The 144,179-nt window shown below is 41.8% G+C and overlaps 1 protein-coding gene across 3 annotated transcripts; it reads left to right on the forward strand.

Moving 5' to 3' along the window:
• The first annotated feature begins 765 nt into the window (after positions 1–765).
• Positions 766–73,412, forward strand: FANCF (FA complementation group F). Of its 3 annotated transcripts, none has more exons than XM_054028768.1 (2): positions 766–1,989; positions 73,329–73,412. In XM_054028768.1, exon 1 carries the CDS (start codon positions 766–768, stop codon positions 1,792–1,794), a length of 1,029 nt encoding a protein of 342 aa, XP_053884743.1. In that variant the 3' UTR covers positions 1,795–1,989; positions 73,329–73,412. The 3 variants fall into 3 exon arrangements, with proteins under 3 accessions (XP_053884743.1, XP_053884742.1, XP_053884741.1); XM_054028767.1 differs by lacking the exon at positions 73,329–73,412 and adding an exon at positions 27,963–28,356; XM_054028766.1 differs by lacking the exon at positions 73,329–73,412 and adding an exon at positions 3,508–5,848 and having other exon boundaries at positions 766–3,271.
• The last annotated feature ends 70,767 nt before the right edge of the window (positions 73,413–144,179 follow it).

The raw sequence follows: 144,179 nt of genomic DNA on the forward strand, positions 1-144,179 counted from the left end.
TCAACATTTTTCTCCACAACTGTAAGAGCTAGAAACTTTTAAAAATGAAAGCTGAGCCGCACTTAATCACAGGATTATAGCAAATAGGGACTTAAAAAAACCAAACCGAACAAATGCTGCAGGGCTAACCACTAGAGCTGGAACCACTGTGTAGTTGTGGATGTGAAGACTGTGGGTTCAAACGCTGGTGACTGTGGGGAATAAAATGTATATACTAAAAGTTAGTGTTAGAACCCTGCTGTAATTGTGGGGATTATTTTATATTGTACACCAGTGCACCCTTATACTTCAGCGGTGTCGTGTTCATATTTTAGTTTAGTGTTGCATTCACAGCAGTTGCACTCTGCTTAAAGGGAGCTGTGCCTCTAACTCCAGAACAGCTCACTCAATAGCAGGGGCTGTTGGAAGATGCCTGAGAAGGGCATGTGTATCTATACTGCACGCGGGAGTGTGACTGCGGGCTGGCTAGCGAGAGGCGTGCTCCTAGCAGCGCTGCACCCAGACTCGATAGGCCGAAACCGTCACCCCGCCCTGCACCACTCTTGCCGCTCTACCTAGCTTTGACCCAACCTAACTCCCGAGTCCTTCCCCCAGTGATCTACGGGAAGCGGAAGTCAATTGATAGGGGACTGACATCACCATCAGCCAATGGGATTGCAGAGCCCACCTCAAGCGGGTTCCGATTGGGCTACCTCGCGGGAGGAAGGCAGAGCTGCTGCTCAAACTTGCGGCGGGAAGCGCGGGGGGCCCAGGCGAGCCGTCGCCATGGAGACGCTGTTGTGGCAGGTGGAGCAGCTGCCCGGGCTCCTGGCCGTGTCCCGCTCGGGGCAGGTCCGGGACTGGGACCCGCCAACCCTGGATAGAGCCCTGCAGTGGGGCCGCTACTTCCAGCACCTGCACGGCCGCTTCCGCGCCCAGCCCCGGCTCCGGGCCGCCCTGGGGCAGCGACTCCGCCGAGGGCAGCCGGGGCCGCCGCTAGGCTTCGGACACCTGGGGCGCTGCCCGGAGCTGCTGGGCCTAGCGCTGCTGGGCAACCGGGCGCTGCCGCCCGCCGCCTGCCACCGCCTCCTGCGGAGCTTGCTGCTGCCGCCCAGCGGCCAGGCTACCCCGGGGCCCTGCAGCCTCGGCCTCCTGGCCCGGCGCAGGGCCGCCGTCCAGCTGCTGCCGTCGCCCAGCCCAGCCCCGGCGCGCCCTGAGGAGCTGGAGCCGTCGCTGCGAACCGAGGCCCAGCTACTGCTGTCCCGGCTGCAGGAAGACGAGGAGGAGCAGGGCCCGGCGAGTGTCCTGGAGCATCTGCCCGGGCCTAGGGTCTACAGGGTGCTGGCGGCGCTGCTGCTGGAGCAGGCCGGGGACAACGCTGGCAGAGAGGGGGCCAGCTGGGCAGAGCACAGGGAGGGGCCCAGGCCGGCTGCGGCGGTGCTCTCCTGGCTACTCGGGGACCCAGACCGGCTCTCCGCTTTCTGCCGCCTCCTCCCGGGCTCCCTCCTCGTTGCCCTTTCTGCCCGATACCCCCAGCTGGGCACCCCTTACTTGCATCTCCTTACCAGCTGGGGCAGCCGCTTGCGCTACGATCCCCTGCGCGGCCAGTGGGCCAGCAGCCGCTGCCCTAGTGAGGACGAGTTCTCCTGGGAAGAGCTGCGGGAGCGCTTCGGCTGCTTCATGAGGGGACCTGACCCGCTCCGAGAGGCTGCCCTGGCTTCTCTGAAAAACCTGAAGATCCAGGATGGAGACTTCGAAGTCTGCGGCCTGAGTGTCTGGACTGACCTGTTGCTGGAGATGGAGGCACCTCTCTAAAGATACTCCAGCGTTAGCCCGGAGGAGGAAAGGACTAGAACATTAAATAGGTTTCATATGAAATTAAATGGCCTGAAATCCAAGAAACTGGAGTAACTTTCTTTTCTCCATAACTAACATCAAAGCCAACTGGATTATATCTTGTTTGGAGTGAAAAGGCAACTTTGTGATCAGATTGCATGCCATAAAACTTAAGTAAGTTAGCAAAGAGCGCCTAAGGGATTGGGTTCTGCTCTTGCACATGCTGGTATAAACCTGGACTGACTCCCCCCACAGGAGTTACCCATGTAAACTCTGTTAAATGAGCTCAGAATCCTTACATCTAGTCAAGTAGTTCCCAGTTTAATTTCTCTTACACTGAGAACAAGTTGACTAGGAATCCTTCTTCTTTCCTCTTCCAATTTGTTTTCTTCCCACCACCTCTTATGTCTTTGCCAGCTCTGATATTCTCCAATACTTATGGTTGGGCTATTTGGTTTAAGGATACCCTTAATTCTGCTGATCACTAACAGGAAATGCTTCCATCCACTATTGGCACTATTGCTACAAAAGTAAAGTGTGCAAATACCTTAAAATATAGAGAAACTAGCTTAACTTTCTGTGTGTTGAAAAGTTAGAAGTTGAACTGTGTATTGCCATGGGTACAGTGTGTTGACATTTGTCTGTTTCTAGCAGTTGCATACTGGCAGAGTACAAAAAGGGGAAAGGGACTTTTTTGTCTCACCTTTTTAGGATGCTCATAATTCCAAGTTAAATGTATTCTTCGCTATCACCTTGTCTTCCAGTAGTGGTTTATTTTTGCCTTTTTTTTTTTTTTTCTTCATGCTTCGAAATATCCTAGGCACAATGTGGGTAGGAGTGCAGAGGTCAAAGGAGATTTCATGCCCAGTGGGAAAGAGTCTAGAAGGCGTACATAAAGCCTTGCTGATTTGATCTTTTATCAATTACCATGTGGCATGTTTGTTACTATATTGCAGTGGAAACTTCATTTTCCTATCCTATTTGTTTATAACTATGAATGGATACTCAGTAGCTTAGCTTTTTGGTGAAAGTTTCTTTCACCAAACTGGAACCAGAATGGGAAAGTAGAAATACCTTCTTTCAATGGGTTGGGCAACAGACTTCTTCTTTCACTCCTAGATGATTACTGAAGGACCTGCTTGTCTTAATTAAACTGTGACTTTGATCACAATCTCTATGTGGGAAAATAATTACTGGTCAGGATTTGCTAAATGAAGGCTAGATGTGGAAACTGACCATGAACTATAAAATGGGCATTATCCTAACACAAAAGCAACTGGCTCCTGCAGTTTACTGTGAAAAGTCTAGGTTAACTGCTCAGTTTTTTAAATAAAACACTTTGTTACACAAAGCAAGAAGTGGAATGTTACAGGTATGAACATGGAAGGTATTTGACCTACAGCCTCAATATACTTTTGAGCTATGATGCTATCTAACTGCACATAAAAATAAACAAGTTTCAGAGTAACAGCCGTGTTAGTCTGTATCCGCAAAAAGAAGAACAGGAGTACTTGTGGCACCTTAGAGACTAACAAATTTATTAGAGCATAAGCTTTCGTGGACTACAGCCCACTTCTTCTATATGCATCCGAAGAAGTGGGCTGTAGTCCACGAAAGCTTATGCTCTAATAAATTTGTTAGTCTCTAAGGTGCCACAAGTACTCCTGTTCTTCTTTTTATAAAAATAAACAGTAAATCTGTTTTGCAAAGCAATTGAAATGCTGTATGGCGATGATACAGGGCCAAATCATGACCTCTCTACATCTGTGAGTGAGCAGTTAATTGATGAGACTACCCAGGTAATGTTACTACTAGTGTGAGTGACTGCTCATCAGTGGACCATAAAGGGGGGAATCCTAATCTGGCTTATTGTGAGCCACTGTTAAGAGTGTATCAGTAAAATGACACCTTCATTAAGGTATCTGAAAAATGCTTTAGATTGTCTGTTTAAAAGCACTATGTAAATGGAATATGCTGATGTAGAACAATTTTAAGAATTCTGGCAAGTCTAGTCTAATCTGAGAGCAAATTTGTATGGGCAAATTATAAACCTATGAAAATAGGAAACTATACTATAAACCCCTTAATTAAAAGACCTTTCCTTATTGTAGTGATAGTAGATGAGAGAGAGAGAGCAGAAGCTCCTTCTCAGTGAAACTTGAGTTATCTGGTAGTACTGAATTCATCTTCAACCCAATGTGGCCCATTAAAGCAAGGAATTTCTGCTGCCAGAACATTCAGGCCCCTGCATATCACCCACTTAATGAGGTTCTTACAGGGGTGTGGTTTTTTTTTTGTTTTTTTGTTTTTAATCAAAGCTGAACATCTAAGCCTGTTCCTATTGTTACCTTACTGACATTTTGCAGAATACACACAAATTTCAAAGCACAAATAAATCCACAATAAATGAGTCAAATAAATTACCATTGAGACTTTTGGTAAATTACAGGAACCCTAGCATTCCTTTGCTGTGCCACAAAATGTTGCAAATATTCTGTTGCTGTGGAAATCTTATTTCTTAACCTCATATTTGATAATTTAACAATCCTACTTATCAGACAGTATGATAAAAACCAAAACTGTTTGCAAGGGGAATTATAATTAGCAAATACTTTCTATTCATGTTTTAACTTAAAATCTAGCAGAGCTAACATAATTTATATCTTATAGTTCCACTCCCCTTAAACTCATGGAATACTAGTGAAGTAGTATATATGTATAACAGGCTCCTACTTCTGCTTTCTCAACCTGTTGAATCAAGTTTTATCCTGTATTTTCATACCTTGTTGGCACCCGCTTCTTGCTGTTATACAGGGAAAGAATACCATGGCATCCAATTTTCACTTTGTACTTTATCTCTCTCTCTTGGTAAATATACTGAATCTACGACCTTTTCCAGAGTCTTACTGAATTATCCTGGAATTTCAAACCATACCCTGGATGGGAATAATTTGTTGCTACCAGTAGTGCAGCATGTGCAACATCTAGATCAGTGATACTCGGACTGAGGCTCATGAGTCGCAAGTGGCTCTTTAATGTGTCTCCTGCAGCTCTTTGCAGCATTGGGTCTGGTTCTGTTCAATATCTTCATAAATGATTTAGATACTAGCATAGAGAGTACACTTATAAAGTTTGCGGATGATACCAAGCTAGGAGGGGTTGCAAATGCTTTGGAGGATAGCATTAAAATTCAAAATGATCTGGACAAATTCGAGAAATGTTCTGAAGTAAATAGGATGAAATTCAATAAGGACAAATGCAAAGTACTCCACTTAAGAAGGAACAATCAATTGCACACCTTCAAAATGGGAAATGACTGTCTAGGAAGGAGTATTGTGAAAAGGGACCTGAGGGTCAGAGAGGATTACAAGCTAAATATGAGTTAACAGTTTAACGCTGTTGCAAAAAAAGCAAATATCATTCTCGGATGTATTAGCAGGAGTATTGTGAGCAAGACACAGGAAGTAATTCTTCCTCTCTACTCCACGCTGATTGGGCCTCAACTGGAGTATTGTGTACAGTTCTGGGTGCCACGTTTCAGAAAAGATGTGGACAAATTGGAGAAAGTCCATAGAAGAGCAACAAAAATGATTAAAGGGTCTAGAAAACATGACCTATGAGGGAAGATTGACAAAATTGGTTTGTTTCTTCTGGAGAAGAGAAGACTGTTATGTCCTCTGTTTTCCAAGTACATAAAAGCTTGTTAGGAGGAGGAGGGAAAAAAATTGTTCTTAACCTCTGAAGATAAGACAAGAAGCAATGGACTTAAATTGCAGCAAGGGTGGTTTAGGTTAGACATTAGGAAAAACTTCCTAACTGTCAGAGTGGTTAAGCACTGGAATAAATTGCCTAGGGAGGTGGTGGAATCTCCATCATTTGGAGATCTTTGTCCAACCTGTTCTTAAACACCTGTCAGGGATGTACTAGATAATACTTAATCCTGCCTTGAGTTCAGGGAACTGGACTAGATGACCTCTCGAGGTCCCTTCCAGTTCTGTGATTCTATCATATTAAAACTGTATGATTTAATAGTAAAGCATCCTGATTGGTTAACAATGTTATTAATTGTAGTTGATAAAATAATACTTGGTCAGTCACTTTGTTGTGAGAAATGTATAGTAAATTCAACCATGAATTCACACTACTGTGCTTCTTTTGGGTAATGTTGATTGCTTATTTGGCTTCTGAACCATTGAGGTCTGATTATCACTGATCTAGATGTTGCTGTACATGATGTAATGTTGTTCTGTTTTTAAACAATGGCAGTTGTATACTCCAAAAATTATTTTCCTATGTTATATGGCACTGAGTGCACTACCTGTGAGATTATATTTTTCCTTTGCCTTCCAACCCCAAGAGGAGTCATAACTTCCAATTACATATTAAAGAATCTGTCATCTTAAAACACGTTTAAAATGTTAGTTTTAACAATGGTAAACACAAACACCTAAGATTCATCTAGCTGAAAGAAATAAGAGGCCATTGGCACCTTACATAAGGGTCATCACCGGTGAAAATCCACCAATGACCGCAACAATGGGAATTTTAACTAAAATTGTGTATACAAGGTCAGTATCCGTTTGAAATTTACTTTTTAAGTAGCTAATATTGTCCTAACTCTTCTTTTTATCATGTTTGACTGAACTTTCCTTTTGATCTAGTTTATATTCAGCTGAACTGGGTCTGATCAGCCTTTTGTGTGGGGGTTTTTGTTTTGCCATTCACAAGGAGTAAGAAGTCGTATGAACTGCCCTGATGGAAAATGCACAGCAGTACAACAAAGAGATGGAAAATGTACACTGATGCTTTTAGCACTGTCAGTTTTATGTTGCATGAAGTGCCATTCTTTTGATAGACATATACAATGTGTTAACATTTGAACAAACTGCCTCTGTGTAGTCACAAAAACTTTAGAAAATTAACATGTAGCATATAAACTTGATGAAAGTAGCATTTTCTTGATGCTGAAGGTCATATAAACATCTTGAGAATCACGTGCATAGCAGTGTGGGAAAATGGGCCACGTTGTAATGGTTAATACAGTGTATATTACACTTTGTTGCTTTTAAAAAGCTGTTTATCATGTTAAATGCACAATATATTTGGATAATAAAGAATGTCCATGTTCTGGACACTTATTCTTATTTCTGCTACCTATCGACTGAAGTTATAATTTGACTAAAAATTATAGCTCCTATTGCCTTCCAAGTCTGTGACATAGGTGTGGTCAGAATAGGCAACTCCTGAGTTATAATTGCTGTTTGACCTTGGTTAGTTAATTCCTCACTTGGTTTTCTCCATCTGTAAAATGGGGATACTGCTGAACTAGCTGTTGGGAGCACTTTGGGGCTGGGGGGTTGGCTGGAGGGGAAAACAAACTCCATCTTTGAAAGTGGAGTAGTTTTGCCACTGACTAGGCTAAACTAATTTTGATTTCTGCACACCTTGGCCACTAGAGGGTGCTTATATTATTGTAGGAATTAAACAAATACTGAAAATTAAAAGGGGGGAAAAACAATACTGGGGTAACCTAAGTTAGTCACCCTGATGAATAGTGGAAACTTTGTTGTTTGGACTTCCAGATTCTGCCTGATTGTTTCCTTCTCAGAGGGATGAAAAGGAGGTGCTCCCACTCTCACAATTTTAGACAACTATTCTGTATCCTGAAATGTCTGTAGTCTGGCCTACCTGTGAACAGATCAAATTTATCCCTCTTTACTTGTACTTTTTGGATTGCTGACACTCCACTGTACCCTCATTGGGGGCTGATGACTATTCGGTGGGTCATAGAATAAAACATTTAGTCCTTTACTGAAGTCAATAGGGAGTTCTGTTGTTATTGACTGGGGATTGGATCAGGTCTTTAGCACTGACATCAGTAATCATTAATTTGCCCTTGGAATCCCTGCCCCCCCCCCCTTTTTTTTTGGGTCGGAGAGGCAAATAAAGATGTGAGAAATGGACAAAGATGCTGTCCTCCTGCAGCAGCTGTTTGTTTGGAACATCCACAAAGGAGTTTCTGTAGTGTCAAGTGTGGAATCAAGGTGCATTTGCCTTGTTCTTGATGTGTTGCTCTTTGTTCCATTTTACATGTTTCTAAATTAACTATCAACTCAGGAAAGGGAATAGATGGATCAGTGAAGATCTCTGCTTAATGTGCAGCTGTTGTCAAAAACGCAAGCAAGATGTTAAGATGCATAAGGAATGGGATAGAGAATACAGAAAATATACCACTACATAAATCAGGACTGCAGCCTCTTGTGAAATAGTGTGTGTGGTAGTGGTCACTCCATTTCAAACAGGATATTACAAAACTAGAGAGGATCTAGAGAAAGTCAGCACAAATGATGAGCATGAAAAATAACTTTCATACCAGGAAATGGGGATTGTTTACTGGTGGAAACAAAAATTAATATAAGGGAAGGCAAGCAGGGAGCTTTTGTTCTCCCAGTCTGACAAGACAATATGGGATGCTAAACAAATTAAAAGGTGTCAAATTCAAAACAGTTACATGGAAATAACTTCACACAGGGCATAATTTGTCTGAGGGACTCATTGCCACAGGATGTCATCGATGACAAGAATTAGCTAGATTTAAAAAGATTTTCACTTACATGGATGAAAAGAATATTCAGAATTGTAGCTAAAGTTAGCTGATGTTGAGAGGGATAGTAAACCTTTATTTTTCCTTGTTTAAAACAATCTCTAGTTAATAGGGATTAGGATTATCCCCCATTTGTCTATTGCAGGGTTCTTGCCCCTTCTGAAAAATGTGATGCTGTTCACTGTCAGAACAGAATACTGACCTAGATGGACCTCATGTTTGAGCCACTATGATAACTCCTGTGATGCAGAAAGAAGTAAGTAGTCCTTAAAGGCTAAAAAGTATAGAGAGCATGAGTTTAAACTGTATCCAGGCCTTGCTGTATTTTGCAGCTATGGAATTTACTATTAAGTCCATTCCTTGCCACAAAATTATGCTCCAGAATTGAAGCTTTCACTTAATTTTTTTTCTAGCCCTATGATAGTATAAAAAGATTCCAAGCATAAGCAAACTGTAAACTAATGCAGTGGTGTCTTTCTAAATCTATACTATCCTATCAATAACTCAGAAGTGTTAGAGCAAGTTTTCTTTTTAATCTAATCACTTCAGACACATCCTCTGTCCTGTTACACTTGTGTATTGTTTCTAGGATCTGGCTGGCATGTAGTTATGCAGGGAAGGCTACATAGTTTCCAGGCCTCCACCTGAGTAGGCCTCAATTCAGACCACTAGCAGTAACACTCCTATGCGTAACTGAAGTATATTGGAGCCAGGCTGGGGTCATCAACTATAACCAGATTCCTTTTTCTAGAACAAGACTAACTTGTGGCCACTGATGTCTTTAGTCAGACCTACCTTCCATTTAGCAATATGGGAGAGTACGGTTAGGATGGTCACAATGCACTGACATCTGTTCATGACTTCCAGCTTGAGAATAGATCCTGCCTCTACAGAGAAGCATTCTGAGTAAGCTAATGCTTGTTGGTGACCTATGAAGCAATAGCTAATCCTCATTGAGTTCAGAGAACACAAGGATTTCTCTGGTTCAAACAAGTGATTCAAAATATTACCATGTGCAAGTGGAAGAGAAACTGTCAATGTTGAGTGCCTTTTTCTTCATATAAAATAGTGAAGATGCATGCTTTGGTGGACTTACCTTTATTAAAATTCACAACTTTTACGGCCTCAATAAGTACCATTTTCAGGTCAACTGCAATCTTCTTTGCCACTAGAACTTCCTGGTGAATTAAACAATCTGTCCAAATGGTTTGGGATGCAGTTGACTCTTGATTCTTGTCATAAAGTCGCTGTTTTTCCCTTTCTCAGATTAGGCACCCTCAGCGCAAATACCAATACAGTAATGTCAATCCAACCGACCTACAAGATCTGATAGTTGGAATACTAAGATACTACAAAGAATTTTGTTCCCTTGTTGCACATGCTCTTAGTGAACTGCAAAACAGAATTCAAAACATATAGGAGTGGGAAGGATCCGTACTGATCAAATGGTAAAAGTTGTGCAGAAGATAATCTGTAGCTTCATTCAGCTGTACTAAAGAAATATTGGCTTTTCTGAACTTTTCTAAACCGCTCTTTCCAAATATTTGCACCCAGGTCATGAATTCTCCAACTACCTATCAATGGAGAAAGAGAGTTGCTTTGACTCTGGTAGCGGAAGATCCTATCATAGTGTGACGTTATTGACATGAACTGTGATCGTATAGATCATGGTTGCAAGCAGGATCCTGTGGTTGCACCAGGTTTTGTACAGAGGCGGTCAAGTGGGGTGTCTATGGAAAGGTTGTAATTTGCTGGTTATGATGATGCTGTCTGTATGTGTGTATCACTTTCGTATTTGAAGTTATGAAGATTGGCTATGGACTTGTGTCTCAAAGAAACTTATTGGAACATCTGTTTTCAGAGATTTCATCTGTAATCAGTTTCTTAATGTATTAGACTTAGTCTTGCATGTTTTTGTTTTATTTTGCTTGGTAATGTATAGGTTGGGTCAGAGACCCTCTTGGGACTGTCACCTGATAGGCTCAGCACGTTTTCCCTGCCAGCTTGCGACTTCAAAACCCTGCCTTGTTGAGCCAGAAGTGCTAGCCTGCTGCAAACACAGATCCTGCTCTGAGCCACGTCCCCCAAAGCTGCAGGCTTTAACTGAAAACCACTTAGCAGGTATTCCTGTCTCCAGCACCCAGATACCCAGTTCCCAATGGGATCCAAACCCCAAATAAATCTGTTTTACTCTGTATAAAGCTTATACAGGGTAAACTTATAAATTGTCCACCCTCTATAACACTGATAGAGAGATATGTACAGCTGTTTGCTCCCCTAGGTATTAGTCACTAACTGTGGGTTCAATAATAAGCAAACATGATTTTATTAAATATAAAAGGTAGGATTGAAGTGGTTCCAAGTAGTAATAGACAGAACAAAGTACGTTACCAAGCAAAATAAAACAAAAACACACAAGACTAAGCCTAATACAGTAAGAAACTCAATACATCTGAAATCTCATCACCAGAGATATTCCAAGAAGCTTCTTTCACAGACTGGACTCCTTCCTCGGTTGGGTCCAGCAGTCACTCACACCCCTGTAGTTACTGTCCTTTGTTCCAGTTTCTTTCAGGCATCTCTTTGGGGTGGAGAAGCCATCTCTTAAGCCAGCTGAAGACAAAATGGAGGGGTTTTCAGGGCCTTTTATATTCTTTCTCCTGTGGGCGGAAACCCCTTTGTTCTCCTGTGCAAAATCACAGCACCAAGATGGAGTTTGTAGCCACCTGGTCAAATCACATGTCCATGAATGATTCAGCTTTTTGCTGGCCAATGCCATTGTTTACATGTTAGTTTGAACATTCCCAGGAAAGCTCAGATGTGGATTGGTATCTCCCAAAGTCCATTGTCAATTAAGTGTTTCATGATAGACTAATCTCAGTAAATGCCCGTTCTCAAGAAGCTGACCTAATGCTTCACCGAGGCTACTCCGAATCAAGCACATTGAGATACAAGTACATATCCAATATTCATAACTTCAAATACAAAAATGATACACACATCATTATCATAACCAGCAAACTACACCCTTTCCATTAATACCCCACTTGACTTCTTCTGAACAAGACCTGTTGCAACCACAGGACCCTGGTTGCAACAATGATCTATATGGTCACAGTTCAGGTCAATAACATCACACGTAGGTCTAACAATATCTAAGGCACGTGGTGCAATCAATATTTCTCCAACCATGAGGCTTGGCAGCTTTTGCTATTCATGGAGCTACACAAATATACTAAATCTGATGTGTGGAGTGTTTTCATGTTTACAGTATTGCCAGATAATAAAACAATCTGAAGAATTCAAAGAATTTCTTTCATAAAGATGGTTACTTGCTTTCCAAATGGTTTAGTGCTCATTGCCTCTAATGGCTGTCTGCATGCCTATAATATTTTGCCAGATACTGCAACAACATCTTTGCAGTACTGCAGTAGCTGGCAAGCATTCTAGTGCATGCTTTAGTTTGAGACTGCCAGAGAGAAAACTAAGGATTCATTCAAGAAATAAAAATTGTAAGAAAAGAACAGTGGGTACTACCATCCTGTTGCTTTTCTCCATGCAACAGTGGAGGTAGCGTGCACTGTAATCTAATTGCTCCTTGTGAGGAAAACTGTAGAGCAAGAGGAGCTATAGACAAGTCCCAGGAGGGCAGGGAGATAGCATACACAATGTCAGACGCCTGGCTGCAGCAAAATGGCAAATTCTATTCAAAAAATGCTCCATGCCATAGCATACTGGAAAAATGTAAAATTTCATGGCTGCAAAATGGTAGCTTCCGCATGACCTTGATTGAAATGAATGGGGCAGTTCAAAGCAGGCATCATTGCATTGGTTCACCTGAAAAATGTATATCAGGTGTAATGTTTGCAGTCATAAGGGCTAGAAATATGATTTTTTTCAATGAAAGTGCAGACAAGGGAGAAAAAGGTGTGATGAAACCTGTTTGCATCCCTGCTCAGGGCCTCATGATAGAGAATCCTTGATCTAGGCAATTTCAGCTGATATAGGAAATACGATAGAGGTAACAGACTGTTAATCTTTCATCACTTTTTACAATGTTTCTTTTTAAATGCATTTTTACCCCCAGGAAATCAAGATTATGAGCTGTAAATGAACTACATAATTTATCTCATTTATATGCCTGTTTACCTGGGAAAACATATACCAATTAAGTTCTTTTGTTTTCTCTGCTTAACAATTTAGGAAATAATGTACTATCTTTGCTAATAAACTGTACCAATAAACCCACAAAAGTCTATAGCTATGATTTTAAAAAACTTGCTGATAAGGGGGAAAAAACTCTTTTTATTGCCTATTACCAATTAATTTTCCACCAATGAGAGAACAGGATGTGATTGGATGTTAAATTACAAATATTTTCATTATTTCTGAGGTGAAGTTGCTGTGGTTTCATAATGATCCTAACAATCAAAGTTTTATGAGAAAACACAGATAACAGAACAAGCACACAATTTAATTTACAATAACAATACATTTTACAAGTTCAGAGACTGAATTAACATTAGATGAAGCACAACATTTATCTATAGAAATGAATAAGCAGAGAGTTCCCAATTGTGAACGGATATGTGAACCTGGTTCTCTAAAGGATGCAAGTTAAGCCTTAGAACCTTTACATAAGTAAAGCTTTCAGGAAAGTTTAATGAATATTTTTAAATATTTTTTTGTGCGCAAATATTTAATTTATAAATTTCTTCAATGACAGTCAAACCTGTACTATATGAGTACACAATTATATCAATCAATACAAATCTTACAACCCCCCTTTCAGTGACAAGCTCTAGCACCCCATGCTTTGAAGCAACAATTTTAAATTTGGCCGGGGTGTTGCCCTGATGTCGGTGTGGCCTTTTGCTGTCTCTGGGAAAATTTAGCAGAATCTGGCCAATTAATATGCCTTTGAAAAAATCTGAGTTTGCATATGTTTGGTAGAGACTTGTTAGAGTTTGGCAATTACATTCTCCAAAGATTCCGTTTGCAATGGGCATGCTCCATCCTTTCATAGCTCTTATGTACCCACCATACTACTAATGTGCCAGTTCTACACAGTGATTGAGCATGCTTTATTCTAGGAATGCAGGGGCTGAGCAGAGCTTTCCTTGCAATTGCTCTTTCTGGCTTCTGGGGGCACTGGAAATTGGTATGCAGGATACATGGTAGATAGTTTATGTCTGGTTGCAGTGTATCTTTTCTTGTCTCTATTAATAACTGTAGCCCTTGTGCCCCCCTCACACCCATGCGTTAACTCTATCTTCTATGGGCAGCTTGCACTACCTACACATGGAATGGGGACCTAACCACTCTCACAGCTGTGTGTCACCCTTCTATGACCCTGTGGTGGGCACTCTGTGTCTGGATCCATGTGTGAGAATGGAGAGGGAGGAGGGCATGGAGCAGTGAGATGCACATTTTACCCCCTGTACTCAATGGAGCTGAGGAGCAGAAAAGATAGCATAGCTCCAGAGTGTACTATCTTTCTACTCCTATCATGTTGTGGTTGGGATCCTCCCCTCCCCGCATAAAGGAAGTTCCCTTGCTGGCCAGTTGAAATGCACTGTGGAAGGATGGGTGGATGGGAGAGACAGCCGCTGTGGAGGTCAAGAGTCTCTGTTCAGATAATCCTGCTCTCAAAGTATCAGCAAAGCCATCTCCAGAGCCTGGTACTTCAGAGAGAGGAGCAAACTACACTCCTCTGCTAGACCAATCAATGATAAATCTCCATGAGGAAACCTCACAGAGACTCTACCCCTTTTCATGCTGGTTTTATCAGACCCTGAATTTGGCAGAGGATTCTTCCAAGTAATAACAGAAATTGTTACCCAAACGGTCTCTATCTGCAGTCCTGTTTTATTAATATTAAGTATTCAGCTCTTAAATTACTCTTCTGTTGCATGATAAATTCCTGTAGTATTATGTAATCAATTTATTATAATCCCTAACCTAGAACATTTTAGCAGAAATGTTTCTGATATACATTACATAGAGAATATAACAGTCAGATTCTGAATTTAGTTCTCAGCTGTGCCCTCCTATTGCCTTTCCCACTTTAGTGAAACTCCAAAATGACTGCTTAGTAATGTAACATTCATATTCTGTAACTTGCAAAGAGGCTAATTTCAGCATTTGATAAAGCATTGTTTGTGGAAATCATGATGAGTTTTAAATCCCAATCCAAAGAGTTTCAGTTTGCATGCTTCCTTTCGGATTGTTTCCCAAAATCAAATAACACAAGCCTTCCTAACCTACACATTCACATCTTCATTCCTCTCACGTTATTATATTTTATAACAATCTGAAGAGGAGATCTTATTATGTCATCTAGCATTTCTGAACAAAAGTCATAACATTGCTCTTTAATTATAAAGGTAGCAATTAAAACAAATGGCATTATGACTTCTGCAGTGTTCAACAGGAACAGTAAGGGTATGTCTACACTACGGGATTAATCCGAATTTAGATAATTCGGATTTGAGAAACAGGTTGTATAAAGTCGAAATGAGTGCGGCCACACTAGCACAGTAATTCGGTGGTGTGCGTCCAAGTACCGGGGCTAGCGTCGATTTCTGCACTGTTGCACTGTGGGTAGCAATTCCATAGCTATCCCATAGTTCCCGCAGTCTCCCACGCCCATTGGGATTGTGGGTTAAGATCCCAGTGCCTGATGGGACCAAAAACATCGTCGCAGGTGGTTCTGGGTACAGCCTCACCTCCTTCCTCCCTCCCTCCCTCCCTGCATGAAAGCAACGGACGGCAGACAACCATTTTCGCGCCTTTTTTCCTGGGTGGGTGAACACTGCAGACTCCATACCACGGCAAGCATGGAGCCCGCTGAGGTCAAGACAGCACTCATGAATATTGCAAACACCTCGCGCGTTCTCGTGGAGTTTATGCTCAGCCAGGACCAGAAAAACGAGGCGAGGAGGCAGCGGCGGCGGCAGCGCAGCGACAAGCATGATGAGGACATGGACACGGACACGGACACAGAATTCAGTGAAACCACAGGCCCCGGTGCTTTGGAGATCATGTTGTTAATGGGGCAGATTCTATCCATGGAACGCCGATTCTGGGCAAGGGAAACAAGCACAGACTGGTGGGACCGCATAGTGTTGCAGGTCTGGGACGATTCCCAGTGGCTGCGGAACTTTCGCATGCGTAAGGGCACTTTCATGGAACTTTGTGACTTGCTGTCTCCTGCCCTGAAACGCCAGAATACCAAGATGAGAGCAGCCCTCACAGTTGAGAAGCGCGTGGCGATAGCCCTGTGGAAGCTTGCAACGCCAGACAGCTACCGGTCAGTCGGGAATCAATTTGGAGTGGGCAAATCTACGGTGGGGGCTGCTGTGATGCAAGTAGCCAAAGCAATCACTCAGGTGCTGCTACGAAAGTTAGTGACTCTGGGAAATGTGCAGGCTATAGTGGATGGTTTTGCTGCAATGGGATTCCCTAACTGTGGTGGGGCAATAGACGGAACCCATATCCCTATCTTGGCACCGGAGCACCAAGCCACCGAGTACATAAACCGCAAGGGGTACTTTTCAATGGTGCTGCAAGCACTTGTGGATCACAAGGGACGTTTCACCAACATCAACGCGGGCTGGGCGGGAAGGGTTCATGACGCTCGTGTCTTCAGGAACACTACTCTGTTTAAAGGGCTGCAGCAAGGGACTTACTTTCCAGACCAGAAAATAACCGTTGGGGATGTTGAAATGCCCATAGTTATTCTTGGGGACCCAGCCTACCCCTTAATGCCATGGCTTATGAAGCCATACACAGGCAGCCTGGACAGGAGTCAGGAGCTGTTTAACTACAGGCTAAGCAAGTGCAGAATGGTGGTAGAATGTGCATTTGGCCGTTTAAAAGGTCGCTGGCGTTCATTATTGACTCGCTCTGACCTCAGCCAAAGAAATCTCCCCATTGTTATTTCTGCTTGCTGTGTGCTCCACAATCTCTGTGAAAGTAAGGGGGAGACCTTTATGGCGGGGTGGGAGGCTGAGGCAAATCGCCTGGCTGCTGATTACGCGCAGCCAGACACCAGGGCGATTAGAAGATCACACCATGAAGCGCTGTGCATCAGAGAAGCTTTGAAAACCAGTTTCATGGCTGGCCAGGCTACCGTGTGAAATATCTGTTTGTTTCTCCTTCATGAAAACCCTCCCCCTTTACTGACTGATTTTCTGTAAGGAACCCACCCTGCCCCTTCCCCCAGCTTTCTTTCAAACCAAATAAAGTCACTATCATTTAAAAATCATTTATTCTTTATTAATAGATTAGAAAAAGAGGGAGGGAACCCGGGTGGTATTTGGGAGGAGGATTGCTGGGAAGGAAAAAGCCACAAAGAAAAGGTTAAAAAAATGACAGCCTTTTGCTTGGGCTGTCTACTGGGGTGGAATGGGAAGGTGTACGGAGCCTCCCCCCCCGCGTTCTTACACGTCTGGGTGAGGAGGATACGGAACATGGGGAGGGGGGAGGGTGGAACAGGGGCTGAAGCGGCAGTCTGTTTTCCAGCAGCCGTTCCTGAACCTCCACCAGACGCCGGAGCAGCCCCAGCGTTGCATCCTTCATCCTCTGGTCTTCCTGCCGCCATCTCTCGTCTCGATCGTCTCTCCTCTCCTCACGTTGGTCCCTCCTCTCCTCACGTTGGTCCCTCCTCTCCTCACGTTCACTGACTTCTTTCCTATACTTTGAAACTGTTTCCTTCCACTCATTCAGATGAGCTCTGTCACTCCTGCTGGATTGCATAATTTCAGAAAACATGTCCTCCCGCGTCTTCTTCTTACGACGCCTTATCTGTGATAACCTTCGGGATGGAGGAGGGAGGCTTGAGGAATTTGCAGCTGCTGTAGGGAGGGGAAAAAAGAGAGAATTGTTTTAAAAGCTACATTTTGCAGAACAATGCTTATACTCTTTCACGGTGACCAACACTGTTCACATTACATAGCACATGTGATTTCTGTGCAAGGTCGCATTTTGCCTCTTAATGCTGAGTGCTTGTGGCTTTGCTGCTAGAGATCACAGGTCTGGGCAACAGAATTCGGCTTGCATGCGGCCATGGTAAGCCATTGTTTTACAGCTTCTGCACCCTCCTTTCCCACATACCAAGCATAGCCTGTAGAGTGCTGCAGAAGCCTGGCCAATCTCAGCCAGTTGGGGGGGGGGGGCAGTGTGGGGGGGCTTGTCTGGGCCCCTTCAGGCAAGTAGAGTGCTGCGGTTTTTCTGTTAATATTCAGCAGCACCAGAAAACAAACTAACCCCCCCCCCCCCCGCCATGAATTCTCTGGGATGATCACGGTACCCCTCCCCCCACCGCATGGCTGGTATCAGGGAAGATCCCTGCAGGCACCAAACTACCCCCCCCCGCCGCCGACCCCCCCCCTCGCCATGAATTCTCTGGGATGATCACGGTACCCTCCCCCCACTGCGTGGCTGGTAACAGGGAAGATCCCTGCTAGCCAAACGCGGAAAACTTCAGGGCCAATTTCCCATCTGCGCTTGGCTAACTGCAGGGAAGGATTTATTTTCCGCCACAGGCAAACAGCCCAGTAGGAACGGCCACCTCTGTCCCCTTAATTAAGTTCCCGTATTTCAACCAGGTTACCAGGAGTGATATCACTCTCCTGAGGATTACACAACAAGATAAAGAACGGATGTTGCTTGAATGCCAGCAAACACCGGGACCATACGCTGCCAGGCTTTGTCAGGCAATGATACCAGATTACTTGCTGCAAGCATGGCGTGGTCAAGTGTCCTACCATGGAGGAGGGAATAAGGATGCACTGCCCAGAAACCTTCTGGCAAGGCTTTCGGAGTACCTCCAGGAGAGCTTCATGGAGATGTCCCTGGAGGATTTCCGCTCCATCCCCAGACACGTTAACAGACTTTTCCAGTAGCTACAGACTTTTCCAGTAGCTGAACTGACCGCGAATGCAAAGTCAGGCAAAGTAATCATTAAAAACCGTTTGCTTTTAAAACAAGTTTTATATTTTAAAAGGTAAACTCACCTGAGGTCCCTTCCATGGGGTCAGAGTCTTGGGTACTGGCTTGGGAGGCTTGGGAGGGTACTTCAGTCAGGGTGATAAAAAGATCCTGGCTGTTGGGGAGAATGGAGTGCTGTGTGCTCTCTGCAAGCTCATCCTCCTCCTCCTCCTCCTCCTCTACCCCATCGGCAGAATCCTCAGGCGTCGAGACTATCCCCGACCCAGAATCCACGAACAAAGGTGGGGTAGTGGTGGCAGCCCCCCCTAGAATTGCATGCAGCTCGGCGTAGTAGCGGCATGTCCGCGGCTCTGACCCGGAGCGACCGTTTGCCTCCTTTGTTTTTTGATAGGCTTGTCTGAGCTCCTTGACCTTCACGCGGCACTGCTCAGAGTCCCTATTGTGGCCTCTCTCCATCATGCCCTTGGAAATTTTTTCAAAAGTTTTTGCATTTCGTCTTTTAGAACGAAGTTCTGCAAGCACTGAATCCTCTCCCCATACAGCGATCAGATCCAGTACCTCCCTCACGGTCCATGCTGGTGCTCTTTTTCGATTATCAGCCTGCATGGTTACCTGTGCTGATGAGGTATCTGTGGTCACCTGTGCTCTCCACGCTGGGCAAACAGGAAATGAAGTTCAAATGTTCGCGGGGCTTTTCCTGTCTACCTGGCCAGTGCATCCGAGTTCGGATTGCTGTCCAGAGCGGTCACAATGATGCACTGTGGGATAGCTCCCGGAGGCCAATACCATCGAATTGCGGCCACACTAACCCTAATTCGAATTGCTAAAATCGATTTTGGCGCTACTCCGCTCGTTGGGGTGGAGTACAGAAATCGATTTAAAGGGCCCTTTACATCGAATTAAATGGCGTCGTTGTGTGGACGGTTACAGGGTTAATTCGAATTAAAGCTGATAAATCCGAATTAAAGTCGTAGTGTAGACCAGGCCTAAGACACTACAACTTCCACTAGGAATACATCAATAATCCAAGAAGAAATCTTAAAGAACTAATCGTTGTATGATATAACTATCAGGAAATGCAGAGAGCAATATTCTAGTTCTGGCTGCTAAATGCCAGAAATAATATAAAAGAGACAAGGTGGGTGAGGTAATATATTTTATTGGAGCAGTTTCTGTTGGGGAGAGAGACAAGCTTTCGAGCTTACAAAGAGCTCTTCAGAATACGAGGCAATTTTGTTTGTTCTGTTCTCCTAACTGGTGAACCTTCTTGAACTACTAGGACACAGTACTATTTATATATAGGCAGTGGATTCATTAACAGTTTCTTATCAGTGTAAATGATCTAGGTAGGAACAATTGATTTCTCCCAGGAATTAATTGGACACGATCAATCCCTGAATCACCAGCGTGACAAGATCATTCATCAGCTGCTTAATGTCACAATGGGCTAAGCTTGTCCTTTCAGTTGGGACAAGATGGAATACCCTTAGGGGGAGGAGGAGGTTTAAATCATTAGGCTGTTGACAATTAATGTTTGTACTGCTGTCTCCCACAGCCTCATTACTCTTAATACTGAAGTGAACGTCGTTGAGCTCAGAGGGGCTTTGTGATGTTTTATGATTTCTGTGTAATTTTATCCCCTTTTCAAACTCAGTTCTCCAAATACACATAATTATAGCAGAGATACAAGGAAAATGAAAAGCAAAATCACTATGCATTAAAATAACAGCTCTTATTGAAGCCAGTTTGTTGCTAGGACTGGCCTAGGTTTTGTAGGGCTTTAACCATCTCCCTCCCCACCTATGACATCCTCCCTGATGACAACCTCTATGTATTTGTCAGTGTGGTTGTATATGCTAAGAGGGGGAATCTGTACACTATAATTTTGATGTTAGCATTCTATTTTGTGGGAAAATCCTTGTATGCAGTGGAGAAGGATGATACTAAGAGAGAAGAATCTTCTGCAGGTTTTAGAAGAAGAGAGAAAGGCAGGGTATGGTACTATTTGCTCCTATGTCTGGCAGCCTTTTTAAACTGGTACATAAGCAAATACCTTCTATTGGATTGTCCCAATGAGATGATTTGGCTCATAGCAGATGGAATTTGTCACTAGACATTTCATATATTAGTTTCTGAGCATGAATTCACTTGCAATTTATAGTTTCAAATTTGCTGTCTCCAAAACCAAGGACACAGCTGCCCATCTATAGCACTTAAACAAGCATAGAAATAGGTTCAGTTTTAAGGTAGCATACATAAGAGAATGACAAAGAGGAAAGTGCTACATTTCAGAAATTAATTTCAACAGCATTTCTATTTGGTACTAGAATATACCTTCTTACTACTGGAATAGTGGGGAAAAGTAATTTCCTTAATTTTTATATGAAGTTTATATATAAAATTAGGCATATGTACCTCTTCCATAGCACCCAAAATTTGCTGAAAAGGATGCCAGAAAAATGTTCATGGTAGGTATGCCATGCTACACTCTTTAACATAGTACCAAGCACAGTGGGTATGTGTTTAAAACTGTGCCTATGTCATTCACAACTGAAAGCTACATTCATTCTGCTGAGCCAAATGTATATGCCTACTGCAAGGCATGGGGATACTGATCCTACACCATTTAGTCTGTTCATTTCAACAAGAGGCCTCTGCCATCACTAGCAGATCCAGAGTGGCCTTCTACATTCCACAGGCTACTGACGCTTATTCATATTGAAACAAAGAGGGACATAAATCGTGGCCTGGAAGATAATGATGACTACTGAAGCATTAACCTACCATCCGGTTTTTACATTGAGTTGCACTGTAGTGTGACAGTATTGTGTGATGTAAGTTATTTTCCTCCTGGCTCCTCTCATTGTTTTCCAAGCCGAGCTCTTTTTCATATTCAGCAAAAGTGGTATATCTTCATAGTGGAATGTCTGATCCAAATATTGGTAGGGCATCCTGCCAGTAGTTTCCTTTCCCCATTTCAGAACACTGCATCTAGTTGTTTATCTCACCTTGTGACAGTGATCTCCTGTAACTGGTGAGTGTAGCACAGATCGTATGGCTCATAATTGCTAAAAGCAAAGCTGTAATATTTGTGAACAGAACATTGTTTAAGACTATTGGAATATATCCATTAAGAGTGAGGAAATAAGTTTTGTCTGGATGGGCTCAATAGTGCTCCCATTGAAAACAATTAAATTTTTGCCACTGACTACAATGCGAGCAAAATAGGGTTCAAATGATTGTGTGAAATGGCAGAGGTGTTATTACCAGCAATGCAAGAAGAAATGATTGCTTAGGCCATTTGTGTGTGTATGACAGCACAAATATGTGCTTCATAATTTATATGTATGGAATTTACAATATGCAAAATCAATTGCTCATTTTAGGATAACTTAGAAATATTTTAATTGAACAAAAGTCTTTTATTTGATAAACTGACAGAATTGCATACTGTACTCTTCCACACCCATCCCATCCAAATCAGGTTTTCTGGATCTTTCTATAGATTACTTACGTACAGGGGAAAAAATGACACAAATCATTCTTTGTCTGCTTTTCCAATAATGTCAAAAGCATGTGTCACTGACTGTCAGTTTGAGATTGTTGTTGGAAACATGAAATAAATTGCAAGGGACTAACAAGAACAATTTTCAGAAGGTACGTGAGATATAAATATATATGCACCTCACTAGTCAGCAGACATATGTTGGCATCTGGAATTACTATAGTAACCAGAGCTAATAGCCAGCATACACAATTCACTAATTACAACAGGAAAAAGCTGGACCCTGTGCACTGCACTGGCAAATTGGTCCCAGTAGTATCTAAAGTATTTCACTGTTGTCATTATAGCCTCAAGCAAAGTCAGGATATTTGAACAGAGTATGGTTTCTGCAACCTATTAAAGATATTATATCCCTATTTATAATCTAGTTCCATGAACTGAACATTCCAGTAGAAGAATATTTACTGTAGAAATTTTGGAATATGGAGTTTTTAAAGGCAGTTGTGTTTAGTTTATGGGCCAGCTATTTTAAAAAACGTGGCTAAAGTCACCTTTCTCATTAACCTTTCAGTTTCTCATATACTGCTTGCTTTTTCAGCACAAGAAAGTAATTGCTTTTTGATTTGTAATGTTTCTGTGAACTGGACATACTATATATGAAAAGATCTCCTCACAGTTGCATATAAGTTTGCTCTGCAATGGTTTAACTTCCACCAAAGTCTAATCTTCTAAACTTGTCTGTAAATATGTGAGGTCTAAGTCCCTACTGCCATGTACCTCTTGTAGTCATTTACACCCGTGCAAAGTGAATGTGAAATGCCAAAATACCTGTAACATACCAGAAGAGTAGCATTGTACAGCTACTTTGCACAGGCATAGTTGACTACACAAGGTGTATAGCAGAGGAGGTTTTGGTTTTGTGTGTTATAATTGAGAAGAAATTATAGCACAAATATGAAATTCCTTAAATTTAGTCTTATGCTTCTTTTCTTTCCTGTACAGATACTCAGGATGGGATGCTTTAGGCCCCAGTTCAACCCTTTATATTCATCAACAGTGGTAAGCATCATGTTGGCTAGTGCTGATCGGTCTCTGGGACCACTACCTTGGCATAACATTGACCAGGTTGGAAAACCAAATGTTAAGTGAGAATTCTCTTGAACACTTTTTTTTCCTGCTTGTCAAAGTAGAGTTATGTGATATAATTAATTGAGTCATTGGATTTCTATAACATTGCAAAAGTACAATATTCTGCCAATAATATTGAATACAATACACACAGTCACAATCACTTCAAAGAGGGATATAACTGAGTGAATTTTATCTTCCCTTTTGCATATAGGATGCATATGTTATAGCACCAACTTTCCACATTACCACTGTAGCAGGAAAATGCACAATCCACAGTGCTATTTAAAAGATTCTTTATTCTGCTTCTTTTATATACAGAATTAAAAGCCAGAATCAGGTTGAACTTTCAGCAGGATATCTCAGAATCTAAACCACAGGATTAAGATTTATATACATCATTCCACAATTTGCATCTTTGCATATTACAGTCAGCTCTTTAAGTGGGTTGGTTTCCAAATGAAATAGTGATTTAAAAAATATTGTAAGAACTAGGAATGGGGCAAGCTTCCCAAAATAGTTTTGGGTTCACAAAAACTGGCTGGAATTTGAACTTTTTTGTCCATGAAATTTGCAATCTATCTTTTTTTTTAATTTCCCAAAGGTAATCAACTAATAATAATAATAATAATAATTAATTAATAAAGCTAAAGAAAGACAGTATTATTCTATTAGATATATCTGGATTACGTTTTTTTCTCTCCACTATGTCCCAAACCACGCCAGTAGTGCAAAGCTTTGGAAGTTCATCTATTACTTCCAAGGTCATGACTCTGATGTTGACTCAGTTAGTGTACTGGATTGCTGAGATGTGCTGGGTAAGAAAGCAGTGTAAGCTGGGAGTAGTATGCACAATATCTCTTTTCCTTTCTACCTCATCCTCCCCCACATTCAGAGTGTAAGTGGGTGGATGGGTTTTTTGTTTGTTTGTTTGTTAGGAAAATGCATGAATTCCTTTTTATTGCTTTTATAGCCTCTTAGTTGCAGTCTGAGTTGCAGTTTGGGCTTAAGGCCCAAATTTGTAAAGGTATTTAAAGGTTGCTGTACTCAGCATTCTCTTTCTAAAACACACAACCCCCTGCACATACCTTCCATATACTTTCCAGTTATTTCATGGAAGGATTGAATATCTTTTTGGTATAACTTTCATTGTGTCTATTGCCAAGTCATGTGTTAGAATTGAAAAATCTCTGGTTTAATACATAAAACAGGTTAGTTTAAACCCATTCAGTCAGAGACTCTGTCATGTTTTCTTTGTTAATGAAAACAAGTTCCAGAAAATGGTTCATATATCTTCTAAGTCCTAGAGATAGTAATTTGTTAAAGATAGTTATTTTTAGTATTATAGCAGCCAAAAACCCAAATACCAGGGTCCTGTAGTGCTAGCTGTAAACTTATACATATTAAAGGATGGTCCCAGATCCAAAGAATTTACAATCTAAACAGACAAGGTGGGATTGTTGTCTCTATTTTATAGATGGGGGACCCGAGGCATAGAGAGATTAAAGCCCAGATCCTAAAGGGTATTTAGGGTCCTAACTTCTAGTGAAATCAGTGGAAGTTGGGAGGCTAACCTACCTTTGAGGATCTGGGCTTAAGGCCCAAGTTTGTTGCTGTACTCAGCACTCCAAGACCTAACTGTTTAGGAACGTAAATCTCATTTTTAAAAGGGATTTACATATTTAGGAGCCTAAATCACATTGCCTGTCAATGGGATTTGGGTTCTTAAGTGCCTACATCTTCTGAAAATATTTGAGTTCCTAAATCAGTTAGGTTTTGCAACGCAGAGCACATTAAAGCCTAAATACCCTTAAAAATCTGGGCCTAAATGACTTGCTTGGGGTCACATATGGATTCTTTGGCTGAGCCAGAAACTTAACCCAGCTGTATGAAGTCCTAGTCCAGTGCCTTAATTGCAAGTCTATCTTTCCTCCATTGTGAGAGATCCAATCATTTTTTACATGCTTCATAAAGTGATGGCAACCCTTAATAATAAAACCTTTAAGAAAAAAGTATATAATAGGTATTTAATACACTACTTTTAATAAAATTGTTGGTCACCATGTGCTCTGATTGTAAACTTTGTCTAAGTCAAATCCTTATTCCTTTGGCAGAGCTAGAATGAAAAGTAATTAACTTCATATCAAGCAAGTAGAAAATAGTAGCTTTTCAACCACAATGAAATGCTTAAATCTGAAAAAGTGATGAAGCCTTGGGAATTAGAGGCACATTACTGTGGTGAACTGAAAGGGTGACCTGCCCTGGAGGAATAGAAAGTAGTAATAATGTTCATGTCTCATCTGTCAGAAAGGTGTAGGAGACATTTCTTGTTACCTAATGGCTGTCTCCTTTCTTGAAATATTGAGGGGATTAGAAACACCTTGCATAATTTATGTGCATTGTCATTATTCCAGGACTATACATTATAGTTCCCACAGACTGATTACATTGTAACAGTCTGGACCATATGTATGGTTTATACAGGTAACATAATACTTGCAAATTACATGTGCTATGTGCCAGTAAAATTAGTTTGGGGTACTTATGCATCAGTCCTATAACAGCTAAACAAACAAAGATTTATATATTAGATCTATCTCCTACATTTTTATAGGGGAAGTCAGATTGATTTTCCCTCTCTCATAGATTTGCTAATGAAACACAGCATTAGAAAGGTAACTCTATTACTACTAAAGATGCCAATATTCTCAGGAATATATGGAGTTCTGTTCTTGTGTGCCTTGTTCCCAGATTTGCATGGTTTTAGGGGCAAAAACCTCAGGTCCTGTAAATCAGGGTAGCTGCAGAGCTATGCAGTTGATTATCAGATCCCTAGAGAGATAAAAGAAGGCAACTCTGGATATAATTTCTGAGTTGGATTTTTAGTATTATGATTTGTGGTGTGGTGTGGTGTTATGTTATATTTTCCATTGTAAACGTAAAGTTCCAGATATCTTAATTGAGTCACTCTATAAATATTATCACTGGAATATTTCATGCCATCTTTTTGAGAGTATCCCACTGCTTAAAAACCACTGGCGCTATATGGCTCTTTGGGAGGAAGATTTCACTAGGATCTATGGCCTGGTCTACACTACGACTTTAATTCGGATTTATCAGCTTTAATTCGAATTTACCCTGTAACCGTCCACACAACGACGCTATTTATTTCGATGTAAAGGACCCTTTAAATCGATTTCTGTACTCCACCCCGACGAGCGGAGTAGCGCCAAAATCGAGTTTAACATTTCGAATTAGGGATAGTGTGGCCGCAATTCGATGGTATTGGCCTCCGGGAGCTATCCCACAGTGCATCATTGTGACCGCTCTGGACAGCAATCTAAACTCGGATGCACTGGCCAGGTAGACAGGAAAAGCCCCGCGAACATTTGAACTTCATTTCCTGTTTGCCCAGCGTGGAGAGCACAGGTGACCACAGATACCTCATCAGCACAGGTAACCATGCAGGCTGATAATCGAAAAAGAGCACCAGCATGGACCGTGAGGAAGGTACTGGATCTGATCGCTGTATGGGGAGAGGATTCAGTGCTTGCAGAACTTCGTTCTAAAAGACGAAATGCCAAAACTTTTGAAAAAATCTCCAAGGGCATGATGGAGAGAGGCCACAATAGGGACTCTGAGCAGTGCCACGTGAAAGTCAAGGAGCTCAGACAAGCCTATCAAAAAACAAAGGAGGCAAACGGTCGCTCCGGGTCAGAGCCGCGGACATGCCGCTTCTACGCCGAGCTGCATGGAATTCTAGGGGGGGCTGCCACCACTACCCCACCTGTGATCGTGGATTCTGGGTCGGGGATAGTCTCATCAGCGACGCCTGAGGATTCTGCCGATGGGGGAGAGGAGGAGGAGGAGGAGGAGGATGAGCTTGCAGAGAGCACACAGCACTCCATTCTCCCCAACAGCCAGGATCTTTTTATCACCCTGACTGAAGTACCCTCCCAAGCCTCCCAAGCCAGTACCCAAGACTCTGACCCCATGGAAGGGACCTCAGGTGAGTTTACCTTTTAAAATATAAAACTTGTTTTAAAAGCAAACGGTTTTTAATGATTACTTTGCCTGACTTTGCATTCGCGGTCAGTTCAGCTACTGGAAAAGTCTGTTAACGTGTCTGGGGATGGAGCGGAAATCCTCCAGGGACATCTCCATGAAGCTCTCCTGGAGGTACTCCGAAAGCCTTGCCAGAAGGTTTCTGGGTAGTGCATCCTTATTCCCTCCTCCATGGTAGGACACTTGACCACGCCATGCTTACAGCAAGTAATCTGGTATCATTGCCTGACAAAGCCTGGCAGCGTATGGTCCCGGTGTTTGCTGGCATTCAAGCAACATCCGTTCTTTATCTTGTTGTGTAATCCTCAGGAGAGTGATATCACTCCTGGTAACCTGGTTGAAATACGGGAACTTAATTAAGGGGACAGAGGTGGCCGTTCCTACTGGGCTGTTTGCCTGTGGCGGAAAATAAATCCTTCCCTGCAGTTAGCCAAGCGCAGATGGGAAATTGGGCCTGAGTTTTTCGCGTTTGGCTAGCAGGGATCTTCCCTGTTACCAGCCACGCGGTGGGGGGGAGGGGTACAGCGATCATCCCAGAGAATTCATGGCGAGAGGGGGGGGGGTGGTTAGTTTGTTTTCTGGTGCTGCTGAATGTTAACAGAAAAACCGCAGCACTCTACAAGCTATGCTTGGTATGTGGGAAATGAGGGCGCAGAAGCTGTAAGACAATGGCTTACCATGGCCGCATGCAAGCCGAATTCTGTTGCCCAGACCTGTGATCTCTAGCAGCAAAGCCACAGGCACTCAGCATTAAGAGGCAAAATGCGACCTTGCACAGAAATCACATGTGCTATGTAATGTGAATAGTGTTGGTCACCGTGAAAGAGTATAAGCATTGTTCTGCAAAATGTAGTTTTTTAAACAATTCTCTCTTTTTTCCCCTCCCTACAGCAGCTGCAAATTCCTCAAGCCTCCCTCCTCCATCCCGAAGGTTATCACAGATAAGGCGTCGTAAGAAGAGAATGCGAGACGAGATGTTTTCTGAAATTATGGAATCCAGCCGCAGTGACAGAGCTCATCTGAATGAGTGGAAGGAAACAGTTTCAAAGTATAGGAAAGAAGCCAGTGAACGTGAGGACAGGAGGGACCAATGTGAGGACATGAGGGACCAACGTGAGGAGAGGAGGGACCAACGTGAGGAGAGGAGAGACGCTCGAGATGAGAGGTGGCGGCAGGAAGACCAGAGGAGGCAGGATGCAACGCTGGGGCTGCTGCGTGAGCAAACAGACATGCTCCGGCGTCTGGTGGAGCTTCAGGAACGGCTGCTGGAAAACAGACTGCCGCTACAGCCCCTGTACCCTCCTCCCCCCTCCCCATGTTCCATATCCTCCTCACCCAGACGTGTAAGAACGCGGGGGGGGGAGGCTCCGTACACCTTCCCATTCCACCCCAGTAGACAGCCCAAGCAAAAGGCTGTCATTTTTTTAACCTTTTCTTTGTGGCTTTTTCCTTCCCAGCAATCCTCCTCCCAAATACCACCCGGGTTCCCTCCCTCTTTTTCTAATCTATTAATAAAGAATAAATGATTTTTAAATGATAGTGACTTTATTTGGTTTGAAAGAAAGCTGGGGGAAGGGGGAGGGTGGGTTCCTTACAGAAAATCATGCTTGTCGCTGCGCTGCCGCCGCCGCTGCCTCCTCGCCTCGTTTTTCTGGTCCTGGCTGAGCATAAACTCCACGAGAACGCGCGAGGTGTTTACAATATTCATGACTGCTGTCTTGAGCTCAGCGGGCTCCATGCTTGCCGTGGTATGGAGTCTGCAGTGTTCACCCACCCAGGAAAAAAGGCGCGAAAATGGTTGTCTGCCATCCGTTGCTTTCATGCAGGGAGGGAGGGAGGGAGGAAGGAGGTGAGGCTGTACCCAGAACCACCTGCGACGATGTTTTTGGTCCCATCAGGCACTGGGATCTTAACCCACAATCCCAATGGGCGCGGGAGACTGCGGGAACTATGGGATAGCTATGGGATAGCTACCCACAGTGCAACGGTGCAGAAATCGACGCTAGCCCAGGTACTTGGACGCACACCACCGAATTAATGTGCTTAGTGTGGCCGCATTCATTTCGACTTTATACAATCTGTTTTTCAAATCCGAATTATATAAATTCGGATTAATCCCGTAGTGTAGACATACCCTTAGTCTGATGGGAACTAACCACAAATGGATCTCAATGTGAAGGAGAGTAAAAGAGTCAACTTCCTCCACAGCAATGACTTCCTGTGCTCCAGACCCACAAAGAGTCAGAGCCACAGATGGGGCTAAGAAGATGTGCATTGTTTCTCACACAAACAGCAATGAATTTGCTATGGATCCAAAGTGGCTTTTGCATGCTCCCCACATGTGGGCAGCCCATTGATGCATTGCCCTAGGAACAGAACAGCTCACCTCATGTTCTAGATCTAGAGGACAGTACTCTGCCTCTATACCATTTCAACCCATGCTTAACTTTAAGCAATTGCTTAAGTCCTGTTGAAGTAAAGGTGACTTAAGCACAAGTTTGAAGCCAAGAACGTGCTGAACCAGGGCCTAAATAAATAAATAAATGTTTCTAAAAGTGCATTGTTAAACACGTGATAAAGTATAACCCATTCATTTTATTAGATTTTTTTTTTTACATACATGAAGTATGGAGAGGGGAAGTTATCTACCCTCCACTTAGAATTAAATATTACTTCCTCTCCCACATCATTTTGGGGCATAGATAGAGACAGATAAAAATATAGACTTAGGTTCCAGTCTTGCAAAGATTTATGTATGCATTCAATTTCACACACTGAAAGCAGTGCCATATACTTCAGTGGGACTAATCGCGACCCAGTGCATAGATTTATGCACCTGTTTAAGTCTTTGCAAGGTTGAGACCTTACTATATTGTTTCGCAAATCTAGGGTTTATTACTTTTTTAAATTTGACTTGTGTTTAATGAAACTACAGTGAACTGCCCTATACCTATAATCATAAGTGAAATCCTTAGTATGGATAACCAGGATACATTTTTCCAGCCTTTAGTTCTCTCTATATTCAGGGAACAAGGTCTGACAATATTGCTAAAACCTTTCAGTAGGTTTGAGCATACTAAAAAATTAATAGGTTTACAGCAAAAATGTCTGCTAGTTAATTAGGCTCTCTCTGTGTGTCACTCTCTCTACTGAAGTGGCTCTATCCTGAAATTTTTACCGTATGCTATAAAATCAATAGGTTGCTGAGGTTGTTGCTGTCAGGAGCCAGCATATTGCTGATATTGTTCTGCAACAGCTATCTGTCTGCAAAAAAAAAAAAGTCCAACCCAAAAATACATTGACAGATATGATCACTCAATCTCTCACACAAATTAAATAGGAAAAAATATATTTCTGTCCTCTTAATGGCATTGAGATCACACAGGGCAAACCAAATTACAATTGTTTATTTATACAAGCTATCCTAGTTGAATGTTTTTACCTATGTTGGGAGATGTACATATTTCTACATTGAAATAGAATTAACTAATTCACCAGAATTGGAAATAGGCAAACTTTTCTCAAGCCTGTCTTATACCTTGCTTTTCTCCTTATTGACTTGCAAGTCCTTGTCTAGTCTATGCTAGCATCTACCATATATATTTTCATTATTTTTAACACAATATGACTTTATTCATGACAGGCTGGGTTGAAATAGGAAATATAATGGTACTTTCCTAGCCGTACTCATTTGAGTTGTCAAAATGGTACCCCAAAATGAGACACCATGTATCAATTCTTCGTAATATATCATCCCTCTCCTTTCTTGTGTTCTGTGATCCCAGTGAAATAATTGATAGTTGACTCTTAACTGATCGTTTGGTTTCAGAATTAACAGCTCATTGAGACAAATAAGGGGAATTCATGTTTCTTATAGTTATTGTTTTCTGCTGTCTGAAGACTCAGGCAGACAGACCTTCATTGGTTTACACTTACTTCACAGCCTGAAGCTTATTTTTGAAACTATATATGTGCTAGAGACATTTATTTTAATGACAGCCTAGATTTTTCAGCTCAAAGTACTGGGGCCAAATGGTATTGACTTGCTAAGACATTAGACTTCTGGTGACAGATATGTAGCTAGAACTACTTCAGCTACTGCAAGAATTTTGCAAAAGCCCAAACCTACAGTCCTAAAATAGGCAAAATTGATGTCAGTGGGGCTTTTGCCAAAATGGTGCTCTGATTCAGGCAAGAATCTCTTTTCAGGACTGCACTTTAGCACATACTTTAAGTGCTGTCTTGAATAGGGATAGAATTAAGCATATGCTTATGTGCTTTCCTGATTTGGGGGCCAAGAATGTAGGAAAAGACCCTAAAACAGCAAATCCAGATTTATTTTTGATTTGATTACAAAAGAGCTCAAGAGGAACACTTTCCAACTGTTATAAACTTACCCTGATCTTTCAATGCTGCAGGCACAGGCAATATTTTAGAGTCTCCTGCAGATCATCTGCAATGTCAGCAGGTGTATTGCTTTATCCAGTTTCCTACCATATTGTGGATGTGAATTTACTTATAGGAAGTACATAATGTGATTTCCTCTGCACCTGTCAAACTGCCAAACACAACTGACAGCTTCTTCAAAGAAAAAAATGTATTAAACGTGGTGTTTGTTTTCAGTTGTAATTTGGTACAGGGTCATGCGAAGAGGGATTATTACTTACCACAACATCTCTTCTTTCTGCTGAAACAGTGGGGAACTGTTTTCATTAGATTACTGTATTTGTTATTACAAGCTGGGAGAAAATGATACATCGTCCTAGATTGCCCTTGAAATCCTGGCCTCATTAAAGTCCATTGACTTTAGTATATGTTCTTCTGATACAAAGGAAGATGATGAGAAACATCAACTTTCACTCTGCAAAGGATGAGGATTGTAATAGCTCAAATGTTTGTATAAATATTTTAATTATCCTGCCTTTTTGTTACTAGGCCGTGTATTTTGGATAACTACTATCCTCTCCCTGCCACACCAAAAAAGTAAGTTTTACCTCAGCTATTGGTTCAAATATTTCTATGCAATCAGATGTCTTGGAGCCAACCTGCAGGTCAGCCTCAAATGCTATTTTAAAGTTTCAGTTAAACTTGTTATGTTTCTTCTGACTCCAGAGTTACATGTACAAAAAGGTTCCAGGCTAGAGTCCATCCGATAAATATTTCTTTTGGTTCTGTTTAGGGTCTCTTGCATATTTTGGAAATTACTAATTCTGAAATCCCACTAACCAGAGTCAATTGGGAACACTCATGGCTGGATACATAGTTATATCAGAGTCCTTTGTTTCAATAGATTTCAAACACCATGAACTCTATTACCCATTATTTATATCTGGTACAGTATTTACAAGATGATATTTCTCAGATGGGCTCCTAGTTCCCGATTTAGTAAATAACTTAAGCAAATGAGAATTTTTAAATACATGAATAGTCCCAATGAAGTTAAGGAAATTACTCAGTAAGTTGCTTAAATACTTTGCTGAACTGCAATTTAAGGCCTCAATCCTGCATCAAGATTTGCTAGAGAGGATCCTTAGCCCTATGAAGAGTTCTCATTGATTTCAATAAGATTCTCCAAATGTGCAGAGGTCTGGGCTAGCAGATTGAAGTGTAAGATCAGGGCTTAAATTACTTTTATCTGATAGTAAAGTGAAGGCTTTTGGATTGTCATTAGGAAAAATTAGGGTTTCCATGACTACTGTGGTTCATTGACACACTCAAAAAAAAAAAAAAAAAGTTGACCATGATTTGACTGAGATTCATCATGATCCTTTTTTGTGATATGACATAATAGAAAGGTTGATGATAAAAAGGAGCCAACCAGGGTTTCCAGCTGGTAGGGGCAGAAGCAGCCAAAGCAGGAACTGTTGGTCCTTGGAGAGCTACCTGTAGTTTTGACTGGACTTTCTCTGTACTGTGCTGATAAGCCATTTGTTCTAACCCTCTCTTCCCTCTCCCTGCCTACACTTCAGTTTCACTCCATACCTGCCCCTCTTACCTTCTTCCTCTCTGCCCTGTTCCTCACCCTCTTACCTTCCCCTTTCTTTCCATTCAGATGACACCTAAACCCTCCCAATAAATAATTGTGGAATAAATGCTGCCATCCCATTATTCACTCTGCTTGTGTGTTTATATTTCTTCCCTTACCTCTTGTCTGTTTAGATTGTAAGCTCCTTGGTGTGGGACTGCCTTTTTGTTCTGTTTGTACAACATCTAGCATCATGGGATCCTGGTCCATTACTAGAGCTTCTAAGTGCTACAATAATACAAATAATAAATAATAATTCCCATTCAATTATATTAAGTACTGCCATCTGCACTGACACATTTCATTTATTTTTTCCAGATTTTTTCTTTTTAACCTGCAGAATTTCTTTCCCTCTCCTCTTCATTGCTCTTCCCTTGTCACTGTTGCAACAGCTCACACTGTTATTTTCTTATTAAAAAACACACACATACACAAACACAGACACTCACAACAGACATTTTTTGTTTTTTACTTTTAATTAAAAAAAATCTGGTTGGTTTTTGTGGTAATAAGGAAGAAAGTAGTTGGAAGCATGATGTTTTAAAGAAGGCCTTTCCTATTATCCAGACTGTGCCCTAAGGGTGAAATTCACCCTGTGCAAAGGCCAGCACAAGGCCTCTGCATCACTTTCATCCTATTTAAAACCTCAGTATAGGATTTAGATAGCACATAGGCCTTGAGCTGGCCTTCTGCACAATGATGAATGTCATTCCTACAGTACACTTAATTGATTAATAGGGTGTTGTGTAGGCTTTTTGCACTGAGATGAATGTCACTCCTAGTACAATATTTAAAAACAACATACATCCTTTTTTGTTGTGTATTTTTTTCATCTATTTGTGATGGCTTTTTAAGATTCCTTTAAAATACTGTTGTCTGTGCTAAGTCTATTTTCTTCTTTTGTTTCCTTTTGCTGTTCCAGTGAGCATTGCTGATTATGTTTAGATTAAGAGTGAACTGATATAGAAAACCAACTTTAAACTTCTTCACTTTCTTCCTAATCTGGTAGATGACTCAGAGTTTCACTAAGCAAAAAGGACATTGGCCAGAAGAAAAAATAATTAAAAATGGGGGGGGGAAATATGTTGTTCACTTTTTCAGAAAACCAATTTTTTATATATAAAAAAATAAAAATTGTGCAAGTGATGTTAGTGCAAGGGATTTTTTTCCACAGGTCTAAACAAAATAAAGAGCACTTGTGGGATTACATATTTTATCAAAGAGGGATTTGGATGGAGAAGCTGTTGAGCTACATTGGGCTGAACATGAGAGCAGACTTTTCATTCCTGTATAGAGCAAAACATTTACATGGCATAAATAATTAAGTGGCAAAATCATGTTGCTAAAGGTCACAGTGATATTACAGAGTAGCTCTTGCATATAGTTTACTATGGGTTACTGAAATGATCATCTTGTGTACTCTTCTAATAGCACTGTAGCAGTGATATATTCTTGCATTAATCACATGCTTGCAGCTCATTGTAAATATTAGATATAGTGGGCCAAATTTTCTGCTGGCATCACTCCATTGAAGTCAATAGAAGGACACCAAGAGAGAATTTTGTCTAGTTCCCCATCCCCATTTTTATCTTTTTATTATTATTTGTATTACAATAGCAGCTACAAGCCTCAAGCAAAATCAGGGCTCATTGTGCTAGGCACTGTGCTAACCAGTGGTACCAGCTGACAGAACAAGGAGCAATGGTCTCAAGTTGCAGTGGGGGTGGTTTAGGTTGGATATTAGGAAAAACTTTTTCACTAGGAGGGTGGTGAAGCACTGGAATGGGTTACCTAGGGAGGTGATGGAATCACCTTCCTTAAGAGGTTTTTAAGGTCAGGCTTGACAAAGCCCTGGCTGGGATGATTTAGTTGGGGATTGGTCCTCCTTTGAGCAGGGAGTTGGACTAGATGACCTCCTGAGATCCCTTCCAACCCTGATATTCTATGATTCCATGATAGTTGTTGTCCAAAAGAGCTTATACCTGAGCTAGGCAAGGCCAAGGGTGGGAGGGGAAACAGAGGCAGAGAGAGAAGAAGTGAAGATCATACACCAGTAGCAGAGCTTGTAACAACCCAGGTTTTCTGACCCCTGGGCCAGTGCTCTGTCCATTAGATCACACTGTACATTGACTGTAAAATAAAATAATACAAAAATTACAGGCTATATTATAGTTATTTCAATCTAAAATAACATATCTGGAACTAATTAATCATAATACTTAGAAATTTACTAGGTGGTTCATGATATAGTCATTATCAACTACCATAGTAATCTTCAGAGCATTTAATTACTGTTTTAGTATTCATTATTTTAGTGACAAATGACAGTCGAGCTCTGTTAAATGTTGTTTGTTTTATTTCCTTAGGGTCTTTATCAAGAATGGTAAATTGTATTTTTTTCTTTTAAGCCCCATTGTGAATTTGTACATTCACATTCATTAACTAAAATGTTTCCTTCTCTGCTTATTTTAACATGACACACAGACTTGATTCCCTTCTGCATGAGTACAGTTTAGAAGATTGATGTTTAGCCTTTGTTATTGTGCTGCTTTTTTAAGGATGTGTACTGAAATGGATGATAATGTATTTCAACTGCATCGGCCTAGTTTTGTTCATAATGTTTTCAGCCTCATAAAAAAAGAAAGTACTTAGAGTGAGCTTGTAGCTAGGTCTAACTTGGCTGAACAAGAGAGCAGTGGGGAATAAAAGCCCTCAGTCTGCCTCTAGAGCGACTTTTCATGGCTCAAAACACAGCTGTGGGAGTGGTGGGGGGTGAAGTCTACGGGCAATGCTCCCATTGCTCATCTATCACGAGCAAGTGGATGGGGAAGACTGGAGCTGGCTGGATGCGAATGGGAAGCATGCTGCACTCTTTAAAGGGATATAGCAGATTTCTCCCATTCTCAGCTCAAGGTGAGAAGAGCACCAGAGCAGTTTTTATATCCAGTCTCTTCATTAAGGTGCCAAGATCTTTGGAAAATCTGGTCCATGGTATATAAATGTAAAATATTATAAGGTCCCTAAAATGCATGTCTTAAAATATATAAATTCCTATTTAAATAATAAAATAAAAGTTCTTATGGTCTTTCAGATTAATACATGGTCCATTCTCTAGATTCTTTAATGAGATTTTGTTTTATCTTTTAAAATTTATTTTAAAAGGGAAGGAAAATCCACAAACAATAATTCCGTCAAAATATTAACAGTCTGTGTAAGGGACCAGGGTGTAGATGGTCTGGCCTAGCAGTCACAGCTAGGCTGGAGTCCACACATCAGGGATGCTAGTCGGTGAGCAGGAGTCGGAGGAATTTTGAGAGCCAGGTTCAGTAAGCAAGAGTCAGGATCAGAGTTGGGATCAGAGTCAAGCTGGGCTTGGAGACCAAGATCAGAGGCAGTACCTGGAATTTTGACAGACTTACTATATTAATGTAATTGTTCTAGCTTTTTTTTTTTTTTAAATATGTGGCTGAATTAACTCTGTCACATTCTGCACTGTTTCTCTACAGTCTTGCTAGGAAAGGAATTACTGACTGAATTAAGGAATATAGTTGTATCGTAAGTTTGGCTTTTTATTGCTATTATCTGGTAATTATGCAGAACTAAACAAACTGTGGAATTGTTCCTGCCCACCCTTATTCACAAGATCAAGCATTGCTCATGCAAATAAAACCATTTTCTCAATCTACACTAATGAAACATGTTGTGCTGGACCCTCAGATGATATAAATCAGTGTGGCCCCACAATGGAGCTGTGCTGATGTACACCTATTGAGGCTCTGGCCCATTACAGCAAAGCAGACGGGCAGATTACGAGAGCCTTGCTCATAATGAATATGATAAGAACAGCCATACAGGATCAGACCAATGGACCATCTAACCCAGTCTACTGTCTGTGACAGTGGCCAGTGCCAAATGCTTCAGGGGGAATAAACAGAATATGATAATTATCAAATGATCCATCTCCTGTCACCAAGTCTCAGTTTCTGCTAGAGGAGGTTTAGGGATATCCACAGCATAGGTTGCATCCCTGACCATCTTGGCTAATAGCCATTGATGGACCTATCCTCCATGAACTTACCTAATTCTTTTTATAACCCTGTTATAGATTTTCCCTTCACATAGGATGACCAGAGAGCAAGTGTGAAAAATCGGGACGGGGTGGGGGGTAATAGGAGCCTATATAAGAAAAAGACCCCAAAATCGGGACTGTCCCTATAAAATCAGGTCATCTGGTCACCCTACCTTCACAACATCCCATGGCAATGAGTTACACAGGTTGACTGTGTGATGTGTGGAAATAGTAATTCCTTTTCTTTGTTTTAAAACGTGCTGTCTGTTAATTTCATTGGATGAACCCTGGTTCTTGTATCAGAGGTGTAGCCATGTTAGTCTGGATCTGTAAAAAGCAACAGAGAGTCCTGTGGCACCTTTAAGACTAACAGATGTATTGGAGCATAAGCTTTCGTGGGTGAATGCCCACTTGGTTCTTGTGTTATCTAAAGGGATAAATAACATTTCCCTATTCAATTTCCCCACAACAGTCATGATTTTATGGATCTCTACCATATCCCCTCCTTAGTTATCTCTTTTCTAAGATGAACAGTCCCAGTATTATTAATCACTCTTCATATGAGTAGTTCCTTACTCTGAGTAGTCCCATTGAAATCCATAATCACTCATCCTTAAGCTTGTTCTTTTTCAATTAATATTTTAAAATTATATAAGGCAACATCAGCACATCGGTAAGTTGCACCCATATAAGGTAAGGTGTGTATTTAAAGTGCTATAGCTATACCAGTATAATTTCCCATGTGGACACTCTGGTTCCAGTATAAGAGTGCCTTCCAGTTTAGCTATGTAGCTTTGAAAGTGGTGTAAGCTAAGCAGAAAAAAGCTACTCTTATTCCAGAATAAGGGTATGTCTACACTACGGGATTAATCTGAATTTACATAATTAGAATTTTGGAAACAGATTGTATAAAGTCAAATGTATGCAGCCACACTAAGCACATTAATTCGGCGGTGTGCGTCCATGTACCAGGGCTAGCGTCGATTTCCGGAGTGTTGCACTGTGAGTAGCTATCCCATAGTTCCCGCAGTCTCCTCCACCCATTGGAATTCTGGGTTGAGATCCCAATGCCTGATGGGGCCAAAAACATTGTCACAGGTGGTTCTGGGTACATCCTCCCACTCTCTCCATGAAAGCAATGGCAGACAACCATTTCGCGCCTTTTTCCTGGGTGAACAGTGCAGACACCATACCACGGCAAGCATGGAGCCCGCTCAGCTCAAGACAGCAGTCATGAACATTGTAAACACCTCGCGCGTTATCGTGCAGTTTACCAGAACCTGCAAAACCAGGCAGCGAGCAGTTGGCTACGGCAGCGCGGCAGCGAGAATGATGAGGACATGGACATGGAATTCTATCAAACTGCGGGCCCCGGCGCTTTGGAGATCATGCTGTTAATGGGGCAGGTTATAGCCGTAGAATGCCGATTCTGGGCCCGGGAAACAAGCACAGACTGGTGGGACCGCATAGTGTTGCAGGTGTGGGACGATTCCTAGTGGCTGCGAAACTTTCGCATATGTAAGGGCACTTTCATGGAACTTTATGACTTGCTTTCCCCTGCCCTGAAGCGCCAGAATACCAAGATGAGAGCAGCCCTCACAGTTGAGAAGCGAGTGGCGATAGCCCTGTGGAAGCTTGCAACGTCAGACAGCTACTGGTCAGTCGGGAATCAATTTGGAGTGGGCAAATCTACTGTGGGGGCTACTGTGATGCAAGTATCCAAAGCAATCGCTGAGCTGCTGCTACGAAAGGTAGTGACTCTGGGAAATTTGCAGGTCATAGTGGATGGCTTTGCTGCAATGGGATTCCCTAACTGTAGTGGGGCAATAAATGGAACCCATATCCCTATCTTGGCACCGGAGCACCAGGGAACCCAGTACATAAACCACAAGGGGTATTTTTCAATGGTGCTGCAAGCACTGGTAGATCACAAGGGATGTTTCACCAACATCAACGTGGGATGGCCGGGAAGGGTTCATGACGCTTGTGTCTTCAGGATTCTGTTTAAATGGTTGCAGCAAGGGACTTTCTTCCCAGACCAGAAAATAACCGTTGGGGATGTTTAAATGCCTATAGTTATCCTTGGGGACCCAGCCTACCCCTTAATGCCATGGCTCATGAAGCCATACACAGGCAGCCTGGACAGGAGCCAGGAGCTGTTCAACTACAGGCTGAGCAAGTGCAGAATGGTGGTAGAATGTGCATTTGGACGTTTAAAAGGTCGCTGGTGCTCGTTACTGACTCGGTCAGACCTCAGGGAAACCAATATCCCCATGGTTATTGCTGCTTGCTGTGTGTTCCACAATCTCTGTGAGAGTAAGGGGGAGACCTTTATGGCGGGGTGGAAGGCTAAGGCAAATAGCCTGGCTACTGATTATGCGCAGCCAGACACCAGGGTGATTAGAAGAGCACACCAGGAAGCGCTGCGCATCAGAGAAGCTTTGAAAACCAGTTTTGTGACTGGCCAGGCTACGGTGTGAAAGTTCTGTTTGTTGAAAACCCACCCCCTTGATTGACTCATTCCCTGTAAGCAAACCACCCTCCCACCTTAAATCGCAGCTTGCTTTTAAAGGAAATAAAGTCACTACCATTTAAAAATCATGTATTCTTTATTAATTGATTATAAACATAGGGAGAGAACCACAAGGTAGCCCGGGTGGGGTTTGGGAGGAGGATAGGAGGGAAGTAAAAGGCCACTGAAAAAATTCAATATAATGATAGCCTTTTGGTTGGGCTGTCCCCTGGGGTGGACTGGGAGGGTGCACGGAGCCTCCCTCACCCGCGTTCTTACACGTCTGGGTGATGAGGCTATGGAACATGGTGAGGGGGGAGGGAGGTTATACAGGAGCTGCAGTGGCACTCTGTTATCCTGCTGCCGTTCCTGAAGCTCCACCAGATGCCGGAGCATGTCCGTTTGATCACGCAGCAGCCCCAGCGTTGCAGCCTGCCACCTCTCATCTCGAGTGTCCCTCATGACCTCACGTTCACTGGCATCTTTCCTGTACTTAGATACCATGTCCTTCCACTCATGCAAATGAGCTCTTTCATTGCGGTTGCATTCCATTATTTCCGAGAACATCTCGTTTCGCGTCCTCTTTCTCTGCCGCCTTATCTGAGATAGCCTTCGGGATGGAGGAGGGAGGCTTGAAAAATTTGCAGCTGCTGGAGGGATGGAAAAACAGAGAGAAGTTTTTAAAAAGATACATTTTACAGAACAATGTTTATACTCTTTCACGGTGAACAACACTATTCACATTACATAGCACATGTGATTTCAGTACAAGGTCGCATTTTGCATCTTAATATTGAGTGCCTGTGGCTTTGGTGTTAGAGATCACAGACGCAGGTCTGGGCAACAGAATTCGACTTGCATGCAGCCATGGTAAGCCATTGTCTTTCGGCTTCTGCGCCCTCCTTTCCCACATACCAAGCAAAGCCCGTTGAGTGCTGTGGTTTTCCTGTTAACCTTCGGCATCAGAAAACAAACTAACCCCCCCCATCCAATTCTCTGGGATGATCGCTTTATCCCTCCCCCCACCGCGTGGCTGGTATCAGGGAAGATCCCTGCTAGTCAAACGCAAAAAGCTCAGGGCCAATTGCCCGCCCTCCCCCGTACTTGGCTAACTGCAGGGAAGGATTTCTTTTCAGCCACAGGCAAACAGCCCAGTAGGAACGGCCACCTCTGTCCCCTTAATTAAATTCCCGTATTTCAACCAGGTTACCATGAGCGATATCACTCTCCTGAGGATTACACAGCGAGATAAAGAACAGATGTTGCTTGAATGCCAGCAAACACCAGGACCATACGCTTCCAGGCTTTGTCATGCAATTATACCAGATTACTTGCTATTAGCATGGCGTGGTCAAGTATCCTACCATGGAGGAGGGAATAAGGCTGCACTGCCCAGAAACCTTCTGCAAAGGCTTTTGGAGTACCTTCAGGAGAGCTTCATGGAGTTGTCCCTGGAGGATTTCCGCTCCATCCTCAGACACGTTAACAGACTTTTCCAGTAGCTGTACTGGCCGTGAATGCATCCCAAGTCCTCAGGGCAAATTAATCATTAAAAAACGCTTGCTTTTAAACCATGTTTTATATTTTAAAAGGTAAACTCACCTGAGGTCCCTTCCATGGGGTCATGGTCTTGGGTACTGGCTTGGGAGGCTTGGAAGGGTACTTCAGTCAGGCTGAGAAAAAGATCCTGGCTGTTGGGGAGAACGGAGTGCTGTGTGCTCTCTGCAAGCTCGTCCTCCTTCTCCTCCTCCTCCTCCTCCTCTTCCCCGTCCACAGGTGTGGCTGATGAGATTACCCCCGCCTCGGAATCCACGGTCAGAGGTGGGGTAGTGGTGGCGCCCCCCCCCGAATTGCATGCAGCTCAGCGTAGAAGTGATATGTCTGCGGCTCTGGCTTGGAGCGACCGTTTGCCTCCTTTGCTTCCTGATAGACTTGTCTGAGCTCCTTGACTTTCATGCGGCACTGCTCTGAGTCCCTATTGTGGCCTCTCTCCATCATGCCCTTAGAGATTTTTTCAAAAGTTTTGGCATTTCGTCTTTTCGAACGAAGCTCTGCTAGCACTGAATCCTCTCCCCATATAGCGATCAGATCCAGTACCTCCCGTACGGTCCATGCTGGTGCTCTTTTTCGATTATCGGCCTGCATGGTTAATTGTGCTGATGAGCTCTCTATGGTCACCTGTGCTCTCCTGTGCTGGGCAAACAGGAAATAAAATTCAAATGTTCGCGGGGCTTTTCCTGTCTACCTGGCTAGTTCATCCGAGTTCAGATTGCTGTCCAGAGTGGTCACAATGGTGCAGTGTGGGATAGCTCCCGGAGGTCAATACCATCGAATTTCGGCCACACTAACCCGAATTCGAAATGGCAATATTGATTTCGGCGCTACTCCGCTCGTCGCGGTGGAGTACATAAATCGATTTTAAGAGCCCTTTATTTCAAAATAAATGGCTTCGTTGTGTGGACGGGTGCAGGGTTAATTCGATTTAATGCTGCTAAATTCAAATTAAACTCATAGTGTAGACCAGGCCTAAGAGTGTTCAAATTGGGGAAGTGGGGGAGGTTTATAGCTATATAATTATAGTGGTTTAGCATTTAGTGGACATTACCTTTAGGGTATGACTAGATAGGCAAAAAGGATTTTTCATGTGATTTTTCATCATCAAGCTAGTTTAATAGGACTGAAAAGACCCATTAAAAGGCAGGATAACACCTTTAAGCCATGTTAGCTGGCAATGTTGTAGCCTGTGGGGAAGCATAGGTTATAACAGGGCCAGCTAATATGGCTTCAAATGTATCAGCGTTCATTTTAATGGGACTTTTCAGATGTGGAAAGGTAACTTGATTGAGCTAACATGATAGAAAAACACATCCTTGTTGTCCATCAACACAGGCCCTTAAATTGTTAGGCTTTTGTTATGGGAGCTACTGTGAGATTTAACTTGTGGTGACTACTAGCAGGCTGCTGCATGCTTCATCTCTGTTAGGACATTCATTCGTCTGGCCTGCCACACTAAGTTTTGAGTTGCTCTGTCAACTGGTCTTCAGCCAATGTGTGTTAGTGCTGCCTGGACCCACTAAATGTGTCCAAAATAATATTTATGTCCCGTTGTGATGGCCTCTCAGTGTGATAGTTTTTAAAGCAGAGGCATTTGGATCTGAAAATCCGTAAGGTCCCAGGACACTTCTTTATCCTCTATTGAACAGTCAGTGTTCTATAACAATAGTTGGCAATTGCAGACAACAACAGAAACACAAAATTGTATAAAAACAGTGTTGTCTCTGGGATTTGAAAGATGGGGGGAGGCTTCTATAGAGACTAAATCATTGTGGTGTACTTTCCAATGGTAAGAAATAAATACAGTGGGATTTCGTTGTGTTGTTTTGTTGATTTCTGGGGGGGAAGCTATACCTTACTACTTTCTTATTAGAGAAACCCATCCCTCTTCTTCACAGTGTTATTTGCTACTGTATATGAAGTACAGTGATCCAGATTTTCAAAACTGATTAGTGGTTTTAGAGTGCCTCAGTTTTGGGGGGTTCAACTTGAGACACCTTAAAGGGCCCTGATTTTCAGAGGATGGTACTCAGAAACTTCTGAAATTCAAGCTCCTTTAAGGTGTTCCAAGATAGGCAGCAAAGTCAAGGGCCCAAAAGAACTAACAAAATCACATGACTGTTATATTTCTTACTCCTTGGCCCAGATTCTCAGCTGTGTCAGAGCTCTGCATGGCATCTTTAGACATCTTTCAATCCTCATGGCCGCAAGAGGCTGTTTCAGCTCCATGGTTTACCTTAGAGCAGCACAGTTGTGCCAGTTTATAGTGCCCCCTACCCCCTCGTACCAGTTGGGGATTGCTGGAGAATAGCACGCTCTGGCCATGTCCTCTTGTGCATTGGCATACCTCCAGCACTGGTAGGAAAGAGACCAGTATGCTGGATCTTCACCTGCTGTGTATTTCCCCATGCCTTAGGGCAGGTTTCCAGCCTCTTTGATAAAGAGAGGTTTCAGAGTAGCAGTCGTGTTAGTCTGTATCCGCAAAAAGAAGAACAGGAGTACTTGTGGCACCTTAGAGACTAACAAATTTATTAGAGCATAAGCTTTCGTGGACTACAGCCCACTTCTTCGGATGCATATAGAATGGAACATATATTGAGGAGATATATACAGACAACCCCCCAACCTAAAGCAAATACTCACCAGCAAAGACACATCACTGAACAAAACCACTAACCCAGGAACCTATCCTTGTAACAAACCCCGATGCCAACTCTGTCCACATATCTATTCAAGTGACATCATCATAGGACCTAATCACATCAGCCATACCATCAGGGGCTCGTTCACCTGCACATCTACCAATGTGATATATGCCATCATGTGCCAGCAATGCCCCTCTGCCATGTACATTGGCCAAACCGGACAGTCTCTACGCAAAAGAATTAATGGACACAAATCTGACATCAGGAATCAAAATACTCAAAAACCAGTGGGAGAACACTTTAACCTGTCTGGTCATTCAGTGACAGACCTGCGGGTGGCTATATTACAACAGAAAAACTTCAAAAACAGACTCCAACAAGAGACTGCTGAGCTAGAATTGATATGCAAACTAGACACAATCAACTCCGGTTTGAATAAGGACTGGGAATGGCTGAGCCATTACAAACATTGAATCTATCTCCCCTTGTAAGTATTCTCACACTTCTTAACTGTCTGTACTGGGCTAGCTTGATTATCACTTCAAAAGTTTTTTTTCTCTTAATTAATTGGCCTCTCAGAGTTGGTAAGACAACTCCCACCTGTTTATGCTCTCTGTATGTGTGTATATATATCTCCTCAATATATGTTCCATTCTATATGCATCCGAAGAAGTGGGCTGTAGTCCACGAAAGCTTATGCTCTAATAAATTTGTTAGTCTCTAAGGTGCCACAAGTACTCCTGTTCTTCTTTTTGATAAAGAGGGCTGTGTCCTGTGCTGTGGAGCTGTGTAAAGGGGTCAGAGCAGAGGTCAGGATCTGTCTCTCTTTGTCCATACTTTGTCTTGCTTAGACTGCACAGTCTCTGGGGCAATGACTGACTCTTCTCCTAGCTGTAAGTCTCCTTGTACATTGACAGCACTGTACGTAAGTAAATAAAATATAAATAGACAACAACAACACGAGTAGCTTGTTCTTCAGAGATTGAGTCTATTGTCTCATTGCTATTATATTGTGTTTCCCAAGAATTCTTTTGGCAGCACTCTGGAGAAGCTTAGACAACTTCCTCTCCATTTTGGATAGTAAAGTTGACCTGCAGTGGTTATTGTTTTTATTTGCCTCTAGAGTTTTAGGACCAAATTAAATCCTGGCACAGGCAGGAAAAACTCCCACTGAAGTCACTGGAATTAGACTAGGGCAAAATTTGGGCCAATATTTCCTAATTTCAGTTTGGAGAAAATAATGGAGAGAGAGAATTTGACTTAAAGAACAACCTGTGAGATTTAAAGTTTCCTGGATATCACTGTGAGGCACTTATCAAGTCTGAGTCTCTTTTGGAAAGGGTTGAATAGTACATGTAGTAGATAAAAGGGTTGAGTTATTATCTATCAAAATCAACATTTAATTACACTAATCTGACCTCCTAGACCTAGGGCACAAAAACAGTCACCAGGGGAGGTTTTGCTGTAGCTTTTAAAAGTAGCTATTTAAAACTCAGTTTCACTGCTGCCTTATAAATAGCTTAAGATCCCCAACTGGAATGCTGTTGTGCAAATATCTTAAAAATCTGAGGTCACTTCTATAGCAGCATGGTGACTTCACTACAGAGAATGGTTTATAACTACAAAGCAATGTGTGAATAGCAGCAGAGTCCTCATAGGTTGGCATGTCCTAAATTTAAGTGGACAAGATTGAAATACTTTTTTCTTTTTCCCATTGGTCTTAACCTATTTGTCCTTTAGCAGCTGATGAGCTGAGATCTTGGAAATGCTATTGTATCGTCTGTGCTCTGATTAAAGTAGATACACTAAATGTGTATTCTTGTTGTTGCTTTATGTAGGGATTTGAAGAAGGAAAACTTTGAAAATGTTAGCTGTGGAGTATATTAAGGCATGGAATAGTTTCCATATAGCTGTCCTGAAATTTTTAGTGAAACAGTTTAGCACGGAATATAATATATTAAAGGACCTTTCTATTCTTACTGAGTAGTCTCATGGTCTTTTCAGAGGTCATGCTCTCTGCTGGAGAACAGAGAGTGGCTAGCTATTACAGAGTTTGTCTTCATGAAGTCCTTAAGTTCTTGCAAAGTCCTGAGGAGCCTCTAGTGTTCTTTGAAGACTAAAATTATTTTTAGCCTGAATACCCTGAAGCTAGATGACGATTGACCTTGATTAGCTGCCCCCAAGAGCAGTTACACTCATAATTCTTTCTTAGCATTTGCCTGCTGAAGTCTCCGTAGACGCATGTTTGGCAATCACATCTTTAGTAGATTTTAGGGTCTTTGTTACACTGTTTCTTAGATTAAATATATCAAATTAACCTTACAATCAGTGTTCTCAGTATATCTGCTGTGTAAATCTGGTGAATGATGTGTCTGAAGTTTATTGTCTCTATGCATTATCGTGCTAATTTAGATTGTTAGCTCCTTAGGGGCTGAGGTTTTGTTTTATGATTTTTACAGTGCCAACCACAAAGATAATGATTAAATATGAGGAACTGTGATGAATGACCGTGTAGAACTCAGCTGCTGGAGGAGTTTTCCCTGCACCCTTTCCATCTTGAAGTCAGGAGCATTCAGTTTCTGGTTTAGCAGTTCACAAAGCAGCTTTTTCACTAACTGAGATGTGTTCTTTCCTTTCAGCCTTCAGGGATGCACAGGGTTCTCCTAATCTTCAATCGTAGCAAAACCAAACTTAAAAAAAATCATTCTTCCAGTGCACATTGATCTCTGGGTTCATTTATACTTCATTGTCCTTGATACTTCTTAATACACTGATCCATATGACTGCAGAAATGAATCGTAGAAGTTAGATATGGAAAAGCCTTGTTAGATTATACAGTTTATATCCCAGCTAGGGCAGGAATTGTTTCATATTGGTCTAGTCTCCTATTTTGGACCAAAGTAAAGCCCTACATATCTGCTATCTAGATAATCAAAACTGCCAGAGAATTTTGATATCTTTTCATATATCTTTGAATTTTGATATCTTTTCATTATATGTTGCCCCCTTGGCTTGGTCATTTATCGAGATTTTCTTCTTCTATGATATATGTGCCAGCTAAAGATGAGACCGTCCTCAACAATTTTTGTATCAAAATGTTTTTTTAGAGCTGTTTTTGACCTATTCTGGCTGGCTCTCTGATTTTCCCATGCAGCCCAGTGATTTGCTTTTAATTTCAGAAAACCCAAGCTAGGAGTTCATAAAGATCATTCATACTTCAACATTCACAGACTGCCTATTCCGGTTGTGGGGATGCTATATAGAAGAATTAAGGTTGCTGATAGTCTGTGTTCTAAAGGAACAAAATATTTTTTGTTCAGATCCATTATTCATTAGATTGAGGAAAACAAATGCCACCCAGCAAATAATACAAATACCTGCTTGCAACATGAAAAATCTTGAAAAAATACATGACCAGTTAAGACCAGCAACAGGTGAGGTCTCATTTATATGTTAAGCACTTATGCAGTAAATAAACAAAACTTTTACTGCCTTGGCACCAGTACTTGGAAAATCCTTTCACAACTCTGGATTTTTCTCACTTTCAACAATGTTTTCTATATAAACATTCTGCCAACTACAGAGAAAATTCCACTCACCACTTGTCTGATTCCCCCCATGTACTGGATTCTGTTCCAAATGTAGCTTTTTTCTTTTTTTCAGGCTTTGCCCTTAGGGCTTCAGTACTATTTATTAACTGTAATTGTTCAGTGACCTTCCATACAAGCAACTCTAGTTCTCTTAGGGGCTGGTCTACACTGGGGGGGGATTGATCTAAGATACACAACTTCAGCTACGCGAATAGCGTAGCTGAAGTCGAAGTATCTAATATAGAATTACCTGAGGTCCACACGGCGTGGGATTGACGGCTGCAGCTCCCCGTCGACTGCGCTACCGCAGCTCGCTCTGCTGGAGTTCCAGAGTCGACGGTGAGTGCATTCGGGGATCGATATATCGCGTCTTAACGAGACGCAATATATCGATCCCGGTTAAAACGATTGCTACCCGCCAATACAGCGGGTAGTGAAGATGTACCCTTAGTAGGAGACTTTGGACTTACTTTTCTAACTGTGTGAGGATCCACAATAGAAGGTGACTTTGATATATCATCAAACTCTTTTCAGGTACCAAAAGAATTATTGTAACAAAGTCTAATGGTCCAAGGTATATCAACACCAGTGTGATAACCCATTTTCCTGCTCATCAACAGACTAGGAAGGATGCTCCTGTGGTTGAGTCACAAAACTGAATGCAGAAGCAAAGTATTTTGTTCCCAGCACTACTGGAAGATTTCTGAGACACCGTGGGCAAGTCAGTTAACCACTTTTGTGCCTTCTTTCTCCCCCCCCAATAAAATGTGGATATACTTTACCTCATGGGAGAATTGTGAAGCTAATTTAATGAATTTTTGCAAAACACTTTGTGACCATTGGGTGGAAGATGCTATATAAGAAAAAAAATAATGTTGTTAATTTAGTGAGACAATCCTTTATGTCTAAGATATTGGGAAAGAGTCTTTCTTTTTGTATGTCCCGATGGGTTGCATGCATTTATGGTATTGCATAAATAATAACAAACTAACATGCTACCAACTTGTATTTAGGTTTTTGTCACTCATTAGATTAAGAGAGACTGCTTTAAGGGGGAAGCACTTTTTTCTTTAGTAAGATTGGAAGGAATATTGTATTATGTAGAATTACAAAGAGGAGTACAGCATTTCTATCCTCAGAGATTCTGACCTAAATATATCATAATAGGATATTTCCAGAATGTTCTTTCAGAAAATATCTACCCTCCCTTAAAAAAATTAAACAAAATATGAGTTCAATAAGTTGTGAATAGGACTGTATTGTAAATTGCTAGAAAACCAGGGCAAATATTCCATTACAATGCATTGTTCTTATCTAGTCAAATCCATTCCTAGTGCACTTATCAAAGATAATAGGATGACTGACGTAGCTGTATCACCACTGGAAGATGTATGAGAGATTGGCTAGAGTATGGTAGCAACCTAGGTCACTGATAATGACCGTTAAATACAGTGATTGTTTAGCAGTTGGTCTTGCTCAAGGAAGAACCATGAGCTAAGTGTCTCCAGCCTTTCAGAAGTTTGACTTCCCTTTTAGCAAGGCACCTTTTGTTTTTCTTCCCAGCTGCTGTAGAAGAATTTGGGGGAGGGGGGTGGAGGAGGGAAGAACACTTATTATTGACAATTTTCTTTCGATCAAATTACCTGCCTAGTCAAACCTGGCAGAAGTGCTCAATGTATGAAGTATGGAAAGTTTGCTATTTACAGTTACAATTATTTGGTTTCTGACTTTTGCGCTTAACCTAATAAAAGATTGAATTATCAAATGAAGTTGAAGGTGTACTACAGTGGATATGAAAGGCCACTTTAACTATACCCATCATGTGGTACTACTCTTACCTCTGGAAATATGCAGTGTACGTTCAAGGATTCAAAATGGCTTTTACAGTATGTTTTATTATCTTATAATTTTAGAAATGTTCCTGTGAATACAGGCTTTCTCTTTCGGCAGTACACACCAGCTGCTACATTCCTTCAGGCCTTTTTTTGCTATTTGATTTACTCTTTATCAACTAGTGATCACTGTTTATGCTTTCCTTGTGTTACGTTGTACCTTACCTGAATGAAACTCAAATAATCAGATATCAAGATACCACTTTTCAGGAGCAAGTCTGGACAGCTGGTACTAGGAATGGTAGGACAGGGAATCAGTGAAATGGAGCCTTGGATCAGGATCCTTTTAAGAGAAGAGGAGATTCAGTTCATTGCTTTGCATATATTTAGGATGGGGTTTTCAAAAGCAGTTGACACTGCCCTAAAATTCTGGTCCCAGTGAAGTCAATGGTAGAGCTGGTCAGAAAATGCCAATTCTTCAAACCTGAAATGTCTTGTGAAAGCAGTTTTGTTTGACAAAGTGTCATCAAATCAAAGTCAGGTTCCCTTCCAGCTCACTTGGCAGGTTGCTGGGAAGCCCAAGTTTCCAAGGTCTGCAGGTTTGGGGAAAATCTGCTGTGCTAGGAGCTTGAAAGCCCTGAGAATCCCTCTCTAACCAAGAGATTGGCTTCTGGCTCCACAGCAGGGAGCTTGGCAGCCCTAAGAACCCTGGCTAAAGCCAGGGGATTTTGAGTCCATGAGAAATTTTGAAAAAAATTGTTTCTTTTAGATTTGAAATCAATAAATTTAAAAATATCAAAGTTTCTTAAAAACCAAATATCATGAGTTTTGACTAGCTCTAGTCAACAGTAAAACTCCCGTTAACTAAAATGGAAAGAAAGTTTGGCCTATCCGAAGCGCTTTTGCAGATCTCACTCTTTGTGTATTGAAATGCTATTTTGTAGTGTGGTCCATTAATTTCTGCTTTGGAAAATATTCTAGCTTGGAATGCAGTTTTCTAACTCTCATACTTTTAGAAGAGATGGGCCCAAACCAAAAGCGTTGATCCAAAATCATGGATCCCAAATTCATAGCTCTCTAACAGGTAGAACCAAAATTATGGATCCCAAATGTGAGGTATTCAAGATCTAGATAACTTCCCTAAATCCAGAGATATTTGAATTTGATGTTCAAATTTGGCCCAGTAGGTAAGAAGCGGTAACTCAGATCTCAATCCAGATCCAGGTTTTAATGCCAGGGTTCAGAGCCTGGATCTATTTGTAAGAGGCATTTTTGGTATATACTGGCTATCCAGGACAAGTATCACAGCAGAGTGTAAGGCATATAGCTTATGATAAAGTTATTCAGTAGTAAGAGTGAATAAACTGGACCAGCTTCTATTTCCTGATTTATATTTCTGGAAGGCAAAGAACAAAGGTCTTGATATGTCAGCTCTTTTCCATTACAGGGTCTCAAAGGATGGTCTGAGACAGAGTGTACTAGTGTTGAGTGTCTCATTCTTGTGAACAAATATTACTAAAATTCAAGAGATACAGAAAGCTAATCAGTATTCAGCAATAGCAAAGATGTCTCGCTCATGAATTCCAATTTCAGAAGATCCTTCACAAATGTTACTTTCTTTAATGGAAATTTTAAAAGCCTCTAAAGTGACACTGCAGGAGAGACAACCTCTCAGACCTTCACATAACAACCTTATTCCTCTCTTTTTGTTGTAGCACCATATGTGTGGTATAGTGACAGCAGACTTTTCTCTTCGAGCTATCAAGCATGCCTGGAATAAACTCAAAGGAGTCAAAGACAAGAATTTGACAAGAATCTTCCATGTGTTCTTTTTAAAGAGGGGAAAGGGACACAAATAAGGAAATTCTTTTATTGGTTACAAATGCTTCTTTAATAGAATCTGTAAAATAATTATTTAAGAGTAGAAGAGGAGAAGAAAACTAGAATAAGACAAATTCAGCTGTAATATTACATGAGAAAAAGAACATTTACTATTCACATTTTGGGTGTATTTGGGGGAGTTTGTGTATTGAAGAGAGGGCAAAAATGTAATTGAAAACCTGAGATAAGATTTTTTTGTCATTTTAAAAACATTTGAGGACAAGATTCTGCTGTTGGTATCCTTAGCTCTACTGGAGAAAAGGATAGATGGGCGTATAACGTATAAAGTGCTAGAAAAAACAAAGGTTTTACTAGTTACATTTGAATAGAATTTGTAAAGGTTACCAACAAGTATAAGCAAATATTGTAATTGAAATACATTTTTATACACATAAGGCTTTGTGAACCTTTTTACCTCTTTATGGGCCACATTCTGTTACCCTTACTCATATTGAAGAGTGCCTTACTCTACCTATAGTCTCACTAAAATCCATGGGGCTACTCATGGAGTAAGGCACAGCAGTTTCTGAGTAAGCATGGCAGAAGCTGGCCCTATATTTTGCAAGGCTGACACATTTAAACAAATTCCAAGAAAATAATTTCTATTAAAAAAGTTATTTTTCACTCTTCTTTTGTAATATTTACAACCTAGCAGAGAAAAGGTTAAATGGAAAAACTGAAAGCAATAATGCTCAGCGTGAAAGCAGATTCCATGCCCTTGTGGCCTTACAAAGAAACAAAAGGAACAGGGCGCTCAGAATTATTATAACAGAAATGCTCTGGACTGATGAGGAGAAAATGAAACAGCTGAGACAAGATGAAGCCCTTGACTCAAGGGGAAAATGCCCAGCATCCATACAAATGTTCTTATGAACTGAATCTTTGGAAAACAAATATAATTTATTAGCTAAATATGTTGCAATAGATGGTGCCTGTAGAAGTAAGTGAACTACAGATTACTATGTGCAATTCTGATTAACACTACTGTGTTGGAAAAAGACAATTTTAGTGGAAGTGTTTTACCTTTTGAGCATTCTCTTTTCCACATTTTTAGAATGGTTAATAATACCAGGCACATAATTAGCACTTCATGTGGAAATTCTACCCTGTTTTACACCACCGCAATCTCTAGTACTTCTAACCCAAAACATTCAAAAATCATGAATCAGGCCCCCAGAAATCATGAGATTTAGACAATGATACATTTTGGATTTTTTTAATTTGCCTTTTGGTGCTAAACCCTCAAAGTTCATGTTTTCCAGCTTTTCTCCATAATCATGAGTGCTAGAAACTTACCTTAAAAAAGACATAAAAGCAGAGATTCTCACATAATCTGGGAGTTTGGACTTTAAAAAAATCAAATATTGTGACACTTCTTATAAAATCTCAACAGTTGAGAACAGACGATTAGTGAAGTAAACGTGGATTAAACTAGGCCAGAATTTGGTTCTTTAGAAACAGATAGTTAATTCTAACTTTTAGTTCTACAAAATTGAACTCATTCTGACTTGTAGTTTGTTTTGCTTGAGATCCCCCTTCAACCCCAAATGCTACTAATTATAGTCTATATATTTTAAATACATTTTCTAGGAGTCAGTGTTTTCTAATGGTAAAAGTATGGGACTGGCAGTCAGTATTGTTGAGGTTGGCTCTTGGCTCTGCCAGTGATTTGCTGTATTATTTTGGTCAAGTCCTCTAATCTCTCTGGCTTAGATTCTCAGCTGTTCCCAATATCCGCTGGATGCAGCTGAGAGAAGGGTGGGCCACAAAGACCATGTCTCCCTGGTTCTAGGGCCAGTTCTATACTGACCCGAGTCCTGATATAAATGTGATCAGGCTTGAGGCTGTTATAATCTATCCCTTCTTCTAGGCATCCACCAGCTAGAGAATTGCCAGAGTGCAGAAATACTTCTGTAATACCCCTGATGCTCTCCACACTCAGCTCCAGATGAGTGCTAATTAGGAGCTAGCTAGGCAAGCTGGAGACTTCCCCATGGTAGAGAAGCAAAACAGGGACAGAATGAAGTCAAGAATCAGGCCCTCTGTTTAATTAATTTACACATCTGTAAAGTATTTCCCAGCAGTGCAGTGAAAACTTCTGGTTTGGAATGCTTTCATGTTGAGAGGCTTCACGTTTGGAACTGCTCTGAAGTCCTCAGATGAAAGTTGCTGTATAAGCACAAAACATTGTAATTATTATTATTATTTATTACGTAGATATAAGTCATTTGGTATGTGCAGTCTGAGCTCTTCTAGGTGCATTTTTTTTATTGGACTCCATTGCCTTTACAACTACTGTCCCCTGAATCAAGAAAGGAGACTTTCTGTTTCTAAACTAGACAATTACTGCCCACAGACAACTTTTCTGCCGGTAAAGACTAAAGAAACCTGGACTGAAAGGTCACTACTACAGTAGGTAATGAAAGGGTGTGTGTGTGTTTAATGGAAAGTAAGTATTATTTGGCTTTGCTGCATAATGCGTTTTGCTGGGAGGTGAAGCTGTGCAGCAGCAAGCTTTCTCTGGGGGCCTATTTTCTTGGCTTTATGTCTAGGACAGGTTTCAGCTTTAAATGGCTTTAAGCTTGTCAAAGAAAGGTTATTAAAAATGTTCCTGCCTTTCAGTCTCCACGCTCAATAGGCACAGAAAATGCAGTACTATAGGGAATTTTTCTTCTATTTAGTCATGTCATTTGGCACTTTGCCTATAGCTAAAACAGATACCATCTCATTTAGGCTCACTAATGGTTCTATATTGAAAGTTTTTAGCCTGTTCCTGGGTTTATTCTTACCATTTTAGAAAAATGAACTTGTACCGTACTAATTGCACTTTCTCACCACTGCATTTCTCTGCAAGTTTTTAAAACGCAGTGGTTGTTTGCCAAGATGTGCATTTTCAGTGCTAGATATGAGGCTGATGTGTTGGCACTACACTAGTGTTATGCCTAGACTGTCCTATACTGCTCTTTTATCATAGTGCATGCAGTGCCAAATCTTGCCTTTGAGCCTGTCAGGAAACAGACCCAATGAAGTTCTACTGTGCAGGGGTAGGCAGGCTGCCAAAGTATCTGTAGATTCTGTGCACTGTGGAGCCTGGCACCACTATTCTGCAGAAGTAGGATGACCATATGTTCCATTTTGGCCAGGACAGTCCCTTTTTTAAGCCCTGTCCCAGCCACCCAGACTTTTTTGGCACAACTGGGCATTTGTCCCATTTGCTCTTGCCAACTGATCAGCTTGGGCCAGCCCTGCATGCGGGTGTGGGGCCTTGGGCCAGCCCAATACAGGAGGCACAGGACTTGGGCCAGCCCCATATGGGAAGGGGCCTCAGGCTAGCCCGAGGCAGTGTCCCGTTTTCCCTTTTGGGCAGTATGGGCACCCTATGTAGAAGGTGACTTTGGGGTGCAATAGGGACAGGTAAGGCTAGGAACAAGGGCATAGCTATGGATCCACAACTGCACAGGTTCACTGGCTAAATCTCAAGTCCCCTGCTGAAGTAGCTGTGTATATTATTACTATCTATTGGAGCATATATACTCTGAGACCTGGAGGTAGGGAGGATTCCACAGGCCTACATGCAACTCTCCTACATAAAGCCCAGGCCTTGCATAGGATGACAGGCTTTGGTCCTTGGGTAATAAGTACTAAATACATGGACACCCCCGGCATGAAAGAAGACCTCAATAAACATAGTCAGGAGACAAGTGAGATGAGAGTAGTAAGAGCCTCCATGGGGGTCGGTAATTGTGCAGTATAATGAGTGACACCTCTTTCCACCTTTCTGTCTATGGACAATCATTAATTCTGGTAGAAACTTGGTTCTATTTTGGAAGTACTCTTGATCTATAACAACAAATGTTGAGCCAGAATCTGTGCTTTGCAGGAGATACAACCCAGGGGAACAGCCTGGAAGTGAAGAGAGCAAAGGTGACTTTCTACCACCTTTGCACCCTCTGCATTCTGGGCCTACATGGGGGACTTATCTGATCCCTGGTCCAATTTAGAGTAGCTCCTTGGGGTTTCGCTAAGCTACAATAGCCTTGCATGGTCAGTTACAGGGCTGCATTTTGGGCCAGAACAACAGGAATGCAGCAAGCTCCAGCCTTGACTCTTCCCTTTCCAAATCACTCCTTTCTGCTCCCAGTCCTACCCCTAGCACATCTTGCAAGGGGGTGGCACTGAACTGCTCCACCAGTCCTACACCAGCAAAGGGCTTTTCGGAAGGGTTGCTCTGACCTCTGTATGTCCTTGATCTGCCACCAGAACACTATGAAGGAGCTGTCACATGAGACAGAATTGGACCCAGTATAATTATTTATTAAAGACATTAAGAAATTGGGTTTGACTAGCATCAGCAAAACTGGTATATATTTTAAAATAATATCCAAGTCCATCAAAGAGTGTCTAAGATTCACAGACAAGATACTGATGTAATCAGACTACTGATAACTCCAGGAGCAATTATTTCTATAGCTGTGCCAATAATGCCACATACAATGGAGGGTGAGATGATTTTTCCATTATAAAACCTGATTTGAGGAGGTTCATACCCCAGTTGCTTCTGATTGTTTAGGTTGAGATCCCTAGTAGTCCGCTTTTTCAGCATGAATGCAATTTTTTTATACCCAAATTGTTTTAATATATTAAGCTGTATTTTAGATACTGAGCAGCACAAAAAGGTAATTTAAAGACAGTCCTGCCTGGGTTTGTTGCCAAATCCCTATAAAAATAAATCGCTTATTAAAGAAAGCTAAGATTTTGCAGCACCCATTCAAGGAGACAGCTTAAAAGCTTTGAAACTGCTGACATGTTCACTTTGAAAATTGACTGCAACACGTGCATGCAAATATGTTATTTCCACGATATTTTTATTGTCTTGACGTCAGTGGTAATCACTTCATGATGTTGTGATCAGGGATGGACAGACCAGTTTGGACATAATAAGAACCGCTGAAAATTCCTTCAACTCAAAGGCCTTGGTTACACTTGCGAGTTACAGCGCAATAAAGGAGCCCCAGGCGCACTAGCTCACTACCCATCCACACTGGCAAGGCACGTAGAGCGCTCTGACTCCACGGCTTCAGCGCTGCTGGTACTCCACCTCGCCGAGTAGAATAACGTTTGCTGCGCCCCCGCTAGAGCGCTGTGGCGCCAGTGTGGATGCCCTCGTCCTATAGAGTGCTCTGATCAGCCTCCAGAAGTGTCCCACAATGCCTGTGCTAGCCACTCTGTTCATCACTTTGAACTCTACTGCCTGCCTTCAGGTGACCAACTGTCAGACCCACCCTTTAAATTCTCTGGGAATTTTGAAAAATCCCTTCCTGTTTGCTCAGCCAGACGTGGAGTGCTCTCAGCGAATCTTTCCAGGTGATCATGCCTCCACACACCAGGCGAGCCCCAGTATGGAGCAATGGCAAGTTGCTGGATCTCATCAGTGTTTGGGGGGAGGAAGCTGTCCAGTCCCAGCTGCACTCCAGCCGTAGGAATTACGATACCTTTGGGCAGATATCAAGGGACATGATGGAAAGGGGCCATGACTGGAATGCTCTGCAGTGCAGGATTAACATGAAGGAGCTGCAGAATGCCTACCACAAAGCCCGCAAGGCAAATCGTCGCTCCGGTGCTGCCCCTGCGACCTGCCATTTCTACAAAGAGATGGATGCAATACTTAGTAGCGACCCCACCTCCACTCCGGGGGCCACCATTGACACTTCAGAGCCCAGTCCAAAAAGGCAGGAGGAGGAGAAGGAGGAGCAAAGCGGGAGTGAGGGTGCTGAGGCGGAGGAAGACATCCCAGAATCCCTAGATGCATGCAGCCAGGAGCTGTTCTCAAGCCAGGAGGAAGGTAGCCAGTCGTGGCAGCTGGAGCTTGGGGAAGGACAAACACCAGAGGAGGTTCCTGGTAAGCGGCTTTTATTTTGGGAAGGAAGTTAATCGGCCTCAGTGGTCTCGTCAAAGGTCTCATCCAGAACTTGGGCAATGCGCTTATGCATGTTTCTTGGGAGAGCCACTGCGGTCCTTGTCCCAGTCAGGCTAACTTGTCCACGCCACTGTGCCGTGAAGGGCGGAGGGACCATTGCTACACACAAGCAAGCTGCATATGGGCCAGGGTGGAAGCCGCATTGCAGTAGAAGATATCTTCCAGGACGAACTCCTGTGGAAAATGTGGGGACAGTGTTCGGTATAAGGCCCCCCTACCGCTGTTGGCTCTCCCCAAGGCACAGAAACCCAGAGGACAGTACGACCGTGAAACAATCAGTCATGCTTGACCCTGGGCTTACTCACCATTTTGGGGCTCCCGTGGGTTATGTGCACTCACTTTGGGACGGGCAAATTATGCTATTGTGTAGACTGTGCTTGCTCTTAAGTATGGGGGAATCATTGCTCTGTCTGGTGTGAACAATGCCGCCTCTGTCTCAGCCATCCGTGTTATCACCAGCCAAAAGACTCCAAAGAATCAGAAAGAGGCCACATAGAAGCAAGGAAGACATGTTGCATGAAGTAATGCAGCATTCAAGCAATGCAAATCAAAAAGTGCAGGAGTGGTGGGAGAGTGAAAGGAGGGTCCACCAGCAGAATGCGGCTTGCCGCCACCAAAGCACAGAGCGGCTACTAAGCATCATGGAGCGCCAAGCGGACTCGACACAGGCGCTTGTAGCAATGCAGGTGGAACACTACCACGCCTGCCCCCCCTGCAGTTCTTGTCCCAAAACTGTTTCCCTTGTGCCCCCATTTCACCTCCAACCCACTTTCCCCAACAACCAGGTTTTTATCGCCACCAGCTGCCTCCAACACCTGTAGCTTCACCACCCATCCCTGAAAACTACGACCCTTACCCACTGCACTCAACCCCCATCACCTTGCAGTATAACCATCCTGAAGTGCAGCACTCATTGCACAGCACTCCAGACAGGACATACGCAAATCTGTGATTGTACCGTTCCCCACCCCACCCCCTTACCCTTTCTGTTTCCCAAGCAGTTGTGTTTCTTTTCAATAAATGAATTTTCTTTTCAATAAATGGTTTTTTTGGCTTTGAAAACATTCTTTATTATTGCATATAGTAAAAGATACCTTAGCCCAGGAAAGCAACAGGCACTGCAAGTCAGCGTAGCAAACACAGATTCCTACTAACATTGGAGCCACTGCACTTCACTCCCGTACAAGGCACCAGACATTACTTGTGGCTTTCAGACTCAAATTGGTCCCTCAAGGCATCCCTAATCCTTGTAGCCCTGCGCTGGGCCCCTCTAATAGCCTTGCTCTCTGGCTGTTCAAATCAGCGGTGGCTCCAGGCACCAGCATTCCAAGCGCGTACCTGGGGCGGCAAGCTGCCGAGGGCGCCATGCCGGTCCCTGCGAGGGCAGCAGTCAGGCAGCCTTTGGTGGCATGCCTGTGGGAGGTCCACTGGTCCCGCGGATTCGGCGGCAATTCAGTGGCGGGTAGGCCAAAGCCGCGGGACCGGCGGACCTCCCGCAGGCATGCCGCCAAAGGCAGCCTGCTGGCCATGCATGGGGCAGCAAAAAAGCTAGAGCCGCCCCTGGTTCAAAATCAGCCTCCAGGTGTTGAACCTCCGAGTTCCATGCCTGAGTGAATCTTTCACCCTTCCCTTCACAAATGTTATGGAGGGTACAGCACGCGGATATAACTGCGGGGATGCTGTCATCGCCCACGTCCAGCTTCCCATACAGAGAGCGACAGCGGCACTTTAAACGGCCAAAAGCACACTCCACAGTCATTCTGCACCGGCTCAGCCTGTTGTTGAGCCGCTCCTTGCTGCTGTCAAGGCTCCCTGTGTAGGGTTTCATGAGCCACGGCATTAAAGGGTAAGCGGGGTCTCCAAGGATCACAATGAGCATTTCAACTTCCCCTACGGTGATCTTCTGGTCTGGGAAAAAAGTCCTGGCTTGCAGCTTCCCGAACAGGCCAGTGTTCCAAAAGATGCTTGTGTCATGCATCTTTCTGGGCCAGCCTGCGTTAATGTAAATGAAATGCCCACGGTGATCCACGAGTGCCTGGAGAACCATAAAGAAATACCCCTTCCGATTAACGTACTCGGAGGCTAGGTGGGCTGGTGCCAGAATTGGAATATGTGTGCCGTCTATTGCCCCTCTGCAGTTAGGGAAACCCATTTGTGCAAAGCCAGCCACAATGTCATGCACGTTACCCAGAGTCACGTTTCTTCTGAGTGGGATATGATTAATGGCCCTGCAAACTTGCATCAACACGATTCCAACAGTCGACTTTCCCACTCCAAACTGGTTAGCGACCAATTGGTAGCTGTCTGGAGTTGCCAGCTTCCAGATTGCGATAGCCACCGGCTTCTCCACCGTCAGGGAAGCTCTCAATCTCGTGTCCTTGCGCTGCAGAATGGGGGCGAGCTCCTCACACAGTCCCATGAAAATGGCTTTTCTCATCCAAAAGTTCTGCAGCCACTGCTCGTCATCCCAGACTTGCATGACGATGTGATCCCACCATTCAGTGCTTGGTTCCCAAGCCCAAAAGTGGTGTTCTATGGTGGTGAGCATGTCCGTGAATGCCACAAGCAAACTCGTGTCATATGCGTTACTCGAGCCGATATCATCATTAGAGCTCTCAGTGTCACTTTGGATCATAAGGAATAACTGGACTGCCAAACATGACGTACTGGCAGTTGGGGCTCCATTCCCGCAGACCGAAAGGGAAGAGAGAGCGCGCAGTACAAAAAAACGTTGAAAGATGGCGCCAAAGGTGGATGGAAGCAAAGAGAATGCTGGAATGCAATGCATTATGGGGCTTTGGGACATGACCCAGAATGCCCCGCACTCCACACCCCTTTCCCACAAGCCACGGTGCCAGAATGGGAAGAGGTGCTCTGTGGGATAGCTGCCCATAATGCATCGCTCCCAGTGCCACTGCAAGTGCCACAAATGTGGCCATGCCAGTGCGCTTGCAGCTGTCAGTGTGGACAGACTGCAGTGCTTTCCCTACTGCGCTCTTCGAAGGCAGGTTTAACTCACAGTGCTCTACATCTGCAAGTGTAGCCATGCCCAAAGTTTTTCAAGAGTTATACAGTTGCAAATCCTATAGTCAGACTATCCAATTAGCTTGCAGAAATAATAAAATGTGTGTGCTGGTTGGACTACATGATTTGAATAGGTACATCCTGTTTGTGTGCACAGCTTCCAGTATTTGCTTGAAATTTCACGCCTAAATGTAGAAGTCTTTTTTTTTTTAAATGGTCCTACATATTTTTAAACATCTACATGGGAAGCAGAAGCCAGCATAAACCCAAGCTGAATTTAACCCATAATTTAATTAAAACATCTTCCTATTTGAAGTTAAGGAGATATGGTGAAAGGAAGTTTTAACAATTTCCAAACAAAGACTCTGAAAGTGTGAGGCCTTGTCTACACTGGCAAGTTACTGCACAGTAAAGCAGCTTCCTGCGGTGTAACTCCCGAGGTGTACACACTGCCAAGCCACTTAGTGCACAGAAACTCCTCGGTTGCAGCGTTGCAAAAAACTACCTCGATGAGAGTCGTAAGCCTTAAAGCGCAGAGGCTCCAGCGCTGTATTGGCATTGTAAACACATTATAGCGCAGAAAGCAATCAATTGGCCTCCAGAAGTGTCCCATAATCCCTCAAGTGGCCACTCTGCTCCGCTGTCCTGGAGACATGAGCCCCTCCCCTTTCTGTTTCTGACAGCTGTTGCATGCTGTGCTGATCTGCTCCGGGACACAAAGCAAACCATTAATGTGGAATGCTCCTGCTGTTGAACACAGAGGCAGAGGTGTGTGTGTGTGTGTGTGTGTGTGTGAGAGAGAGAGAGAGAGAGAGAGAGAGCTGGGGAAGGAGGTGGGGGCTGATGTCGGGGTTTCAAGACAGCATGCTGACACACTCTCTGTCCCCCAAAACACACTGTCTCTCCCCCCCCATACACACAATGCACTGCTGTCTTTGCCGTTGCAAGAGCTGCCAATGTGGATGCGTTGCACCGTCACAAGGAGCACAGTGTGGACACGCAACAGCAGTTTAATACCAGTGCTTTAATAAAAGTGGTATAATTTGTTGCACAAAAACTTGCTAGTGTAGACATACCCTTAGAAGCAACTGAAAAAATAGACACCTTGTTGTACAATCTATCATGAAATACAGAAGCAAGAGACTAGGATCTAGGAATTAGGACTGTGGAAAACAAAAGGAGAAATAAGCAAATTATTTGGGTAAAAACAATAGTAACCAAAAGTAACCAAATGGGATCTATTACATGAAAAGCATGTGAGCCGTACAATGCAAATCTATTCAACAGAATTTAATAACCAGAACGAGAGCTGAACTAAAAATAGTGACATGGAAATGCAAGAACTCAAAAGGGCCAGACCTAAGTGGTTCAGCAGAGTCATTTGTTCTGAATATTCCCAATAGGTTTTATGTCTGTATGTCTTTAATATTAATTAGAACATAATGTTCTGGAGAGAGATTTATACAGTCCTTTACCTTATTCAACGAGAGCCAGATTCTGCCACACTTAGAATCATAGAAATTAGAATAATAGAATATCACGGTTGGAAGAGACCTCAGGAGGTCATCTAGTCCAACCCCCTGCTCAAAGCAAGACCAATCCCCAACTAAATCATCCCAGCCAGGGCTTCGTCAAGCCAGGCCTTAAAAATCTCTAAGGAAGGAGATTCCACCACCGCCCTAGGTAACTCATTCTAGTGCTTCACCACCCACCTAGTGAAAAAGTTTTTCCTAATATCCAACCTAAACCTCCCCCACTGCAACTTGAGACCATTGCTCCTTGTTCTGTCGTCTGCCTTCACTGAGACCAGCCTAGCTCCATCCTCTTTGGAACCCCCTTTCAGTTAGTTTCAGGTAGTTGAAAGCAGCTATCCAATCCCCTTCATTCTTCTCTTCTGCAGACTAAATAATCTCAGTTCCCTCAGCCTCTCCTCATAAGTCATGTGCTCCAGCCCCCTAATCATTTTTTTTGCCCTCTGCAATTTTTCCACAACTTTTCCAATTTTCCCACAACCTTCTTGTAGTGTGGGGCCCAAAACTGGACACAGTACTCTAGATGAGGCCTCACCAATGTCAAATAGAGGGGAATGATCACGTCCCTCGATCTGCTGGCAATGCTCCTACTTATACAGCCCCAAATGCCCTTAGCCTTCTTGGCAACAAGGGCACACTGTTGACTCGTATCCAGCTTTCGTCCACTGTAACCCCTAGGTCCTTTTCTGCAGAACTGCTGTCTAGCCACTCGGTCCCTAGTCTGTAGCAGTGCATGGGATTCTTCCATTCTTAGTGCAGAACACTGCACTTGTCCTTGTTGAACCTCATCAGATTTCTTTTGGCCCAATCCTCTAATTTGTCTAGGTTCCTCTGTTTCCTATCCCTACCATCCAGTGTATCTACCACTCCTCCCAGTTTAGTGTCATCTGCAAACTTGCTGAGGGTGCAATCCACGCCATCCTCCAGATCATTAATGAAGATATTGAACAAAACCAGCCCCAGGACTAACCCGTGGGGCACTCCGCTTGATACCGGCTGTCAATTAGACATGGAGCCATTGATCACTACCCGTTGAGCCCGATGATCTAGCCAGCTTTCTACCCCCTTATAGTCCATTCATCCAGCCCATACTTCTTTAACTTGCTGGCAAGAATACTGTGGGAGACCGTATCAAAAGCTTTGCTAAAGTCAAGGAATAACAAGTCCACTGCTTTCCCCTCATCCACAGAGCCAGTTATTTCATCATAGAAGGCAATTAGGTTAGTCAGGCATGACTTACCCTTGGTGAATCCATGCTGACTGTTCCTGATTACTTTCCTCTCCTCAAAGTGCTTCAAAATTGATTCCTTCAGGACCTGCTCCATGATTTTTTCCAGGGACTGAGGTGAGGCTGACTGGCCTGTAGTTCCCTGCATCCTCCTTCTTCCCTTTTTTAAACATGGGCACTATGTTAGCCTTTTTCCAGTCACCGGGGACCTTCCCCGATTACCATGAGTTTTCAAAGATAATGGCTCTGCAATCACACCAGCCAACTCCTTTAGCACTCTTGGATGCAGTGTTTCCGGCCCCATGGATTTGTGCTCGTCCAGCTTTTCTAAATAGTCCTGAACCACTTATTTCTCCACAGAGGGCTGGTCACCTCCTCCCCATACTGTGCTGCCCAGTGCTGACCTTGTTCGTGAAGACAGAGGCAAAAAAAGTACATTAGCTTTTTCCACATCCTCTGTCACTAGGTTGCCCCCCCCCCTTCAGTAAGGGGCCCACACTTTCCCTGACCACCTTCTTGTTGCTAACATACCTGCTAGCTGCAACTCCAATTGTGATTTGGCCTTCCTGATTTCACTCCTGCATGCCTGAGCACTATTTTTATACTCCTCCCTGATCATTTGCCCAAGCTTCCACTTCTTGTACACTTCTTTTTTGTGTTTAAGATCAGCAAGGATTTCACTGTTAAGCCAAGGTGGTTGCCTACCATATTTACTATTCTTTCTACTCATCGGGATGGTTTGTTCCTGCAACCTCAATAAGGATTCTTTAAAATACAGCCAGCTCTCCTGGACTCCTTTCCTCCTCACGCTGAATAGTGTCTGCCTCCATGAGTAGCCCTACTGAAATCAGTCATGGAGGAAGGAATAATTAAATGCAGGTAAAGCTGACACTTCATCATCTTCTTCCCTTTTCTCATCTAGAGCCGTTGGATCTAAACATCCACCATTTTCATCTGTCTGAGGTAGCACAAAAGTCCACTTGCTTACCATCTTCTTTGATGCAATCCATCATTGCTTCCTCAGCTTTCCTCAGTGTCTCTTTCCTACCACCCTCTCTTGCCATGTTACCTTCATCAGTCTCCTTCATGCATCTTCTACATTTGTCCAAACCAGCAAAGTCTTGCTTCCTAGTCCATATCCCAGAGTTTGACTTCCATCCTAATACTTTCATTCTGAAATCTGTCTCTTCATGTAACTCCTCTTATGGCTGAAAGACATCTAATCTCAAACATCCGTTGCCATGCTTCTGTACCATAAAACATTGAAGGGAGCTTTATTGTCTGTACAGTTGGACTTTTACAACCCCTGAGATGTCATTCCACATTCTTCCAGCACCCCCCCCCCCCAACCTACACTGTATCTCACTTTCAAGCTTGCCATCTTCTGGAACCCAGACACCAAGGTACTTGAACTGGTCAGTCTGGTTCAGTTGTGCTCCATTAATCTCCATGTACAGTTTCCTCATGGCACCTCTACTGATCCACATGACCTCAGTCTTAGACATGCTTCTTTTCATGCCATGCCATGCCAGCTTAGCTGGTAATATCACTGGTTTACTCTTTCCTTAGGAAATCCTTCTTTTGAGGATGCCCTTATTGCATATAGCATCTTCTCATCTTTTCACATGGGGATCTTCCTTCTGACATAGTCCATCAATATGACACACAACTGTGAATTTAGGGCTGAGCTCTGGTGCAGTCTGACTTTCACTTCAGAGGCATGTGTTCCAAAACATATTCAGATCACTGTTTTGGGTGACCTATATAGGTTATCTCCCATAGTTATTAAATACTCAGACATTCCATATTTCCTCAGCACTGATTTAAGCATCTGTCTATCAACTTTACCATATGGCTTCTCTGGATCTATAAAAGCCCAGAATTTATCTATTGGTACTCTAGTTGCTGTCTTGCCCACTGTCTCCTGTACTAAATTGATGCTTCATCCTCTCACAATATGATGGTTTGTACAGTGTTCGCAGTGTTGTTGTAGCTGTGTTGGTCCCAGGGTGTGAGAAAGACAAGGTGGGTGAGGTAATATCTTTTATTGTACCAACTTCTGATGAAGAAGAACTCTGTACTGCTCGAAAACCTTGTTTCTTCACCAATAGAAGTTGGTCCAATAAAAGATATCTCACCCACCTTGTCTCTCAGTTTACACAATAGCAGTCTCAGCAGAAAAATGTGAGATCCCAGCAGTACGGTGTGCAACATTTTGAAGCATCTGTGGGATTATTTATTATTAATAATAAATATGGATTTCATGAGCCTCTAAGAATCTCAAAGTGCCTCATAAACATTAGAGAATGTTTCCAAGTTGAAAAATCAGATCCAAATCCAAATTTATCATAACATCATAGGGCTATTTAGATCTGGTGTTCTGGATTGGCACATTAAAGAGAGTTCCAAGTTATGAAGTCTGAACCATGATCAAAATCTCCTGTAGTTTGAAGGGTATCAGGCCCAATATTCTAGTGTTGGTCCAGCTGTGACAAATATTAATCTCAAAATCACCTCTGAGAGATAAGGAAGTATTATTATAGCCCAACTAAAGAGGAAACTGAATTACATGAGTGTTAAGATATTTGATGAAGATCATACATTGTATCAGTGGCAGAGCCAGGAAAAGAACCCAAGTTTCTTGTTTCCTACTCCCCTTATCTAATCACTAGGCCAGGTTCTCTCACTGTGTTTTCATATGGAATATTTTATCAAATGCCATCAACAATTTGCTCAATGATTTGCAGGCCCTAAGAGGTCAGTCCCACAAATGCACGATTTTGCCACAGAAGTGCAATATTATAGGTAGCGCCATTTATGCTACTGATAGCTAAGGTTGTCTGACAGTTCCCATTATAAGACCTGGTTTTCAGTTTTCAGTTATAACATTTTGCCAAACTTTAACCATTCAGGCTTAAATTTTCCACATCTGATGTTTTGTGTGTGTGTGTGTGTGTGTGTATAAAGTTTCAGCTAAAAGTGTTCACCTGTTTCAGAGGGGGTCTTGTAGAAAAAAATAGTATGTGACCATGTAATTAAAATCTGTATCATAACGCATATGAACAAGGGAGCCAAATTAAGGTTACATGGGCAACCTTGATTCTGGTATATCCTAACTCTTGAGTGCTTAATTTTGCAATCTGAACTTTCTTTTAACAATGTGGGTCTGTATTAAATATATATGGATGATGTTATTCCTGTTATTGTCTATTTCGAGTTATCTTTCTACCTCTTATGCATCCTTTACTGTACTGATTCCAGTAGTGGGTAACAAGTGCAGCTGTGGCTATCTTCACAATTAAACACATTAATCACTTTAAATCCAGCATAACTCCACTGTTTTCAGTTAAAATAATTCCAGATTTATGCTGATGTGCATACTTGGCTACATATTCTGAGAGGAGATACAAAGACAGGAAAGCTCCAAACAGCTCAACTAATCTGATTCTTAGCATCCGTAAATTAGCTAGCAGGAAATAGGAGCTCCTCTTCTGTTGTGCCTAAGGTCAGCTTCCTGTGTCTGATTGACTCCTTATTTCCCATAGCTGCCTAAAGAATCCATTCTCTCTCTTGACAGGGAGGCTAATAGGGCACTCCTGTGTTCTCTCCTTAATCAAGTTGTCATTATAATGAACATATGATGTTCATATTTCAAACATCCACAAAGGTAAATGAGTCATATCACCTCAGGAAGGGATGCTGAGATAAAGTTTCTTGACACCTTAAAAGACTGCTTCTTGGAGCAGCTGGTCGTGAAACTGGCAAGAGGAGAGGCAATTCTTGATTTAGTTCTAAGCTAAGCACAGGATCAGGTCCAAGAAGTGAATATAGCTGGACCACTTGGTAATAATGACCATAATATAATTAAATTTAACATCCCTGTGGTGGGGAAAACTCCACAATGGCCCAACACTGTAGCATTTAATTTCAGAAACGGGAACTACACAAAAATGAGGTGGTTAGTTAAACAGAAATTAATAGGCAGAGTACCAAAAGTAAAATCCCTGCAAGCTGCGTGGAAACTTTTTAAAGACACCATAATAGAGGCTCAACTTAAATGTATACCCCAATTTAAACAACATAGTAAGAGAACCAAAAAAGAGCCACTGTTGTTAAACAACAAAGTAAAAGAAGAAGTTAGAGGCAAAAAGGCATCCTTTAAAAAGTGGAAGTTAAATCCTAATGAGGAAAATAGAAAAGAGCATAAACTCTGGCAAATGAAGTGTAAAAATATAATTAGAAAGACCAAAAAAGAATTTGAAGAACAGCTAGCCAAAGACTCCAAAAGTAATAGCAATTTTTTTTAAAATACATCAGAAGCAGAAAGCCTGCTAAACAACCAGTGGGGCCAGTGGATGATCGAGATGCTAGAGGAGCACTCAAAGATGATATGGCCATTGCAGAGAAACTAAATGATTTCTTCACTGTTGAGGATGTGAGGGAGATTCCCAAACCTGAGCCATTCTTTTTGGGTGACAGATCTGAGGAACTGTCCCAAATTGAGGTGTCATTAGAGGAGGTTTTGGAACAAATTGATAAACGATACAGTAATAAGTCTCCAGGACCTGATGGTGATCACCCAAGAGTTCTGAAGGAACTCAAATGTGAAATTGCAGCACTACTAACTGTCATCTGTAACCTATCATTTAAATCAGCTTCTGTACCAAATGACTGGAGGATAGCTAATGTGACGCCAATTTTTAAAAAGGACTCCAGAGGTGACCCTGGCAACTACAGGCCAGTAAGCCTCACTTCATTACCGGGCAAATTGGTTGAAACTAGTGTAAAGAACAAAATTGTCAGACACATAGATGATCATAATTTGTTAGGAAATAGTCAACATGGTTTTTGTAAAGGGAAATCATGCCTCACCAATCTACTAAAATTCTTTGAGGGGGTCAATAAGCATGTGGACAAAGGAGATCCTGTGGATATAGTGTATTTAAATATCCAGAAAGCCTTTGACAAGTTCCCTCACCAAAATCTCTTAAGCAAAATAAGCAGTCATGGGATAAGAGGGAAGGGTCTCTCGTGGATTGGTAACTGGTTAAAAGATAGGAAACAAAGGGTAGGAATAAATGGTCAGTTTTCAGAATGGAGAGAGGTAAATAGTGGTGTCCCCCAAGGATCTGTACTGGGCTCAGTCCTATTTAACATATTCATAAATGATCTGGAAAAAGGGATAAACAGTGAGGTGACAAAATTTGCAGATGATACAAAACTACTCAAGTTAGTTAAGTCCCAGGCAGACTGCGAAGAGCTACAAAACGATCTCACAAAACTGGGTGACTGGGCAACAAAATGGCAGATGAAATTTAATGTTGATAAATGCAAAGTAATGCACACTGGAAAACATACTCCCAACTATACATATACAATGGGGTCTAAATTAGCTGTTGGCACTCAAGAAAGAGATTTTGGAGTCATTGTGAATAGTTCTCTGAAATCATCCACTCAATGTGCAGCAGCAGTCAAAAAAGCAAACAGAATGTTGGGAATCAACAAGAAAGGGATAGATAATAAGATAGAAAATATCATATTGCCTCTATATAAATCCATGGTACGCCCACACCTTGAATACTGCATGCAGATGTGGTCACCCCATCTCAAAAAAGATATATTGGAATTGGAAAAGGTTCAGAAAAGGGCAACAAAAATGATTGGGGTATAGAAAGGCTTCTGTATGAGGAGAGATTAATAAGACCAAGACTTTTCAGCTTGGAAAAGAGGCGATTAAGGGGGGATATGATAGAGGTCTATAAAATCATGAGTGGTATAGGGAAAGTAAATAAGGAAGTGTTATTTACTCTTTCTCATAATACAAAAACAGTGGGCCACCAAATACAATTAATAGGTAGCAGGTTTAAAACAAACACAAGAAAGTATTTTTTCATGCAACGCACTATCAACTTCTGGAATTCCTTGCCAGAGGGTGTTGTGAAGCCCAATAAGGTTCAAAAGGGAGTTAGATAGATTCATGGAAGATAGGTCCATCAATGGCTATTAGCCAGGATGGGTAGGAATGGTATCCCTAGCCTCTGTTTGCCAGAAGCTGGGATTCGGTGACAGGGCATGGATCACTTGATGATATCCTGTCTGTTCATTTCCTTTGGGGCACCTGCCATTGGCCACTGTCAGAGGACAGGATACTGGGCTTGATGGACCTTTGGTCTGACCCAGTATGACCATTCTTAGGTTCTTATGTAGGTTGTTAATTTGTGACTCAGAACCTGAGAGGAAAAATATTCTAGTTGTAGAAAGAAGAATAATCAAAGACAATTTCATGAAATGAAAAATGACTGGGACTTACTCTTCTTTCATTCATCTCTATGGACATTTTTCTTAGTGGTGTTTAAACCTAAGTTCATTTTATGCCACAGTTCCTTACCTCTACATATACTGTAGTACAATATTAAAAAAAATAGACTAGGGAATTTTGTAATTATAATTATTCAGTTGATATTACAGTTATAGGGTGAATGCAACAACCTTGGATGACATGAGTCCCAATGACAAAAAATTAGTCAGTGGGTTTCCTTGAGTTAGCAATGACTACTTGTGTGACTAAGGGTTGCGGGATCAGGTGGTATTCTAACTGACACTACATAGAGCTAATCCAAACCTCATTGAAGTGAAGGGTCTTTGATCAGGCTGATTTATTCCTATTACTAACTATAGTACTATATGTCTAGTATCCTGGAAAATGTTATTTTAAAGTAAAATGTTTTTCTGGCATGACAGAGCACTTTCAATAAAACTGTTTGAGGCCAATTTCTGATCTTAGTTGCACTAGTGAAAATCTGATTCTCAATTTCCACTGAAACCAGAGTCTGGCCCTTTGAATTTTCTTGATCCTAAGACTTAGCTAATGGTACTTCTACTTGAAGTCAGGGAAGAATATAAAAGTTTTGTGAACTGCAGCCAAGGTAGCAACATAGCCATAAAAGTCAATGGTGTGGTCTTACGAAAAATACTGGTATATTAACAGAAACCACTATGAGGGGGTCTCCAATAAGCTGTATAGTGAATAGAATTATATAAAAACAATAATTCTATATTATTTATTGTAATATAAGAAATACATTTTGACAAACAAAAAAACAAAGATATGGACCCAGCTCTTCCTTAGTGCCTGAGCCAACTCTGATTTTAGTCAAAGTAAAAACATCAGTGGACCTCAGTGGGAACTGGGCTGAAGTCTTACATTGGTAGTCAATGGGAGTTGTACATATATGAGGGAGGATATTAATTCAGTCCTATATAAACGACAGTGTTCTAATCTGTCTTCAGAATAATTACTTGCATTTCTGAGTTGAGATTGTACCAAAACTGCAGCAGGATTTTGCCTAACATCCACATGATTGGGTTCAAAATTGAGCTCTTTTCTGAGGATATGAAAAATGTTGTAAATAAAGAATATTCTACAATGGGATTTACCAATGGAAGTTTGGAGGTAAGCACAGGTAGAAATGACTGAAGAGTCTGAAAAAAAAACCCAGTGAATTTGTGTTCATTTGATTTGGGGTTTTGGTTTGTCTATGAAGGATTTTCTTTGTTTATCTCTGGCTTTTTCTTAGTTTTTATTCATGGGAAGTCAGCTGGTACACTGAAGGCTAAGCTTAGCCCTCAGAGACAGAGTATGCCTGTGAAAATCTTAGTGTGCCCTGCAATCACAAGATTTGTTTGCTTTATTTATAGCAGAGTAAATAGAGTCAGAGTTTCATAGCCCATTTCCTCTTAAAAGTCCCTCAAAACTATGGGTTCCATTATCTCCATCTGGGATTATAGCCCCCACATTTCCCTCCCCACTCCTTGCAAAGTAAAGTCAGTCAAGAGAAGACATTCCCATCCTTGCTACATATTTTGTATCTACATGCCAAAACAGAAGTTCAGAGTATTCAGATACTTAGGCTTGGTCCACACTGGGGCGGGAAATCGATGTAGGAAACGCAACTTCAGCTACGAGAATAGCGTAGCTGAAGTTGACGTTTCCTAGATTGAACTAAGTTTATTTACTGCGGGTCCACGTGGCGCAGGCAAGCTCCCCCGTCGACAGCACTTCCTCCTCTCGGCGAGCAGGAGTTTTGCAGTCGACGGGGGAGCGCTTCTGGGATCGATTTATCGCGTCCAGATGAGATGCGATAAATCGATCCCAGAAGATCGATCTCTACCCGCTGAATCAGGCAATAGAGTGACCAGACAGCAATTGTGAAAAATCGGGACAGGGGATGGGGGGGTAATAGGAGCCTATATAAGAAAAAGACCCAAAAATCGGGACTGTCCCTATAAAATCAGGACATCTGGTCACCCTAGGCGGGTAGTGTGGACCTAGCCTTAGTATAAGTCCTGATCTAAAGCCCATTAAAGTTTATGGCAGTCTCCACTGATTTCAATAGCCATTTGCATGTAATGGCATTTGCAGAGTTAATATCTATATCTGATACAGTAGAAAATGTTTCAGTTTCACAATAGAATTATATTCTTCACAGTTAATATAAACAAATTAATTTACATGACAAAAAATGTGATAGTAATAGAGCTTTGCTTTGTCATTGCAAGCCTGCACTTGATTGAATTAGCTAAGGACCATAAACCAGTAGCTTATTTCAAAGCAGTTTGCTAGCAGCTTTAAACTGAATCAGTGTCAGGGCTAGCCCCAAGAGTTGTGGCTGCTGAGGGTATGTCTACACTTCAATAAAAAACCTGTGGCAGTGATCTCAGATCCCAGGTCAACGAAGACCCTCCCCACTCTCTAGGTTTCAGAGCCTGGGTTCCAGCCTGAAACTAAATGTCAATGCTACTATTTTTAGCCCGATAGCACAAGCCAGAGTCAGTTGACCTGGGCTCTGAGACACACTGCTGCGGGTCTTTTATAGCAATTTAGATGTACCCCAGGTTCCTTAATGACCCTCCTCATCTTGTGCTGAGCTTGGCAGAGGAAAGAATCTAGTTCTGCATCTCTGACCTACTTTTTTAAATGCTGCAAATGTTCCAGTGCAGATTCAGATATTTTGCTGATGTTAAGCTTTGTCTACCCTATAGCTTTTTTTAAATTCACATTCTAGACATGTGGGAAACCAAGACTCAAACATTTTTGGACCTTTCATAGATCATTATTTTCTCTTTGAAATGGGACCCTAGTCTGTTTTTTCTACTACCAGAAATGTAGACTGAATAATGGAGTTGGGAATTCAGTCTAAACGCATTTTCTTAACATTTCTGCGATGTACCACATTTTGTTTAGTATTGTGTTGCACTGTCCCTTTGGCTTATAGTCTGCATGGCAGCATAGCACTCAGAAATGTGGGGTATAGCACTTAGCCTAAAAATGTCCTATATCCTACACTGAAAGCTTGCAGTTTGAATAGAAGGGGCAGATCCTCAGCTGGTGCAAACCAGAATAGGTACATTGAAGTAATTGGGCCCTGTGCTGATTCACACCAGCTGAGGTTCTGGCCCACTAAATCTTTGGCCAAATTCATTCCAGTTGTAACTCTATTCAAGACAAGCCCCTTTGTTTGAATAGGAGACAAAGAAAAACACATGCTACCAACCTCTAATTACAAAGCTTTGTAATGCCAATTGGTGGTTTTAACACTGGAAAGTAAACTGGAAGTACTCCTACCTTCAGGTGTGTCTCAGGGTTTGGAAGAACTATTGAATTTTAGGAACAATTGTATTTTAGTGGCATTTGAAAGCAGAGAAAACCAATTCAGTAAATTTTGAGAACAAATCAATTTCTTTCTTACGTAAATTTTTCTCAAATCTGTGGCTTAAAAAAACCCTCCAGGAGTGATACCAAGAGGTATATTTATTTTCCTGTCAATATGCATGTGTATCACCCATTAGTTCTAATAATGTAACTTACCTTTATATACAACTGAAAGATCCCTAAATGCTTTCCGTGTCAATGATGTTAAGCCACTGCATGGGTACAATTTGGCACCCATTTATCAAAACAGCTAAACTAAAGTTTAAGACAGGAAGTAAAGACAAATGTACCTGTAACTGAAACTATGGGGAGGTGGAGTTATTTAGGCAGAATGTAATTACCAGTGTTGGAATTTAGCCAGAACACGATGATTAACACCCACCTTGTTTAAAAGAAAATAACATGGTTTCTTTAATAACCATAAGCAGACAGAATTTCATTTTTACGCAGTGTTGTAACCATGTCGATCCCAGGGTATTAGAGTGACAAGGTAGGTGAGGTAATATTTTTTATTGGACCAACTTTTGTTGGTGAGAGGAGACAAGCTTGTCAATCCCATCAAAAATAAGTTGATCTAATAAAAGATATTACCTCATCCACCTTGTCTCGCTCAGGATTTTATCTGACATACAGATATTACGCAAGTGCACTGACAGATTTTTTTTTGTCTACTCAGACTCTCACCTTGACATAAATCTAAGAAGATTATGACACTACAAAGAATAAGAAGCATCAGCACATTCGACTTTCCAACTTGTCAGCTTGAGCAATTAAATGAATTTTATTTTATAGCCTCATTCTTAACATGGACTACTTAGCTGCAAACTAAAATCAGTTTTAAAAAGACACCTAAAACCACTACAAAAACAAAAGTGGGGAATAAATCCAAAAGGAAAATGGCTGACTCATTTTCTTCTGAGCTTCGGGCTTTTCTGCTAAGCAGTAGATTGGCACAACATGGGTTCATGGATTGATTTGCAGGGTTTATGCAAACATTTATTTCTCCCTTTGTCTGCATGGGTTTCATGTCCCTTCAAGTTTTACTTTGAGTTTAATTTGTGAACAGACAAAAACAAAAAACACCATCACCACAACCCAACAAAACAACCAGGAGCAAAAGGTTTTGATGTGAGAGTGTAGATCAACCCAGTTTTGCTTTCATTCTTTTATATGACTATGGGATTGTTGTTAAATAGTTAAGACACACTAAAAGGCCGGATCCTCAGACTTCAGTGGAGCTATGCTGGTTTACTGCAGCTGAGGATTTTTGCCTGGTTTAGAAAGCAGGGGAGTCAAACTCCTTTGGAGGAGGGCCAAAATTCAATATTTAAATCTGATTCATGAGCCAGATTATAAATTCAGGACTATACAGTCCCCACAATGCAGAGTGCAGTTTTCACTGATGTCACTAGGAGATTTGCATAGATCTCAATGGTAGTCTATGACCTTTATTTAGTAACTACATAGTGATTAGGTGTTATTTGTTCTGGGCCATATTGTCAATTCATCACTCAGTGGAAAAAGTTGTTCCCCTTTAGTTCATAATGTTTTCACCCCTAAGCTCACAGAGAGCCAAGAAGCGATTACTACTTCTGCCCTTTGTTCCTTTTCCGTCCCCCTCCTCCTTTCTCTCCCTCCCCGCCCCCCGCTCCCTTTGTGAATCAACTCTGTTCTTTCCTCTGTTTCCTTCTGCACAGCAACTTGTAATTCTCAACCCAGTGGGCATCACCACCACATCCTTTCCCCATTCCATGCACTCAAACGATCAAGGATTAAAGACACCATTAGAGGGGCCTGAGTTTCAGAGGGTCTGAGAATCAGGCCCTCAATTTGGGCACAGAAGAATGAAGGCATCCAAAATCACTTCTCATGTTTGAAAATTTAGGCTGTAACTCCCCAAATACTGATTAGAATAGCAATTCTTACAGCTGTTTAAGAATGGACTCCAGCAGCTTTTGTTTGCAGTGACAACTCTTTGTGTTCTCAAACTGGTTGTGTAATTTTAAAAACTCATCATTATGTCAGTGGAAATATAATAAATAAGTACATGGGGTCAGATTCTGATACCCTTACTGTGGATGAGTAGCCCCCTTCTACATGAGTAGTCCCATTGACTTCAACGGAAGCACTTGTGGTATAAGATCATATTCAACATGTTGGAAGGTATCAGAATCTAGCCCATAATAACTTGCATTTATCCAGTAACTTACATCTAAAGGGATCCCAAAATGGTTTAGAAGCTACATCCCAGATCCTAATACTTCTAGTTACACTGAGTAGTCCTTTACTCCATGAGTAGTAGTACTGGGATCAGAATCTGGACTTATGTGGAGTACTGAACACTGAATCATCCTGCTGAAATACCTACTCTGCACATACTACAGCAGGGGTGGGCAAACTTTTTGGCCTGAGGGCCACATCAGGGAATAGAAATTGTATGGTGGGCCATGGATGCTCACAAAATTGGGGCAGGGTGCAGGAAGGGGTGCAGGTTCCGACTGGGGATGCGGGATCTGGGGTAGGGCTAGGGATAAGATATTTGGGGTGCAGGAGGGTGCTCCATTCTGGGATTGCAGGATTTGGAGAGTGGGAGGAGGATCAGGGCTGGGCTGGGGGTTGGGGCATAGGGAGAGGCTCAGGGGTGCGGACTCTGAGCGGCGCTTACCTCAAGCCATCTGGAGCACTGGAGCAGGGCCAAGGCGCATGGTGCCCCCCCCAACCTGGTGCCCCATCTGGAGCATCGGACCGGGGCCGAGGCATGTGGTGCGGTCCCCGCCCTGGCGCCCCAGCGCCCTGGCTGGAGTGCCGGAGCGGAACAAGCCCTAGATCCCGCCCCCTAGTGGGAGCTCCAGCCCATGGACTGTAGTTTGCCCACCCCTCTACTACAGGAATCTGTCTCATTACCCACCCTAGCTATCCTTACTCTAAATCTATAGGCAGTGTTGCCAACTGTCAAAATTTTATCACACGTCTCACGAGATGATATTTGGTGTTTTTCTTAAAGTGTCAGCTGCAGGAGGCATGTGATCAGGGAGCATATGTTTTTATTTATTTGTAAATAAATTTCTAGCTCTCATGGTTGTAAGGAAAAGCTTGAAAATCTGACTAGAGTGCATCCTAAGGGCTCAGAAACTAGAGGGCAAACAAAAAGAATACCAAATTGTTATAACAATAATTAGTAATAAAAACCCTTTCATAATTTTGGAGGCCCTGATTCATGAATTTTGAATGCATGGGGTTGGCAGTACTGTGTATGTCACCCTATTGAAGTGCTACTTGTAGGGAAAAAACATTAATATTTGTTTGTATGATGATATTTTCAGTCACTGGCATCTGTCCATTTTCCTGGAACTCTGACTTGCTTTTTATCCACTTTAACTAAAATGCTTACATTCTAAGGCCACTCTTTGGTTATGTGCTATGAAATCATGTAAAGCCAAACTTACTGGCAGTCTGGAACAATGAATTCCATTAGTGCAGGCAGTACTCCAGAAGTTTTAATTATTGTAGCCGTGTGAAAGTTGGTTCAGCTATTGACCCTAGCATGCCTTTGATTGCCTGGGTCTTGGTCATAGTTTACTAAAACATTGACTAACAGTTCATCTATAACAGCGTTTAAAAGAGAACTGGATAAATTCATGGAGGTTAAGTCCATTAATGGCTATTAGCCAGGATGGGTAAGGAATGGTGTCCCTAGACTCTGTTTGTCAGAGGGTGGAGATGGATGGCAGGAGAGAGATCACTTGATTATTACCTGTTAGGTTCACTCCCTCTGGGGCACCTGGTATTGGCCACTGTCGGTAGACAGGATACTGGGCTAGATGGACCTTTTGGTCTGACCCAGTACGTCCGTTCTTATGTTCTTATCTTCACTCCACTTTTTTTTTATTTGTTTAACGCAGTACTTGAGCTAGGTTGCTCAGGATGAAAATAGTTACAGCAAACAATAATTTTCTCTTCTAAATCATCAAAATAAGGAATATGATTTCATTAGGCAGAGTGGTCTAGTGGATAGAACAGTAGAGTGTGACCTGGTCTACACGAGGGGGGGGGAAATCGATCTAAGTTACGCAACTTCAGCTACGTGAATAACGTAGCTGAAGTCGACGTACTTAGATCGACTTACTGTGGGGTCTTCACCACCGTGAGTTGACTACTGCCATTCCCCCATTTACTCTGCTTGCGCCTCTCATGGCACTGGCGTACAGGAGTCAACAGGAGAGCGCTCGGGGGTTGATTTATCACATCTAAATTGATTTATCGTGATAAATTGATCCCTGCTGGATTGATCGCTGCCCGCTGGTAATGAAGACATACTCTTAGAAGACCTGATTTCTATTCCCAGTTCTGTTGCTGCGTGTCCTTGGTCAAGGCACATCCTTTCTTCGTGCCTCAGTTTCCCTATCTATAAAATGAAGATAATGACACTGACTTGCTTTGTAAAGTGCTTTGAGATCTATTGAAGAAAAGTGGAATATATATGTGCTAGATATTATTATTAGTTGGGGGAGGGGAGTTCTGTTCAGAGGATAGTTCCTAATAAAGTTCCACATCATTCTGTCTCTATATTTAAAGATTCCCCAAAATAAATAAACTAGCTAACCTTCTACTCTAGACACAATTTATTCCTTTAACAATAACAATGCTCTGACATATGTTATTTTAGTACTACTTTGCTGTTGCCTTTTCCTGTCACAATTATTTTTACAGCTTCAGAATCAGGATGCCAGGTCTTTGTTGTTATTCAAGCAGATGCAAATGGGTGTATAACAAATGTCTTTTTTGGCTTCCTCTGTTTCTTTCCCAAGCTTTTGTCTTGTTCCTTTTGAATGTTTGTGGTAGCTGGTGGTCAGTATGCACATCTGGTTTCTTTTCCTTTCCACATAATTTTATTTGGATTCTGTCCTACCTCTAAAAATGATAATACCTATATCTGTGAATATGTGCACATGTGTATATTTGCCAAATTTGGAAAATATGTAATATAAATAGCCCCAAACAAAAACACTGGATCTCAAAAAAACACAAAGTTTGAGCGGGAATAGAGAAGTTCAAAATTCAAATTTTGAGCGCTCTCTTGCTGTATGATGGCTGAACCCATGTAATGTTACATCCTAAATGCATAATCTTTGCATAAAACCTTTTCTCATGTGCTTCATCTTTGCATACCAGCAAAGGACTGTTCACTTTTCCCCAACATGGCAGTGTTACACCAATACAACACAATGGATTAACAATTCACAAATTAGTAAATAAATACAGGATTTATCTAGTAATTTTTCTTCTTAGTAAATTAGTAAGAATAAAAAATTAGTAAATCCCCAATCATTATTTTTTAAATTGCAAAGCTATTGTATTTCTCAACTTTTGAACATCTCACTTCTTCTACCACTAGAGTGCACCAAAATATTTGGTTCAAATGTAGTGATTTCCAGAACCGCTCATGCCTAAAACTATTGCTCCTTATTTCATCCTGTAAAATATCTACTCCATTAAAATATCTACATAGCTTTTAAATAATGTAAAATATCTACAGGACACTTTTAAAAGAGAAAGCCCAACTGATGTTTATGTATTATCTGAATAGTATACCTTTAGTTTGTTTAAAAGCTTTAAGTTTCAATCTCTCTCACACACACATATGCCCTCCTTACTCTCCCCCATTCTGTTTATATTCATTTCAAGCTTTGGGTTTCTAATACTGGATTTTTTTGGCAATGGTAAAGAAGCAGCTTGAAAAACATGAAATTTGAAAAGAGACAATTTTGACAGTTTTTCCTAGCCCAGAATATCAATGACTATAATTGAATCAGTGTTGTGACTGGGAATTGCTAATCTGGTTTATAATATTACTGCTATTGATGTCAGAGAGCCAGGAAAATAATGGTAGCTTTTAAAAGTGACAGCACCACATATATCATGCAGCAGATCTGAGCATGAGCGCTGATCCCAGTTCCTCAATCCCTAAACTAGCTGGGGTTGAGAGCACAAACTCAAAATTCCCAATGACTTTAATGGAGCCAAGATTTCATCATCAGTCTTGATAGGAGGGAACACCTTATGACATGAAAGTTGAGTGTTCCTATGGACATATCTTCTCCTACTTGATTTTTAGACAAAGAAAATGCAGTAAGTCTAATCTACCTGGATTTCAGTACTTGATACAGTTCCACACCGGAAATTATTAGTTAGATGGGAATTAATATGAGAATTGAAAGGTCAGTAAGAACTGGTTAAAGGGGAAGCTACAATGGGTCATACTGAAAGGTGAACTGTCAAGATGGAGGGATATTACTAGTGGAGTTCCTCAGGGATCAGTCTTGGGACCAATCTTATTTAACATTTGTATTACTGATCTTGGCACAAAAAGTAGGAGTGTGCTAATAAAATGTGTAGATGACACAAAGTTACCAATACGGAGGATGACCGGAATATCATACAAAAAGATCTGGATGACCTTGAAAACTGGAATAATAGAAATGGGATGAAATTTAATAGTGCAAAGTGCAAGGTCATTCATTTAGGGACTAACAATAAGAATTTTTGCTATAAGCTGTGAACTTATCAATTGGAAATTACAGAGGAGGAGAAAGACCTGGGTGTATTGTTTGATCACAGGATGACTATGAGCTGCCCGTGTGATGCAGCTATTAAAAAGGCTAATGTAGTCCTAGGATGCATCAGGTGAGGTATTTCCAGTAGACACAGGGAAGTGTTAGTACCATACACAAGGCACTGATGAGACCTCATCTGGAATGCTGTGTGGAGTGGGCAGCTGGTACACTCTCCCCACTGCCTTCTTGCCTTTGCAGAGCTGACTTGATTGGCTCACCACACACTGTAATCTCTGCCCTGTCACCCTTGGGAGAAGAGTGATGCAAGCAGGCTATGCCCAGGATGTGCCAGGGAGGGTACTACTTAGAAAATCACCTAATTTCCCTCATGAGAAAAGGTTGTGGAGCTCAAGTCCTTCATTGTGGAATAAAAGATTCCACAGTTTATTGCTGAGATTTTATGAAGGTGCAAGTGGGTGGGGCTGAAAAGGTTATAAAAAGTGTGGCTATGCTTTGGAGAAGCATCTGAACTTTCGGTATTTTTCCAAACCTGACAGCTACAACTTTGGAGGTGCTGATGCCCTGAAGAAACACATGTGAAAAAAAAAATCCTGCCTCTTTTGAGCCTACAAAGAGATATTGTGGTGCAGACAAGGCATCTCTGAAGTTCTGTAATCATCAATCTCCACCCTGTCTGTTCTGGGTGGAAATCCTACTATCCCTCTTTAATCTCCAAAAATCTAGAGTATTGATAAACCAAAATTCTGCTTAGGTGAATTTCCCTTTTTTACCTTTGTACCACTATTTGTATATGCACAGAAAAAGAGAAGCGATAATATTCATAGATTCATAGATTCTAGGACTGGAAGGGACCTCGAGAGGTCATCGAGTCCAGTCCCCTGCCCGCATGGCAGGACCAAATACTGTCTAGACCATCCCTGATAGACATTTATCTAACCTACTCTTAAATATCTCCAGAGATGGAGATTCCACAACCTCCCTAGGCAATTTATTCCAGTGTTTAACCACCCTGACAGTTAGGAACTTTTTCCTAATGTCCAACCTAAACCTCCCTTGCTGCAGTTTAAGCCCATTGCTTCTTGTTCTATCCTTAGAGGCTAAGGAGAACAAGTTTTCTCCCTCCTCCTCATGACACCCTTTTAGATATCTGAAAACTGCTATCATGTCCCCTCTCAGTCTTCTCTTTTCCAAACTAAACAAACCCAATTCTTTCAGCCTTCCTTCATAGGTCATGTTCTCAAGACCTTTAATCATTCTTGTTGCTCTTCTCTGGACCCTTTCCAATTTCTCCACATCTTTCTTGAAATGTGGTGCCCAGAACTGGACACAATACTCCAGCTAATACTAATATTTCAAAGGCTGCACAGTAGCAGTCAATAGGCAGCCCTGATTCCAGGTGATATTTAATTAGAATAACAGAGAAAGTGACCAGATCATTAACATTTGAAAGAAACACAGAATCTGTTCCCACTTAAGTATATATGACAGCAGTTTAGAGCCTTTTCACTCTAATACACAGTTCATCACAGTTCAGAAAAATACTTACGCACGTGCTCAAATCATTTCTATTCAGCAAGTCACTTTAAATTTGTGCTTAACTTTAAACAAATGCTTAAGTCCCTTTAAGTCAATGGGACTTATGCATGTGCTTAACTTTAAGCACATGCATAAGTGCGTGCTGAATTGGAACGGCATGCTGAACAGTGGGTTTATTGACCAGATCCAAAACCTACTCAAGTAAATGGAAGGACTCCCATTGGCTTCAATTGGCTCTAAATCAGGCTCCAAATATCTAATTATTCTAGAAGGTTTTTTTTTCTTTTTACATTTAAATACTATATTTAAGCAGCAGTTGTTTTTCTACTGTTCATAATAATTCTCCTTGTTTATCCTATTATTCTCAGGGTTCTGATGGCCCTTTATTAGCCAGTGCTACATTCATTCCTAAAAAGGAAGAGGGTAAAACAATGTCTGAAATAATAAATGAAAATGTAAAGAATCTATATTGCATGGAGGACTCAGGGAGATGACACTTGAGCAGCCTACAAAAAGAAATATCTCACATTTCCAACATAATTTATTCTGCAGCAGAAATATTTATTTTGATCTTTCTGACACTAACAATAACAACAACAACAAAAACAATTCTACTTCACAATTTCCAATGGGACGATGAAGGGATTTTTCACAGAATTCTATTTTTAAAAGATATCATTAAAGTGAAAAGGAGGATCATTAGGTGATTGTAAGATTCCTCTTCTTCAAAATCTGATTCCCTTCAGAGAAAGCTATAGATTTTTTATTGGTTATTTTTCAGAACATTGATTTAATGAAGATAGAAGTCAGAATGAAGGGATAACTGTTTTCTGCTCTCTAAACAACATTATTCCAATCCTTCTTCCCCAAATCGTGTATATCTTTTGACTGTCTTAAATCACACTGTGCATCTGTGGCAATAAATATCAAATGAATGGGGGGTGGGGAAGCAAAGGAAACTCCATTGGGGTAATGAGATTACTCTGGAAATAAAGCGGTGGATTACTGAAATCTAATTTGGAAGTGACGAAGTGCATGTGATTGCCAAGTAATTATTTCTGCACTGTTCTTGTCCATGGGGAGAATGGAGTTATTGGACATTGCACTATGTTAATGATGCCATAGCTTGACATTTACATGAACGTGCAGAAAAATTGGTCTTCCCAGTCCATTTTGTGACAGCACATTGCATCAGCTAAGAAGCCTGGCGTTAATATCACTGCACTGGAAACAACCTGAGTATACAGCATTTTTGGCTGGTCTATTGTCATGGAAGGAAAGGCATAACATTATACTACAGATTGCATCTAAAACGCTAATCATGTCACTCAACTCTCTATTGCAGAACATAAAGGAGAGGGTTGGGGGCAAATGGATGCTGCTAAGAGAAGTAATGAAGGAATGAAATACCCTGTACTGTATATACTGTATAGATCCGAAATGTAATTTTGGTTGCAATATTCTATCTGAGATGTTTTTGCTAGATAAATGCTAATGGAAAATCACTACCGAGGATCCATATTTACTAAACATTGTTATATTCAAAATACCAAGAATGATTAATAAAACAGCCTTATATTTCAGGTATGTGGTCCCTTCAGACAGTCTTTACTCAGACAAAGCTGTCATTAAATCAGCTGGGGTTTTAACTTAGTATGGACTGGGTCCATCATAAACAATCATGCTAAAACTAATCATTACCAGATTAAGGCATAGACACATTAGGTCTGTGCTTGACACCCCAAATCCCAGAGTAATGTGATGAAGTCAGAATCTCAGATTTTATTTTAAAATAAATTATCTTAGATGTCATGATTGTGAAGAAAAACTTGAAAACATGAACGGCGTGTAAAGCCACTCAGCAATGTCTGCCTGAGTCTGCAGACAGTCTTCAGCAGAGGGAAGAGCAGCAGCCACTGGAGCCAGGGAGGAGAAAATCCCCTCACAGCAGATCATCAGGCCACCTTGGTCAGTGGGGGCTGCTGCTATATGACAGGGAATGTCTTTTCATTGTTTGTGTGCACAATGTGGCCCTGATCCTTGGTTGGTGGCAATAGGTGTTATGATAATAAAATTAATAAACACTAATAATAGTAAAATACCTCTGTGCTCGCCCTTGAAGGAGGCTACCACTAGTAGCCTATGCTCTGCTTGGCTAGTGGCCCCACCTTTAGGGCCCCACCTTGCCTGATCTGACATTGAAGCTGATGCTTTGCTAGGTTTGCTTCCATAAACCCTAATTTTGAGAGGTGGGCTCAAGAAGCAAGATTTGGATTTCAAACTCTACACAGGGAAGGGGGGAAGGTAGATTCATGAATTTCTTAGGATTTTTCCCCATTATTTTTTAATTTTACCCCTCAAATTAATTTTTTTGAGTGCTCTAGCACCAACATACTTCTCTTCTAACCAAGACATATCAGTTGGCTTCTGCAATTTAGTTCTCAATTCAGGAAGATACATTGACTTCAATGAGATTAGTCATGTGCTGAAGTATCTACCTGAATCAGGAAGAAAACCTAGGGAAAATATGCTTTATAAATTGTATCTGCTTGTCAAATAATAGTAAGAATGCAAAAATAAACAAAGAAATAAAAATGTAGATAGACAAAACCCCGAAAGAGAAAACCATATTGAATAATGTCAGATTAAATCTATAAATTTACTGGGCTGCAAAGAAATGCTTTATCAAATGTCACCTCCAATGAACCACCATTGTAATGAACTAGATAGAAAGCATGTTTATTACTGTGCTCTCCTAGAAGGTATCAGAACTACCCAACTGTATTTCATATGCCACTTTTTTGGCAGATCAAGTTGGCAAGAACAAACTGAACAAATGCCCACTTTTGCCAAAAAAGTTGGGACAGGACTTAAAAAAAGGACTGTCCTAGCCAAAAGAGAGTGTATGGTCACCTTAATAGAGATTATCAGAAGGCAACATTTGCCTGTAAGTAAGGATTGCAGAATATGTGTCCATATTGTTGCATAAAAATAGATAGATGCGTATCCTGTATTTTTTAACCTCTGCTTCCCAGTGGCAGATTCCCATCTCTAAGCCTTAGTTTGACACCCCACCCCTATAAATATATATATTTAAAGTATTGATTGGTATTTTTCTTTGCCCTTCACACCAGTTGTATATGTCCATTGCCCCCTCGCACACCCATTTGAAGTCCAAGCTCATAGAAATATTTCATTGACAAACCCATCCTCTTCCAGGGCTTCCCACCAACTGAATGACACTTCCTCCTTTTCAATTGACACTGAGTGGTAATGTTAGCAGCTTTTCACTGTCCCAGTCAACTGAAATGACCTGATAGAAGAAGCAAAACAAATTAGATGTAAGGCAGACTGGAGATGAGACAGGTAAGCCTGTATTTTTCATGTGCTCCATCAGAGGCTTGTCCAATAAAGTCTGAACTCTGGCAAGTGCTTCGTTACAACAACAACAACAAAAAGGCAACCCAGCAACCTACGATTTTTGCCCTTAATTCCATTTTCTCAAGGGCAGCTGTGAAACTGATACATTTTAAGGTGCTGATCCTGCACTGCTGAAGTCAATGGGAGTTTTGCTATTGACTTCAATGTGAACAGGCCACATAGGTTTTATTTTCTAAGCAGTTTCTAAATTACAGTGTAATTTTACATGCCTGTGTTTGTATGTAATTTTCCACTACTGAATTTTCACATGCACATATATTTAAGGTTTGCACATCCTGGGTGAAATTCAATGCGCTGTACAGAAGGGCAGTACTAGGTTTATGCATCACTTTTAGCCATCATGATAGGGTTTAAGAAGTTCATTGTGACAGTCGTATATGTAACCCTCTGGTGAGTGTGTTACAGATCCCCTCTATGATAAATCCACAGAAGAAATTAGTCTGTTTGCCACCTACATAATTTTAGCCCATGCTGCAGACGCTCATGCTTTTAGCTCTGGAGATCCCAAGTGTGTTGGCCAAAATGGCACCTGTCATATCTGCATGGGGGTAAATTTCTGTCATTGTAAACTGTAATGCTAGCTGCTGAAGCAACTGATTTGCATGCTTGGATGTTGCTTGTGTGCACCAATTCACTCCTGCATGGGCAGAAATTTGTAGCAAAAAAGTCTACTATAATTTTAGTTACTAATGTCTAGACTTGGCAGAATTCAATTATTATTTTATCATATTAGTGGATAAAATCAATATTTATTTTAAAGCATTTTTTTCTATTTTTCTTTAAATTTCCACAGTTACACAAAATTATGGGTTGTATGCTTTTTATTATTTTTATCAATTTAAATTGTCAACATTTCATAAAATTATGGGTTGTAAGTAATATTTAATTTTTTTATTGATTTCAGTCTTCACAGTTGTGGGAAATTATGGCAGGTCAGATAATGGGAAGGTCAGACAATTATATAATGATAGTAGTTGATGATATTCAAAAAGTGAAAGCTTTATAAGCCATTAAAACACCTTCTGTCAGCATTTTTCTTACATTGTCTATCTGTAAATTTCGATGATTATCGACGGCAATATTTTTTTTCCATCGGCTGGTGTGTGTATGGTGAAATTGACGCTTACTGACATTTACTGATAAAAATCTAATCCTTCCAAGCCTACTAATATCTTAAATTACAGGTATGCAGAAATGTTATCTGTACAACTTAATTTCTTACACAAGGAGTAGAATAGAGGAAAGAACATTTACAAGGAAAGGAAATACAGTAGAATTATGGGAATATGAACTATGAATTTTAAATACAATATACTAATATTTTAAAAACTGTATCAAAGATTTGTTTGTAATCAGCTTCATAATTAATTACATAGTTCATCTGCTAATGTAACACAAGCAATGTCTTTACATTTCTCTTAATTCTGTTATTATTGTCAACCACTTTTATGTGGTAATAACCTTTGTATCTGTATTGATGGAATAAACTTACTGGCTGCAATCTCAAGAATTCGAAACAGATATGGGTCTTTGTTGAACTTTAGTATTTTCCTAACATCATAATGAAAGGGACTGGGGGGAATATATCCCTGAGAATATCTTTTGCATTGGTTTCTTATATCAGAATAGAAGTGTTTCAGTGTGGCACATTCCCAAGAGCTCAGATTAAAGTATCTGAAAATTTGATGTGAGGAATTTTCATAGTGTGTGCGTAAGCGTAACCTTCTCATCACAGGCCATCACCATGGATAGAATCTAGGTCCTTCAGAATTAAAGCATGGATGTATACCTGAAAGGAACTCATTTAGCTTGTAGCAATAGTAGGCACCTATCCTCCAAGAGGACCAGCCGTTAGAGGGGTACGGAACATCTTCAACAGCATCTTATAGAAGCAGAGATTCTACAGCAGTGAACAACATCAAGCAGTGGCTGCAAATTCCAGGAGATGTAGATAAAATAAGACACCAAGCCACCTGTAGTGGTTAAGTGGTCACCAGTTACTGTCACTACAGATTTCCTTCAGAGGGTGTGGTGCAAATGTGTGAATGGAAGCAACAGTGATGTACAAAAACACCTGAAAATGGTAATGTTGGAATTATATTTGGTGTAAAAGGGGAGCTCTGAAGACTATATTCACCAACTTTATCTACCCACATTGAGACTGCATATCAGAGCCACTGTCCTGGCCAAGGAAGACTAGATTAGTCTTCATTCATAGCTCATCAGTGTCACATTTCTTTTATCCAGAAGGTTCAAATTTGAGTTTTATGAGGCCTTTCCCTTCCTCAAAAGCTAAGCATATTACCTATGAAGTGCATCCTATATGTGGCTGGAAGCAAAGAATACCATAGTTCTCCACAGATCACCTGCTGGCAAAAGTAGGGAGAGGCCCAACGGATCTGGGTTCAATTCCTAGCTTTCCTTCGGACTTCTTATGTGACCTTGCGCAAGTCACTTAGGCCTAGATCCTCAAAGGTATTTAGGCACCTAACTCCTATTGATTTAAACAGAAGATAGGAACTAAGGTGACCAGATAGCAAGTGTGAAAAATCAGGACAGGGGATGGGGGGTAATAGGAGCCCATATTAAAAAAAGCCCCAAATATCATGACTGTCCCTATAAAATTGGGACATCTGGTCACCCTAGGAACCTAAATAGCTCTGAGGATCTGAGCCTAAGTCTCTTTATGTTTTAGATCTCCCTCTGTAAGATGAATGATAGCATGGTGAGGAGGGCTGTGTAAGTGCCTAGACAGAGAGATTTTGTTACCTGATTGCCATCGAGAAAATGGAACTAGAAATTCAAGAAAAGAATTTTTAAACCAAATTTGAATGCCTAAATTCCAATAAAGAATACTTGATGATAGCCAATATTTTTTTAAAAAATTGAAATAAAAAAGTCTGATTAAAGAATAAATAGCAAAACCATTATACAAAATGTTATGCAGCAGCAAAGTCCAACGACCCCTTCACAATGATAGTAGGAATCAGGGAAAGGTGAAAGCTAATATGAAATGTAATTTAATTAAATTGACTTCTTGAATCTTATAAACTTTAGTTTTCATAATGCTGAAATATTTTGAAAAACTATGAACCTTACTTCCTGTGAAACACATTGAGAATAATATTACACATACACCTCTACCCTGATATAACGCGACCCGATATAACACGAATTCGGATATAACACGGTAAAGCAGTTCTCCGGGGGGGCGGGACTGCGCACTCTGGCGGATCAAAGCAAGTTCAATATAACGCAGTTTCACCTATAACGCGGTAAGATTTTTTGGCTCTCGAGGACAGCGTTATATTGAGGTAAAGGTGTATGTTCATGCATGCTGTGCCCAATAGGGAGCTAGGAAAATACTCTATAATACTGAGCTATACTTATAATGGTACATCTGGCACAAATATAACATGAAAAACTAGGAAGGATTTTCTTTTTTCAACAGGTAATACTAAAATTAGATATATACAGTTAAAGAAGTATTTATGCATCTTATTACATCTCTTACAAAAATACAGTACTAGAATTCTCTGCACCATCTACTATGGGCCTAAAATCATTGGAGACAATAGAAAGGCTCCCATTAACTTCAATAGGCTTTGGATCAGGACCTAGATTCCTATGGCTAATTACCTCTGGAAGCACTTTACTCATTGGTTAATATCCTTCCTTTTCTCTCTTGTGCCTGACTGCAGTTTAGCTAGTGTGCTTGCCAAGGGAGAAACTGTGCCTTGTCTTTGTTGATATAGTGCCTAGCACTTTGCAGATGTCACTACAAACGAATAATAAATGATCATCAGCATTGGCATCTTCAATTGCCCATTACAACACCATTTTTTTTACTAATAAATTCTGTGAAAGAAACTAATTTAAGGGTGGGATTTTCAAAAGCGCTCAGCGTTGTCCTAGTTTTGTTCTCATTGACCTCAGTGGGAAATCTAGACTTTTGCCATTAACTTCTGAGGGATTGGAGTTAGGCCGGGGCTGAAAATACTTTCTTAAATACATTTGAAAATACTATCTTAAATTGATCAGAGCAGATTCAGTCTAACTTTATGTCTGCTTCCCTCAGCGTAAAGGAGGGACGTGTCCTCCAGATGATGGAAAATGATGCAAAGTGACCACAGCCTCTCTGGGGAGCCTGTTGGGGCCAGTTCAGCCAAAAAGGTATGTAGTACTGATAGTGAAGGGGGATGCACTGAATCAGTGTATTCCTTCAGCATCCTTTGCTGGCAAAGTTCCTACTGTATCTTAAAGCTACCTTCCACTGGCAAAAGTGCCCAGGAGATGGCTGGCTGTGATACCATCACATTCCCTCCCTTGAGATGAATCTCTCTTGCAATGCTGAAGAGTAATTCACATCTTCCTGTGCCATCTTGGGTGAACTTGGCTACTCAGAAGATGAAACTGATAAGATGAAGGCACAGAAAGAAGAAAAAAAAAAAGAAGATATTGGGAACCTCTGCAAATGCTAACGAAACATATTATTATGAGAAAAGCAACATCTACTAAAAGGTCAATAGAACTCATTGATACATGGTGGGGTGATGGTTGGGAAAGGGCTATTGCAAAGGTGGAAAAGATTTCATAGTGCTTGAGTGATGACTTTGAGGGGATTTATTCTTTGTTCCTGGCCCAGGGCAGTATACACTTTCTATAAAATAAAATAAAAAGATTTTAAACAGAAATCTTAGATTCAGTGTCCCAGCACTGAGAATTCTTTTGTGTTTTATAGAATTATATTTGCAAGGCTGGTAGATTCATGAAATATATTTTCTCAAGTCAGTTATGAAACTCTAATGGGTTAAATTAACCAAGCAGTATAAATGTGAGCTGAACATGTGGTCAGGCCCGCAGAGGGTTTTAAAAAAAAAGCAAATGTCTGGTAAAACAAGTAAAGTCCAGTCTCTGAGTATATGTTGTCAGCATGAAAAGAGCCCTCTTATTTATCACAATGAAAAGAAGGGGACATCCACCATTATTTCACCTCTCTAGCATCACACAGTGAAGTAGGTGAGAAATAATGTTTAAATAGAGACAAAGAGGAAAATGAGTGGAAGTTCCTTTGGGGAAACTGGTGTGAAGAATGGTGGGGGAGGGGTAGAAATCTTTGATGGCTCTGCCTGTAAAGGAAAGGAGAGAAAATCTAAAGTGAAGTCCCACAAATTGCAACAAAAATGGCAATTCCTAGGAGTATTCTTTTGTGTTTTGCCTCTAATTGTAGCTCTTCAAACCTAATGAGTTGAATGTTTTGGATATTTCAAGTCCTTTAACTGAAACAGTTCATCACTGTAAAACACTTATTACTTGTTTGATTAAAATTGTTTTTGCAAGCTTTAAAATTAATCGAGGAAATCAGTCATTTGGATGCCATGTGAAAGAGGGTACAATAAATGTCAACACTGCCTCTTCTGTATGATGTGTCTCTGGATCAGAAATTATTTTCCCATCTCTTTCATTCTTTGCAAAGGAATATATTGAAAGGACCAGAAATTTATTAGTGTGGTTTCCTTTTTCTGAGAGCAATTTGATCCCACAAATTTGTGCTTGCATTTTTAGCATAATCAACTGAATTTTAGTTGGGATTTTCAAAAGTGTTCTGTGTTGATCTAACTCTGCCCCCATTAGAATCAATAGGAGTTTTACTATTGATTTAAATGGGAATAGGTTTAGATCTATGCAGAGAGCTTTTCAAAATCTTGTCCCATCTGATCTTTCATGTCTGTAGCATGAGAGTGGGAATGCAAATAAGATAGCAATAGAAGTGTTCCAATTGTCACCCACAGGTTATTTTGTGACTGCAAATTCTGCAGGCATGATGTCGACCCATCTCTTTTGAAAAAGTATCCAATAAAGAGCAAACATTTTTGCCAGCATTAATATGGAGCCCTTCTCTCCTAGGTTACTTGCTCAAATTTAGCCCAGGTTGTTAGTGACAGAAAGTTGTGGTAGCTATGGCCCCTCTGGTGTTATAAGTCGGTGCGGTTATAGTCTTCATCCACATCAGAAAACCATATTGGCTCTAACTAGTACCCTTTGATAGTCCTTTGATACCCTCCCCTTAAAAGATACCTCTCCAGAAAAGGGTTGAGGCATGTTGGTGGGGAAGTGTAGTGCTGCTGTCATATCATACCTGATAAACAAAGGCTTCAATCATCAAGCTAATCAAATCAGCACCTGTAGGGTCTGATCCAGAGCCACTTGAAGTAGTTGAAAAGAATCCCATTAACTTCAATAGGTTTGGATCAAGGCCTTAATGATCATTAAACATTTTTCCCCTGGAATATGTTGTTTACCTATTCACTTTCAGTAATTTTGCCTGCTATGACATAAAAATTGTGTGACGTTGTGCAGTCTATATGGTTTTATAAAAGCATGATAATAAGTGAATATAATGTAACTGGGATAGTTTTAGAAAAATATGGTAAAAAGTGAATATAACGTAACTGGGATATGCTTCATGCAAAAGGTCTCTTGTAAGGTATCATTACAAAGCTTATAATCTACTGAGTGTGATCATCCGATTTGTATAAATGTACCACTCTTGTATCTAAAACTAGAAATATAAAATATAACTCTGAGGGCCTATTGTAATTATGTAAAGTGTGGGCCATGAATGATGGTTTGGAATCTTGATGACTCCCATTGTCTGCAGATGGCTGTGTTTACCTGTGAGTCTTCCTGTATATGTGTGTGCTGGCAAGTGAGTAATGAAGTCTTGCAGTGACATGTGATCATGTCACCTGAACTGGAATCCATCTTTAACCTGGTGCTTTTCCGGTGGGAGGGGGGTGGGTGGAAACCCAGAGGTACAAAGGGTTCCCGCCTTATGCAAAAGATATATAAAGGGGTGGATGAGAACAAAAGAGGAGAGAGGAGCCATCATGAAGAATCCCCTAGCTATCACTTGAGCTGCAACAAGAGCTGTACCAGGGGAAAGAATTGTGCCCAGGCCTGGAAGGTGTCCAGTTTGAGAAAAAACTTACTGAAGCATCTCTGAGGGTGAGATTATCTGTATTCAGTTTGATTAGGCATAGATATGCGTATTTTATTTTATTTTGCTTGATGACTTACTTTGTTCTGTCTGTTACTACTTGGAACCCCTTAAATCCTATTTTCTGTATTTAAGAATATCACTTTTTATTTAGTAATTTACTCAGAGTATGTATTAATACCTGGGGGAGCAAACAACTGTGCATATCTCTCTATCAGTGTTATAGAGGGCGAACAATTTCTGGGTTTGCCCTGCATAAGCTTTATGCAGGGTAAAACGGATTTATTTGGGTTTAGACCCCATTAGGAGTTGGGCATCTGAGTGCTAAAGACAAGCACACTTCTGGGAGCTGTTTTCAGGTAAACTTGCAGCTTTGGGACAAGTGATTCAGACCCTGGGTCTGCGTTGCAGCAGACGGGAGTGTCTGGCTCAGCAAGACAGGGTGCTGGAGTCCTGAGCTGGCAGGGAAAACAGGAGCAGAGGTAGTCTTTGCACATCAGGTGACAGCTCCCAAGGGGGTTTCTGTGATCCAACCTGTCACAAATTGTTCCATTTGACTATGTAAAAAGCATTTTTTTCTAGCAAAATAATCTCCCTTTCACTTACCACAAAATCTAATGTAACTTGTAGTGTTTCATGAAAAAGTGAAGACTAATCAAGTGAAAATGATTCTTGTTGATTAACATAACCCCCAATGAGTTATGATGGGAGAAGATATCTAATAATTCTTTCTTTGTTGTTTATTTTGGTTATTTCAAATCAAGATGTGAGCCAGATTCTCAGGACCATTTCTTCTGCACCTAGCTCAAGATGGGTGGCTACAAAGGTAGATTTAAGCCACATTTATGTATCATGGGGGCTGCTAAGCATTGGTCCTGTCCTGACATTCAGATTAGAACAGCCTAAAAGCTGTTCTAACTTGTTCAGGCTCATAATGGCCACCTGATGATAAAGCAACTGGGGATTGGCCAGATATAGCAGCTCTTTGTCTACACCCCATATGTGGGCAGAGGATGAGGCCGTGCAGGAGCTGCCATTACAAAGGAATGCTTTCTTGTCCAGTTAAGCTACCTGTGTGGCTATTTTGGGTTTGCAGACCAGTGCAAAGCAGCTACAGAAAGGGTCATGATCAGGCCTAAGCTATTTGACAATACATTGGGATTTTTATTTATACTTTAGATAAATGAAATGAATCAACTTTTATTCTTTGTCGCTGTTTCATGTGCTGGTAAAGTATGTGGAGAGAGAGTTGGCTGTTAAAACAAATTAAAATACAAAAACAGAGTGTATAAAAGCTTACCCAATACCTAATCCTTTTGAGAGATCTTAGAGTTATAACAGAAAATAGATCCATATAGGAAGTAGGCCTAGTGCTCTTGAGAAACACTCAGAAGTAGCCTGCAGTTCAAAACATTTTGGACTTATGGCTCTACAGGCTTGTTTATTTGACTTATTTACCTAAAGACTTACAGGTAAAACAGAGCCATCTGCAGTCAATTGTCCTGGTTAATGGGAGTCATCAAGATTCCAAACCACCATTAATGGCCCATACTTCGCATAATTACAATAGGCCCTCAGAGTTATATTTCTAGGTTCAGATACAAGAGTGGTACATTTATACAAATAGGATGATCATGCTCAGTAGATTATAAGCTTTGTAATGATACCTTACAAGAGACCTTTTGCATGAAGCATATTCCAGTTACATTCGCATATTTTCATAAAATCATATAGAATGCAACGTCATATAGAATGCAGCGTCACACCCTTCTCTTGAAATGTGGTTGTAGTCTTTGTTTAGCCTCTTCCTACTACAATTTGGGATTTTCCTATTGATAAATACTGTTATTGCAAACACGGGGCATGCAGTTGTGCATGCATTTTTCATATATCATTGTCTGGACCTAATTCTGATATACATGCTTTAAATGTTAAGTGTGCAATTTTTAAAAGATGAGATCAGTTGGTACGCCCAAATAAAATACCTACATACTTGTAGTACACCTCTACCCCAATATAACGCTGTTCTCGGGAGCCAAAAAATCTTACCACATTATAGGTGAAACTGCGTTATATTGAACTTGCTTTGATCCACCGGAGTGCGCAACCCCCCCGCCCCCAGAGTGGTGCTTTACCGCGTTATATCTGAATTCGTGTTATATCGGGTCGTGTTATATTGGGGTAAAGGTGTAATTGGAAAACCCCACATTTGTCTTCCCATTGCCAAATCAGTGATCATGCTACCTAATTTGTGCATACAAATGCTAGTTTGAATTTTAAAGGTGTGGTTGGTTGCAAAGTTCTAAACTGACCACAGACAGCACTCCAATTTGCTCAGTATTTTGATCTGAAGATCAGTGGGGCACAAAAATCATGATGGACTGATTTGTTTTTTTCTTTAATGCTTGAGTAGTGATCATTTAACAAAGTTTTGGGGCAACTAGAGTCCTTCTAATGAGTACAGTTATATATTCCAAAGACAGGATGAATTTCAGTTTACTTACCAGCTCCTCGGCCAGATTCTGCTCTCAGTTACACCAGTGTAAATCCAGAGTAACCCCATTGGTGTAAGCAAGAGTAGAATTTGGCCCCTAATGTTTAATTTCCCAAGGACATGGAAATATTTTTTTTGTGGACAAGGATCAAATCCCATGAAATGGACACTAATTAGAATTATAATTTTAGATATTTTTTTCAAAAAACAAATATATCCTTCATAGACATATTTTACAGATCTGTTTTTGCAGAGCTTGGAAAACTTGAACTAACAGTTCTGCTTTCAGCTGTCATTCTGGCATTGGGGGTTAGTAAACCAGACATTTTTTTTTAATTGCATGTAAAAACAGACTATTCGCCTTACATTTCAAACTCTATATTGGCCCACACTCTTGGAATTGCTTGAATTCTTGCTGGCTCACTAGTGAGGTTTTTATTTGCTTTCTTTTCATCTAGAAACATCTGCATTCAAGCTTGTGAAGGAGTGTGAAGTGAAATCATTGGGGAAATTGTAGTGGGCATGTGATCTTGGGGGGGGGGGGGAGGGCGGGAGCAGAGGGGGAGGGTTGTTCTTAGTTGAGAACTCTGTTATTCTCACCTACCAGACAGAGACAGCCTTAAATCCTCTCCTTATATACTACAAGGCAGTTCAACAAATAATACACTGGGGTGTTCAATAATATTTTGTAAGAGAAAGTAATATTAAGCCTGGACTATACTGTTAATAATAAATAAAATAATAATGATTGTTTGAGTTGTGGTAGCACCCAGAGGCTCCAGTCTGAATCAGGGCCTTGTTGTGCCAGGCCTCATACTAACACACACAAAGACATAGTCCCTGCCTCAAATAATTTACAATCTAAGAATTAGATCTTGCAACTGGATCCCTGAGATGATCTCTGTACCTGAGTGTAGGCATATGGGCATGTCTGGATTACTCCTGCATATAGGCTTGTGGGTTTTCATTGTGTGTCTTTTTTTCCCCATTCCCTTCTTCAGCTTTGCTTTCCCTCCTCCTTTCTGGCAATCAGGTAGGCAGGCTGTTTTTTAATGGCCTCCCCCCTCTTTTACTATCACTCAAGACAAAACTCAACTCTTCTTTGATGAGTTCCCTGGGTGAAATCCTGTCCCCATTGACGTCAAGGCAAAACTACCACTTCGATGGGACCAGGATTTCATCCCTTCTTTCTGGATCATTGAAACAATGAGCTGGCTTCTAAAATCTCTTATGTCCATATTTAATTCTTGTACTATGCCATCTGGGCAGCTTTCTTGGTTTCCAATTACCCAAACATGTTCACCTGCAATAACCCTGGTAGTCACTGCAACAGGGTCAGTAGGACAGTGGGAATTATTTCTTGATTTCAATTGTATGTAGCTTGTGTGTTGACATAGTTCTTCAAGCCTTATATTAATCACTGAAACCAGCACATGCTTCACAATACCGTGAAGTCAGACAACTTATATAGGTCTCCAAAGCCTTAAATCAGACAGGTTAAAATACCTTCATAGAGCTTAGGCTCTGGAAGAAGAAGCAGTATAGCACCATGCGTTAGAATGTATGTGTTTGTAGAAGTTGGTGATGAGTTTGGGATATTGAAATATTAACAATCCCTTTCTACGTGGAAGGTAATGTGGTAATAAAACAAAAAAGTATGCTGGCCTAATGCATTTTCATGTAGTATCTTGAAAAATCTTCTCTCTGTACGTCCATCATACCACAAAAAATGGCAAAACTTCTAAATAATCTGCTAAAAAAATACTAGATAGACCGGGTGTGAGATAATATCTTTTATTGGCCCAACTTCTGTTGGTGAGAGAGACAAGTCTCACCAACAGAAGTTGGGCCAATAAAGATATTATCTCACCCACCTTGTCTTTAAAAATACTGGCAAGGACCAAGGTGTAGAGTATCACAATCTCCACCTTAACCATGGGCTGGCAATTCCACATTGGTTTACATACCTGGGTTTTTACTGTTATGGTGGGAAAATTCCAGAAGAACTGTTCTCAAATCCTTCAGAAGAAATAGCATGCAACTTCTTTTTACACTAATTGTCAGAAAGGTCAGAATTTGGTCTTGAATTTCAGCCTCCTCCTCGTTCTGTTTGTTTCTGGGCTTTCATTTATAAAGAAATGTATATTTTATTTTGTGTGGTCCATTGTTGAATTCCTTTGCCTAAGAAAACATGGAAAAATATTAATAGATAGTGTGTACAAATCAGCTAAATGTTGTTTTCCGACAAGAGTTTGTTTTGAATAAGATGTTCAAATTCTTTCCTGAAACATGTCTTAAGAAACATACCCAGTGGTTTATAATTTCTGGCTGTAAACTATTGCATGAAGTGAATATATATGTTTAAATGTGCACAATGTATCTCACTTTCCACTAATGAGATTTCAAAATCCATCCTGATTCGCTGCTGTTTACATAAGGGAAATTAAAAAATTGATTAGTTACTTCCTTCTCTGCATTTCTATACCTTGAATGGCTATTTGCAGTGGCTAGGCAACCAAACTCACAATCTTTGGAACAAGTAGCAGACTTCATAGCAGCAGGGGCTATGAAGCAAGAGGCTCTGGGATCAATTAAAATGCCAGGCTTTTCCAGGCTAGTTTCCAGAGCATCTGTGCATGATTCCACATAAATTTAGGGAATTAAAGATCAGACAAAGATAAACATTTCTGTGCTTTGGTTAACATTGAATTAAAATGAGGAGATGAAATATGACAAGACCATGCAGACTGAGGCTACATTTACACACCTTTCAATTTATTTTATTTTTTTAAATCCAGTTTCAGTATTTTAGGTCTGTCATAACCATAGGCTGTTTAAATCATAATTGGGCAGAGCTGTGTTGCGGCTGCTATTTCAAAGGTTTAAATAAAGATAGTCTGGGTATTATCAAATGGTTATTGTAATATACATTACAATTGTGTATACTTATATAAAAAGATCTTTCAACAAAAAAACAGTTTTCCTGTAGTCAGACATTGTTAAAAGAAGAAATCTCCCAATGTAAATAACATGTTCTGGATACACTGTAGCTACAGTCAGTTGGAAAGATTATTTTGTCTTTTGAGGTAAGCAACAATATTTGTGCGTATGAAAGATTCTGAAGTAAATTACATTCCCACCTCAACAAGAGGCTATAACAGGAAGAAAATAGGTCTCCTTTCTTTCTGTTGTTCTTAGCTATGGGGAAAACAGATTTAGCCCTCACAGTGCAGCACACTCTGTATAAAAGGGCTTGGTTGAATGAACAACCTACAAGCCTTTCCTTGCTGTGTGTAGATGGAGAGCAGACATGTCACATAAAAGTGATAGGATGATGTCAGCCAGTTCACAGGAGGCGCTAGCTACATGAATAGACACTGCAGAATGAATGAAGAATACAGCACACCACTTGATAACAAATCCTGTGACACTGTGCAAAAATGCTAGAAACAACCCTTCAGTCAAAACAGCAAACAGAACAAGTAGTTGAGATCTGAGAAAAAAATATATAGTTTAAAGCAAATACTGGTTATAATTAAATCATTCTGCTTTATTTACATATGTGCCACTTCTGTCGTCAGAGTGATGAGCATATACATAGATAAAGGTGATAATTTGACCCTTTAATGAGGCTGGGATTTTCAAAAGTGTCTAAGGGAGTTAGATGGCCAATTCCTTTAGACACTTATCAAAATCCCATCTCAAATGCTTCAATTAATGCAAATTTACTAGAGCACATCATTTTATTTGCACAGACTCTAAAAGCTACAGAAGCTTCCCACTGGTGCTAGACTACTGAAATTAAGTTTGGTAACAAGATGGTTTGTGTTGCTAAGAAGCATATGTAGATGTAATACAGACTTTGCCATGGTACTCAGGGAGCTGTATTAAGAAAAGCAAGGAGATGAATAAAACTCAGGCAGTATATGGTATCAGGCTCCAACACAGGTCTAGGAGAAATTAACACAGTCTAGGAGAAAACTCTCTTAGAGCATGTTTGTGACAATTTATTGTGTATTTTATTGGTTTCTGAAGCCTAGATCATGTTATACAATGCCAGCTCTTTCTGCTGCTTAAGAAAGGATGAAAGCTTTATGAGCACTGATAGCTGCTCTTTTGATATACTTCTGAGAGCTATTTGAAGTAATGCCTTCATGGGCTAGGATAACTTTAGCCTCTCTTCCTGTGATGTGATTGCATCTCCACCATCCATCTTTCCTGTTGAGAACATATTTTAAAGGAACATGCCAAAGGACTAACTCCATATCCATTGTTATTAGGTTTTGGCACCCACGCCAATCTCAGGCTATAAAAGAATGTCTCCCATTGTTTAAAGTCATTTACAAAATCATAGTGGAAGATCTGCCAGGACTCCCCCTCTCAGTGTCATGGTTAAACATACATAGCTCATCTTACCATCATCTATGGCATTCCAAGTCCTCAGATCTCTCCTCCTAACACAGCTAACAAAGCCCCAGGAAGAGGTGTCCATCACAGTTCCCTTTCAGTGTTACAAGTTCAAATGAATTAAGCCATGAACAAAATATTTTTCCAACCTCCATATTAAGTCAGACCTTTTGTGAGGATTGAAAAGTGTGATTCACCTTTTTGTGTGCTTAGTTTACTTTTCTGACACATCCACATTTTAGTACTCCTGCACCTCTGTGGTTCTATCCCATCTTAAAACCAAGAAGTAGTGGAAATCTCATGCAAAGTCATATTTTGACATTTATGGCTTCATTTCTTACCCAAAGAGAACTGATGGGTGAAGAGAAGTCTGCTCCTAAACCCCAACCTTGACTACATGTTATGAGAAAAGCGGTCTGAGCATAGCCCACACTTATTATATCAATAATAACATAATTCTATAATAGTAGCACAATATAATTAATCACCTTGTAGATCTCTGACTTAGTTTCCTTCAAAGTATTTATGTGTATGTGTGTTCTGGAGTTAGTTTAAATACATCTATACCATATCATCATGCCCAACCTTCCCTTCTTTGGAGAAAAGCAGTAAACTTTTATTAATTCTTCTTCTTCTTCTTCTATTTATTTTACTTCAAATTTAAACTGTACAGGGCCCAGAATTTTCAAATGGCTTCCCTTATTGCGTCTGCAAATTCTTCATCCTTCTCTATTTGTGAATATAATTCTTCTCTTTTTACAGGCAAAATTTTTAAACTGTCAGTGCAATTGCCTGCTTTTTCCCAAAATGTGGCCTTTTTTGTGTGTGTCAGGATGAGAGATTAACATCTGACCTTCAATGGCCAAATTCTTAATTACATTTGATGAATTTCTGTTAAGTTTATATTTAGTTTCAGATATTCAAGATTAGTAAGTATAGCATTCCACATCCCATTTGTGTCATATTTGAAAACCCTTTATTGACTATACACACAAGAGCATTAAAGTGATGCAATGTGTGCACCTAGTAAATTCCATCATCCTTCAGATTAGTACCTATTTCTTTGCTTTGGAACACAGGGGGTCACAGTGAGAGAGATGCCACTCAGACGAAATTGTACACTATGAACGAAAGTGACTGAAATGTAATGCATGATGACCTTGGACCAGTGCAGTGCAAAAATCAGCAACCCCAACTACAGTGGGCCTGATTCTGATCTCAGTTACAGGGATAAGTTCCTCAGTGCAGAACAGGGATAAGTCCATTGAAATCAGTGGAGACACAATGGCATGAAATTGGTGTAAGATCAGTGTCAGGTTCAGCCATTTCAATCTTTGGGCTAAATTGAAGGCATGGGATGACATCTAGTTACACTACTCCAGGAGTTGCTCCCTGCTTCTCTTTCTTTGTTTCTTTCTTTCCATGGTGTAGCACACTCCCTCCATTGTGTGCACTTAGTTCTTCTGCTAGTTGGTATGTAGTAGAGGTGGAGCCAAGACTCAGTTCACTCCCTATACCTCTCTGCTCTGGTCCCTTCCAGCTCCTTGTTGTGAGAGCAGGGCCGGCTCCAGGCACCAGCACAGTAAGCAGGTGCTTGGGGCGGCCAACGGAAAGGGGCAGCATGTCCAGGTCTTTGGTGGCAATTTGGCAGCGGGTCCCTCAGTCCCTCTCAGTGGGAAGGACCTGCCGCTGAATTGCTGCCGAAGAAGCGTCGGTGATAAAGCTGCCACCGAAGTGCCATCATGGCTTTTTTTATTTTTCCGCCGCTTGGGGCGGCAAAAACGCTGAAGTGGGCCCTATGTGAGAGTGCCAGCTGCACAGCCTTTGCTCCTCTCCCTACCCCGCCTTTCTGTGTTGGACTTAAGATCTGGTGAGCCCTATGGCTAACATGGCCACCAAAGGGTGGAGGAAAGGCATTGGGATCTCTTGCAGGGGCGGCTCTAGGCACCAGCAAAGCAAGCAGGTGCTTGGGGCAGCCGGCAGGGATCCAGCCTGGGAGCTGAGAACCAACAGGGAGCCCTGGGAGCTGTAGTTCCTTGGTTAGCTCCCTGCCTATAGAAACAGCCCTGGAGCAGGGAAAGAACTACATTTCCCAGCATTCCCTTGGCCACTACCAGGAAAGAGGGGGAGGGAGTGAGGAAGCTGAGACCTCATGCTGCAGCCTGCTGTGAATGGAGAGCTCACTGCTAGAAGGGGGTGGCACTGTGAATGGGGAACAAGTGTGCCCAAGGAGTAGAAGGCTTTGGCCCAGATATCCCCTTCAGAAGACATCCCCAGACCGGATTAGGGATACTGGTGTGACCTCACCTTGCAGCCCCCAAAGAAAGAATTGGGTGGACTAAATGGACAGTGCCCCTCTCTATCTGAAGCCTAGCAAGGGAGGTACGTGGATCCCACTAGAATTTAAAATGAAAAGTAAGGAAGGGGAGGCTCTACTAGACTGGGCAGCTTTAGATACAGTACCAGGCACGTAGGAGAATTTCCACTTCTCAGCCATGGAAGCAGAAATTGACTTTTCCTTTCCAGATTTATTCAGAAAAGGAATCTAGCACCTGCCTTCCAGATTTGAACACCTCAAAATTCAGGAGTGCTCAAGCTCAGTTTGGGCACCTGTTACTTCATTTCTCCCAAATCAAATATATTGATCCACTGTAACTTGCTGTAGAAAAAGTAGGATAAAATTGAGCAAGAAATGCTTCCCAGTGGTTTTTAGGACTGGAATTGTTATTTTCAACAGCCATTGCCATTTTTTTTTTTTTAGTTTTATTTGTTTAAAAGGAAGACAGTGATATTGCATTGGCAAATTCCCCATAGAAACAAAGAGTGGAACAAAAGAATAATAAAGGCACCTCAACTTTTCCTCATTTATGGAGGACAGTCTTATAATATGCATCCAGCTATCCTCCAATCACACAAGCTGAAAATTGTTCCACTTTACTGCAGATCTGTAACCATATGGGAACCAATCCTGTCTGTGTTCTGTGCACATCCAAAATTCCTGCTGAATGACTTGCCCTGGGAGTGAGTTACCAGTGAACCAGAGCTAGGGCAGAAGGTGGGTGCGTGTGGTGGAGGGAGTGGGGGGGAAGCCCAGGGCTGGGGCGGCAGGGTGTGGGTGGGTGGGGGAGATCCCAGGGCTGGAGCAGCAGGGGGGTGCGGGTTGGGGGAGGCTCAGAGCTGGGGCGGCAGGGGGTGCATGTGGGGGGGAGAGCCCAGGGCTGGGGCAGCAGGAGGGTGCGGGTGGGGGCAGCAAAAAGTTTTGTTGCTTGGGGCGGCAAAAAACCTAGAGCCGGCCCTGCTCTCTTGTACCACTCCATTAAGGCCAGTCATAATCTAGTCCTTTCAAAGGTTTCAGTAAGGAAAGCAATTTCTAAAATGCTGAATAGATTTTTGCATGTATCTTACACTATTTTCAGAAATTATGTCAGCATTTATATGGAGTAAAGGAGTCTGAAGTAGCTGTAAAGCAATTTGACATATTGCACAGTCTGATCATGACTAAAACTAAACATTACCCTTCCTCCAAAAGCTATCTGTGATTGTCTACAGTGGCATCTGCCTGCCTGTTAAATAGTCATTAACACACACTGATAGGAGCTTGGAGAACGCATGATAATTGCTGCACTTCTACTGCAAATACAACTGTGATTTAATGTATCAGGTAAAGAGTATTTACTTTTTAAAAAGTATAAATATATTTCTGAAGCTTCATGAAGCCAATTCTTTTTACACTTTAAGGAGGCCAACTTGGATCCCAGGGTCAAAGTATGGGTTTAATTATAGATGGAAATCATGCCCTTCATTATTATTTTATTTTTATACATTTAAAAAAACCAAAATGTTTAAGCACGCTCTTAAAGTTACAGGCACAAAATCTTGTCCCTCTTCTGTTTAAATTACATTAAAATGTTCCCATACTAGTGAAAATAACTAGCAGCTCCTCTAAAAGGAGGGTTACAACAGTGAAAAAAGCATACTCCCAGGTTGGATAATAAACCCAGCATGCTGAATTTGTTGTGACTACTGATATACCAGGGCATGTGATTCAAAAGCACACACTCTCTCTCTGCTCCGCTGGCTTGCTTCATCCTTGTGAACTGGTAGGATATTGGCATCTACAAGGCTTCTGCAGGTGCAGGGCCAGGAAATGGCCTGCAGGAAACACACACACTTGGTTTGCTATTGTTGGGCTATCCAGCTCAGAGACAGAATTTTAACATCAGCCCAGTCCTCTTTTTCTTGAGATAAAAATATCTAACAGGAAGATGCTTTAAAACAAAACAAACAAATGTAAATCTTTGGGGAGAACAGCATAGCTTGAGGCCTGTCAGCCTTGACTGCGTCACTTTACATTGGGCTGCTTTTGCACTGCTCCAGCAACCTTAAACTTGCTGGATCTGGTCACTGGAGGATTTCTCCTTAAGTAAGAGAATCCGCAAGTGGCATGAGCTTTTTTCAGCCATACCAGAGAATCAAGGCCTCTGTCTTTATAGCTTTCAGAATATCAATCATATTATCTACCTTAAAACTTATAGGGTAAAAATCAGACATTCCTGAAGTTTCACAAGAAGAAAGAGGGTATGTTTTTCAAAGCATTGTGCTGGGTTTTAGCCACACAGTTCCCAGTAAAATCAATGGCTATTACCTGGCCAAAACCCCAAGCAGCCCTTTGAAAATTTACCCTTAATGTGAATAACTATAAAGTATATTTAAGTGCAGATGAATATGCTTCTACTGCACTGGCAATTGTAAAAATAAAATGTCTCCCACTGCCGCCAACGCATAACCCCCACAGATTACAACAACACATGTGCTCACAAATGCAGCACAGATATAGCCTAAACTTGGCTTACTAAAATGAACCACAATAATTCTTTCCAAGAAATGGTTTAATTGTGTTGGCCTCAAAGGTTATTCATATTCTTGGCAGACAACCTGAATAACAGAATGCTATGAGTACACACGCTTACTACATATAGAACAGCTATTGCTGCACTTTCTGTTTCCATTCTGGTGCACCAGCCAGCACGGCATCTAATTCTTCTGTTTACCATTGCTTCTGGCAATGGTCATCCAGCTGTTTCTGTGCTGCAGCCCAAGCTTTGGTTTCTCCGAAGTGTGGGTTTTGTTGCACCCTACTGATGTCCTTGTCAACCAGGCAGCGAGTGAGGTTTGGCTGGAACACTTGTCAAAGGCATTGACTTTCATCCTGCTTACAGCCAGCCTCCAGAAAATTGTTCACCTTGATGCTGAAGCCTACTGCTAATCCAACATCACAATTTTTGAATACAAAGACCAATGCATGGGTCCATCCCTCACTCTTCTTTAGCTTTGGAACACATAGGATTGATAGTACCATATATATGACACTTTCCGTTAGCAAATTTTTGCATGCATTGAAGGGGAAAAAAATGTCACCGAGGACATTTTCCCTATTCTGTCCCTAGCTTCACTGTATCTGGGGCGGGGGATGAGGGGTGAGGCAGTGTTATGCTAATGGCACTTGAAGTTTCAGGGGATAAAATGTATGCAGTGGAGCATTACCATATCTTCATGCCATAATTATCTACCTGTTATAGAATGGGCCCAATCCTCAGCTGTAGAAAATCAGAATATCTCATTGCCAGCTGAGGATCTGACTGTACGTATTGTCTGAAACAACAGTTCATGAAGATAACAAGTTGTTCACTGACTCAGAAGTGAGTTTCAGGTAGAACTGGTTGAATTATCCATTGAGAATAATATTTGTTAGGAACTCTGCCCCTTTTCTGTTTGTGTCATTTGTGAAGGGGTTGTGATTTCTTTGAAAGTCTTTGTTATCTGTAAGTATTCACTAGATACCGTAAATTAGTATTTTTTGGCCTATGGTTTGTGTGCGGATCCTTATCTGGTGTAAATTGTCATAGCTATGACAATTTTCACAGTTGTCATGGCTCCATGAGCCAAGTGAAGATTTTCCCCCATTACAATTTGTTATTCATATTTTAGAGTTGGTCACCTAAGCCAAAAGGTATTGGTTTTGCTCCTAGATAGGATGACTGAAATAGGATAGCAGTGACTAGACACTTATAAATTATTGATATTATATTATAGTATTTCTTAATTTATTATTATTATCATCATGTATTTATTTCTGTCCTGGTAGCATCCAAGACCCCCAAATACTGAGTCTCCAATACAGATTTTTTGAGTTAATAAATATTAATATTAAAAATACATTAACTTTTCAGGATTCATGACAATTTTAATGACTAGCCAATGGATTCTGAACACTCATGAATTATTAATAAGAGGATATTATGAATAACAACAAATGAAACTCAGAGCTGGGATTCATAAATCAGGTTTTCACTATCTGAGCAGTACCTGTTCCTGTTAGACATTTTGAGAGATGCACCGGTTTTCACATAAGTCAAAATGTAACTAGCATATGTCATATGAGATCTCTCTCGTTTTCTTTTTCTATGTATATTTATATGCTTATTGGGAAAATACATCTGCTGACCCAAGATCTTTGAAACTGTTCCATGCCACACTTTGCAGCTCAGATATTGTATCCTTCTGTATCTAACCATAGAGAATGTAATGATTCAATATTTTCCACAATACATGCCCACAAGAATAGCCAAACCAATGAATGCTTCAGTTTTACAGGCCTTAACATGCTTTGAAAGCCTTTGATCATAATGCTATTATTCAGTTCAGCATAGCAGAAGGATGAAATCCTGTCCTCATTAAAGTCAATCAGATTTTCACCATTGTCTTCAGTGAGGGCAGGATTTCACTCTCAGACTCCATATTAAATTAAATCCTATTCTCACTATTGTTTCTGGGGTTCTGAAGATACGGAAAGCTCCTTCGATGTCACATGGAATGCATGTTTGATATCACAGATATACAGTAGAGGTGATTCTTGGAGTACCTCTAATGCTGTCTTGGTTTCCTCTTGGCTGTTGAAGCATCCCTATGCCATTCCATTTAATTTATTCTCATAGAGTTATGCCATGAGAGATATTAATGGAACAGAAGATCCAGGTGCAGGAGGCTCTAGCCTGTAGCAATACCTTTGCTATTGCATGTCTGTGATCCCTTTTTGAGGCTGAAACCATAAGGTGGATAAAGTTCATGAGGATATACTGATTTTATAGACTGGGGGAGCACCCCTGGGGTTTTTCTTCAGAAACTTTCATAGCTATCATCAGATTTATAATCCTTATTGTTAGTGCCTCATCTTTATTGATGTTGATACTGATCCTGTGCAGGATCTAACTTGTATATTGACTTCATTGGAACTCCTTACATATGTCAAGTGGTATACACATGGAAGTGTTTGCAAGATCATAGATCTTCAGAATTCAAAGTTTATTGCAAGTTCATGCAGTGTTATTGGTTTCAGGGCTTGCTCAGCTTCAAATTTCATTACATTTCCTCTGTTAGTTATAGCCATACATTAAAGGCCAATCATTACCATCTCTGCATTTCTATAAATTCTTTTATAAGAACTGTCCTTCAGTGAAATTCTTGTGGCTGTAGCCACCTCCAATAAAAAGAGTAGAAATGTATATATGTGAAGCAAAACAGAGGAATAATGACAGGATCGTATACTACTATCAAATTAACAGGAATGCAATATTTCTGTGTGCTCTGCTGTCTATTTACATCCTGGTGGAAGACTGAAAATAAAAGAGTGCTAATGGCTACAACCAAGGAACTTGCATTAACTGGCCTCTCCCTTGACCATTTCTAAATTCTCCACTTGAAAACCAGATTATGGAGTATTAAAAACTAACACACATGAAGACAACTTAAATAAGGTTTAAGGTAGCTCTCAAAGATACACATATGAAATTAATCAAGTGTTCGTTTTATCATCTGAACTTGTCCAATAAGGCATCAAGTCTTCTCCTTCTGTTGCTATGTTTTTATTTATTATTATATAATGCCAGAAGTATATCCAGTGTTTTTTAAAAATGCCCAAGACAGACAAGAATGCTTGCCTACTCTCTTGGAGAAAATAAAGCACTTTGGTCCTTTTTCAGACATCTAATAAGCAGATCAGTCTACAACCTAAATATATATCCTGTATGAAACATAATTAGATTTCAAACAGAGTCACTGTGGGCTAGTAGTTGAGAAAGTTTTCCTAATAAGCTTACCATGGGATGGTTTTGCCCTCCAGATAGGTTTGCTCTGTGGAGCTGGGACTGATACCAGAGACGTAAAACAGATTGCTTGCTCATGCTCAGATGGGAAGCACCTGGAAGACCCAGGTGTCTATACTGATAGGGAATGGGACTATAAAAATGAGTCAAAAGAGTTTGGGCCCAGATCTACACAGGGATTTAGGTGTTGTGACAAGGTTAGGTGGCAGCTAAACAGAGATTTTGTAGTGCCTGAATCTGGGACTTAGGTGCCTAAATCCTTTTATGGCTTGGGCCTTACTTAGAAAAGTGCAAGAAACCAGATAGGAAATTGTAGTAGGTCCGAGGTGGGGCTCGTCCCTTCCTGGGGCGCCTGAAAGCCAGGCCGCCCCGCTACAAAGCGAATAACAGTTAGGGCCCCGACCTTTGGGTAGGGGCTAAGCACCCAATTGATAGTTCAGGGCTCAGGTCCCTATGCAGGGACTGAGCACACAATTAGCAGTTCTGAGCTCAGGCCCCCTATGCAGGGACTGAGCACACAATTAGCAGTTCAGAGCTCAGGCCCCCTATGCAGGGACTGAGCACACAATTAACAGCTCCGGCCCTGGGTCAGGGTGGGGCTGCACACCAATAGTCAGTCAGGGGCCCAGGCCTTGTAGCAGGGGCTGGGTCAGTTTGGGTTAGCCCAGGCCCTAGGTCAGGGCAGGGCAGCCAACGGATAGTCTGTCAGGGGCCCAGGCCCCTTGGACAGGGAGGAGGAGAGACTGCCACCCGGCGCGGGGTGGCAGGGGGGAACACAGGCCCACCCACTCCACTGTGTTCCAGCCTGGGGCCCTATCCGCAGCAGTCCGTCTGCTGCGCAGTCAGTGGGGATCCTGACCGCAACACACTGACATGGGTTCAGGGTCTGCTATCCCCGGGCCACTTCCCATCTCCTCCTCCATGGGTACCTGCTCCTCCTGAGTTCCGTCTGCTGGGTCACAGATCATGGGCTCCTCCGGGCCCCGAGCACCAGGTAGGTCTGTCGCTCCCTCTGGGCCCTCGGCGGGGGGAAGCTCAGACCGCTCCTCAGGATACCGGGCTCTCGGCAGGCTCGGCCAGTCCTCCTCAGGGTACCGGGCTCTCGGCAGGCTCGGCCAGTCCTCCTCAGGGTACCGGGCTCTCGGCAGGCTCAGGTCCGTGGGAGCTCGGGCACCAGCGTCTGTCCTCTCCCGCTGCCGGCCGGCTACTGAGCGCTGGGGCCTGGCCTTTATACTTCCTGTCCCGCCCCTTGACTTCCGGGGGGCGGGGACAGGCCACGGTGGCTCCGCCCACTCTGGCGGCTTTTCTGGCTCATCGCTTCCTGGGGCGCCTGGAAGCCAGGCCGCCCCGCTACAAAATGTTCCGCAATATCTCAGACTTAAGTAGTGTGCAGGCTTTCTACACTGAATGAGAGCTATCAGGGAATACTCTACATATTGAGACAGCACTCAATTAGCTCTATCTCCAGTCTGTGCAGACCTTTCCTTATCAGGGAAGCCTTGGACTGAGAAGCTGTTAGAGCTCTCAACTGCCTATCAAATTTTTGGGAGATAAAATAGATTCCTATACATATATATCTATTTGTGTTGCTTTCTCCAAAGTCCATATTTATGCTTTTGTTAAGCCTGATGAATATTTACATTGTGTTTTTTGTAAGATCCTCTTCCCTTCTTAAGAATATTAAAGTTTTATTTATGTTTTAAGCTCTGTTGAGCAAGAATTATTACAGGATCTTGAATTGAAGATCTTAAAGGTACATTATTTCCCTAACCCAATGTCATTTTATTCAAGCCAAAATATTAATGGGAAAGGGTATGTAGCATCTTATTCAGAACGCCTAAAGAGTAAGGAATTTTTTTTTAAGTGAAGACCCTGCATGTTCACTGGAAGCCAAACAGGTAGTTACAGTAACAGATACTTATAAATAACCTATTATTTATTCCCAGTCAAGATCAGAACTCCACTGTGCTTGCTGCTACACAAATAGACATGGGTTTCTGTCCTAAAGCGTTTACTGGTTAATTTGTTCCATGGCTAATGCTAAGGAGTTTGAATGTCCTGAGAATCAGGAATAATGGAGCCCCTTGTCTGCTGGGCACTGAGTAGAAGCAGAAATGTGTTTTAATCATTTGGGTGGTTGGGGGAAGTGAGATTAGTTAAAAATCACTACGTTTTTAAAAAAAATCTGTTTTGCCTTCCTGAAGCCTTGGTATTGATTCAAACAAACTTGTTCTAAAATGAGACTTTGCTTCTGACTAAGTGACAATAACATATAGCATGGGGGTAACTATTTAAAAACAACAGCCAGTTCCTATATAGCACTTTTAATCTACAAACCTCAAAGCATTTTATGAAGGGAGACAAATATAATTTTACCCATCAGGAAACTGAGGCATAGACAGGGGAAGTGACTTACCCAAGGTCACATAGCAGGTCAGTGGTGGACCCAGGAACAGAACCTAAGTTTTCTAATCCCTAATCAAGTGTTCTAGGCACTGAGCCATAGTGCATGTAACGTTTATTTATAGTTAGCCCTATGTGGTATCTGAGATGTTGCAGCTATGTTCTATTCTAAGGCCTCGTCTACCCTGGGGGTGGGGGATCGACCTAAGATACGCAACTTCAGCTACGAGAATAGCGTAGCTGAAGTCAACGTATCTTAGGTCAACTTACCTCGCATCCTCACGGCGTGGGGTCGACTGCCGCCACTCCCCCATCGACTCTGCTTCCACCTCTCGCCACGATGGAGTACAGGAGTCAACAGCAGAGTGACCGGGGATCTGCTACAGTTCAGGAACTGTGGGGAACCACAGATTATTGCTGACCTATTAGTAGCTACCTCATTGCCATCTATAGCTAACAATAGAAGGAACAGCCCTTGTCAGGGATTATGAGTAAACCTAGGCCCATAAATGGTGGTTTTAGGGATTATGAGGCTTTGTATACCCTCCCCCACATTGGGCACCCACTTAGGGGTCAGGCACCATCTGACCCATAGTGATTTTATTCAACATTCTGTCATTCTTATTTATTTTATTTACATCAAATCTTGTTCGCTGGAATGCTGAGTGAACTGCTAAAGGAAATGCACGTATCATACATTTCTAGGATTGCCTTAAAATTTAGTGTCCTGTAAGACAATGAGGAAGTTAATATGTGGTGGTAGCATGCATGTACTTGTTTCATGTTTCTAATCTGCCATAGAGAATGCTTTCTGGTGGTTTGACTTTAAGTTAGTCATCTGATTCTCTGCATCATTATATCATCTTTTTTTAAGACCTCTGACAGCATAGCTGCACCATCTGTTCCATCCCCAAAGGATGCTGATTAGTAATCTTCACACCTTCAAATTGAACTCCAAAAACAAAGCAAAAAATATGACTAAAACGATAACAAGCTGATTCATCCTACGATAACATCAGTTCCCCATATACTATATACCCTAAAAAGGGGAATAGCTCCTCCTCTGCATCATAAAGAGCTAATTAAACCTACAGAGAATTCAAATATGCATGATGAACTCCTGGAAAATCTTTGATAACTGAACCTGCTAGAAGACTCAGACCAAGTGATAAAAGGGAAAATAAACAGCGTGCACTATTTGTGTCAATAAAAGAGCTGTGGTGTTGAAACTCCTACAGGCTTGAGATCTCTCTACCTGCAAGATAATGTTAAACTGCTGCCAAATGATACATATCTTAGATTATAAATGCACCATCTGACATTGTGCTGTTATGGAAATGAATCTCCAAGATCCCATTTCACAAAGCTTTAGATACAAGAGGCTTGTCAATATTTCCTGCATAATATGTCCATGAATTGTATAAAAGAGGCCAGATTCTGGTATACACTGTGGACCCTTTGCACTACGGTAGTGGCATAAAATAGATATAAAGCTGTCCTAAATGGATATCTGATAATTCTCCCTAACACAGAGGAATCTCTGGTTCCTGTAGACCTGTCATAGCCAGCCTTACAACACTTCTTTCTAATGCCCTTGAAATAGGGGACATATTGGGATGTGCAAGGGTGGAAAGGGGCAGGGCCAGGGCATTCTGAACTCTGGCAGTCTTTAACTGGAGACTTGATGGAGTCATTACAAGGAGGCACAATTTTAGAGAAGCCCTGAGGATGATACTCTATCCAACTGGCTGCGAGTTACCAGCATGTTTAGGGAAAGAAGCAGAATGATATTTGGGAATCCTCTTAGCTCCCTCTCAGAGGCACTGAGAATTGCTCTGGTGCATGAGAGCAACATAATTGCTCTACAAACTGACCTATCCTAATTTTGCAAAAACAACAGTAATATGTACAGTCATACATTCTTACTATCTTTTAATTTATGCAGAACACCATCACCCTATAGATTATCCCTACTAGTAGAAAGAATAATCTGCATGAGACAAGAATGAAAGAAGTCAGGGCTAGGTGAAAGAATGTAAAATGTGTAGCTTACATTCTCAGGGTATGTCTACACTACGAAATTAGTTCGAATTTATAGAAGCCGGTTTTATTGAAATCGGTTGTATACAGCCGATTGTGTATGTCCACACAATAAAATGCTCTAGGTGCTCTAGTCGGCAGACCGCGTCCACAGTACGAGGCTAGCGTCGACTTCCGGAGCATTGCACTATGGGTAGCTATCCCACAGCTATCCCACAGTTCCCGCAGTCTCCGCCGCCCCTTGGAATTCTGGGTTGAGATCCCAATGCCCGGATGATGCAAAACAGTGTCGCGGGCGGTTCTGGGTACATGTCGTCAGGCCCCTCCCTCCCCCGTCACAGCAACGGCAGACAATAGATTCGCGCCTTTTTACCTGGGTTACCTGGGTTACCTGTGCAGACAACATGGAGCCCGCTCAGCACAGCTGAGCTCACCGTCACCATATGTCCTCTTGGTGCCGGCAGACGTGGGACTGCATTGCTACACAGCAGCAGCTGCTAACTGCCTTTTGGCGGTAGACGGTGCAGTAGACTGGTAGCCTTCATCGGCGATCTGGGTGCTGGCAGCCGTGGGGCTTGCCTTTTGGCAGTAAATGGTGTATTATGACTGTTAGCCGGCCTATTACAAGTCGGGTCATCGCACATTAGCAGAGTCTTCCCTGAGCAGCAGCTCGTGCAATAGGCCTGAAGACCATCGTCATACACCGCCCCGTATTTGCTGCCAAGCACCCAGAAAGATGCCGAGGGCTATCAGTCACGCTGCACCGTCGTCTTAAGATGTAAAAAATAGATTTTCTCTGTATTCATTTGCTTCCCCCTCCCTCCGTCAAATCAACGGCCTGCTAAACCCAGGGTTTTCAGTTTAATCTTTGGGGGGGACCAGTCTGTGACAGTTGTTTGTGTCTCTCCCTGATGCACAGCCACCGTTCTTTATGTTAATTCCCTGTGCCTGTACGCCATGTCGTCACTCGGCCCCCCTCCCTCCTTCCCCTAGGCCGTCAGATACTACGTTTGCGCCACAGCTCGAGCCGAGAAGCGGTTCGCGCCTTTTCTTTGAATTCTGGGTTGAGATCCCAATGCCCGGATGATGCAAAACAGTGTCGCGGGCGGTTCTGGGTACATGTCGTCAGGCCCCTCCCTCCCCCGTCACAGCAATGGCAGACAATAGATTCGCGCCTTTTTACCTGGGTTACCTGTGCAGACAACATGGAGCCCGCTCAGCACAGCTGAGCTCACCGTCACCATATGTCCTCTGGGTGCCGGCAGACGTGGGACTGCATTGCTACACAGCAGCAGCTGCTAACTGCCTTTTGGCGGTAGACGGTGTAGCATGAGTGATAGCCGTGGGGCTGGCAGCCGTAGGGCTGCATTGCACCAGCCCCTTCCAGGCGATGGTATATTATGACTGGTACCCGTCGTCATCATACTGGAGTGGCTGTCAATCATGGCCACCTGGGCAGACATGCTACTGTCTCGATGATGACGGTTACCAGTCATAATATACTATTTTCTGCCAATTGCCCAATATTGTCTGCTAAGCACCCAGAAGAGGCCGAGGGCGATGCTGGGTGCTGGCGGACGTGGGGCTGGCAGACGTGGGGCTGCATTGCTACACAGCAGCAGCCCCTTGCCTTTTGGCAGATGATGGTATATTATGATTGGTACCCATCATCATCGTACTGGTATGGCTGTCACTCATGCTGCAGCGTCGGCTGCCACCTTAAGATGTAAAAAATAGATTTGTTCTGTGTTCATTTGCTTCCCCTTCCTCCGTGAAATCAACGGCCTGCTAAGCCCAGGGTTTCCAGTTTAATCTTTGGGGGGACCATTCTGTGTGACAGTTGTTTGTGTTTCTCCCTGTTCCTGTACCTGTACGCCATGTCGTCACTCGGCCCTCCCTCCCTCCCTCCCTCCTTCTCCTGGTCCATCAGATACTACTTTCGCGCCTTTTTTCTGACCAGGCGCCATAGCTAGCACTGGGATCATGGAGCCCGCTCAGATCACCGCGGCAATTATGAGCACTATGAACACCACGCGCATTGTCCTGGAGTATATGCAGAGCCAGAACATGCCAAGGCGAAACCCGGACCAGGCGAGGAGGCGATTGCAGCACGGCGACGAGAGTGATGAGGAAATTGACATGGCCATAGACCTCTCACAAGGCACAGGCCCCAGCAATGTGGAAATCATGGTGTCACTGGGGCAGGTTGATACCGTGGAACGCCGATTCTGGGCCCGGGAAACAAGCACAGACTGGTGGGATCGCATCGTGCTGCAGGTATGGGACGATTCCCAGTGGCTGCGAAACTTTCGCATGCGTAAGGCCACTTTCATGGAACTTTGTGACTTGCTTTCCCCTGCCCTGAAGCGCCAGAATACCAAGATGAGAGCAGCCCTCACAGTTGAGAAGCGAGTGGCGATAGCCCTGTGGAAGCTTGCAACGCCAGACAGCTACCGGTCAGTCGGGAATCAATTTGGAGTGGGCAAATCTACGGTGGGGGCTGCTGTGATCCAATTTGCCAGGGCAATGAAAGACCTGGTGATAGCAAGGGTAGTGACTCTGGGCAACGTGCAGTCAATAGTGGATGGTTTTGCTGAAATGGGATTCCCAAACTGTGGCGGGGCCATAGACGGAACCCATATCCCTATCTTGTCACCGGAGCACCAAGCCACCGACTACGTAAACCGCAAGGGGTACTTTTCAATGCTGCTGCAAGCCCTGGTGGATCACAAGGGACGTTTCACCAACATCAACGTGGGATGGCCGGGAAAGGTACATGATGCTCGCGTCTTCAGGAACTCTGCTCTGTTTCGAAAGCTGGAGGAAGGGACTTTCTTCCCGGACCAGAAAGTGACCGTTGGGGATGTTGAAATGCCTATCGTGATCCTTGGGGACCCAGCCTACCCCTTAATGCCATGGCTCATGAAGCCGTACACAGGCAGCCTGGACAGGAGTCAGGACCTGTTCAACTACAGGCTGAGCAAGTGCCGAATGGTGGTGGAATGTGCATTTGGACGTTTAAAAGCGCGCTGGCGCAGCTTACTGACTCGCTCAGACCTCAGCGAAAAGAATATCCCTATTGTTATTGCTGCTTGCTGTGCGCTCCACAATATCTGTGAGAGTAAGGGGGAGACCTTTATGGCGGGGTGGGAGGTTGAGGCAACTCGCCTGGCCGCTGATTACGCGCAGCCAGACACCAGGGCGGTTAGAGGAGCACAGCAGGGCGCGGTGCGCATCAGAGAAGCTTTGAAAACGAGTTTTGTGACTGGCCAGGCTACTGTGTGAAACTTCTGTTTGTTTCTCCTTGATGAACCCTCCAACCCCCCCCCCCCGACCCGGTTCACTCTACTTCCCTGTAAACCAACCACCCCACCCCACCCTCCCCTCCCCCTTGCAGAGGCAATAAAGTCATTGTTTTTTCACATTCATGCATTCTTTATTAGTTCCTTACAGAGGTAGGGGGATAATTGCCAAGGTAGCCTGGGATGGGTGGGGGAGGAGGGATGGAAAAGGACACACTGCATTTTAAAACTTTAACTCTTATTGAAGGCCAGCCTTCTGATGCTTTGGCGATCATCTGGGGTGGAGTGACTGGGTGGACGGAGGCCCCCCCACCGTGTTCTTGGGCGTCTGGATGAGGAGGCTATGGAACTTGGGGAGGAGGGCTGTTGGTTACACAGGGGCTGTAGCGGCGGTCTCTGCTCCTGCTGCCTTTCCTGCAACTCAACCATACGCTCGAGCATATCACTTTGATGCTCCAGCAGACGGAGCATTGCCTCTTGCCGTCTGTCTGCAAGCTGACGCCACCTATCGTCTTCAGCCCGCCACTTGCTCTGTTCTTCCCGCGATTTAGCCCGCCACCTCTCCTCTCGTTCATATTGGGCTTTTCTCATCTCCGTCATTGACTGCCTCCACGCATTCTGCTGTGCTCTATCAGCCTGGGCGGACATCTGCAGCTCCGTGAACATCTCGTCCCTCGTCTTACGTTTTCTCTTTCTAATGTTCACGAGCCTCTGCGAAGGAGAAACATTTGCAGCTGGTGGAGGAGAAGGGAGAGGTGGTTAAAAAAGACACATTTTAGGGAACAATGGGTACACTCTTTCATTACAAGGTCGCATATTTCGGCTTGCAGGCAGCCATCGTAGGCCACAGTGTTTTGGCTTTTTTAACCTTCTTAACATGCGGGAAAGGTTGCAGACAGCAGCGCATTTCCCATATCAAGGATGAATTGGGTTGTCCATTTAAAATGGGGTTTCAATGTAAAAGGAGGGGGCTGCGGTTTCCCGGTTAACATGCGGCACAAACACAAGTAAACCACCCCCCCCCACACACACACACACGATTCTCTGGGATGATCACTTCACCCCTCCCCCCCACCGCGTGGTTAACAGCGGGGAACATTTCTGGTCAGAAGAGCAGGAACGGGCGCCTCTGAATGTCCCCCTTAATAAAATCACCCCATTTCAACCAGGAGAGCTTTCTGGAGATGTCCCTGGAGGATTTCCGCTCCATCCCCATACACGTTAACAGACTTGCTTGCTTTTTTTTTGTAATGTTTACAAATATTTACAAAGTTACACTCACCAGAGGTCTCCTGTGTGCCCTGAGGGTCTTGGGTGAGTTCGGGGGTTACTGGTTCCAGGTCCAGGGTCACAAACATATCCTGGCTGTTGGGGAAACCGGTTTCTCCGCTTCCTTGCTGCTGTGAGCTACCTACAGTACCTCCATCGTCATCTTCCTCGTTCCCCGAACCGTCTTCCCTGTGTGTTTCTCCAGTGAGAGAGTCATAGCACACGGTTGGGGTAGTGGTGGCTGCACCCCCTAGGATCGCATGCAGCTCCGCGTAGTAGCGGCAAGTTTGCGGCTCTGCCCCGGACCTTCCGTTTGCTTCTCTGGCTTTGTGGTAGGCTTGCCTTAGCTCCTTAATTTTCACGCGGCACTGCTGTGTGTCCCTGTTATGGCCTTGGTCCTTCATGGCCTTGGAGATCTTTTCTAATACTTTTCCATTTCTTTTACTGCTACGGAGTTCAGCTATCACTGCTTCATCTCCCCATATGGCGAGCAGATCTCGTACCTCCCGTTCGGTCCATGCTGGAGCTCTTTTGCGATCCTGGGAGGACTCCATGACGGTTACCTGTGCTGATGAGCTCTGCGTGGTCACCTGTGCTCTCCACGCTGGGCAAACAGGAAATGAAATTCAAACCTTCGCGGGTCTTTTCCTGTCTACCTGGTCAGTGCATCTGAGTTGAGAGCGCTGTCCAGAGCGATCACAATGAAGCACTGTGGGATAGCTCCCGGAGGCCAATAACATCGAATTCCGTCCACACTACCCCAATTCCGACCCGCAAAGGCCGGTTTTATCGCTAATCCCCTCGTCGGAGGTGGTGTAAAGAAACCGGTTTAAAGGGCCCTTTAATTCGAAAGAAAGGGCCTCGTTGTGTGGACGTGTCCAGGCTTAATTCGGTTTAACGCTGCTAAAGTCGACCTAAACCCGTAGTGTAGACCAGGCCTCAGACTCTTAAAGTAATACCCTCTCCATGCCTTCATACACAGGAGACTAGCAGAGCTGCATTTCCCAAGGTGGGATCCTGAATCTGGTTACCTTCCCGGCGAGAGGTTTTTGGGTGTGTATATATGCACAGCTCAAGCCAGCATTTATTGTATGAAGCTTACTAGAAATATTATATATATACAATATGTATACATAATTATTATATGAAGCTTTATATGTATATAAATGTAAATATAAAGCTTTATAAATATATATATAAAGCTTCATATAATAATTATGTATACATATTGTGTGTGTATGTGTATATATATATATATATATATATATAGTGTGTGTGTGTGTGTGTGTATACGCAATTATTATATGAAGCTTTATAATCTATATAAAATTTCTAGTAAGCTTCATACAATTATTTATATATATATATATATATAACACTAATTAATGGAAGGGCTTCTATATTTTCAAGGTATTGAGCCAGGCCCTTGGTCCCACTAATGTCTCTTTGTGCCACTCTGGTGATGCAAAGTGACCTTATATCTGCCCTAAATGAGCAACTGAAGATGCCCCCAGAGCCTGGGTGAATCTTTAGCCGGAATAAAGCCATCCCCAACGCAGCATCTCCCACCTCGAGCACAGGGGTGGAAAGGGGCGGTAGAGGATGTTCCATGATCAGGGGAAAGCCATTAGAAGCTGATACAGGTTAGAGCAGCTAGAAGAACTATTCTTCATCTGCTCTCATTTGTGATTTCCGCCCGTCTCCCCCAACAATCCCCCTATAAAGGCAGATACAAAGTAACTTTCTTAAATTCCCTAATCCTTCACTGCTATCTCTCCCTAAATAGCTGCTTTCTCCTGATTGTAACTTTAATATCATGTGGCTTTGAGTCAGTCATCCAGTTCAGGAACAAGAACAATACCACATGACATATGTGTCCAATCACAACTAATCATCACAAATTAATAATTGAATATTGTCCTATCAAATGTTCTTAGCAAACTGGTTTTGGTCAATCAGCAGAGTAAAGAAACAACTTACAAAAACAACAACAAAAGTGTAAATTTAAATAATGAGTAAATTTGCTGATCTGTTGGCAGATATTCATCAAGAAGAGAAGGACACTTATATCCCAGTTCTCTGATGAGCTCCCCAGAGACAGACCCATGTGCCCGCATGAAGCCCCACTGTCTTCATTGTCTAAATTTGTCAAGTAAATTATTGCCTGTGAATTATTGGCTCAGTTCTAATGCAACTACAAAAGAAAGGGAGTCAAATGGGGATGGGGTGAACAATGGAAACCTCAAGATGAAAATTCCAGAAATACCAATCCACAGCAACTCTCCTCCAAGCCAATTTAGACTGATGGTTAAGGGGATACTAACAGGTAAACTCCTTCAGCAATCAGTGCTGTAAAAATAGAGCAGTGTACTTTAGTCATAATTTTCTACTACCTCTGAACATTGAGATATTTCACTTGAGTCATCATTGAAGGGATTATCTGAGATGACTTGTGGGCTGGACATGACCTCAGTAAAGCCATATTCCTGACAAGAACAAATTTTACAGCTCCAGTGAAATTAAATTCCTGGCCTGCTATTCATCACAGTCTTGTCTCCAGTCACTTCCAACAGAAAGTTATGTATCTGCTCAGAGAACATCTTTAAGTAAAAATTCTCTTTCATGTCCAGCTTTCTCCTCACAAAATGTATTCAGTTTTGCAAAACCTTTTAGAGAATAATGGTTACCACATTCACCCTGAGATATTTCTAAAAGTTCGCATGTTATAATTACCCGGTGAATATCTTGTGATGTCCAGACAACCTACAAGCAATCCATGTACAAACACTTGTGGGATAAGGAAAATATCAATCAACAGCTAATAAAGATATTATGTTAAACCGTTGAATCCAATGCAATGCATGCACTGGTTAATAATAATAAACAAGATCATATCCTTTATTGCTTCGTTTTGATGGAAAGGATGACAAAACTTAGTGCAATAGTTGTTTATCAGCATCAGAACCGTAAAAAAAACATAACAAACAACCCCATAGAATTTCCATTGGGGTGTATGCAGCTCTGTAATTTTTATGCTTTTGTTTTCTGTCTAGTGTATTCTTATATTTATAGGAATCTGTTGTCTCCTAGATGCAGCTGCCATTTTGCACTCAATTCAAATGCAGCCTGTTGCAGACAAAATCTACACTTTGCTGTTCCATGAAGAATTTACTTTTGTTCTTTCTTACTTGCTGTTTCCCCTTAATATAAAATAAATTTCATTTGGAGTGGAAATATGTGGCTGCTCCTGTGTATGGAAAAATGTGAAAATTGCTATATGAAATGTGTAGCTATTTATGTCTCTACCCGCACATAATTTCCCCCCCTCCCCAGGAAATATGAATCTCTCTATATTAAAGGGGTTCAATAAAGTACATTGCCACCACATATTATAGGTAGTTTCTTTATACACAAAATTGCACCCTGGCATTCCGGGCATGATGACTCAGGAGTTAAGCTAGGAGAAACATGTTAAACAGTGCCCTTCTTTTAGCAGCAGCTGTGAAGCAACATAAATTCTCCCCCCCCTTCCCATGGTTGTTGCTGATGGCAGCATCTGTGTGAGCTAGAACCTTGGCTATGTCTTCAGGTGGGATGACCATTTTTCCTGGAAGTCATTAAGTACTGCTAAGTGTGTTGTTAGGGTCCTCTGCCTAGTGCTCAGGGTGGGTTGTGACAGAATATTTTTAGCCAAGCAGGCCTGGGATGGTAGGGAGTATGGGGAAGTGAGAAAGCTGTGGGGCTCCAGGCTGTGGAAGCAAGGGTTAATAGACAGAGCTCAGAAACACAGGAGCCCCAGAGGCTCCCTGAAGCCAGCTTGGACCACTAATAAAAAGGAGGACATTATCTCTGAGGCATTTCTGGGAGTGGAGAAGCAATCCTGTTTGGCTGATCCAGAGTGAGGTTGTTCTTCACCTGGGCAATCCTATCATGAGACCGCGTGTTGTTTTGTCTGTGTTTGATTTTCTGAAGAGCCTTCCATCTGAACAGGAGATGGGGCTCTAAAGACACATTTTTTTCTCTCAGCTTGCTTCTGAGCCTTGCTTTGTTTCGGTGAAAGGACGAATTCCAAAAGATGGTTTTACTAGCAATCTGTTCACAAGTCTTGCTTATTTGTTTGAGGGGAAAAGAAGGAAATATAAAGGGTATTGTTTGTTTTCAGCCTGGCTACAGGCTGCATAGTATTTTACCTTTACCACCATGGCCTGGCAAGAAGCTGTGCTTTGCTTTGAAGAAGTCAGGAGTCCCAAACATTGTGTATTTACAGCCTGGCTGCACTTTACTTGCACTGAGGGAAAAGATGTGGTCTTAGGAAGGTTTTCAGGAAACCAATCTATGTGGCAGCCTTGTTCAGAGCATGAGGTGTAGGCTGACCAAGAGCTCCCCTTTTCCGTAGGCATGGTTGGCTGCTGTTGAAGTGCCCTCTCACACAGAGTGCTAAGTCCATCCCTGTTTTGCTCTGCTGTTGTGCAGGTGAGTTAGATGCTCCCTATACCCTCTTTTATGCACACACACACACACACACACACACCCGCCCCATGCAGTGCAGCCACACAATGTAGGCCAGAATGTTGGCCTATATTGGTTGGTGATATTGACATGCACGTGTGCTTTTCTGACTCAATACACAGCTGTCCCATTTATTACCTTATTTTGAAATCAAATCACAAATAAAAGATTCAATGTAAGCTCTTTACTGTATAAAATCCAACTGAAATTCATTTTACATTTGTTTCCTAGCTGTTTTCAGGTACTATGAGAGTTAATGATTTGAGTTTCAGGCATATATCAATTATCTTTGTACAAATAAGCTTTTTTCTTGTTCCACCATGTTCCTACTACTGTTATTTTACTTGATGTTTTCTGTCTTTCAGACACGCTAGGGAACTGTAAAAGAGCATTTCACAAAGACCACAGGCAAAGTTCATAAAGCCTATTGGGGTACACTTGTGCTACCAGCTTTACTCCATTTAGTCCCTTTCCTTCTCCTCTGAATGGTTCTCTTATATTTTCTTCCCTTTGTGTGGTATAGGGTTTTTTTTTTCTGAGGGGAGGGGTTTAGGGTTCTTTTAGAGGGAAGCTGATATTGCTATGTCTTGTCTCTGACTCTAATGCATTCATTGGCTTTGAGAGATCAGTTAGTTTTTTTTACTAACAGAGCAAAAGATATCAAAGTATGCATCTTCTTTTTAAAAGCTGTTCTGGTTTTTGACTGACACATGTCACAGCATAGTTGGCAGGTCTGAGCCAAAAAGCCATTTTGTTATGCCGCACACTTTACTAAGAGGCATGCCAAAAATCATTAAATTCTACAATGCTAATTATAAAATGAATGCCAAAATGTTTCAAGAGTGAAATGCAGCTGCAGTGCCTCATGGACATTTTAGTTCAGGTGTCTCATACTCCCATTATCTTCTGTAGGCTAGATTTCCTGGATGGACTACAGCTCCCATGATGCATCCACATGACAATCATGTTATCATGTGAGACTAAGTCCACCAGAGAAGCCTTCTCCAAAGACATGAATTGGAGTGCAAGGCACCTGACCTACCACTCCCATGAGGCACTGTGGCAACACTTTAAAATCAAAATATTTAAGTTTTAGCCAAAATATTTCAGTTTTCAGGCATTCAGTCTTTCAATGAAAAATATTTTTTTTCATGAAGACCCAATTTTCTCTTTAAAAACAGATTTGAAGAAAAAACTTTAGCCAGGCCTAATTATAAGTGAACCTGGTGGTGACACCTACAATTAAAGTTGCCTATCATTTGATTACAAGCACCTGTTTTCTATTGCTTATAATTTTAGCAAAACTTTAACCATTTGGGTTGAAATTTTCCATGTCCGATTTCTGCATCAGCCTGAATTCCCTTAGCGGCAAAAAATGGTCCAGTCACTTCTGAGAACAAGGTTAGAGGAAACTATGCTAATGCTAATATGTTCTCCCTACCAATTTTTGAAGCGATCTAGTATCTCCATGTTTAGGAGCATATTACTGAAATTTGGCAGGAAGATTGTTTTGAAGTCAGAGAAGTGCCTTTTGTTATCCCAAAGGAAATCCACCCAGAGCTCACAAAGTATTAAACCTTTTGAAACTGTCCTTTGCATGTGCTCAGTGGAACTTGTTAGAGGATTGCTACTAAAATCTCAGAACATTCTAGCAGCACTAAGCACGCTTCCTAGGCTCCATAGACTTTGAATTTTGCCTGGTACAACACTGCCACCACAACACACCCTTTGGCATATAAAAAGGATTACTGGATTCGGAAACTGGAGGATACTATTAATTCTAGTCTCAGCTCTTTCATTTACTGGTATGAATAATTTTGTGTAAAATATATATTCTTTATTATTGGGCAGGCAAGTAACATTCTTTTACATTACAGAGGGAGTAATTGAGAGGCTACACAAGATCATTTCTTGCAGGGCTCAAACTCAAGCCTCATTCACTTACACACAATGTCTTCAGAATGAATGTGTCAACTCTGTGTGCTTGGCTGTGCTGTCTCTAAGCACTAGCCCCTACCCTCCTTCTCCAAGAAGAGAACCTGGCATTTCTGATTCCCAACAGTTCACTGCTGTTTAGCAAATAGTTACATAGACCTTCCACAAAGCAGCCTACTACTGCTACCGACTACTCATTTATTTCAAGTGGTAGAGGTCTGGGCTGTGGATTCAGAGTCTGCTGATTACTCATCTGTGAATGGGCAGTATCATTCCACATAATGGAATCTTATTGAGAGGATACTGCTTCAGCTGTGAATCAGAGGAAAGAATTTTGTGTCTGTTCTACATTTTTGTCCATTTTCATACAACAATAGTATCCACTCTGGTTTAGCCCAACAGGAGCTTGAGTAAGTAACTCTACCTCTATGTTCAGTTATCTTGGGGTTATGTCAATTTAAAGATCAGTTGTTTACTAAGCAATATAGCATATTGTATCTTTAAAATCAGACAACCCCGTGTAGTACAAAGTGTACCTTAAGTTATTATCTGCAAATAAACCTTTGTAATGAGGTTTTAGATCTATTGGTTGAGTGTTGATGATAAATTCTCTGTGGAACTGACTTCAACCCATTAAGCAAGCCGGCTCCTGCCATCGTGGTTGTTAATTTGACAGGACTGTGTCACATTAAGTAGAACAAACATGTTTTCACCCACTCAGCCATCCAGAACGGACATGGCTGTTACTCTAACAACTGGATATTGATTGGAATCATTCACCCCTTCTGACCTGGGGCTGGTATACAAAAATAGAGCCAGGACTGATTAAGAAATTGCATGTGTTTTGGGCACATGTGTGCAGTGTTAACAGTACCCATAAATTTCAAGCTATTTGAATATGTGTCATGTTAATGGTCTGAGCACTGGATCTGTCACTCACTTCCTTCAGGGGCACTGAAGCCTCATTTATCTTGAATTATTTATTTTTCTATATTCATGTACCCATCTGGTCAGACTATACTTTTAGGGTTCACTGCCCTACATCCAAAAAATAACTTGGAAAACCTGCATCTACAATAAAATCTCTAATCGGGAAGCTAAAATCAAAAAATAATAAAAGATTAAAAGAAAAATTAGGATTTGTTTCCATTATAATCTAGATAATGGTAAATAATTAAGTAGCTAGTAGTGGGTTAGTTTTATGCTTTCTTGACATAAAATTTATGATTCTTACATTAATAAACGTTAAGAAGAGGTAGAAAAGAATGCATAAGTAGAGGATGCAACTGCCACCATTCAGAAGGCTGAGCAGTTTTAGAGGACCAATACAAAATATATTACACTTCTTCCTCCAAGTTCAGTGGGCAAGGTTATTGTTTAGCTTACACACCCATTTGAGGGAGTAAAGGTGCATAAATTATCCCCTCACTGCCCGGTGTGAGCCATATGCTCTGTGGCTCAAAGCACAGAGAACAGAGAATCTTGGAGTGGGCAGAGCCTTAATTTTAGCCCTGAAAGCACTGGCCAGCCTTGATGAGCCAGTATGGAGGGGGTGGGATGCAGAGGGGAAGTAAGCTGCTTCTGCATAGATCAATGTGGGGCAGGTGTCAAATCATGAACCCCACTGTGAGTGTTCTGAAGCTAGTGCAATTGCATGCTACCTCTTATTCGGGGCTCTTTGTTATGTCACAGTCCAGATTACACATAAGATTATGTATTTGTTGCTGGGTTGTTTTTAATTTTCTTTTCTTTTCTTTTTGTGTTGCAGAATGTTCATACTTACGTATGGCATTGATTTTATTAGACTGATTTTATTAAGTAAAAGATCATTTTGATGAATTTTCCCAGTTTCCCAGGATAACTCACTTAAAAGGGTCTCTCTTTTCCATATGTGGGTGTGCATTTAGTTAACCATTTTCTTTAGAATTACTATCACTAAAGATAGTGGAATAGCAGAGTACAAGAGGCTGATGATAAATTCTCACATGTGCATCCAAAAATATCAAACCCAACAGTCAGAGCTTGTCTGAAGATGTACATGCTTTTAAAAACCATAAAAGTAAGCCAAGCAGGAGGGAGGAGGGTCTAGAGACAAAATCTGTGTTGGTGAAGCGAACAGAGGGGGCTAATGCTGATTTTCTTACTCTAATATAGTTTCTGGTTCAGGGTTAGAAGAAAGCAACTCTTTCTGTGATGACTTGTCTCATGACACATTGAACACTTAGATATATGACATTACTCATATGAGTTGGCTAGCAAAGAGAGATGGTGCAGCTCACCTCATTGAGCTCTGCCATTGAGGAAAGAACTTTTTGGTTCTTCACTGCATATTCATAAGAAGTTAGTAAACAATAAAATTCAAAATAAATTTTGTTCATTTTTTCCAATCTTTAGAATTCTTATTGAAAATATTTTCATTTTTAAAACAAGTCATGTTGAAAAAAGCAAATTTTTACATTTTGAAACTGAAAATTTTTATTTCCAAAAATTATTGGGTTTGGAGGGGGGACGTATGTCTAAGCTAACCAATAATAATTGACAATATTTCCACACATGCCCCGTCCCCAAACAAATAGAAAATAAAAATGAAAAGGAGCTGAAAACAAGAAAAGAAAAGCTACGAAACCAGATGAATTGATTATAAGAAAAGAAGAAAGATACAACCAAGGAATTAAAAACAAAAAATGGAAAATAAGAAGACTTACAACTGAACACAAACCAAAAAGTTACAACAATAACAGCTGAAAATAATCATGACCAAGCTAGAAGAGTAAAAATGAAGATCAAATATGAAGACCAAATACAAAGACTGCAAAAGAATTTTAAAAATTAAAAAAGAGAACTTTTCACTTCCAATTTAAATGAAAAATATATATAAAAAAATGTTTAAAAAACTGTTTCATGAAGTTTAAAAAAAAAAAAAAATGTTCTCCCAAAAACTGTTTTAACTGAAAACATTTTGAGCAGCTCTGCTCCCAGTGCTTTACAATGATGAGGGGAGACACCGTAGGAAGTCTTTTTAAAAAGACACTACAATCTAGTGGAACTTGACCTTCTTTTACTATAGCTCATGAGCTGCAGACCAGTCTCAGGAAGATATTTTGATACGTTGCACTGCGGAAGTCACTGGGTTTCAGCTAAGTGGACATGCTGATGAAAACTGAGTTGGCATCACGGAGCTACAATGGCATTAAGGATTCATGGGGACTCTGCAGAGGAAGGCAGGCACAGAAACCTGACTGAATGCAGAATTAGTCACAAGGGAGACACAGGCACTGCTGTGAATCCAAAATAAGCAATGCATTACTTTTTCATGCTGCTGAGCTATAAATATATCAGCTCAGAAAATGAGGCTCTCTATTACAACAGGATTATCAGGGCAGAAGAGTTGTACTAAAGTATGTCATAGATAGATATAATGTATGTAAACAAAGCCATCCTTCACAACAAGATAAGAAGTTAACTATCTTAATTGCAACTATTGTATATCATTACTATAATTTTACAATGCTGTTGAATTGTAATGAATTTGCAATTTGGATATCCTCAAACACTTCTGCTATTGCTCATTTGTATGTAGATTTAATATTTTGCTTCATAAATAAAGTGATTCAAAATAATTATTTTCATTGACACTAGAATTATATTATTGACATTTTGCTTAGCAGACTACAGCCCCAGAAGACAATGACATTGTCTTTGAAACTTTCATGAGTCCTGTAAGCAGAGCAGCCCAGATTCTTTGGTGTGATGCAATGCTTTGGTGTGATGCACTGCAGTTGCAGCACAATCTGACGCCAAGGCCAGGTCAGCTAGCCACAGGAAGATCACCACCAGTGTAAAGGAATGATACATTAGTATGCTGCCTTCTATGTCAACCCTTTCCCTTTCGCTGGAATAAAGACATGACGGGGCAACAAAGAGGAGGAGGGAAATCTGAGACTTACCTATACCCCACTGATCCCTGAGTGCTGTATTGATCTTTGGGGCCACCATTAACTGTATCTTAAAATACCTTTCAGGCTGCTGTAGTTACAACTAGTCTAGTGAACAGTTGGCCTATGATCAGGACACTGTAAAGGTCATTCCAGGCCTTTGGGTCATCATCCCAAAGCTCCATTGTGCTCTCCTTAACCATAAATGAGAATCCAGGCCAGCATGTCCAGAACAGCAGCTGCTGCAAAACTCTTCCTACAAACGCACTCTCCAATCTTTAAATGACTGTGCTTTGGCCATGTTCATACCCTTTTTGTTTCCTTTCTGGGACTGAGTTTTACTGGCACAAGTATTTATAGAAAGGAGATTTCAAAGTTTCAGCATGGCTTTGTGGAAAATGAATTTTAAAGTCATACATGCAAGCATTTGTACCAGAGGTTCATGGGCATTAATCTAATGAAGAAACAGAAACAATACAATGTGACTTTATTGAACAACCACCCCGAGCCAAACAGCAAATAGTAAATACAGTATACGCCTGCTTATTGAGGTCCATTTAGCCTGGGTGACCTCTGAAAATTTCAAGTAACCCAGTGTTTGGATAAATGTAAGCGTACTGTAATTAACATAGGGCTACATGGGGAATATACCGTGGACTCGAATAATTAGGAGTTTTTGGTTAAAGGGAATTTGTATAACTAGAATTATTCTGTACCGTTATTTCCAAAGAGCTGTTCATGATTTATTTATAGAGCTAGAATAATTCCCAGAAACATTTGGGGTCTGATCCTAAGACCATTAAAGTCAATAGGAGTCTTTCCATTAACTTATCATAGAATCATAGAATATCAGAGTTGGAAGGGACCTCAGGAGGTCATCTAATCCAACCCCCTGCTCAAAGCAGGACCAATCCCCAACTAAATCATCCCAGCCAGGGCTTTGTCAAGCCAGGCCTTAAAAACCTCTAAGGAAGGAGATTCTACCACCTCCCTAGGTAACCCATTCCAGTGCTTCACCACCCTCCTAGTGAAAAAGTTTTTCCTAATATCCAACCTAAACCTCCCCCACTGCAACTTGAAACCATTACTCCTTGTTCTGTCATCTGCTACCACTGAGAACAGTCTTGATCCATCCTCTTTGGAACCCCCTTTCAGGTAGCTGAAAGCAGCTATCAAATCCCCCCTCATTCTTCTCTTCTGCAGACTCAACAATCCCAGTTCCCTCAGCCTCTCCTCATAAGTCATGTGCTCCAGCCCCCTAATCATTTTTGTTGCCCTCGCTGGACTCTTTCCAATTTTTCCACATCTTTCTTGTAGTGTGGAGCCCAAAACAGGACACAGTACTCCAGATGAGGCCTCACCAATGTCGAATAGAGGGGAATGATCACGTCCCTCGATCTTCTTGGCAACAAGGACACACTGTTGACTCATATCCAGCTTCTCATCCACTGTAACCCATTGGTCCTTTTCTGCAGAACTGCTACCTAGCCATTCGGTCCCTAGACTGTAGCAGTGCCTGGGATTCTTCTGTCCTAAGTGCAGGACTCTGCACTTGTCCTCGTTGAACCTCATCAGATTTCTTTTGGCCCAATCCTCTAATTTGTTCTGTATCCTATCCCTACCCTCCAGCGTATCTACCACTCCTCCCAGTTTAGTGTCATCTGCAAACTTGCTGAGGGTGCAGTCCACACCATCCTCCAGATCATTAATAACTTCAGTGAGCTTTGGATCAGGCCTGTAATAAATTAATCTGAAGCAATCACAACCTGCTCTCAGATATTCCATGAGGATTAAGTGATTAAACTCATTAGATAAATTATTCATTGTGAATTATTCACTCAGCTCTAATCACACACACACACACACACACACACACACACACACACACACATATATTGTATAAAGGCCATCCTGGACCAGTCACCTCATACCCTGCTATTCCCTCATTGACTCTGTTGACCTTAAGGGCATGTTAAAAGTGCTATGTATTTCCTCAGTGTTTTCTTGAACTGGAGGAGGAATGAGTTGGGAAGGGACGGGTCCCTGTTTTATTTTGGGAGAATTTTACATGTTGATATTAGATGACTTTTGAATTTTTGAATGTATTTGTATGTTGTATTCTCAGTGTGCCTTGAGCTTTAGATATCACTTAGATAATTCATAGCTCCCAGAGCGTTTTACAAGGGAAGCTAAATATCATTATCCCCAATCTACAGGCAAGGAAACTGAGGTGCAGGGACTGAAGTTACTTTCCCAAGGCTATATAGCAAGAGGCTAGAAACTATATAATAGAGTCTAGAAACTTATCCACTGTACAACACTGCCTCTTTTTATTGGCATTAATAAAAGCCATCTCCATTTACTAGATATTCCTGTTTAGTTATTACATCTTTACTATGCACTTCTGCCATGCAGAGAGAAAGTGATTAAATTTAGTAGAAGTTGCCCTCTTGAAATTCCTCTTGATTTAAAAATATGGAGGGAAGTGATTATATTTATTATAATCCATGGGATATAAACAAAAAGACCCAAAATAGTGGATTTATAGATATAATTCCAACACAAAATACTGGGAGTGATTGTACTATCCCATTGCTATTGGGTCTATTTAAGTCAATAGGAGCTTTCCATTGATTATTTATTTGTATTATGGCTGTACTTAGTGGCCCCAAAACAAATTGTATGATGTACCTAGAGGCCTAAATTGAGATTGGAGCCCTAATGTGCTTGACATTTTACAAACCTATTACAAAAGAGTCCCTGCCCTGAAGATCTTAGGCCTGGTCTACACTAGGAGGTTATGTCGAATTTAGCAGCGTTAAATCGAATTAACCCTGCACCTGTCCACACAATGATGATATTTAGTTCGACATAGAGGTCTCTTTAAATCGATTTCTGTACTCCTCCCCGACGAGGGGAGTAGCGCTAAATTCGACATGGCCATGTCGAATTAGGGTAGGTGTGAATGGAATTCGACGCTAATAGTTCCAGGAGCTATCCTACAGTGCACCACTCTGTTGACGCTCTGGACAGCAGTCCGAGCTCGGTTGCTTTGACCAGCCACACAGGAAAAGCCCCGGGAAAATTTGAATTCCTTTTCCTGACTGGCCAGTTTGAATCTCATTTCCTGTTTGGACATCGTGGCGAGCTCAGCAGCACGGGCAATGATGCAGAGCTCTCCAGCAGAGGTGACCATGCAATCGCAGAATGGAAAGAGGGCCCCAGCATGGACTGATCAGAAGTCTTGGATCTGATCACTGTGTGGGGCGATGAGTCTGTGCTTTCAGAGCTGCGATCGAAAAAACGGAATGCGAAGATCTACGAGAAGATCTCCAAAGCCATGAGGGAGAGAGGATACAGCCGGGATGCAACGCAGTGCCGCGTGAAAATCAAGGACCTGAGACAAGGCTACCAGAAGACCAAAGCGGCAAATGGACGCCCCGGATCCCAGCCCCAGACATGCCATTTCTACGAGGCACTGCATTCCATTCTAGGTGCGGCTGCCACCACTACCCCGCCAGTGACCGAGGACTTTGACGATGGGGTATTGTCGACGACCGCTTCCTCAAAGATGTTCGCGGATGGGGAAGATGAGGAAGGAGATGAGGAGGACGAGGCAGTCGACAGCTCATACAACGCTGATTTCCCCGACAGCCAGGATCTCTTCATCACCCTCACGGAGATCCCTTACCAACCCTCCCATGGCATTAACCCTGACCCTGAATCAGGGGAAGGATCAGTCGGTGTTTTAAACATGTAAACATTTATTTTGATCAGAACAGGAATGGAATATTAACAATGGGTTTTTCATGATTACTTTGCCCTAGGCGCTTTACTTTTTAGTCCTTACCAGTGCAGCTACTGGAAAATTCTGTCAATCTGTCCGGGGATAGAGCAGAAATCCTCCAGGGACATCTCCACGAAGCTCTCCTGGAGGTAATTTGAAAGCCTTTGCATTAGGTTCCTGGGGAGAGCGGTCTTATTGCGTCCTCCATGGTAGGAAACTTTTCCGCGCCAGGCTAGCAGCAAGTACTCCAGGATCAGTGCCTCGCACAGCATGGCCGCATACAGCCCTGGTTTTTGCTGGCATTCATGCAGCATGCAGTCTTTCTCTGTGTCCGAAATCCTCATCAGAGTGATATCACTCATGGTGACCTGCTTTAAATTAGGGGAATGTTAGTATTGGGACTGATTGCCTGTTCCTTTACATAACTGTAACCAGCGGTTTACAGCCACACGGTGGAGGCGGGACAGGGGCAGCATGCAGGGATCTTTCCTGGGGACAGCCGCGTGGGGGGTGGGACAGGGGCAGAGTTCATGCTGGCCGGATTGCTGGCAGCAGGAACTGGCCAACGCTAGGGGCATTGCTTTGAACATGAAAGGAGGGCACTGCTATAAATTAAGCTTTCAGCAGCCAAAAGTCTATGGCTTACCATGTCCACCTGCTACCCGAATTCCGCTGTCCTGCCCCGTTTGTGTGATCTGTACTCCAAGACCCCAGGCACTGAATGGGAAGGCCGAAAATTCCCATGCTTTGCGAGAGGTCTGTGCCCCTCTCAGACTTAATGTCCTCACCGTGCTGCCGTATCCTCCTCGCCCGATTTCTCAGCATCTGCCACTGAAAAAGGTGGATGATAAGGTGCGAGGTGTTGACAACGGCCATAACTGCAGCGATGGTTGCAGCGGGCTCCATGCTCGCAGTGCTGTGGCGTCTGCGCTGTCACTCACCAGAAAAGTGCGCAAAATGATTGCCCGCCGGCGCTTTCAGGGAGGGAGGGCGGGAGTGACGGTTGAATGATGACAGTTACCCAAAACCACCCTCGACACATTTTTTTTCCCCAGCAGGCATTGGGGGCTCAACCCAGAATTCCAACGGGCAGCGGGGACTGTGGGAACTGTGGGATAGCTGCCCACAGTGCACCGCTTCCAATGTTGACGCTTGCCCCGTTAGTGTGGACTCACAAAATCGAATTACTGTTCTTAGTGTGGATACACACGTTCGACTTTAATATCGGTTCCACTAATTCGATTTAAGTAAAATCGAACTACTCTTGTAGTGTAGACATACCCTTACAGTCTAAGTGGATAAAACATGCCAAGGAAGTAGTACTTATCCACATTTTACTCATGGGACTCAAAACACTTAGGGCATATCTACACTGCAATGTAAGCCCAGTGTTAGTAGAAATCAAGTTACCAGACCTTGATTTTGTTAATTTAGGGTTTGAGCGTCTACACTAATTCGTAATCCCAGGTTAGAAATTGTTGAACTCTAGGTCCCAACCTGAGGCTTCAGTGTCTTCACTGCATTATGCAGGCCAGAGTCCAACCACCCATATCCCAGGCTTCCTAGCTCCCTCCCAAAATGTAGCTGCTCTAGCCCTTTGTTCATGGTGCAGTGTGGGAAAACTTGACTGTCCACCAAACTTGACTGTCTACAGAACAAAGAAAGTTGGCCCATGGGATTGTGGGAAACTTTTGGCAAACTCCCAGAACACAAGTCCAGTGGGGTTGCATATACACTGCAAAGCAATATGGCTTGAACCCTGAATCCTAGCTTGACTGAGGCTCTGACCTTCATCCATAGGGTCCTGGTACCCTTGATCTAAGCCCTGGGTTAATGTGATTTGTGTGTAGACAGAAGAGGGGTTAGGCTTGAGCCAGAGTTCAAACCCTGGGCTTACACTGCAGGTGTACATCTACACTGGAATAAAAGACCCCCATCATAGTTGTGGCTGACCTGGGTCAGCTGACTTGGGCTCATGGGGCTTGGGCTGCAAATTGCTGTGTAGACATTTGGGCTTGGGCTGGACCCTGCGGCCCTCCTCCCTCGCATGGTCCCAGAGCTTGGGCTGCCGCCTCTGCCTGAATGTCTGTAAAGGAATTTTACAGTCCCACAACCCGAGCCCCGTGAGCCTGAGTGAGCTGACCTAGGCCAGGTGTGGGCGTTTAATTTCTGTGTAGATGTACCCACAATGATCAACACAAGACTTGCCCAAGGTCACAGAGGAAATCTGTGATAGAGACAGGAACTGAACCCAAGTCTCTTGAGACCCAGTCCACAGGAGCAACCCCACTGTGTCATGTTTGTAGGTTACCAGGCATCAATAGAAAATATCTGTGATAGATCGAGTCCTTTTCTGCAGCCCCTACTCATAGGAGTGTTATAATCCTCCCCACCTATTACTATTTTCATTATTGAAAGTGACAAACTGTATGAAACGAACATGGCCTCATTTAAGGGAAATAAATGATAGATGTTGAGGCTGGTTCAACCAGGGTTCTGATCTTGACCAATCTTTCTTAGCCTGATTAAATCAAGCTTGGGCTAGGCTACCACAAAGATTTAGTGAATTTGATTAAATTGGAACACTTCCGACAACTACAAAATGGTGTTTGCCTTTTCTGTGATATACTGCTCTACTGTTTTGCTCTTTCTCTGCCTTAATATCATCTGATTGAAAGAAACTATGCAGTCTCCAGTGAACATTGTAGCAGCAGCAGTAATTTGTTTTCATATCCTGTTAACAAGCATTAAAAAGTAAGTATTACTGGATAAAACAGGACTGAAGGTTTTCTTGATCTGCTTGATTGATTAGCAAAAATAATTCAGAAATTTAGTATTTTGGAGTTTTCTGAAAAACACATGGATCTGATTCTGATTTCACTTACAGCAGCTTTACACTGGTATAACTCCTATAACTTTAATAGAGTTACTCCATTTACACTCTCCTTACAAAATATGACATGTGCATCCTCTGGGCTCCTTGGACTTCACTTCCTGTCACTAGAGTTTGAATATATCCATGGGCTCTGCTGAGCTTTCCCGGCTTGACTTGTCTTCATTCATGCTCAGAAGCCCTGCTGTGCATTTAGGTCTTGGCTCCTTAACTTGGGGGGCAGAGAGGGGAGTGAAGGTGTCTTCTAAGGCCACCCATTCATGGTGCCAAAATGTGCTATTGTTCTGAGGAGATTAAATAGATCTTCATAATATGATGCTTCCTCTTCTTCCATGTAGTGAAATAGCTAACATGGAGACACTTAAACTATCATCACTGGGTGTCTGAATTAACACTCATGACGTTAAATGGGGGCAGTTCACATTATTCAGAGCTATTCTTTCAGGCTGTCCACAGATTCAGGCAGGCATTACTGCACTTGATTCATGTTTTCATGGTTTTATTTCTAACCATAACAGCTAGACTTTAAAATGAAATGTGAGCTGACATTCTGGAGAAGAAGCTGTTTTGGAGCATAGCTTCACTGAAAACAAAAATGAATCTAAATATAGGGGGCAGGAAATAGAGAGGGGTCACAAGAAAGTTACCAGCACATGTGGCATGCTAGCATTTACTGTACCAAGGTGATACCATGCACACAAAAAACAACCTGAGTATTTATTATTTTATCTAGTGCCAGCTGTCAGCATCTGTGCATTGATCTATGAAAGGACTAAATCTGTATAAGAAAATTTGTCTTTGCTGCTGCAGACATTCAATGCAGGAATGCTAAAATGCTGAAGCCTGCAAATGTCATTTTATCATGGTGGAATTTTAATGAGTTCTTGAAAGTGCAGCTCATTTCTTCATTCATCATAATGTGATCATTAAGTAAAGAACTGATCATGAATGACATACATCCCCTTATATAGACAACTTTCATGTGAGCCATAGCTAGTAAATTCAGATTTGGAGCAGCAGCTAGAGGCAGCAGTGAGGAAAGCAAAAGGGGGCAGGCTTGCAAAGATCCCGGGAGATAATGAGAGCAACCCTACCTACAGCGATCAGTTTGCAGGGATTAATTTTGAGCAGCCTGGTAAGGATGATGAGAAGTGACCTGCCCTACAAAAAGAAGTAATAAGAAAACAAGATGTTGATTTGTGAAAATAATGGGCTGTGAGCAGTGAAAGAGAACAAGATCTGTTTTATCTTAAGTATTCATATGGCCCACATCACTCTGCTATCTGAGCACCTCAGAAACTATAATGTACTTGATCCTCACAATGAGCTAGAGAAATAGTCTTATTCCCAGTTGGGAACTGAACCAGAGAGAGACTATGTGACTGGGCTGCAGTCACAGCAAAAGCTTGTGTCTGAGAAAGGAATTGAACCTAGGTTTCCTAAGGCAAGGCTAGGCCAGTGCCCTAACCACTGGACCATCCTGCCTGTTTAAAATACAGCTAATATTTTCTACATCACTCCTACCACATGGCAAGGGACAGCCACTAGGGGAAGAATTAGAAGGGAGTTGCCCCTCTCTGTCTTTTTATTATCCTGTTATTTCACCCTCAGAACAGCTCCAGGGGAACTATTCTTTCTCACTCTTTGGTCCCTCTAAGCATTTCTTTTATGTGGCTGTATATGTTCATGGTGCTACAGTACATTATTCTAATCAGTGTCCTGCTCTATCCATGTACTTCATGCAGTGTGCTCAGAGACATGAAATAAGTGCAGGAAGGAGGGGAAGAGGATAAAGCAACAGAAAGGGATATTAGAGACTGGCACACCAGGCCAGGAGTCCTTACACCAGGCAGATGGCAAGCCTAGTTGCTGGTGTTACACTTTCAAGGTAGTTATCATGGACTGTCATCAATACATCCTGCATCTTTTTAATATAGATTTTATTTTAGACAGTTACAAGGGAATAAAGAAAACTGAAAAAAGGGTGATAGCAATACAGCTATAACAGAATGTAGGCAAGGTGTTTACAATCATATGATAATGGAATCCATTGCTTCAGGTAGGTGGAACAGTCAGGAAATAGAGAATTAACTTCACTTCATTAACTTATTGGTGTGCCAATAAGATACAACAAACACTAAAGGCCTATTCCAACACCCTTACTCTAGTTTAGGAGTCTAACCTACCCCATTGAGTAAGATTCTACTGAATGTGACCAAAAGTATGAGAATCTGGCCCTAAATTAGGTGGTTTTGCTGCCATAGTATCTTAGGCTAGGTCTACACTACGAGGGGGTCGACCTAAGATATGCAACTTCAGCTACTCGAATAGCGTAGCTGAAGTTGCGTATTTTAGGTCGACTTACCTGGCTGTGAGGACGGCGGCGAGTCGACCGCTGCCGCTCCCCCGTCGACTCCACTTCCGCCTCTCACTGCGAAGGAGTTCCGGAGTCGACAGCAGAGCAATCGGGGATCGATTTTATCGTGTCTACACTAGACGCGATAAATCGATTCCCGATAGATCGATCGCTACCCGCCGATCCGGCGAATAGTGAAGACGTGCCCAATATCAACATGTTTTTTTAAAAGTTTTCCAGAAAAATATTATTCATTTTTACTTTGTTTCATGCAAGACAGTTTTTCCATAAGCAGTATACCCCATACTTCCCAGCATTCTGTAGTAAATCCTGAATTTTTAAAGACCAGATTATGTGGTTCACCAAAACAACTGACCTGATTAGTATATACTTTTTGTGGACCTACAAACTAAAAATTACAATGTAGCTATTTGTAAGTCACATAGCAGGGAATAAGTTCCGTACTCATTGCCACAGAATGTAGCGTCACTTTAAAAACAGCACAATAGTTTACATGCATCTCAGTTATACTGTAGATTTTTTTACTGATGACTTTTTGTCAGCTCCTTGATGTAACATCCTTTTCAACCAATTCTTCAATCTTTGGATTTCATGTTTGTATGCGTAGTAATACACTTTTCATGTACAGTATTTCCAGCATGGCATAAGCATGCTTATATATATATATATATATCATAAAGGAGTGAAAACATCAGGCACTGGTTAGTTCCTAGTATTATTATTGGAATATGAAGCTTTTCATTCATAGGCCACAGATTGAATCCAGTCCCAGAATTATTATTGTCCCTGTGGTATATGAAATCAGCTGGGCTTGGGCTTGGTCCAGTTCCTTATGGGCAGTTGTCCGCATCATACAAACTCCTGCCATGCCTGTACAAATTGGCATGCTTGTTAACAGAGTCATTTTAAGGAAGATGGCTATTGAGGCGGAGCTTTTTGGTTAGAGTAGAGAGAGATTGCAACAATGTCCATGAGAATTCACTTTCACCTCTATTCAACATCCTTGACTCAGACATTGAGAAATCCAGTGGGGCTCTTCAAAATGAATGGAGCCATTTTAAAGGTGAAGGTTAGTTCTGGTTGGCTGTTTGTATTTTGATAAAATCTAATTTGCTTAAGGAAAACCAAAACAAAACTTACAGGCATTTTTCCATGGATAGTTTGTACATGTGGTCCAATATATTTTTAAGGGTCAAGGATCTTATTGATGTGGGCATATAAGAGAGAGCTATTGTTTATGTTTTGTGAATTTACTAATGGCCGGATTCTGAAATCCTGATGCTGAATGCCCCTTATTCCATGAGTATTCCCAATGAAATTCATAGGGTTACTTCATGATATAATGGGCTTCAGAACATAAGTAAGGAAAGAAAATGTTTAGCTTCTGTTTCTTTCCTCCCATACTGCTATAGTTACAGGACAATTTTGCCTTTTCAGTTAGTGTCATTTGTTTTCTTTAATGGTGCTACATGAGAAGACACATATGACCTCACATCCTGTGAATGAACTATTCAAATCCTATATCTTGGCAGGGGGTTAGACTAGATGACCCTTGCGGTCCCTTCTAACCCTATGATTCTATGATAAGGTTTTTTAAAGAGCTCTGTCTCTTTAAGAGCTGGAAAACATGTATCCCACTGGGAATCTTGCTGTCTGAACAGGCATCTTGGCTTTAAACACTGACTAATGTCTTGTAAATGAAGCCTGCTATTTGGTCATTCTTTTGGTCCATTAGTAATTCACAATCCATTGCTATTCATAATGCTATCTGTATTGAACCCCATGTAGAGTGCATTGCAAAATGTTAGTAAATCTGCCCTTTGAAGGCTATTAGTTAAGCAATAAATCAACAAAGGGTGTGTGGGGCTGTGATGAAATTATCATAGTCCAGCATTGTTAGAACATATGAGGCACCATCGGAGGACTCTAATTCCTCTGAGGAAAACTAATTTATTACAGCAACATTCTCTGAATTTCCTTTATTGGTACAAAAATTATTGTGACAGAAAATTTGGCAATGATCAACAGTATTAGCATTGTTAAATATTTCCTTTGGTTGATTTATCTTTTCAGAACTCATACCAGCTAATACCAACATTAAATGAAACCTTTCATAATATACAGCTATTTAATACACAAATTTGGCATCATATATTTTTAAAATGGGAGATATAGCAAAAGCAAAATGTCCTGGTTGATTTCAGTATTTATATTAAGACTAAAGGACTTCATTTTTATTTTTTAAAAGACAGAAGACTTTAACACAACAATTGTTTAGTATCATATACTATAATTATGCTGGCTAGACAGTTTCTTTAAAATCCCCATTGTCATGTGCTCATAACGATGCAAAAAATTTTTTTCTTTGGGACTGAAACATTCAAGCTTGAGTAGAACATGGGCGAGTGGGATTCTGCCCCCATCTCTGGCACCTAATATATTTCTCTGTCTATAGGGAGAAGTGTAAACAGATTGCAAGGGCTCGGAGGAAAAGTCCCCAGAGAAGGTGTGCATAGAGCTGCCGTAGGTATCCCTATGCTGCACCAGGCCCTGTGCAGATGCCTCCTGGGGGTATATCTGGGCGCAGAAAGGCACCTGTCAGAAGCAGGGCCAAGGTGCATGCATGCCACTATGAGTATTCAAGCTTGCATAGCACAGAGTACCTGCTGTGTTTTTTGAGAGAGTGAGGGACTCAATAAAAAACCTTCTGCCATTGTTGTGTCAGGCTAAGGTGATTAAAAAACTGTTCTTTGTGTTTTGAAAAAATTCTATCCACACTTCCTAGTGGGTCTGTGTCAAAAGTAGAAGAAGCTTTGGTAACTTTGGAGTGGATGAAAATAAGGACGTTGTAGGCAATTGAAAAGTGAGTTCTGAACATAATTTCAAGAATCCAGATGTGAAAACACTTAAGAAGTGATTGTTTAATTTTTATTTTATTTTAATGGTGACTTTACTGCAAAACACATGTACGGAAGGGGTGGTGGGTAGGTGCTGACTGCTGGGAGGCAATTTTGGGAAAATCTTCACATTGTATGTGTTCTGGTTCATGGTTACAATTGAATGAATTTATCTGATGGTTTTGACCGTTTTTCTTGTCCATCAAATTATACAGGAATGGACTTTTAGTTTTTCAAATTAAGGATGAGCTCCTGCAAACATTTAGGGTATGTCTACACTGCAATAAAAAACCCACAGCTGGCCCACACCAGCTGATTCAGGCTTGCGGGCCTTTGGCTGCTGGGCCATTTAATTGTGGTGCAAATGTTCCGGCTCAGGCGGCAGCCCAAGCTCTGAGATCCTCCCACCTCGCAGGATCCTAGAGCCTGGACTCCTGCCTGAGCCTGTAAGTCTACTCTGCAATTAAACAGCCCCACAACCCAATCCCTGTGCCAGAGATGGGGGGCAGAATCCCACTCGCCCAAGTCATCTGGCATGAGCCAGCCACGGATGTCTAATTGCAGTGTAGACATGTTCTCAGACACATGTGATATTACACATCGGAGTAAAATTGCTCACATCCATGTTTGCAGGATTAGACCCATATGGTGAAAGTAAGCCAGTACAGTGTACCAGCTACCGGACCAGCTTCCCCAGGCTGCAATTTAAAGGGCTTGGGGCTCCCAGCAGCGGCTGGAGCCCCGGGTCCTTTAAATTGCTGCCAGAGTCCTGCTGCCGGAGCCTCTGGGTAGTGGAGGTGGCCAGGATCCCCAGGGCTTGGGCGGCGATTTAAAGGGCCCAGACCTCCACTGTGGTAGCGGCAGCTGGGAGCCCTGGGCCCTTTAAATCACCGCCGGAGCCCCACCGCTACTACCCCCACCGCTACTACCCCAGGGCTGCTACAACCCCGGGCCCTTTAAATTGCCACCAGAGCCCCACTACCAGAGCCAGCGGAGATTTAAAGGGCCCGGGACAGTAGTGATGGCCAGAGCCCCGGGCCCTTTAAATCACTGCCCGAGCCCCACTGCTGGAGCCCCGGGCAGCAACAGCCGGGACCCCTGGGGCTCCTTTGGCAACTTAAAGGGCCTGGGGCTCCACTGCAGTAGCGGCGGCTTGGAGCCCCTGGCCCTTTAAATCACCGCTCGAGCCCCCGGCCGCTGCTGCTATCCCGGGGCTCCAGCAGCAGGGCTCAGGCAGCGATTTAAAGGGCCTGGGACTCCGCTGTGGTAGTGGCGGCTGGAGCCCCAGGCCATTTAAATCTTGATTTATAGGGCCCGGGGCTCTAAAGGTCCCGCCCCTTCTGGTTGAGGCCATGCCCCTTCTGGTTGAAGCCCTGCCCCCTGCTCAGGACTCCGGTGTACTGGTAAGTTACTTACCAGTTACTTTCACCCCTGCCCATATGACTGAATTTTTAAAAACTGTCATCACCTTGCAGCTCCCATTTTTCCATAACCAATATATCCCATACTTCCCTGTACTGCATAGCAAGTTCTGAATATTTTGAAGCTAGAATGAAAACATTGAAAGCAACTGGGTGATGGGAACTTTTGAAAATCTGGCTAACTTGACCTATTTGAGTAAAAGCAGTTGGGAATCAGTCCTGTACTGGTAAATCAGATTTTTAAATAGTGGGCAAGATTGATTTATTGGGAGCACCTCGAGTTTATGAGAGAGACGAAACTGTTCCTAGTTAGGACAATAAATCTTCAAAAGCCTTCATTGTACTCCAGCTTGTACTTTGCCTTGGCATATTTTTTTCCAGACAAAATACCAACAGCAAAATTCTGTTTTCAGATACCAACATGTGACTCCCATTAACTAGCTGAGATCAAGAAACTTAAAATACTCCATTAGAATGATTCCCCACTTTCCCAAGAGGCATGGCCACAAATTAGATAGCAACTTTAAGTAAGGAATTACTTACTACTACCTGAAAATATTAAGCTCCTGAAAAAACATCACCATCCTTAAAAAAAAAAAAAAAAGTTTAATTTTGAACGGTGGCCCAGAGGCATAGCAGGGTTGTGCTCCAAATTACCATAGATGAATTTGATGCCCTGAGGTTGTGTTAGTTCAGATTGATTGAAACATCAGTCAGGTTTAATCATGATGGTTGCGAGAAAGGAATATAAATTGTAAACAGAATGGTAGTGCCAAATAGGATGATCAATAAATAAGCGCTCACAGAAATCTGAAGTGTTACATTTCACATGAACTATGAACTCACTTCATAGTAGCTGTGTTAAAATGGCTGTGATTCATAGCAGGAGGGACTGATTAATATTGTTTATGACATTTTATTAAAGTAAGTTGAACTTCATTTTTCAAAATCCTGGTCACACTCGCTATTTTTATTCAGTTCCTTTGAAAGCATTTCCTCAGAATAAATCCCATGATTTTTTCTTTATGTGAATGGAATTGAGACTTTTAGTTAAAAAATAATGAACAGTAATTAGGGCATAAATTATTTAAAGGCCTTGTAGTTTAAGCAGACATAAAACCTGGCAGGCAATTAAATTCATGGCAAGCTCTGGGGGATATTGGTGGAAACAGGTGGAAATAAGTATTTTATGAAACCTGAAGACAAGCTTGAGGGTTCAGGAGATGGTGGTGTGTGGATGCAAACTGGCATTTTTCAATCTAAAGCTGGTTTAACAAGCTATTTGGGAAACCTTATTGCACTAGTGTGCATGTCCCCTGTGGGGTATCGTGAACCCAAAGCTTCTCATTTAGAGCTGCAGATGGGGAACAGCTAGCTAGCTCTGTGAAAGCATTCTCAGGCATCCATCTTTTGTGCATAGAAATATCTGTGAAATGAAGCCCAACATTACAGATGCTGTGAAATCAAAGCAGAGAGAACAGTGTTTGGATAAATAAATAAAGCTTACCAGCATTTATTAATATTGTTAATGGCATAGTGCTAAAGGCTCTGCTACAATGAACCTACACCAAAATGGAAAGTTTACACTGCTTAAATATTACTAAAATCTTGCCACAGAACTGAAAAAACTTACCTTGGCCTTTTGTTTTCCACGATAGATGTTTTAATACTTATCTATCTTCAGTATACTAACATAATTCCAGTTAATAAATAGCTTATGAAATAGTGGGATACATTATCCCTGGAAAAATGTACAGGAAATTGAAAAAACAATTCAATTAAATAGACACATAGCTCCCCTTTGTCAGCTGTATAGACCATTACTGTGCAATGCATACAAATCTACAAGACTTGCTGTCCTTTCTTCTAATTAAATATGGATTATTGTAAATAATAGTGATATCTCCTTTAGATATGGCCTAGCAAACTAATATAATAAGTGTATATATAATCTGTGATTTTGCCAGATGCTTTGGAATGATGCACCTCCAAAGGACTTGATCCTCTGCTGTGAGGGAAAGAAAGTCACAAGTCCATTATGCAACCAAGGCTAGGCCCTCATCTGGTATAAATTGGCATAACTGTATGAATTTAGAGCTATGATAATTTACTCCAGAAGAGGATCTGGCCCATAGTGTTCAGCTATGCACTCCTCTCTTGGGGCCTGATCCTACAAACACTTAACACCCCAGGTGTAGACATACCCTCAGTAGTTTTTCTCACCTGCCTAAGTATTTGCAGGATTAGAACCTTAGGTTTTACTCCTAGTAATAAGTGGGAGGGGTATCTTGGCAGCCTCCTAACTGTGCTCTTATTAATGCCAGATCAGCTTCTCCCCATTATTGTTAACACTGTAAACCTTAACTAATGTAAAGCATTACTCTTAATTTTGCTAATTTTTTTTATCCAGAGCTGAGGCTATCAGACTCCAGTACATCCTATGCAGCATTATTATACCAGAGTGTAGAGCTATGAAACAATATAATGATCAGACTATTATGCTGTCACATTTTGGGGTGAAACCCAGACTAGTAAAGTGTTGTGTCACCACCTGCCCGGAAACCCTGGGTGCCTTAAATGCTCTGCTACAGTGGCTCACAGCCTGATCAGCAACAGCCAGAAGACAAGCGTACAGTTCCCTGAGTGTCTGTATGCTGTGCAGCAGTGGTTCAGCACTCTGATCCCAGCAGGCAACACAACAGCGCCCCCTGTTTTCTCCTCGCCTTTGTTTACTACTTGCCCGGTGACCCCAACACACCCTTAGTCCCAAATTTCCCCATAACCATCTGCCCGAAGTGTCCAGCCTTCTCCTGGAACACTCAGAGAATTAATACATAGGCACTGGAGGATTTTTTTCTAAATTAAAAGTAAATGTATTCAGCCAGGTTATTCACATTTGAAAACTGGCTACTGTGCCTGTATGAGAGGTTGTTCCTTTCAGAATATTTCAAATATACCTGTTAGCATCAGGGGAGGGAATAACAAGGGAGACTTCATTGTCCTGCCACCTAATTGAATTCACAGCCCTCAGTTAGACACGCAGGCTCCCTATAGAATGAATGTGGAGAGTCAGGTGCCTAAGAACGGGGTTCACAGAAGCCAGCATGCAGAGTGAGGAGCCACCTAGGCTTGCTAATAGGAAATGCCAAAGAGAGTGTGTGGCCTCAAATGGATTTGGATGCCTAACTCCAGGATGGAGGAAGACACCTCCCTCCACTTGAGATTCACCTGGAGTTTGGCTCCATAGCCAAGTCAGTCCTTCAGCAATAAAAAAGGACGAAGAGCAGGTGCCCTTATAAGCTATAGCCCAAAGCATTACTTAAATTTTCTTTAAAAAAAAACCACAGTCCAGCCTTACCAGAAGCTGCTTACTGCCTATGTGTGCATAATTAAAAAACATCCCAGGAAAAAAGTGTTAAATATTCATTTATGCTTTAATTACCAACTTCCTGCTTTACTGAGTCTTCCCTCGGCCCGTGCCACTTCCAGCAGCTCCCATTTGCCTGGAGCAGTGAACCGCAGCCAGTGGGAGCCGCGATCAGCCGAACGTGTGGACGCGGCAGGTAAACAAACTGGCCCGGCCTGCAAGGGGCTTTCCCTACACAAGCGGCGTCCCAAGTTTGGGAAACACTGCCCTAAAGGATTGATTATTTTTATGCCTTTGGTGGGTTTGTGCAGAAACCACTAAATATAAACAAATTTCTTTAACTAACTCTGCCTGCATCTAAGCAATACCCCAGTTAGTAATAAATAAAATATTTTGCACAGTCCTAGTAAATCTATTTGTTTCCATTGAAACTAATGTAGAATGTGTACTGCCCATTCTAACAAATGTAATGCTGCCATTAGTAAGTAGAAGGTATATTTGTACCTAGAGTATAAGCAAATAAGATAAGTAAGATCAATAATCTTTTTTCTTTGCTGATATATGAAGTGCCATGTAATTGGAAAATGCTGTTAAATATGGAGATTGCTGATTGATTAATAAACCTTCTTGCTGCCTAAAAACCAGTTTCCTTTTTAACCTGTTAGATGTTGCCTGAAATTGTCGGCTGTGATTTCCAAAGTTGCCTGGGGCACTTGGGCACACATTTACTCTTGATTTTAATGGGAACTGGGCATCTAAATCCTTTAGCCTGGGATTTTCAAAGGTGCTTTGTGTTGCTGATTTTATTCAGTCTTTTTATTCACATATGTGAGGTCAATTTGTTCTAAGATCCATGCCAGCTTTAGCCCAGAAATAGTAGTTCTACTTGTAAAAGTCTACCATTGCGAGGGTTTTGGTGGCATGACCTCTCTTCTATTAGGTAAACGTGGGGTGATCAGTGCAGCAGGAAAGTGTGTGATATGGGGTGGGTAGGAAGCATGAGCAAATGATTCAGAGGATTATTGATTAATGTTTTGGTGACATCTAAGGACCCCATCTGAGATCAGGGCCCCATTATACTAGTTGCTATCATGGACATGGTAAAAATCAGTCCTTGTCCCAAAGAGTTTACAATGTACACCCCTACTTCATTAAAATCATGTAACGTGAAAAGATTCATCTTGATCATTGATGACCTTTTGATATTCATGAAACTCAGTGGTAGGAGAGGATGTATTTGGTCATTCAAGAAAAATAAAAAATTCCTTCTACAGGCACAATTATATAGAGGAATGGGTGAAGGGAATCTTTGTTGTTGCTCAGTGACAGTTGAAGGGAATACAAAACTCGCCAGCGTTGGTGGGAAAAGATAAGGTGGAAAGGAAGGTTCAAGAGAAAAAAAAGGAGTAGATATACTGATGGAGGTGCGCTAGTGGGGAATCAGAATGGACATTTTCTTTATGTGCTAAGAATACCATAAATCTCCCTAGCTCAAACTTCCCCAGCCATTCAAATACAAGAAGTATGGAACTGTATTACAGCCATCAACTGAACTTATGAGATGGGATTCAAATTACTTAAATCAATGCCGATAAAAACAAATAACTTGCAAAAGGGTGAAAAAAATGTAATTTTACAACATATCAGCAACAACTACAGAATAAACAAAATAAAGAGTGCTGTATAGATGAGACATTCTTTAAGAACAATACTCTGTTAACAAGGAGCAGAGACTGCAACTGCAATCACATTTTAGTGTCTTGAAGATAGTGTTGCC

This window comes from Malaclemys terrapin, chromosome 4 (genome assembly GCF_027887155.1).
Source record: "Malaclemys terrapin pileata isolate rMalTer1 chromosome 4, rMalTer1.hap1, whole genome shotgun sequence".
Taxonomy (NCBI): domain Eukaryota; kingdom Metazoa; phylum Chordata; order Testudines; family Emydidae; genus Malaclemys; species Malaclemys terrapin.

Excerpts from the sequence above, each read along its gene's own strand:
- FANCF (XM_054028768.1), top strand. The coding sequence starts at position 766 with ATGGAGACGCTGTTGTGGCAGGTGGAGCAGCTGCCCGGGCTCCTGGCC.